Source organism: Anomaloglossus baeobatrachus, chromosome 1, assembly GCF_048569485.1.
Source record: "Anomaloglossus baeobatrachus isolate aAnoBae1 chromosome 1, aAnoBae1.hap1, whole genome shotgun sequence".
NCBI lineage: Eukaryota > Metazoa > Chordata > Amphibia > Anura > Aromobatidae > Anomaloglossus > Anomaloglossus baeobatrachus.
In genome coordinates, this window is record NC_134353.1 from 740,723,709 (window position 1) to 740,867,887 (window position 144,179).

The window sequence follows — 144,179 nt, forward strand, 5'->3', positions numbered from 1 at the left end:
GAGACGGTGCCGTATTAGCTGTATATCAGTGCCAATACATCAATGTATATAAGACAATGAACACACAGACGTGCTCTCTCTTTCAGCCAGCGTCATCAACTGACTCGTGTATTCTATTGTTCAAGCATTAAACACATCACTTCAGCCTGAAAGATATTTACAAAAACTTCTCCATTTGCTCACACATACTGATAAAGAATAATTAGGGGGGAGTGCGTATGGGCAGCATTGGGAGAATGCATGAGATCATACATCATCCCAAATAGTACACTTTGAAGACGGTAAGCGACAATGAGATTCTGTAGAAATGATACATGGGAGTATGGGATCACCCGCCTCATCCTACAAATACTACATTCCTTCTTCTGTGAATTTTACTGATAAGGCTCCAATTAACTTAATGAATATCTCCTTTGTTCATTTATACTTTGGCTAACTTTTTTTCAATATACAGCTTAGAATTATACTATGGGTCCATGCGATGGCTACATAGACAGATAATTATGCATCTACATCTACATTTTGATTATTTATATACACAGATATTCTTATTACGTTTGAACAAACAAGCTATAGCTCAGGCAACCTCCACACCTCTACGTAGTTAACTTTTACACCAGCATCCCATTTTTCAAGTCCCTCAGTGCCAGAGCTACTGCAGCATGCAGCACTGTGCGCAAAAAACAGATGCTTCCTTAGGATGCTGATTGGGCAGCTGCTCAGAACGGGTGAGAGCAGAGCCCAATGTAGTCACAACATGCTGGTGGTCAATTATAAGGACAAGAGGGATGTCTTTTTTTTACCCCTTTACATGGTAATGGCAGCACCCCCGCTGCTGTACAAGGTTCCTCACAGGTCCACAAACCAGAATGTGTCATCGAATACAATAAGAACATGAGGGGAGGTGATCTATTTCTGACCAAGTCCTCCAGTGCAATTTGTAAAACAAGAGTGTGGTACTCCATGGACTACTAAAACGCATGAAGAGTTGGTGGGGTATCTTGCCAGGAGATGCAGCTTTGGTATAAAAATGTGTGCAACCAAATACTCAATGTGCACACATTGCCTAATCCAGCATTCAATTCAATTACTTCACCTGAGGTAAAGTCACTGAGTTCACCTCAGGTCACAGCTGGGGTACCATGGGAACCTCAGCTGTTACTCATGTGAACTCAGTGACATCACTGCTCACAGCTGCAGCTCCGCCAGTGTGTCTCTTAGGCTAGGGACCCACTTTGCGTTTTTACCTTCGTTTTGAGAAGCACCTTTTTCATGCCAAATGGCCTGCATTTTGCGTTTCCATGATATTCAATGGATAAATCTGATTTCCAGACCCCACTTTGCGTTTTAAAACGCTGCGTTTAATTTGCATATTTTGTGGCAAAAACCATGCGTTCAAAGAAGCACCTTGTCAGTTGTTTTTGCCATTTTGGGTGCGTTTTGCTAACATTGGAGTCAATGAGAAATGGCAAAAAACAAGATTCCTACAAATTCCTGCGTTTTACCTGCTTTTTCTGTGCAGAAAACATGCGTTTTGGACTACCAAAACGCATGCTTTTTGCACATTAATTTAATGATTTCATATGTCCCTTTTCACACACACATAATCCGACAATTAAATTAAAGAAAATTTATAATTTATTGCTATTTTGCTAATAAATACTATATTACTGCTATAATTTCATTATATATTTCTAATTTCTTTATAATTTCTGTAATTATGTATTTAGTCCTTTTTTTTTCTCTTTTTTCATTATTTTTGACTGTTTAAACTTTATTTAGCAGTGTCAAGATTTACAAAACGCATCTTGCAAAAAGCAGGTGGAAACACATGTAAAAAGCGCTGAAAACGCATCAAAAACGTGGCAAATACGCATGCGTTTTTAGCGCTAAAATTCTGGAAAAGGCAACTTTGGTCAAATCAATTAAGTCCAAAACGTGCGTTTAGAACTGCAGGTAGGTGAACACAAAGTGGGTCCCTAGCCTTAAGCCTCAGTGAGTGGTCATGTTTTCTAATGTGATTTCGCACTGCGACTTCAGATGTAACAGAGCCAGGATCGTTGTGGGACCTGAAGTGAATTACGTCGGACCTATAGGGGTGTTTTTTTCGGGGTTAATAAATTGGAGAAAGTGAGTATTTTCTTTGTTGTTTTTTTTTTTTTTAAATAAAGTATTATAGACCTCTAATCATTACTAACCTCTGGCTTGATGACAGCTGTCATTGTTTGACAATTCACAACTAACATTAACCCCATATATTACCCCAACTGCCACCGCACAAGGGCAATAGGGATAAGCCGGGTAAAGTGCCAGAATTGTCACATTTGCGGATATGTCAATTCCGGGGCGTTTGCAGGCTGTTATTTTTAGGCTGGGGAGGCCAATAACCATGGGCCTCCCCAGCCTGAGAATACCAGCCCCATGCTTTATCTTGGCTGGGTATCAAAATTTCAATAAGTTTAATAAAGCTGCATGGGAGCCCTTGTATTTTGATACACATCCAAGATAACGCGCACAACCCTGGGCTGCAGCTTTTAGCGGTCTGCTTTTTCTGTGCTGGGTATCAATTATATGGGGGAACTCTGTCATTTTTTTCAACTATTTTATTTTTCCACTCCACAACCAATCACAGATGCTGGCAGTATGACTGTAACCAATCACAGACGCTGTCACACAGGGAACATACATGAGGGTTAATGAGCGGACTTGAAAGTAGTGTGACAGGCGTGCAGGAGACTCGGTAAGTATAATTCTGCTCTAATCTGTATTTTGCTTCCTTTTAACTTTTTTTTTTAATCCAAGTGGCCGAACCCGAGCAGTAACACAGACTTAACTTAGAAGTCCATGTTCGGACAATAGGTGTCCGGTACGAAGCTCAAGCTTTACAATTCGGGTTCTCCCATTACTAATGACAATAATTTTGCATTGCACACAACTCACATATGCCAATCTGATGCACTTTACACAAGTTATGTATGCCAACCTTATGTGTTATGGTCAGGAGACCGCTGACATTCCTGTAAATATCCCATTCAAGGGAAAACACCATCCCTTATCCAGAGATAGTGGAAACCCAAGAACTAAGATCCACTACCCCAAAAGTCCAAGAGAAAAAACCTGGAAAACCAGAAAAAGTCCAAGAGAAAAAAACCTGGAAAACCAGAAAAAAAAGAGCAGAAGAGTGGTTGGTAACTAACATGTGGCAAACCCCTGACTATTTAAACACAACTAAAAATAGCAGTGGAGCGTACCTACTCTACCTAGACGTCTCGTCACCGCCTAAGAAACTAGCTAGCCTCAAAGATGAATAAAGGAATCCTAATTTGCCGCAGAGCAGCCCCAAAGGGATAGTTAAAACTCCCAACATATATTGACGATGATATAAGGAGTAAACAATACACAGTTGGTTAGGAATAGACTTGAGCAAAGAGAGGCCCTGCTAAGTAAGACACCAAAGGATAGGATAGATAACTGGGTGCACCCAGCAAAACCCTAATTTATGCCAACTCCTGATGATCAAAATTCCCTTAGGACCACATGATCCTCTACTCACTTCATCAGGGACTCTTAGGGGTACTTTGCACACTACGACATCTCAAGCCGATGGTAGCGATGACGAGCGCGATAGTCCCCGTCCCCGTCGCAGCTGCGATATCTTGTGATATCTGCCGTAGCGAAAATTATCGCTACGGCAGCTTCACATGCACTTACCTGCCCTGCGACGTTGCTCTGGCCAGTGAACCACCTCCTTCCTAAGGGAGCGGGTCGTGCGGCATCACAGCGACGTCACACGGCAGGCGGCCAATAGAAGCAGGGGGGCGGAGATGAGCGGGACGTAAACATTCCGCCCACCTCCTTCCTTCCTCATTGCAGCCGGGACGAAGGTAAGGCGATGTTCCTCGCTCCTGCGGCTTCACACACCTGCGATGTCGTAGTATGCAAAGTACCCCTTAGCAGATTTTTTAGACAACCTTTCTTGAATGCTAAGTAGCAAGTGCCATAGGCAAAAAAATATTCAGTGTACAACAGGACTAATAGTGAGCAGTCCATTGATGTGGTCTAATAAATTGTATACCAAGTACAACAAAAGTAAATATGCAAAAATGATGGAGAAAGGTCTTCATTAGCTTCTCAGCAATGTCCCTTTGTTAAAGTTAATCAATGGGAACACAATGGAGCACAAAACACAAATATGACCAAAAAATGCAGGACCATGTTCAGACAGATAGAAAAACTCCACTATGCGTTTTTTCACAGTGAATGAACAGTCTTCATAGCATTTCAAAACTAAATTGAAACAGAATCAAATTAAACATTGCACATAAGAGAAAAATGCATTAAAAACTGTGCAGTCACAGGCTACAAAACAAAATACTTATCCAAGACTCCAACGTTGTAAAGTTCTGTGAAACGCCTGGGGATTCAAGGTGCTCACCTTGTCTAGATACAGTGCCTTACAAAAGTATTCAGCTCTCTTGAATTTTTCAACCTTTTCTCACATTTCAGGCTTTAAACAAAGATAAAAATTGTAATGTTATGGTGGAGAATCAACAAGTGGGACACAATTGTGAAGATGAACGAAATTTATTGCTTATTTTAAACTTTTTTAAAAAATAAATAACTGAAAAGTAGGGCGTGCAATATTATTCCCCCTTTACTCTCAGTGCAGCAAAATCACTCCAGAAGTTCATTAAGGATCTCGGAATGATCCAATGTTGCCCTAAATGACTGATGATGATAAATATAAGCCACCTGTGTGTAATCAAGTCTCCGTATAAATGCACCTGCTCTGTGATAGCCTCAGTGTTCTGTTTAAAGCGCAGATAGCATCATGAGGACCAAGGAACACAACAGGCAGGTCTGTGATACTGTTGTGGAGAAGTTTAAAACCGGATTTAGTTACAAACAGATTTTCAAAACTTTAAACATCCCAAGGAGCACTGTGCCAGCAATCATATTGAAATGGAAGGAGTACCATACCACTGCAAATCTACCAAGACCCGACCGTCCATACAAACATTCATCTCAAACAAGAAGACGACTGATCAGAGATGCAGCCAAGAGGCCCATGATCACTCTGGATGAACTGCAGAGATCTACAGCTGAGGTGGGAGAGTCTGTCCATAGGACAACAATCAATTGTACACTGCACAAATATGGCATTTATGGAAGAGTGGCAATGAGAAAGCCATTTCTCAAAGATATCCATAAAAAGTGTCGTCTCAAGTTTGCCACAAGCCACCTGGGAGACACACCACACATGTGGAAGAAGATGCTCTGGTTAGATGAAAATTCAGATCAAAATCAAACTATTTAGGCACAATGCCAAACGATATGTTTGGCGTAAAAGCAATACAGCTCATCTCCCTGAACACACCATCCCCACTGTCAAACATGGTGGTGGCAGCATCATGGTTTGGGCCTGCTTTTCTTCAGCAAGGACAGGGAAGATGGTTAAAATTGATGGGAAGATGGATGGAGCCAAATACAGGACCATTCTTGAAGGAAACCTGATGGAGTCTGCAAAAGACCTGAGACTGGGATGGAGATGTCTTCCAACAAGACAATGATCCCAAACATAAAGCAAAATCTACCATGGAATGGTTCACAAATAAACATGTCCAGGTGTTAGAATGGCCAAGTCAAAGTCCAGATCTGAATTAAATCGAGAATCTGTGGAAAGAGCTGAAAACTGCTGATCACAAATGCTCTCCCATCCAACCTCACTCAGCTCAAGCTATTTGCAAAGGAAGAATGGGCAAGAATTTCAGTCTCTCTATGTGCAAAACTGATAGAGACATACCCCAAGCGACTTGCAGCTGTAATCACAGCAAAAAGTGGCGCTACAAAGTATTAACTTAAAGGGGCCAAATAATATTGCACGCCCCACTTTGCAGTTTAAAAAAGTTTTAAAAATTTAAAATAAGCAATAAATTTTGTTCAACTTCACAATTGTGTCCCACTTGTTGTTGATTCTTCACCATAACATTAAAACTTTTATCTTTATGTTTGAAAACTGAAATGTGGGAAAAGGTTGAAAAATTAAAGGGAGACGAATACTTTCGCAAGACACTGTAAATTCCTTGAAGGGTCTAGTTTCCAAAATGGGGTCCCTTGTGGGGAGTTTCTATTGTTTAGGAACATCAGGGGCTCTCCAGACACGACATGGCGTCCGCTAACAATTCCAGACAATTTTGCATTCCAAAAGTCAAATGGTGCTCTTTCCCTTCCCTGCTATTATTATTTATTATTGCATCCAAACTATAATTTTCCATCACATATGAGGTATAAGCATACTGTTGCATCTGTAAAAATAAAAACATTTAGGGCTAATATAATATTGTTATGGAAAAATTAGATTTTTTTATTTTCATGGCTCAATGTTGTAAAATTCTGTGAAGCACCTGGGGGTTCAAGGTGCCCACCCCACATCTAGCTAAATTCTGTAAAATATCTAGGTTCCAATAGGGTCACTTAAGAGTATTTCCACTGTTTAGGCACATCAGTGGCTCTGCAAACACAAACATGACGTCTGATATCGATTACAGCCAGTCTTGCATTCCAAAAATCAAATGGTGCTCCTTCCCTTCCAAGTCTTGTCATGCATGCGCTCAAACAGTAGCTTTCCACCACATATGGGATATCAACATACTCAGGACATATTGTATAGTGCATTTTCTACTGTTACCCTTGTGAAAATGTAAAATTTGGTACTAAAAACATTTTTGTGGGAAAAAGTCAAATGTAAAATGTTTCCTTCCACAGTGCACTAGCTCCTCTGAAGCATCTGAAGGGTTAATTAACTTAATGAGTGGGGTTTTGAGCAGTTTTAGGGGTGCAGTTTTTAGAATGGTGTCACTTTTGTGAATTTTCTGTCACATAGGCCTCACAAGGTCACTTCAAATGTGATGTGGTCCCTAAAAAAAAATGGTTTTGTAAATTTTGCTGGAAAAATGAGAAATTGCTGATAAACTTTGAACCCTTCTAACTTCCTAACAAAAAAAGATGTAAAGTAGACATGTGGTAAATTTTCTTTAATAACTATTTGTGACAGATAACTCTGATTTCTGGGCATAAAAATGCAAAGTTTATTGCTCAATTTTCTCAAAATTTACAATATTTTCACAAATAAATAATAAAAAAATATTCCTAAATTTACCACTAACATGAAGTACAATAGGTCAGAAGAAAATCTCACTATCACTGGAATACATTGAAGCTTTCCAGGGTTATTACCTCAAAAAATTACATTGGTCAGAATTAAAAAAAAAAAATGGACTTGTCAGGAAGGTGAAAATAGGGGGTTGTAGGGGTTAAAACAGTCATACTGCACAAAATAGTTAATAAATTGATACTTACTATAGATCAACTTTAATCAGCATCAATTTTGAAACTGTTTATTTTGTTAGGATGCTAGAAGGGATAAAGGGAACCTGTCAAATCAAATATGCACCCAGAATCCCTCCCTAACTGTCCCTGCATCTGGTGGGATAGATAAAAGGGATCTTTAGAAAAAGTATTTCTAAAGATCTTATATCGTATGCTAATGAGCGAGGGGATTAATCCCCTGTGTATTAGTTCCCCTAGCTAGTTGGCTCCATTAGCATGTTAGTACGCCCCAGTGGGTGTGCTAACATGCTAATCAATGCGCAGCGTCAGAGGACATCTCACTCACCTCTGCGCTGCGATCGCCGCCCAATGCTGGGATTTCGGCTCAGTGCGTAGGACCCTGGAGTTTCGGTCATGCACACTATGAAGCCAGGTGTATGCGTCACGGCTTCAAACTCATGTAGTCAGCATAACCGGACGTCCAGTATCATGCGCAATGAGCCGAAGTCTAGGAGTCAGACGCGATGGCAGCGGAAAGGTGAGATCATCCTCTTACGCTGTACATTTATTAGCATGTTAGTTAACCCACAGGGGCATAGTAACATGCTAATGGAGCCGACTAGCCAGGGGAACTAACATCCAGGGCACTAGTCCCCTCGCTCATTGGCATATAATAAAAGATCTGTAGAAATACTTTTTCTAAAGATCTCTTTATCTATGCTAGTGTATACAGGGACGGTTAGGCAGGGATTAGCAATATGATCCCAGAAAATCAATTTGAAGAAAGATTTCAAAAGTCATTGGGCACAGTCTACAAAAATATACCTTGCGTTGCTCTTATAGAAACCAATTATAAGATAATAACCCGTTGGTATTACACACCCCATAAATTGCATTTAATTAACCCAGATACCGCAAACAAATGCTGGAGAAACTGTGGAAATTCAGGCAACATAACTCACATATTTTGGTCGTGTCCAAAAATTAAGAAATTCTGGAGAGACATTCAATCACTTATGAGGTCCATTACACAGCTAGATGTATCTCTAACTCCAGAATTAGTTCTTCTTCTCTTAAACATTGAAGCGATACCTAAACATTTTAGGCCCATAGTAATACATATTCTACTAGTGTCCACTAATCTCATTGCATCCAAATGGAAAAGTGAGAAAGCTCCTAATATTCAAGAAGCTAAGGAGAAACTAACTCTACATAAAACTTTAGAGTACTACTATGCCATAAAAAATAATACTCAAACAAAATACCTTACCAAATGGGACCTATGGCCAGAGCCCAATTACCGACAGACTATATAGCCCAACTGACGTTAAGAAAACACTAACTATATTCGAGAAATACAAGCTCACTAATAATTACAGTCTTGAAGCTCTAGTCTTTGATACCTCCCTGATCTAAAACTCACTAGAATTATACGTTTCTGATCTCTCAAATTTGCTGGACTGTCTACGGAATCCATGTCAGGAAGTTGTTAATTTTATTTGTTGTTTAGTTATGTTTTGCAAAAAGTTAATTCATAAGCAATTGATTTGACCAACAAAATATACTGCTTGATGTATCAACACTAACAAACTGGAGGGTCAAAATATGTGCATTTTCTTAACCTTGTTATTACTATCTATATGTCCTTAAATTTTCTAACGCATGATTTCAAGATTTGTTAACTACAAAACCTAATAAAAATCATTTGAATAGCAATATGCACCCAGAACTGCTCGTGGTTCTGGGTCAATGTTTGACCTGACAGGTTCCCTTTAAACATCTATCAGTAGTTTTTCAGGTTTTTTTTTTTTTCAATGCAATTTAAAATAAATGTGTTCTTTAGGAAATAGTCCACCTTAGGAGTTAAAATGGTAACAGTAGAAAGTGGACTCTATAATTTGTTGTGCAACTTCTCCAGAATATGCTCATAACACAGGGCTCAGAGTGAAGGAGCACTTTTCCATGGCAACTTCTGAATTGAAGACACAATAGTGCTGTCCATTTTCTCCTGTTGTCCTTATGAAAATTAGGAGCTTTGCCAATGCGACATGGCATCCAGAAACTATTAGAGCAATCTGCACTTCCAAATTGCTCTCCTCCCCTGCTGAGTTTTGCAGAGTGCCTATACAATAGTTTCTGATCACATTGCATTGGCATACTCAGGAAAAAAAACAGACATATACTTCCATATGGGGTGAGAAATTAGACTCTACAAGACTCAATAGGGAAGAAGCACCATTGTTAGAGTTCAGATTTTGCTGGAATCATTTGCAATTGCCATGTCACATAAGCAGAGTCTGGCTGAATAAGAGGAGCTCTACCTCTCACAGCCTTCTAAATGTAGAATGCAACATTTTAGAGATTTAAACAATTAAGGATATTGCTGTTAGTTGAGCAGAGCTTCTGTTGTGATCATGCTGGGCACAAGCGCTCATGCCCACACAATCACGTGGAGACACCGATGCAACCACTGCAGAAACTACTTGGAAAATAAGATGTACAGGTACCCCTAATATCAGGAAAGGGTTTATGTACATCTAACTCAATGATTGACCACTGGCATCATGGAGTTGAGTTTTCAGCTTCTTGTTATGCCATAGGTGGAAAAAAAACAGGGAGCATAAAAGGTTGAACAATGTTAAATTATGGACTACAAACCTTGTCCCTTCCTGGCGGCAGCGAGATGTCTGATCCCAAGGTACTGGAAACAGACACGTGTTCCATCTCGGGAAGATTTGTTGCAGGAGGTAAATACATTATTTAGAATGGAAGAATTGGTAGGACAAATAACTGACACCTCAACCAAGGTACTGGGTCTTTGGACTCCATGGGTCCTTTTTAGAGACTCTTCAGATTTGGATAATTGGTTGCTAGGTGTGGTTTGAGCAGAGTTTGTACTGGCTTATGGGAAATGGGAGGGTGGTGGCTAGATGGATCGGGTCGTGCGTTCTCCTAAGTTTTCGTTGTGTTTTTACCTTCCCTCTCTTTCTTTCTATACTTTCCCAAGCTTTCTTGAATTCTCCTCTCATGTCTCAACCATCCCCTTACTGTTCTCCCCCCTCGACTTCTTGCATTTTCAAGACTTGTTTCTTTAGTTCTTGACTCAGATTTATCATTGATGCAGAGTCATGTAAGAAAGTTATGTAATTCATAATATTGTGATGTATTATGCTCTAAATTTCGTTTTGAGAGCGTATCTTGTTTTGAATTTTGTATGTAAAGCGAAATGTCAATCATATATTAATAAACTTCAATTTGAACTAAATTATGGACTACAAAAAGGCACAGCACACCTTTAGTATTAAATATGCATGTGCATAAATATGCCGTGGTCAATATACAAACATATATACTTACAGTATTAGCCTCGATTCATCAGTTGCAGTTTAAGTCACTTCTTATTATTGTCAAGGTGCTCAAAGATGTTTATTGTGCCAAATTAATCAAAATGACACAAATAGTTCATGAATTTGGCACATAGTAAAGTTAAAAAATATCTCTTCTGTCCGGTCATAACTTTAAAAACGTTTCAGCAAAAAGTCGCATCTTTCTCAAAATAATCAAGGCATTTTTCAAAAAACATTGTATTACAAACTAAGCCTGGTTCCTATCTCTTTCCCATTTTAGTTGAATCAATCTATATGAGGTACACCTTGTAATGGTTGGGTGGCGTTTACACTTTTTGTATAAGAAAATGTTACGAACCTTATGTTTCTTACATGTGTTGTAAAAATGGAAGTCATGTACTCGTTAAACCGCTGTGTGCTAACACACAATGTTAAAGTTAGGGAACATACACTGGAGATCAAAATTAGAGAACAGTGTATGATCACTTGTTTTTCTGAAATAATGTAATCTACATTGATCAACATTTGAAGTTTTTTTACACCATGCCACTAGAACAGTGGTTTACAAAAGATCCAAAGTTTATTAGCATAAAATTTTTTATTTTGCCCAAAATGGGATGATCATAATTCGAGAACAGCAATGACTGTAGCACAGAGAAAGATTATAACTAAATTTTCTGAAGGTAACAACAGTCACCAATCAGTAGGAAGTGTACAGTCCTTTTCTTTGAATGACTTCAGCAAATCTGCAGCCACAGGGCATCACTATCCTTTTTTTTTTTCCTCTCTCCCTCCCTCATTATATGGGGCCGGATTCCAGATCGGATCCGGACTTCTTTGTCAACCCGCCGCGCATCCGCCGGACCCGGATTATTTGCAGTCCGCTCAACTCAACTAGTCTCTCACACTGCTCTGGTGTGAAGTTGGTCCATTCTTGCAGTCTATTCCACAGTTCTTTGACTGTTGTGTGTTTCTTGGGCATAACTTTGTCGCCAAGCATTTTCCAGAGGTTTTCTATTGGGTTTCGATCAGGACTATGGGCTGGCCATTTCATTGTTGCAATGTTCTCTTTTTCAAGGCTTTACCTGATTTACTGTGTAATATGGGGCACGGTCCTGCATGAAAATTGCTGGCTGATTAAGGAACCACGTTGTTCAAGAAGGTTCTGATACACACTTGCATTCACTCTGCTATGTAGCTGTATGAGAGGTCCAACTCCTGCTACAGAAAACATTTCCTAAACCTCTAAACCATGACACTTCCTCCACCACCTTTCACTGACTTCTTAACACACTTTGGTTTCGGTCTTTTCCCAGTTTGTTGACGAACATAATGTTTCCCCTCATTGCATTGACCGAAAAATAAGTAATGGATTTCAAAATGTAATTACAGTCAAAAATTGCTTTGTCTTTATAGGGGTTGCACCTTAAATGTAAATCATCCCTATGTAGCGTATTTGCATAGCATATTTGAGTGCAAAATTTTAAATGATGAAATTCCACATCAAAGTGTATGATGCAAACGTTCTTTCCGTAATAGTAAAAATATGAGCGGAGATTTACTGTATGCATGTATATTTGATAGAAACACATGGTGGAAAGTTACGGAAAACAAAAACTACACCACATGTGAATTCAGCCTCAGTGAAATCCAGCTTGAAGCACACCAACATTATTTTACACATGTATTGCTTATTCTCCATCAATAGTCACTTTTTAATATATTTCTCCAGCTCATTTAAGGGATGATCATCAGTACATATTCTAATGTGTACACAGTAAGTGAATCCCTGACATCCTGTGAAGTATTTACAGTATGACACCTATATAATTGCTCCTGGCAAGACTCAGACTCCTATCTTCCCCTTGTGCATCATCCAATGCATCTAAAGTACAGTTATCAGCATTTCAGAAGTTTTTAAACTTTTGACAAGTTTGTCTAAAGACTCAATTTCTATGTTTTTATTTCCCCACCCACTTTTTGAAGATTGACCACAGGCTTTCAAGAGGATAGAGATGTGGGTGGTTTCCTGGCCATGGACCCAAAGTTTCAATGTTTTGCCTTGTGACATGGTCTCTATCATGCTGCATTGTTCACCACCAAATTGCTTCTGGATCGTTGGGAGAAGTTGCTCTTGCAGGATGTTTAGATACCGTTCTTTATTCATGGCAGTGTTGTTAAGCAAATTTGTGAATGAACCCACTTCATGGATGAAAAGCCCCCACACATGAACAGTCTTGGGATGTTTTACGGTTGGCCTGAGACAGGACTCATTGTAGCGCTCACCTTTTCTTCTCCAAAAGAATCATTCTTCCCAATGTCAGTCTGAAAAGGGCTTCATCAGAAAAAATAACTTTCGTCTAGTCCTCTGCAGTCCTATCCCTATACCTCCTACCTCAGACATTGGGAAAAAGGTTTGTCTGGAAAAGAAAAGTTGAGCGGATTAGAAAGCTATCTCACCAGAGTTCCCTACACACAGGAACAGTACACTGTGTGCAGAATTATTAGGCAAATGAGTATTTTGATCACATGATGATTTTTATACATGTCTACTCCAAGCTGTATAGGCTTGAGACCCAAGTACCAATTAAGTAAATCAGGTGATGTGCGTCACTGTAATGAGGAGGGGTGTGGTGTAATGACATCAACACCCTATAGAAGGTGTGCTTAATTATTAGGCAACTTTGTTTCCTTTGGCAAAATGGATCAGAAGAGAGATTTGACGGACTCTGAAAAGTCCAAAATTGTGAGATGTCTTGCAGAGGGATGCAGCAGTCTTGAAATTGCCAAACTTTTGAAGCGTTATCACCGAACAATCAAGCATTTCATGGCAAATAGCCAACAGGGTCGCAAGAACATGTTGGGCAAAATAACTGCCCATGAATTGAGGAAAATCAAGCGTAAAGCTGCCAAGATGCCATTTGCCACCAGTTTGTCTATATTTCAGAGCTGCAACATTACTGGAGTATCAAAAACAACAAGGTGTGCCATACTCAGGGACATGGCCAAGGTAAGGAAGGCTGGAAAACAACCACCTTTGAACAAGAAACATAAGATAAAATGTCAAGACTGGGCCAAGAAATATCTTAAGACTGATTTTTCAAAGGTTTTATGGACTTATGAAATGAGAGTGACTCTTGATGGGCCAGATGGATGGGCCAGAGGCTGGATCAGTAAAGGGCAGAGAGCTCCACTCAGACGCCAGCAAGGTGGAGGTGGGGTACTGGTATGGGCTGGTATCAAAGATGAACTTGTGGGACCGGGTTGAGGATGGAGTGAAGCTCAACTCCCAAACCTACTGCCAGTTTCTGGAAGACTTCTTCAAGCAGTGGTACAGGAAGAAGTCAGTATCATTCAAGAAAACCACGATTTTCAAGCAGGACAATGCTCCATCACATGCATCCAACTACTCCACAGCGTGGCTGTCCAGTAAAGATCTAAAAGATTAAAAAATAATTACATGGCCCCCTTGTTCATCTGATCTGAACCCTATAGAGAACCTGTGGTCACTCATAAAATGTGAGATCTACAGGGAGGGAAAAACAATACACCTCTCGGAACAGTGTCTGGGATGCTGTGGTGGCTGCTGCACGCAATGCTGATCGTAAATAGATCAAGCAACTGACAGAATCTATGGATGGTAGGCTGTTGAGTGTCATCATAAAGAAAGGTGGCTATATTGGTCACTAATTTTTTTGGTGTTTTGTTTTTGCATGACAGAAATGTTTATTTCTAAATTTTGTGCAGTTATATTGGTTTACCTGGTGAAAATAAACAAGTGAGATGGGAATATATTTGGTTTTTATTAAGTTGCCTAATAATTCTGCACAGTAATAGTTACCTGCACAAACAGATATCCTCCTAAAATAGCCAAATCTAAAATAAAAACACTCCAGCTTCCAAAAATATTAAGCTTTGATATTTAGGAGTCTTTTGGATTGATTGAGAACATAGTAGTTGATCAATAATGAAAAAAATCCTCTAAAATACAACTTGCCTAATAATTCTGCACACAGTGTAGGCTCTCTCTAATGTCTCATTCACGCAAGTATTTATTTTTTTAAATCCAATTTGAGTTTTTCAAAAATATCAATACAAGCAAAAAAGAGAATTTCTTCGGCGCTCTATTGGGAGACCCAGACGATTGGGTGTATAGCACTGCCTCCGGAGGCCACACAAAGCAATTACACTAAAAAGTGTAAGGCCCCTCCCCTTCTGGCTATACACCCCCAGTGGGATCACTGGCTCACCAGTTTTCTGCTTTGTGCGAAGGAGGTCAGACATCCACGCATAGCTCCACTGTTTGTAGTCAGCAGTAGCTGCTGGCTCTATCGGATGGAAGAAAAGAGGGCCCATATAGGGCCCCCAGCATGCTCCCTTCTCACCCGTGATGGTGCTTGTAAGGTTGAGGTACCTATTGCTGGTACGGAGGCTGGAGCCCACATGCTGTTTTCCTTCCACATCCCCCTGAGGGGCTCTGTGGAAGTGGGATCCTGCCGGCCCCCAAGCCCTGGGGCCGGGCTCCATCCACAGACCCATAGAACCTGCTGGATTGGGAGCGGGAGTGCCGTTCAGGGACATGGCCCTGCAACTTCAGGTACTCTGTGTCCCCGGCAGGCACGGACACTCTCAGGGCTTGCTGAGCGTTATAGTGCGCCGGGGACAGTGGCGCTGTACGCTGGGGGTTAGGTCACTGCAGCTTTGCTGAGTGACGATTGTGTGTTGGGAACTACTGCGCCGACCGCTCCTGGAGCGGCGGCGCAGCTGCGACTTGTAGTGCGCCGGGGGCTTGGCGCCGACCGCGCTTGTACGGCGGCGGCGTTTTTAACTTTAGCCCCCGGCTTCTGCGGCCTAGCGCCGCTTCGTTCCCGCCCCCACCCTGTCAATCAGGGTAGGGGAGAGACGCTGCTCAATGGCTGCGCCGAGGGCTGGAGCCTTATTTACATGCTCCAGCCCTCTCACTAGGCACAAGGGGAAGCAGACTTCCCGCTCTTCGTCGGTGTACGCCCAGGGCCCGCCCCCCCTCTCCACAAGGACGCCGGCAGCCATTACACATGCGATCTGGCTGGAAGGAGGCAGCAGGCTCTGGGAGACCCAGACTAGAGGGATTTCTGGCGACCACACACCGCTCCTAAGCGGGTGGTAAGCTGCACAGTAGTGCAGGCCCCACTAGTGCCTCAGTGATATATTAGTGTACTTCTTTATTGGTACCATATATATATATATATATATATATATATATATATATATATATTTATATAGTGCACTGTAAGGTCGCTTCTGGCTGGACACTCTGTACTGCTCTGAGGACGCAGCAACATGTCATCCGCAAAACGCAAGGCTGCCAAGGCACGGGCTGTGTACACTGTTTGTACTGCATGTGGGGCTAATCTACCAGCAGGCTCCAATGATTCACATTGTGTGCAATGTTCAGTCCCAGTGGCACTTCGCCAGCCAGAGTCTATTGTGGTGGTAGCCCAGGCAGAGACGCCTGTGAACCCTGCCCCGGTGACGGGGACAGACTTTGCAGTGTTTGCTGATAAAATGTCTGAGGCTATGACAAGGATCCTGGAGACCTTGCAGGCCAGGCCAGTTCCTCAGACTATGGACACTGCTGTGGCTATGCTCACTGGTCCCCCTCAGTTGGAACTAATCCGTACTTCAAGGGGGTCTCAAGCATCACAGGCTGAAGTCTCTGACTCAGATGACAGTCCCAGGCAGCCTAAGCGTGCTCGCTGGGAAAGACCCTCGACGTCATCACACTGCTCAGGGTCTCAGCGAGAAGAGTCTCTCTGTGATGAGACTGAGGACGGTGATCAGGAGTCTAATCCTGAGGCCCCTCTCAATCTGGATGCCCCTGATGGTGACGCCATGGTTAATGACCTTATATCGGCGATTAATAGGCTGTTGGATATTTCTCCCCCAGCCCCTTCTGCAGAGGAGGCAGCTGCACAGCAGGAGAAGTTCCATTTCCTGTATCCCAAGCGTAAATTAAGTGCTTTTTTGGACCACTCTGACTTCAGAGAATCAATCCAAAAGCACGACGCTCATCCAGACAAGCGTTTCTCTAAACGTTCTAAGGATACCCGTTATCCTTTTCCCCCTGAAGTGGCCAAACGCTGGACCCAGTGCCCAAAGGTGGATCCCCCAATTTCCAAGCTGGCGGCTAGATCCATAGTCGCAGTAGAAGATGGCGCTTCACTTAAAGATGCCAATGACAGACAGATGGACCTTTGGTTGAAATCTGTCTATGAAGCTATCGGCGCGTCGTTTGCTCCAGCATTCGCGGCCGTGTGGGCACTACAGGCTATTTCAGCGGGTTTAGCACAGGTGGATGCTATCATGCATCCAGCAGTACCACAGGTGGCGTCCCTAACTTCGCAAATGTCTGCGTTTGCGACCTATGCTATCAATGCTGTCCTAGAGTCTACGAGCCGTACATCTATGGCGGCCGCCAATTCTGTGGTTTTGCGCAGAGCCTTATGGTTAAAGGACTGGAAAGCAGATGCTGGTTCCAAAAAATGCTTAACCAGCTTGCCATTATCTAGAGACAGACTATTTGGTGAGCCATTGGCTGAAATCATAAAACAGTCCAAGGGTAAGGACTCTTCCTTGCCACAGCCCAGAGCAAGTAAACCTCAACAGAAAAAGTGGCAGTCGAGGTTTCGGTCCTTTCGAGGCTCGGGCAAGCCCCAATTCTCCTCGTCCAAAGGGACTCAGAAAGGACAAGGGAGCTCAGATTCCTGGCGGGCTCACTCACGCCCCAGGAAAGCAAATGGAGGAACCGCTTCCAAGGCGGCTACCTCATGACTTTCGGCCTCCTCCCTCCGCATCCTCGGTCGGTGGCAGGCTCTCCCGCTTTTGCGACATTTGGCTGTCACAGGTCAAGGACCGGTGGGTAACAGACATTTTGTCTCGCGGGTACAGAATCGAGTTCAGTTCTCGGCCTCCACTTCGGTTCTTCAGAACCTCCCCACACCCCAACCGAGCAGATGCCCTGCTGCAGGCGGTGGACTCTCTAAGAGCAGAAGGAGTCGTGATCCCTGTCCCCCCTCTGGAACGGGGCCGAGGATTTTACTCCAACCTCTTTGTGGTTCCAAAAAAGGACGGCTCCTTCCGTCCCGTTCTGGACCTAAAACTGCTCAACAAGCATGTGAACGCCAGGCGGTTCCGGATGGAATCCCTCCGCTCAGTCATTGCCTCAATGTCCCAAGGAGATTTCCTAGCGTCAATAGACATCAAAGATGCTTATCTTCACGTGCCGATTGCTACGGAGCACCAACGCTTTCTGCGCTTCGTGATAGGAGACGAACATCTTCAGTTCGTGGCTCTGCCATTTGGTCTGGCGACAGCCCCCCGGGTGTTCACCAAGATCATGGCAGCAGTGGTAGCAGTCTTGCACTCTCACGGACACTCTGTGATCCCTTACTTGGACGATCTATTGGTCAAGGCACCCTCTCAGGAGGCATGCCAACTCAGCCTGAATTTTGCACTGGAGACTCTCCAGGCGTTCGGGTGGATCATCAACTTCCCAAAGTCAAATCTGTCACCGACCCAATCACTAACGTATCTTGGCATGGAGTTTCATACTCTCTCAGCGATAGTGAAGCTTCCGCTGAGCAAGCAGAGGTCACTACAGACGGGGGTGCAGGCTCTCCTTCAGAGTCAGTCGCACTCCTTAAGACGCCTCATGCACTTCCTCGGGAAGATGGTGGCGGCAATGGAGGCGGTTCCGTTTGCGCAGTTTCATCTGCGTCCACTTCAATGGGACATTCTCCGCCAATGGGACGGGAAGTCAAAATCCCTGGACAGGAAAGTCTTCCTTTCCCAGACGGCCAAGGACTCTCTGCAGTGGTGGCTTCTTCCCACCTCATTATCACAGGGAAGATCCTTCCTACCACCGTCCTGGGCGGTGGTCACGACAGACGCGAGTCTGTCAGGGTGGGGAGCAGTGTTTCATCACCACAGGGCTCAGGGTACGTGGACTCAGCAGGAGTCCAGCCTTCAGATCAATGTTCTGGAAATCAGAGCGGTGTTTCTTGCCCTGCTAGCCTTCCAGCAGTGGCTGGAAGGGAAGCAGATCCGAATTCAATCGGACAACTCCACAGCAGTGGCATACATCAATCACCAGGGCGGGACTCGCAGTCGGCAAGCCTTCCAGGAAGTCCGGCGCATTATGATGTGGGTGGAAGCCACGGCCTCCACCATATCCGCAGTTCACATCCCCGGCGTAGAAAACTGGGAAGCAGACTTCCTCAGTCGCCAGGGCATGGACGCAGGGGAATGGTCCCTTCACCCGGACGTGTTTCAGGAAATCTGTCGCCGATGGGGAAGGCCGGACGTCGATCTAATGGCGTCTCGGCACAACAACAAGGTCCCAACCTTCATGGCACGGTCTCGCGATCAAAGAGCTCTAGCAGCAGACGCCCTAGTGCAAGATTGGTCGCAGTTCCGGCTCCCTTATGTGTTTCCACCTCTGGCACTCTTGCCCAGAGTGCTACGCAAGATCAGATCCGACTGCAGCCGCGTCATACTCGTCGCTCCAGACTGGCCGAGGAGGGCGTGGTATCCGGATCTGTGGCATCTCACGGTCGGCCAACCGTGGGCGCTGCCAGACCGACCAGACTTACTGTCCCAAGGGCCGTTTTTCCATCGGAATTCTGCGGCCCTCAACCTGACTGCGTGGCCATTGAGTCCTGGATCCTAGAGTCTTCAGGCTTATCCCAAGGGGTCGTTGCCACCATGAGACAGGCTAGGAAGCCCACGTCTGCTAAGATCTACCACAGAACGTGGAGGATATTCTTATCCTGGTGCTCTGCTCAGGGAGTGTCTCCCTGGCCATTTGCATTACCTATCCTTCTTTCTTTCCTCCAATCTGGGTTAGAAAAAGGTTTGTCGCTCGGCTCCCTTAAAGGGCAAGTCTCGGCGCTATCTGTCTTTTTTCAGAAGCGTCTAGCTCGACTTTCCAAGGTGCGCACGTTCCTGCAGGGGGTTTGTCATATCGTACCCCCGTACAAGCGACCGTTAGATCCATGGGATCTGAACAGGGTACTAGTTGCCCTCCAGAAGCCGCCCTTCGAGCCTCTGAGGGAGGTTTCACTTTCTAGGCTATCACAGAAAGTGGCTTTTCTGGTAGCGATCACATCTCTTCGGAGAGTGTCTGAGCTGGCAGCGCTGTCATCCAAGGCTCCCTTCCTGGTCTTCCACCAGGACAAGGTAGTGCTGCGCTCCATTCAGGAGTTTCTCCCGAAGGTGGTATCCTCTTTTCATCTTAATCAGGATATCTCTTTGCCTTCGTTTTGTCCTCATGCAGTTCATCGGTATGAGAAGGATTTACATTTGTTAGATCTGGTGAGAGCACTCAGAATCTACATTTCCCGCACAGCGCCCCTGCGCCGTTCGGATGCACTCTTTGTCCTTGTCGCTGGTAAGCGCAAGGGGTCGCAGGCTTCTAAGGCCACCCTGGCTCGATGGATGAAAGAACCAATTCTTGAAGCCTACCGTTCTGCGGGGCTTCAGGTTCCGTCAGGGCTAAAGGCCCATTCTACCAGAGCCGTGGGTGCGTCCTGGGCATTGCGACACCAGGCTACGGCTCAACAGGTGTGCCAGGCAGCTACCTGGTCGAGTCTGCACACTTTCACCAAACATTATCAGGTGCATACCTATGCTTCGGCGGACGCCAGCCTAGGTAGAAAAGTCCTGCAGGCGGCAGTTGCCTCCCCGTAGGGGAGGGCTGTCTTGCAGCTCTAACATGAGGTATTTCTTTACCCACCCAGGGACAGCTTTTGGACGTCCCAATCGTCTGGGTCTCCCAATAGAGCGCCGAAGAAGAAGGGAATTTTGTTACTTACCGTAAATTCCTTTTCTTCTAGCTCTTATTGGGAGACCCAGCACCCGCCCTGTTGTCCTTCGGGATTTTTGGTTTGTTTGCGGGTACACATGTTGTTCATGTTGAACGGTTTTCAGTTCTCCGATGTTTCTCGGAGTGAATTTGTTTAAACCAGTTATTGGCTTTCCTCCTTCTTGCTTTTGCACTAAAACTGGTGAGCCAGTGATCCCACTGGGGGTGTATAGCCAGAAGGGGAGGGGCCTTACACTTTTTAGTGTAATTGCTTTGTGTGGCCTCCGGAGGCAGTGCTATACACCCAATCGTCTGGGTCTCCCAATAAGAGCTAGAAGAAAAGGAATTTACGGTAAGTAACAAAATTCCCTTCTTTGTTTACTTACCGTAAATTCTTTTTCTTATAGTTCCGACATGGGAGACCCAAACCATGGGTGTATAGCTTCTGCCTCCGGAGGACACACAAAGAACTACACTCAAACGTGTAGCTCTTCCCTCCCAGCATATACACCCCCTGGTAGCCAGTCCTAGCCAGTTTAGTGCAAAAGCTGAAGGAGGACATCCACCCACAAGTAGAGATAGAGCAAAACCCGGAACAACCGGAACCTCTGTCTACAACAACAGCCGGTGAAAACACGCGGAACAAGAAAACTGCCAACAGGCAACAGGGAGGGTGCTGGGTCTCCCATGTCGGAACTATAAGAAAAAGAATTTACGGTAAGTAAACAAAATTCTCTTTTTCTTTATCGTTCCTTATGGGAGACCCAAACCATGGGACGTCTCAAAGCAGTCCATGGGTGGGAAATAAACAGACACTGAGAAGTAGGCGAAACCTAACTTCACAAATGGGCGACAGCCGTCCGAAGGATGCGTCCGCCCAAGCTCCCATCTGCCGAAGCATGAGCATGCACTTGGTAGTGCTTCGAAAAAAAGTGCAGACTAGACCACGTGGCAGCCTGACAGACCTGCTGAGTCGTAGCCCAAGAGGCACCGACGGCTCTGGTCGAGTGCGCCTTAATCCCCAGCGGGGGAGGCATCTGAGAACATTGGTAGGCCTCGGATATGGCCGACCTATTCAATGAGCTAGGGTCGGTTGAGAAGCCGAGAGACCCCTGCGCTGACGTATGGTCAGCACACAAGAGAGGTGCACCGCCTAAGAAACAGCGGTGCGTGACACATAGATCCGGAGCGTCCGCACCAAATCTAAAGTATGCAACGCTTTCTCAAAGCGATGCACAGGGGCCGAACAAAGGGAAGACAAAGAAATGTCCTGGTTAAGGTGGAAAGGGGACACCACCTTAGGGAGAAGGCCCGGAGTTGGACGGAGAACCACCTTGTCTTGGCGAGAAAAACCAAAAAGGGTGACTCCGAAGAGAGCACAGTCAAATAAAAGACTCTCTTGAGATAAATTATGGCCACCAGAAAGACCACTTTCTGTGAAGGACTAAACAACGAAACCTCCCTAAGAGGCTCAAAGGGGGGTTTCTGTAAGGCCATGAGGACCCGAGTAAGGTCTCAGGGATCCAGAGACCGCCGGTAAGGCGGAATGATGTAAGATGCGCCCTGCATGAAGGAGCGCACCTGGGCCAGTCGGGCGATATACCGCTGGAACAATGCTGACAGAGCCGAGACCTGTCCCTTGAGGGAATGAGGGACAGACCTAGCTACAGGCCGGACTGTAGAAAGGACAGGATGGTCGGCAAGGAAAAAACGGCCAAGGAGCATGGCCGGAAGAACGACACCAGGACAGGAAAATTCTCCAAGTCCTGTGGTAAATCCTGGCCGAGGAAGACTTCCGAGCCTGAGTCACAGTGAAGATGACCTCGGAAGGAATGCCTGAAGCCGTAAGGATTCAGGGCTCAAGAGCCACGCCGTCAATCTGAGAGCCGCAGAATTGTTGTGGAAAACGGACCCTCTGAGAGAACGTCTGGCCGGTCCGGGAGATGCCACAGCACCTCTACGAACAGACGGAGCAGGTCTGGAAACCAAGCTCGTCTGGGCCTGAGGCGATAAGTACGACCCGACGGCCCTCCATTTTGATCTTGCGCAGGACTCTGGGCAAGAGAGCTAGAGGGGGAAACACGTAGGCCAGACGGAACTGGGACCAATCTGGAACCAGCGCGTGCCAAGGCCTGAGGATCGTGGGAGCGAGCCACGTAAACCGGGACCTTGTTGTTGTGCCGGGATGCCATAGATCCACTTCCGGAGTGCCCCGCCTGCTAAATTGACCGGAACACTGCCGGATGCAGGGCTCACCCGCCGCTGCCCACGGTTAGACGGCTGGGATAATCTACCTCCCAGTTTTCTGCGCCTGGGATGTGGACTGCGGATATGGTGGACTCGGAGTCCTCCGTCCACTGAAGGATATGTTGAACTTCCAACATTGTTAGGCGGCTGCGAGTCCAAGGACTACAGCCCTGATTTCTAGCACATTGATCGAAAGGGCTGATTCGGACGGTGTCCAAGTGCCCTATGCTCGGTGGTGGAGAAACTGCTCCCCAGCCGGATAGACTGGCCCGTGGTCAGAATCACCCAGGACGGGGCCAGAAAGGAGCGTCCCTGGTACAGAGAGAGGGGCCGAAGCCACCACTTAAGGAGAGCCCCTGGTCTGTGGCGACAGAGCCACCAGTCTGTGCAAGGAAGAAGTCCCTTGCCCCAACAGCGGAAAATGTCCAGCTGCAGGGGACGCAGATGAAACTGGCAAGGGGAACCGCCTCTATTGACGCCATCATCTGACCCAGCACCTGCATGAGGTGCCTGATGGAATGACGGCGGAGCCTCAGCAGAGAGCGAACCGCCAGATGAAGAGACTGCTGTATGACTAAGGGCAGCTTCACAAGCGCCAGCAGAGTCTCGAATTGCGTACCTAGGTACGCAAGTTCCTGGGTCGGGGTCAGAGTGGACTTGCAAGCGTGGCGAGAGTGAGCGAGACACTCCGCTGACAGTCTGCACTGGATGAAGCCCTGACTAGAAGGGCGTCCAGGAAGGAATCACTACCAACCCCTGGAGGAGCAGCACCGCAATTGGTGAATACACAAAGGGCCGTGGCTAGCCCAAGGGGAGAGCCACGATTGGAAATGTTCCTCTCTGATTACAAAACGTAGCCAACGCTGGTGGGAAACTGCGAATGGCACATGCAGAGAGACATCTCTGATGTCGATGGATGCTAAGAAATCTCCTTGGGTCATTGACTGATCGCAGAGATTTCTGCAAAATTGCCGCACCTGAACATGCTTGTTGAGAAGCTTGAGATCCAGGTCGGAAGCACCGTCCTTTTCGGGGACTAGGAAGAGATTTGAGTAGAAATCTCAGAACCGTTCCCAGTCGGGAACTGGTACAATTACTCCATTGGCCTGCAAGAATGCCACGGCTTGTGAGAAGGCGGCTGCCTTGGAGCAGGGGGGAGTTGTCAGAAAAAATCTGTTTTGTAGCCGTGGGAGAGGGTAACCCACACCCACTGATCGAAGACGTGTTGCAACCACACGTCGCCCAAGAGGGAGAGCCTGCCACCGACCAAGGACGTTACTGGCGTGGCCAGATAAACAAGAGGAGGCTGCCCTGGTGGCAGCAGCTCCTGCCGACTTAGGACACGGCTTCATGCGCCAGTTGGTTTACGGACCTTGGCTGAGATAGTGGACGAGGCCGAGGGCTTAGAGGACGACCAGTTAGAGGAAAGGAACGAAACCTCGACTGGTTCCTGCCCTGGAAGGTTTCCTGGGTTGTGGCATGGAAGTACTCTTCCTGCCAAAAGCTTCCTTAATAATTTCATCCAGTTGTTCACCGAATAGACTGGTCCCAGCAAAAGGAAGTCCAGCAAGGAACCTTTTAAGAAGCATCTGCCTTCCACTCTCGAAGCCACAGGAACCTGCGGATAGCGAGGGAAGTGGCCGAGGCCACCGCAGTGCGGTGACAGTCTCCAGCTATAGGATGAAAAGACTGAAGCCTGGAAGTTAAGGCAACCCATTCGGGCAAAAAGGCCCTGGTGAGGGAATGCATCTCCTCCCAAGAAGCAGAGATGGCATGAGAGCTCGCACTGCTGCAAAGATGGGGAGAACGAGGCCCCTGCCGCCTCATATATAGATTTGGCCAGAAGGACAACCTGGCGGACAGTGGGATCCTCAGAGAGGAGCCGACAACTGTCCGGGCTGAAAATCTAGACCCCGGAGGGTCCACCCTTGGTGAATGAGCCCACTCCTTGACCACCATTGGTGGAAGGGGGAAACAGTCATCAGAACCACGCTCTGGGAAGCGTCTGTCAGGACAAGCTCTGGGCTTGGTCACAGTGACCTGAATGGTGGAGTGGATAAGGAACACACTCCTTGTTCTCTTAACTGATGCTTTTCTGCCAAAGAGGGGTGCTCCCCTGATACAGGCGGAATGAGGTCCAGTATAAATATAATGGACGCAATCAAATCATTAGCATCTGCGTCACTTTCGGACAGATCAATAGGGTACATGGAGAGCGTCCGAGCCCCCAGTAAGTCAGAAGTACGCTTAAGAAAGCGTTTGTCAGGACAGGCCCTGGGTTTAGTCACAGTGGCCTGCTCTCTTAGGTGAGATAAACTGATGTTTTCCTACTCTGACACTGGAGGGTTAAGGTCCAGAACGGAGTTAATGGACGCTATCAAATCGCTAACATCTGCATCACCATCGGTATCAATGGGGTACAGAGACGAAGCGTCTGAGCCCACAGTAAGGGTATCCTCCTCGCCATGTAACTCGGCCCGTGAGGCAGAGCCGTGGGGCGAGGAAGGAGAGAAGTCCCTGCGTCTCCGTTTAGGAGGACGGGGTCTGGGATTAGATGAAACAGACTCTGTGAGCTCTGCAGAGCGAGCTGGAGCATCAGAGGCACCCTGAGAAGGGGGCTGATGCATGCCTAGCAGCGTCCGAGACAACTGTCCAATGGTGCAAAGGACTGGGAAATAGCATTGGAAAAAGATGCTACCCAAGACAGGGGTTCAGCCTGGGGAGACTCCAGGCTGAGGCACCACCACATGAGACCATTACAGTGTGTGGTCTGTGCCGGTTCAGGCAATATGATCTTACATGCAGAGCATGTAGTGTACAGCCTTGGAGCCTTGCTCCTAGTGTGAGCCATGCTGCTGAGGAGGGGGTTCTATAATAAAGAATTAACTCCTTCAGAATGCCCTGAGAGTGCATAAAAGTGCACAACCAAAGGTTGTGACTTATCAGGCCGCTATTATGAGTGCCCTCCGGATTCCAAGCCTGGACCCCCAGCCAGATATTCACTCCCTCTGCACTGCAGAGCAGCCAGCGCCGACCAGTGTACTAAGAACGCTGAGAAAATGGCGCCAGAGTGAGGGGGGGGCGGGGGTTAACCCAGGAGCGGGAATCGGAGGGCTAAGGAGATGTACAGGGGAGGGAATCATCTCCTCAGATAGGAGTGTCCTCCCCTGTGCAGAGCGGCCGGCGGGCGGCGCTGCAGTGTCCCCCTGCATGACTGACATGCGGGGGAACGAAACGAAACTAGGCCGCGGCTGAAGCCGGGGCCTAGAGTTATGCATGCGGCCGACAATCAGGCATCATCGGCGCGGTTCTCAGTAAAAACCGTGGAACCGGCCGGAAACACAGTAAAAAGCAGCATTATCAAAGTAAATCACTGTCCCCCCCAATAAAAGTGCCCCACATTGCAGAAGGACCCTCTGAATAACGTCTCTATACTTAGCTTTGAGACGCAGGGCCCAGTCCTGGTGGGGTGGGGGTTCAGTGCTCCTTCAAGCAGGGTCCTGCACAAGGGCTGCGCATGGAAGCCGGCCTCTTGCAAGGCAGTGAGAACCGTGTTGGCTCTAACTTCAAGCCAGAGCCCCTAAGGGATGGTGAAGGAGCGCGGCATGAAGGGCTCCTGCCCTGAAGTCAACCTTAACAGCACCGCCGCCAGGGGGGTGAGAAGGGACATGCCGGGAGTCCAGTGGACCCGCTTTTCTTCCAAATCTTTAGAAAAAATGAAAAATCAAAAGAGAATGCATGTGTGTGTGTGATCCTCCTGACACACAAAGCAAAAACTGGCTAGGACTGGCTACCAGGGGGTGTATATGCTGGGAGGGAGGAGCTACACGTTTGAGTGTAGTTCTTTGTGTGTCCTCCGGAGGCAGAAGCTATACACCCATGGTTTGGGTCTCCCATAAGGAACGATAAAGAAATTTCACAATCCTGCACCCTTCCCAACCCCCAACACAGCACACCAAAATATGTAAAATACAGAGTGATCTATCACAGTACAATATCAAGAAGGAGATGGCCATTTCACGGACAATAGTTTTTCATCTGTTGATATGTTCTTTAAAACTGGCTAAAAAATCAGTAATTATCATAGAGGAGTCAGCTTATCACATTTATACTTTTGAGTTCAGGAGAACAGGTATTTCTGTCTACTTAAAAGACCCAAAAGATATCTCTGCATCTTCCTGACACGTCAGTATTTCTGCATCAGTGTTTGTATGCCAAACTAAAGAGTGGAACTTGGAAAAACTATAATTGAAAGATTGACGGCTTTTCTGTACTTTGGAGACACTCTTGGTTTTGGCAGACAAATACTGATGAAATACTGATGTGTGAATGAGGCCTAATGCTCTTCCCTGGGATGCAACATTTTTGGATGTAGTGTGTAAAAAAACAAGTCGCCCTCCCTCATCCTGAAATGCTCTGTATATGGCTGGCCGTATGTGGGTGGAGACCCAAACTGCCCAATCATTGACTTTCCATAATACTTGTTACTCACATCTAGCTCGTCCAAGCGTCTGACCAGCTTGAATCAATAACAAGTATTCAAGCATTTTAGTGCTCATCCATCACTATTAATAACTCAGGAACGCTTCAATGGATCCCAGTGATTCAGAGATAGCTTTTTCATGACATATTGGACTTCATTTTAGTGGTAAATTTAGGTTAGATATTTTGGAGTTCATTTATGAAAATATTGGAAATTTGGAAAAAATGTTGAAAATTTCACAATTTTCAAACTTTAGATTTTTATGACCTTAAAATAATAATAATAATAATAATAATAATCTTTATTTCTATAGCGCCAACATATTCCGTAGCGCTTTACAATTCAGGAGGATCATATACAAACAAGTAACAGTTATAGAAATACAATATTTAGAGGGGAAAAAAAAAATACAACCCTGCTCGTGAGAGCTTACAATCTACAATGAGATGGGGGGAGAGGCAAGGTTCAAGTGCTTATTTACAATGACAATCCAACCATCTCACGGAAATGGGGCTGGATAATGGTTTCCTGGACCAGTGGGCCCGAGCCTTGAGATGCCTTTGGGTGCCATGGAGTTTGATGTGGAGCTATGTTGTGAGAGGTTGTAGAGGGACTATGTGAATCGAATCTGATTAGGGAGTGTGATAGGCCGCCCTAAAAAGATGCGTCTTTAGGGTGCGTCTGAAGCTGAGTAAGTTGTGATTTGTCCTAACTTCTTGGGGTAGAGCGTTCCAGAGGGTTGGTGCAGCTCGGAAGAAGTCTTGGATCCGGGAGTGGGAGGTTCGAATTAGTGTGGATGTTAGTCGAAAGTCGCTTGCAGAGCGTAGAGAACGGGTGGACTGATAGACAGAGAGGAGGGTGGAGATGTAGGGGGGTGCTGCACTGTGGAGAGCTTTGTGGGTGAGAACAAGCAGTTTGAATTGGATCCTATGATATATGGGCAGCCAGTGCAATGACTGGCACAGAGCAGAGGCATCCGAGTAGCGGTTAGCCAGATAGGTGACCCGGGCTGCTGCATTAAGGATTGACTGTAGAGGAGAGAGTCTAGTTAGGGGGAGACCAATTAATAGAGAGTTACAGTAGTCCAAGCGAGAGTGGATCAGGGCCACGGTGAGGGTTTTTGTCGTTTCCATTGTGAGAAAGGGGCGGATTCTAGAGATGTTCTTGAGGTGCAAGCGGCAGGTGCGGGCAAGAGATTGTATGTGGGAGGTGAAGGAAAGATCAGTGTCAAGTATAACCCCCAGGCAGCGGGCTTGCGGCCTAGGACTTATCGTTGTGCCACACACAGAGAGGGAGATGTCAGGTTGAGGAAAGTTGGAAGATGGAGGGAAAAGAAGAAGTTCAGTTTTGGAAAGGTTAAGTTTCAGATAGAGAGCAGACATGACATTGCAAACTGCAGTCAGGCAGTCACTGGTGTTCTGTAGTACAGCGGGGGTGAGCTCAGGGGAGGAGGTGTATAGCTGTGTGTCATCAGCATAAAGATGGTACTGAAAGCCAAATCTGCTGATGGTCTGACCAATTGGGGCAGTGTAGAGGGAGAAAAGAAGAGGGCCAAGGACTGAGCCTTGAGGGACCCCAACAGTGAGAGGAAGAGGAGAAGATGTGGAGCCAGCAAATGATACACTGAATGAGCGGCCAGAAAGATAGGAAGAGAACCAGGAAAGAACAGTGTCCTTTAGGCCGATAGAGTGGAGCATAGAGAGAAGGAGATGGTGGTCAACAGTGTCAAAGGCAGCAGAAAGGTCAAGAAGAATAAGCAGAGAGTGGTCACCGTTACGTTTTGCTGTCAATAGGTCATTGGTCACTTTGACAAGGGCAGTTTCTGTTGAGTGTAAAGGGCGGAAGCCAGACTGTAAAGGATCTAGAAGAGAGTGAGAGGAGAGGTAGCGGGTGAGGCGAGAGTAGACCAGGCGCTCCAAGAGTTTAGAGATGAAGGAGAGATTGGAGACTGGTCTGTAGTTGCTTGTGCAGGACGGATCAAGAGAAGGTTTTTTTAATAATGGAGTAATGATAGAGTGTTTGAGGGAGGAGGGGAAGATACCCGAAGAGAGAGAAACAGTTATTGAAACATCACTTTTTTTTTTTTTTTTTTTTTTTTAGAAAGTTAGAAGGGTTAAAAGTTTAGCAGCAATTTTTCTTTTTTTCCAACAAAATTTATAAAACCATTTTTTTAGGGACCACATCACATATGAAGTGACTGAGGGGCCTAGGTGACAGAAAATACCCAAACGATATACTATTCTAAAAACTGCACCCCTCACACTACTCAAAACTACATTCGAGAAGTTTATTAACTCTTTAGGTGCTTCACAGTAACTAAAGTAATGTGGAAGAAAAAAATAAAAATAACTTTTTCCGACAAAAATGTTAACTTAAAGCACTAAATTTTGCATTTTCACAAGGGAAATAGGAGAAACTGCACCATACAATTTATTGAGCAATTTCTTCTGAGTACACGGATACCATTTGACTTATTGAATGCAAAGTCAGCTGGAATCATTAGTGGACGCCATGTCACGTTTGGAGAGCCCACCTGAGGTGCTTAACCCATTCACCCCCAGGCCATTTTCCAAATTTGTTTTTTCCTTCCCTTCTTCCAAGAGCCATAACATTTTTATTTCTCCATCAATATAGCCATATGAGGGCTTGTTTTTTGCAGGACTAGTTGTACTCTTGAACGACATCACTCATTCTGCCCCATATTGTACTGTAAAAATGGGAATTTTTTTTTTCCAAGAGCAGTAAAATTGCAAATAAAAGCAATTGCATGATTTTTTGCATTTTTTATCTATCATGTTAACTATTTTGAAAAACTGACCGGCATTATGATTCCCTAGGTCAGTACAAATTTGTGGATACCAAATATATATAGTTTTACTTTTATTTAAATGGTGCAAAAAAAAAATCAGAAGATTTTTCGGGATACAGGTCTCAGTGACAGCTTATTTTTTGCGTCTGATCAGGAGAAACGCTGTGCTACTGTAAGTGCCAGCGCTATGCCGGCATTCACAGTAAAGACATTATGGCAGCGACAGGTGTCAAATCTGACCCTACGCTGCCGTGGCAACCCATTGGCGCCCCATGGTGGCGGGGAACAGCGCAATCTAAGGGGTTAACTGGTGTGGGTGGATTGGAGATTCACCCTTGCCTGATAGCTGAACATGTCTGCGAGCCCACATTAAAGGGACAGTCACAGCTAAGGACGTACAGGTATGTCCTTGGTCGTGAAGAGGTTAAACAGTGGACCTCCCCCACAAGTGACACCATTTCGGAAAGTAGACCCCCCTCAAGAAATATATTTAGATGTTTGGTGAGCACCTTGAAACCATAGGTGCTTCACAGAATTTTATAACGTTGAGCTGTGGAAATGAATAACAATATTTTTACCACAAAAATGTTGCTTTAACCCCCAATTTTTCCTTTTACCAAGGGTAACATGAGACAATGGACAGTATAATTTGTTGTGCAATTTCTCCTAAGTTGGCCAATACTTCATGTGTGGTTGAAAACTACTTTTGAGACACAGTGCAAAGCTCAGAAGGTAAGGAGCGCCATATTGGCAAGAAGATTTAGTTGGAATGGTTTGCGGATGCTTTGTTACATTGGTAGAGCCCCTGAGGTGCCAGAGCATCAAAAATCCTTACAAGTGACCCCACTTTACAAACTGCTTCCCTCAATTAATTCATCTAACAGTGCAGTGAGCATATTGACACAAGTGTGTCACAAAGTTTTATGCTGTTGGGCGGTGAAGAAAAAAAAAAAATTACATTTTTACCATTAAAATGTTGTTTTAATTAAAGATCCAATTTTCACAAAGGGAATAGATAAAAAAAAGTGTTGCACAATTTCTCCTGAACATGGCAATACCCCACATGTGACTGTACAGTACTGTTTAGCCAGACCACAAGGTTCGAGATGGAAGGAAGCAATTGATTTTAGAGCACAGCGTTTCCTAGCATAAATGTGGACTCCATTTGCAGAGTCCCTAAGTGCCAGAACAGTAGAAATCCCGTCAAGTGCCCAAATTATGGAGACTACGCCCCTGTGGGAGATCATCTCTCGGTGAGGTGACGAGTTAGTCTCTGGAAAACACCCATGAAATCAAACGAAGTGAATGTTGTAGAATTAAAAATTGCAAATAAGCCCTTGAAATACCCAGTACATTGTAGTACCCATACATTCATACATTGTGCCCAGCTTGTGCTTCTGGAGAATCTTCTAAATGATTGGCATGCACTCACTTGGTAGAGCGAGGTGCTAGTGAATGGGGCAGCTATGACCGGTATCATGTAAATGTATGACCACTGCACACAATTTCATCTCATTTCTTGCAATTTAAAGATTTATTTACATATGGTTCACATCGAGGCATGTGTGGGCGGCATACAACAACAACGTTTCGACCTCTGCCGTCTTGAACATGAGTAACATCTGGATGTTGTGCGTTAAGTGTGGTGCCTATACAAAGAGCCAGTGTGAAAGCTCCAAAATATATGTGGCTGGCGCTCCTGTATTGAGGATCCTGGGGGTGTCCTCAAGGCTAGCACTCCCATGCTGTAGCCCGTGTGCATACGTGTAGCTGGCACTCCTGCAGTCTGATATCTGTCCGGACACATGTGCCTGTATGTGAACCTTTTATAAATAAACAGGAAATGAGATAAGAGTGTGCTTTCGGAGACACACCCCGTAAATTAGCCGGACTCTCCTCACTACTACAACAATGCCAAATATGTGGACATTAACTGTGGTTAACATTGTGGTGCTCCCAAGGGAGGAGGGGCTTTGGGAGCACCGATTTTGCTGGATCCTATTTTGAGGGGTGAACCATTGCCCTTTTCCAGAGCCTTTGTGCTACCAGTAAATACCCTATATTTCCTTAATAGGATGACGGATCTAAGTGAGGACTTGATTTTTTGTGGGTTTAGTTGAATTCTATTTGGTGGCAATTTGGATACAGAACATTTTGGATCATGTGAAAAACCGCAAACTGTGACCTGCATTGCAGCAAATTCAATTCTGCTCACCTTCGTCCAACGCCCCACCTGTCTGGCTCACAGGTGTATATGAAAAAACAAGGAAAGAAAAAGGGGCATATCCATGACTAAAAACCAAACACTTTAATTTAATGATATAAAAATTCATATGACGCAGGCAGAGACTGACGCATTTCGAGCGTATTACATGCTCTTAATCATAGATTATGATTAGTTGTGTGCAATACGCTAAAAAAGCATCAGTTTCTGAATGCCTACGGCATATGAATTTTTATATTATTAAATGAAAGTGTTTGGAATTAGTACTGGATATGCCCCTTCTTATTTATTTGTTTAACATTTTGAATCAGTTCACATTTATCCTGTGCTCTATGCGGAGTACATCAGGCTTCCCATATACAGCTCCAAAATACGCGAATCAGGTGCAACCCCCGACAGGTCCAATTACTATAATAAGGCAGCAGAGTTAGTCCAGACTGTTTGGCCTCTGCTCAGTGGTGTCCGTCTTCTGAAAGGTGCACAAAACTGTTGTTGACCACACTTTTCTGCACACCTAAAAAGACGTATAAAATGATGGACACCACCGGATCAGAGGCCAGACGTAAGTTTAACACTAGAACTACTGGACTCGTGACACCTATATCGAAATACATGGTGCAAAGTAGTCAAAATGACTACCTCAGTAGTTGTAGTGTTAAAGTGACTTCCTCTGCCTCATTACAACAAATTTTCTGTGAGAATTTTGACTGAATCGCATTTTTTTAGAGATATACACGTGTAAGGGTATGTGCGCACGTTGCTTTTTACCTGCTTTTTACCTGCTTTTTTGCTGCTTTTTCTTCTGCGCTGTTTAATGCCAAAATGGATGTGTTCTTCTATTCAAGCAAAGTCTATGGGAAATTGGGTTTCTTGTTCACACTATGTTGTTCAAAATGCTGCCTTTTTGTGGCAGAACTTTGGTCAAAAACTCAGCTTTGCAGTGCAAAACCCAAATGGCAAAAACAATTGACATGTTGCTTCTTTGAAAAGCTGAGTTTTTGACCAAAGTTCTGCCACAAAAAGGCAGCATTTTGAACAACATAGTGTGAACAAGAAACCCAAATTCCCATAGACTTTGCTTGAATAGAAGAACACATCCATTTTGGCATTAAACAGCGCAGAAGAAAAAGCAGCAAAAAAGCAGGTAAAAAGCAGGTAAAAAGCAGGTAAAAAGCAACGTGCGCACATACCCTAAGCGCTTAGCATAGATAGCAGGATAAATATAAACCAAGCCTTACTGCAATCTTTAGGGGGCAGAATAAACAAATCAACAGAAGTTGAAGAATTGGCTTTATTTAATATGCTGTTCACCTTGCAGTTTAAGTGACTAGGAGGCTTTAGTCCTGCGGTCAGTACGATTATAGCAATACCAGATTTAGTTTTTTAGGCTTGGCTACTAGCACACTAAAATTCACATTTTTTTTTTTACAAAATAAATGTTTTTTGCATCACCGTATTTTGAAGGCTGTAATTTTTATTTTTGTGCTGACAGTCATGTGGGGTTTGTATTTTGAGGGATGAGTTGGAGTTTTTATTGGTACCATTTTTGGCCACATAATATTTTTATTGTTTTCTATTCTGCTTTTTGTGTAGCAGAATCAAGAAGAAACGGCAATTTAGAATTTATTTTTTACGATGTTATAAAAGTTGTAAGATATTTTTATTCTGCAGGTCAGTATGATTACAGAGATAGCACACTTGCTTTTTTATGGTTCGCAGCTTTAACATCACGAAAACAATTTTATAGAAAAAAAAAATGTTTGCATTGCTGTATTCTGAGAGCTATAGCTCTTTTATATTTTTGCTGATGGAGCTGTATGGTGGCTCGTGTTTTGTGAGAGATGACATTTTCAATGATAACATTTTTATTTACATGTGCCTTTTATCACGTTTTATTCCACTTTTTGGTCCGATCCACCTCCCATTTAAATCAATAGGACGCAGATGTGTAGTACCCGGCCACTGTCAGAAGACGAGTCATCTCCAGAACTGAGCATTTCCGACTGCCTGCTGCTACCAGCATCGAGAACAGCTGATTGGCAGGGATGCAGTGTGGCGGACATTGATGACATATCCTAGGGATAGGCCATCAACGTAGAAGTAGTGAATAACCTCTTTAAACTAGTGTTACAGATCAGGTTATTCCGGATGTGGAGATACCAAATATGTGGGTTTTTTTGTTTTTACATAAATATACATATTTACTGGTATACATTATTGTTTTCTTTTGTTTCTCATTTTAAAATTTTTTTTACAATTTTTTGTTTACTTTTTTACTTAGTCTCCATATGGGACATTACCTTTTATTGCCCTGATCGCTGATCTAATATATTGCATTGCACCAGCATTGGCATAGATTATATCTGTCAGTGCTGCACTGACACAAGCCTAGGAAATAATGCGCCTGGCATAATACCATACACTTTCTGTTGCTGGGTGACCCGGAGGTCATCATCATGACCTCAGGTCACCATAGCAGCATTTGGGCCCTTACAATTATGTCGCAGGGGCACAGATCGGACGGGAGAGGGGATGCACTCCCTCTCACAGCCCCCTAAATACTGCAATCGAGATCACAGCCAGGGGTGGCACGGGGAATGTCCCTGGCTGTGAGAGCAAGGGCTCAGCTGTCATGTCAGCCGAGCTTTCAGTGGCAATAACACAAGCACAGCTCCTGTGCTCACCCGATCGCCAGGATGTACTTGCACGTCCAAGGCCAGGAAGTCACCGCCAAATAGGACGTAGCGCTACGTCTAAGGTCGTGAAGGGATTAGGACCCTATCTGGACAGCTACACCCTGTGCCCTATTTCTTCTTCCTAATATATAAATATAATTATAGTTTAATCACTGTAACAGTATATGGCTTTTTAGGATTTTATTTTTCATTTAGGTTGTCTAGTCATTTACGGTAAGTTTTCGTAAGCAAAGAAAAAAAATGCAGCACCAAAGAACTGATAGGTACATTTGTTACAAGGACAGTTTCTTGATATTTGTATCAACATTGCTCTTAAAGTAACTTGTCTGTGGACACTGCAACATGAGTATTGTAAGGAAACTTCATATATAGTACAATTTCATACAAATATATAAAATTATAGGTACACTGGTACGGGCAAGCATGTGTGGCTATTATTAGGCCATGTGCACACATTGCATTTTTTTTCTTGCGTTTTGGTTGCGTTTAAAACTGTACCGTGTCATTGACAAAATGCATGCGTTTTGCTTCCCCAACAAAGTCTATGATAAATCAGAAATTCCTTGTGCACATTGCTTTTTTTTCAGCAGCGTTTTGTTTGTCAAATATTTGTCAAAATCATTGCCTAAAAAAAGCAGCATGTCACTTCTTCATTGCGTTTTGTGAACATTTTGCAAACATTGAAATGAATGAGTTGTGTCAAAATGCAACCAAAATGATAGCTGTGCGTTTCCACTGCTTTTTGGTTGCTTTTTTGATGCATTTTTGTCATCAAAAACGCAGGTCATCAACTTTTCTCCATTCTCTCTGTCCGCTTCATACTCACCGATCACTGGCGCGGCTGTAGCGGCGTCTCCTGCTTCTGAAAGTGCCAACCGTTCATTAGACTCATTTCATATTCACTGCTTCCCCCGCTCACCGGCACCTATGATTGGTTGCAGTCAGACATGCACCCCATGCTGAGTGACAGCTGTCTGACTGCAACCAATCACAACCGCTGTGGGCGGCTCTATATTGTACAGTACAATAAATAATTTAAAAAACTGGTGTGCGGTCACCCCCAATTTTGAAACCCCGCAAAAGATAAAGACTCAAAGCTGAGGGCTGGTATTCTCACACTGGGGAGATCCACATTATTGGGAGCCCCCCCCCCAAGCCTAAAAATATTAGCCTGCATCCATTAAATGCGACAGTCCCGGGACTTTACCCGGCTCATCCCGATTGCCCTGGTGTGGTGGCAATCTGTGTAATAAGGAGTTAATGGCAGCCCACAGCAGCCACTAAGTCCTAGGTTAATGATGAGAGGAGTCTATGATACACACACTCATCATTAATCTGTAGGTGAAAATAAATTAATACGAACACCGAAAAATCCTTTATTTGAAATAAGACAAAAAAAGCCATCCTCTTTGACCATTTTATTAACCCCCCCAAACACCCCTCCAGGTCCGCTGTAATCAACACGAGGTCCCACAACGCTTCCAGCACTACTACATCTGACACTCACAGCGAGCACCATAGAACAAAACTGCCCGCTGTGAGCTCCATGCAGCAACTGAAGTGAGTTGCCTTATCAGCAGTGATGTCCCTCTGGTTAGCCGCTGCCACAGCTGGAGTCCTCCACCTGTGACAGCAAATCATCCCAGTGACTGAAGTGAGCCACTCGATAAGCGGTGCTGTCACTCAGGTGTTTTCCGGTCACATCTGGAGTCCTTCACCTGTGACACAAAGACAGAGCTGCGCGGTGAGAAAGAGCTCGGATGAACCTCTGACGTCACAGCTGCGAGCCATGCACTACTGTCTGTGTTGCGGCACTGACATCAAAGGTTCACCCGAGTTTATTCTCATCGTGCGGTTCTGTCTGCTGTCAGCGGCCAGTCATGCTCTACGGTGCTGCTGTGACAGGACAGGGATGTAGCAGAGCTGAATCGCCATGGGACCTCGTGTGGATTACTTCAGAATTGGAGGGGTGTTTGGGGGGTTAATACAGTGTTGAAAGAGGGTGTTTTTTGTATTTTATTCCAAATAAAGGATTTTGGGGGTGTATGTGTTTATTTACTTTCACTTACAGATTAGCGATGGGGGTGGGGTCACAGACGACTTCCATCACTAATCTAGGACTTAGTGGCTGCTGTGGGCTGCCATTAACTCCTTATTACCTCGATTGCCACCGCACCAGGGCAATGGGAAGAGCCAGGTCCAGCTCCAGAATTGGCGCATCTTTTGAATGCACCACTTCTGGGGCGGCTGTGGGCTGCTATTGTTAGGCTGGAAAGAGCCAAATAACGATGGGCCTTCCCACCCTAATAATATTGGCCCCCAGTTGTCTGCTGCACCTTGGCTGGTTTAAGAAAAATGGGGGGGACCCACATCATTTTTTTTGCTTTTTTTTTTTTAAATAAGTCAAATAATTAATTAATAAAAATAAAAAAAAAGCGTGGGCTCCTCTCTATTTTTCATAACAAGCCAAGGTACAGCAGACAGCTAAGGGTTGCAGCCTGCAGCTGTTCCTATGCTGGATATGAAAAATGGGGGGGGGGACCAGACTTTTTTACCCCAAAAAAAAAAACAAAACAAAAAAAAAAAAAAACAGCTGTCCAAGCTACCTATTCCAATATCAAGCTATTCTGTTATTTCTATTATTTCTATTTTTTCTATCTATTCTAGCTATCAATTATCCTATCATATTTTATTTCTCCTTTAAAAAACGCATTGACAAAAAAAACGCATCGAAAACATTTGCGGTTTTTAACGCTTTTTTTGTCAAACGTGTTTACAGCTGTCAAGTCTGCCAGAGGGTCAATTTGTTTTGTCAAATCAAGAATGCAGCGTGCGGACATACCCTTATTGTGCGAGCACTGCACTTTGGATACTACACTGTGCTCCTCAAATTAAAACAATTCAGGGGTGTCACTTGAATCACGATCTAAGGTCAAGTTCCTACTTTCCAAATACCATACTAGCATGTCAATTTATGCTGCTAATGTCAACACATATCACAATTTACAACACAGAGTGAAATGTGCAGAAAATGTGCACCCTTTTTTCTTGCAACAAAATCAGCAGCAGTAATTTTAAGGCAGTTTTTCTTACTTGGAAACACTATATGTGCCTATTCTCATTAGTGCAAAGTCAGCAGATCACACCAATCTCGCTGTGACGGGACAACTGTCTCATGTGTATGGGGATTTCCCCGACTCCACCCAACAGAAAATGTAAGGGGAAAGAAAGATTTTACATGTTCAAGTTCAATGCATCATCCTTCTGTTTTTAGTAGAGATAAGCCTCTACCAGATTGATTTACTGTCTTCCCACTGTTTGCAAAAGAGATATACAATTGGCCAAATTGAGCATGCATGTGTATGGCGGAATTTAGAAGGTATAGCTGTTGACCTTATGAGCATCTAAATGTACACTCACCCATCCATGTGTCATAGTCCCAGTATGGACCGGTTGAGGGTCTCCCAACTCGAATTTGACAGCCTCATATATGCCTCGGACGGGGACATCCAGTTGTGCGAATGCGGCAAGAGGATATTTTCACACATAGTATATTTGTTTGAGTCTAAAAAAATCTGTAGAGCAGTACAATACCCAAGTAGATGAGATTATAACAAACCTCATTTATACAGTGCTGATTATTTCTACTTTTAAATTGTACTGAACACAATTTTTTGAAGCCACAGCATGTGAATACTTTGGGATGATTCAGAGCAGATTTAACCTTTTGGAATAGAAAGGGTGAAATCTGCATCAAAATTCAAAGATTTTGGTGCTGATAAATGACAGAAAACATGTAGCAAACATGCAATGTGAGGCCTTGACCTAAAGCCTCATTATACTTCCAGAACTGAGGGTGCACAACATCAGCCAGCCATTATTTCTACTTAAAAAATAGATATTAAGTTGAAGGGTTATTCCTATCTCAGACATTAAAAGGATTGTCCACTACTCAGATAACCCCTTCTCAAGTACTATGCTTCCGCTTTGTAAAAATAACACCACCTATACCCACCTCTGATGCCATTCCAGCGGTGTAGGCATTGCCTTGCTTGGGGCTCGCGTGACATTCTTATATTATACGATCCCTGGGGCCAATCAGCACTGGCCTCTCCTGATAAATCAGACATCCGGAGAAAGAGCGAAGCCGTGTGTACGGGTGCTGATGTACAAAGGAGGGGAGAGTGACGGCAGCACTGATTAACCACAGTGATCGTGTAACATCACACGAGCCCCGGAGAGTCAATGCCGACACTGCTGGAACGGCACCAGCATCAGGTGCCATCTGTGTGCGGTCCGAGATTTTCTCGTACCTATAGACTTGTAAAGGTAATTTTGACCCGTGACTTGGATTAAAAGCAGATGGTCTGTGAGGTTTTGCGGACCACTCAGTCCAGGGAACAAACACGGACGTGTGAACATCTCCTTAGAATAAAGTGGGTTCATCCTCTATCCATGAAAATCACAGACAGAACACATACATGACTCACAAACGTCTAAATGAGGCTTTATGGCTATCAGTTGGACTAGCATTTATCATCTTGGAAGTGCATAAATGTGCAAGATCGAACAAGAAAAAAAAATGTCTTGAACCTTAAGGGTGCATGGCCACGATGCAGCGTTAGCTGCATCCAAAATGCTGCATTGTACAGTACAAGCACAGTGGATGGGATTTCTTGAAATCCCGTGCACACTATGCTTGTTTTTTCTACAGCAAACACTGACCTGCAGTGCGTCTTTCCAGACTGCAACATGTCAATTGTTTGCTGTGGAATCACATGCGTCCTCCATAGGGAGAACTGAACCCTGATCGTGGGTACAAGCAGTTATGGTCTCCTGTGGAGGAGACTTGCAGACCCAAAAGGTTAGGACTCGCTGCGTCCAGAACGCAGTGAGTCTTGATCGTGGGGCACATACCCTAAAGAGATTGGCCACTACTTTACATTGATGGCCCATCCTTAAGGCCCTGTCACACACAGAGATAAATCTGCGGCAGATCTGTGGTTGCAGTGAACTTGTGGACAATCAGTGCCAGGTTTGTGGCTGTGTACAAATGGAACAATATGTCCATGATTTCTCTGCAACCAAAGATCTGCCAAAGATTTATCTCTGTGTGTAACGGGGCCTTTAGGATAGGTCATCAATGTCTGATCCGCTGAGGTCCAACAACCCGAACCCATGTCGACGAGCTGTTCTGGGTCCTGGCGGTAGAAGGCAGCCAAAACTACCCAGATCTGGGGTTGCCCTGTCCTGACAGTGGCTGCGGTCGAGTACCGCACATCCGCCTGCTATTGATTTGAATGGGAGGCGAATGTGCAGTACCTGGCCGCTATCAGTTGACGGGGCAGCTCTAGAACTGAGCATTTCAGGTCGCTGCCGAAACCAAGAACAGCTGATCAGCAGGGGTGCCGGGTGTCAGACCCCAGCAGATCAGACATTGATAACCTATCCTAAAGATAGCATCAATGTAAAAGTAGTGGACAACCTCTTTAAGCATTTGCACAACTAAAAGATTAAAATCAATAAAAGGTCTGAATATTTTAAAAAATAGACTGATGGACAAACATTTACACAGAATCTAACAAAGTAAAATGAGGCTTGCTTTACTGTGGCGCTTGTAGAACTGCACAGATTTGTTCCAATAATGTAACACTGAAAACAATGAGGATTCCTTTTGTTTTTTTACATTTATATATGTAAATCTCAATACCCTGTTCCTGATTTAACATGAGTGATAATGTGTAAGAAATTCTGTGATTAGCATTGACCTATTTGCTGCTATAGAAGTCAGCAGAGCAGCTGAATGTGATGCATGTGAATGCCCCACCATCCAGGTTACATAAAGAGAAGATTATGCAGTGATTGCTCTTTGCTGACATCCATCTTCTGCTCTCTTTTATTCTCTTCCAGTCACATTAGCTGCTCTGAGCCCATACGTCACAAAATGGCTGTTAATACTGACAAAATCATTCATCCGAGACATAAACCTAGTTCACACTGTATACAAAGCCCCTCCGACATAAAGGGGCAGGCATTTTACTGCAATGTGCAATTTCACAACAATGAATGACATGAGCCCACGAAAAGAAAGATTTACTCATCGTATGTTCAGCGATTCAAGATGAGTTGCGTGCAGCGATTATATCCGACGATCCCGAGAGACGTACAGACGCGGGGTCTCGCAGGGCACAGATGGTGGTCACAAGCGTATTCACAGTCAGATGCAATAAATTTAGGAAAAAACTAAAAATTACAAATATATATATTTAATAACTTTAATAATAAAAAAAAATAAATCTTCAACTATGAAATAATTCGATACCTTCTGGAGCTAAATTATCCTGCAGTCCCTGTTCACAAAACACAATAAAACATTAGTAGTTGGCACATTATATTGTAAATAAATACAAAAATAAAATGTAAATATTTACCAATATTTGATAAACAATTAAACACTTTCTGTTGGTGACCGCACTAAAAACTGAGGACGTCTAAATAATAAATATTTACAGTAAAATAAAACTTTTTCAAGTTTGTTTTTTTTTCACCCTAATCTTTATATAATCTTTGTAGAAAGAAAAAGTTGTGAAAAGTTGGAAAAAAAATATAACAAAAAATAATAAATAAATTCCCTGGTGATGCCCTGAGTGGATGTGTAAGTTTGGGCACAGTCAGGGGGAAGGAGCTGAAGCATTGGCCTTAATGGGGAAAATGTCTGGAGAAAGGAGAAAAAAACCACAAAACAGGCTAAAATCCCGCATGTCTGGGTTGCATTTTGGGCTGGAGCCCCCCAGGGTGAGGGCACTGGGGGGCTGTGCGGGGACACGGTGTCTGGAGGCTTCATTGCATTGTGGGTGTCAGTACAAGTGACGCCATATTTGCCGGTGCCGCCGCTGTAAACAACAAAAAGTGTCTGAGGGAGACAGACAGGAGACGCTTCGCAGGATTTCAGGACATTTTATTTGTTGTGGTGGTGATTGCTCTGCTCTCCGCACTCATGTCTCTGGGAATGTCTTACAAGCCCAACCTGAACGCACAGCTCCTCGGTAACCACGGGGCTCCGGGTAAGTGACCGTGTGCACCGGGCAAGTTAGTCAGGGGCTCGGGCCCGGGCGGCTGAGGAGGAGGGAGGTGGATGGAGATACCTGGGGAGAGCCCCAGCCTGGAGTTGATGTGCTGGCCGGTGGAATAAGGTCACATCCTGTCACTGGTGTGCTTCCTCGCCGGCACGAGGAAAGGCCGGAGAGCGCTCCTGGGGACGGCGGATGGCCGGCCGTGGCCCCGGTGACAGGCGCGGCACACACGGATCAGCAGGAGCCCTTTGATCAAGTCCGTTTCAGCGTCTCCATGATCGGCTCCCCAGGGCTGCTGATTGATCTGAAACAAGCGAGCGCCGCGGAGCCCTCTGCCGGCGGCTCTGGGTACTGCAGCTCGTGTCGGGGAGGGGGCTGCCCTCACACAGCACTGCCGGGGTACTGTCTGTGTGTGGGCGCCTGGGGAGCCTGAGTATTGCCCTCACATTATACGTGGAGTTTACCTCAAAGCCAAGGCATCATGACATCACTGATAACCCCTTAAGAACCTGCCATTACAATTTCATTTTTTTCCCCAAAAACCATAATGTATTATTCCTATCTGTTTTTTTTTTTGTGGTGTGACAAGTTGTTATTTTAAATGACACCACATCCGCTTTACTGTATAACGTACTGAGAAGCAGAAGAAAAAATCCAAGTGGGTGTAAAAAACCAAATCACAATCCCTCCGTCGTATTTTAGATTCTGGTTATACGGCGTTCATTGTGGTGAATGACCTGGCTATGTGATTCAGCAGGACCGTACAATGGCGGCCATACCATATGTGTAACGCCATGTACACACACTGTGTATTTGGTGAGTTTTTACCTCAGTAATTGTAGCCAAAACCAGTAGTGGGACAATCAGAGGGAAAGTATAATAGAAACACGGCACCACGTCTGGATTTATTACCCACTCCTGGTTTTGGATTACAAATACTGAGGTAAAAACCTCACCAAACACTCTGTGTGCACGTGGCCTAAAGAGGCCCCATTTATTGAAGAAAAAGAAGGCCACGTGCACACGTTGCTTATTTGGTGAGTTTTTTTTACCTCAGTATTTGCAGCCAAAACCAGGAGTGGTAATAATACAGAAGTGGTGCCCGTGTTTCTAGTAATCCGGGGCCACACGGGGCACTGCAGATTGGTGGTGGTGGTCCGGGTGCTTAAACCCCCAGCAATTGCTCAATAGACCCCTGAACAGTATGCAGGAGACAGGAGTGCACAAGTCCTGCCTGAAAACTGTCCTTTAGGCTATGTTCACACACTGCGTTTTTTACCTGCGTTTTGGGTCCGTTTTGGGTCCGTTTTTGCTGCAGAAATTTCTTGAGAAATTCTTGTAACCTTTCTGCAGACATTCCCCAGCAAAACCTATGGCAAAAAAAATTAGCTGTGCACACACTGCGTTTTTTTCTTAAGAAAATTCTTTCAGTAGATTTTCTTAAGAAAAAGAATGAGCATGTCACTTCTTTTCTGCAGCTAACTGCGTTTTTTGCCATAGATAATTGGCACAATAACGCAGGGAGCAACCAGCGGTAAAAACGGACCTAAAACGGACCTAAAACGGACCTAAAACGGACCTAAAACGGACCTAAAACGCAGGTGCGTTTTTGGTGCGTTTTTTAACACAGGTGCACTCTTAAGAAATTTCTTAAGAAATTTCTTAAGAAAAATCATTTTTCTAGTGTGAACATAGCCTAAGGCCAGGGCCACACGGGGCACTAGTGCGATCCTCGCATGACACTCAGCTCGTGCTGGCAGCACAGCGGGAGCCGAGTGTCATGCGAGTGTCACTGCGACTGAGGTCCGATCATGCAATCGGACCTCAGCTGGTCCGAGTGGAATGCGATGTTTTATGCCTTATTTTCATGCCGTGTGTTTTGGGCCTTATACTTTTCCTCTGATTGTTCCACTCCTGGTTTTGGCTACAAATTCTGAGATAAAAATCTCACCAAATACTCAATGTGTGCACGCGGTCTTAAGGCCTAAGACACACGGCATGAAAATCAGAGCGAGTGCAATGCGATAAAACATCGCATTCCACTCAGACCAATATTAGTCTATGTGTCAGCACCCATGAGCGATTATATTCTCAGCCCTAATCGGACCGAGAAAACAATCGCAGCATGGTGCGAGTGTAATGCGATCCTTGTTTCTCTCGCACCCATTCAAGTCTATGGGGAGAGAGAAAAATCGCACTGCACTCGCGGTACACCAGTGTACTGCGAGTGCAGAGCGAAAATGACAATAGCCGGCTACGGAGAAGAGAGGGAGATAAATCCCTCCCTCCCCTCCTAAGCGGTGGCTCTCCCCTCCTCAGAGCCGGTCCGCCCCCCGCAGCTGTCGGCCGATTGCATTATTGGACCTCAGTCTCAGTGACACTCGCATGACACTCGGCTCCCGCTGTGCTGCCAGCAAGGGCCGAGTGTCATGCTAGGATCGCAGTAGTCCCCCGTTTGGCCCTGGCCTTAAGGACAGTTTTCAGGCACTCCTGTCTCCTGCATACTGTTTAGGGGTCTATTGAGCAATTGCTGGGGGTGTAAGCACCCGGACCACCACCACCAATCTGCAGGGAATTAAACCACCTTTCAAATAAGAGCAAAAGTTTTGTTACTCTTCCCTTTAATAGCCGCCATGTACAGGCCGTAATACAGACTTTTAGTAACTTTCAGAGAATCAATTACTTTTTGGGGTAAATAATAAATCTAGAAGACCCCAGTTGTATTTTTTTGGGCAATAATAAAAGAAGGAAGGGTCTTGCAGAAACCACTCAGTATACATTTTTGGCCTTGTACACCTCCAAATTGGGGTCTACATTGAACCCCCTGTTTTAACAGGGAGGCAGTTGTATCTCTTTACTGTAACGTACCTCTACCATTATTATATACTACCTTTTGTCATTTTTTGTGTCTTGTGTTGAAAAGCACATAGGTCTAGGCTCTTGAATACAGGTGAAAAAGTTCTACAGACGTGTAATGTGCGCCCAAGCCTTTCCCAGAAGTACACTTTTTGGCATACGTATGGCCATCACACCATTAAAGGCACACACAAGGTTCAGGAGCACCTCTTGATGGGTATGCTGACCCTACAGCTTAAATCTGACCTAAAAAAAAACCCTATCCATGCTCATCAGATTGTTGCATACATGGTCATTGCCACAAAGTTCAGGGATTTTTTTTTTTTTTTAAATTATAATTTTTATTTATTTTCAAAAGCAAACAAATCATTACATAGAACAAATAATATTAATATCAACAAAATTATCAGCAAAATGACAAAAAAAATTGTACATCGCTCCATTTACAATTCAGTACTACAACATCTAATCAATGTTCACAGTATTCACAGTAAGGCTATGTCCGCACGTTGCTTTTTACCTGCTTTTTACCTGCTTTTTTGCTGCTTTTTCAACTGCAGCGTTTAATGGCAAAATGGTTGTGTTCTGCTTTTCAAGCAAAGTCTATGGGAATTTGGGTTTCTTGTCTGCACTATGCAGTTCAAACTGCAGCCTTTTTGAGCAGAACTTTGGTCAAAAACTCAGCTTTGCAGTGCAAAACCCAAATGGCAAAAACAATTGACCTGTCAATTGTTTTTGCCATTTGGGTTTTGCACTGCAAAGCTGAGTTTTTGACCAAAGTTCTGCAACAAAAAGGCTGCAGTTTGAACTGCATAGTGCGGACAAGAAACCCAAATTCCCATAGACTTTGCTTGAAAAGCAGAACACAACCATTTTGCCATTAAACGCTGCAGTTGAAAAAGCAGCAAAAAAGCAGGTAAAAAGCAGGTAAAAAGCAACGTGCGGACATAGCCTCAGACTCAGAATCTTTAATACCTCACGGAAACCCTTATAACTAACTATATGAATGAATTTGCAACCATCCTGTTAAATTCTCCTACTCCCCCTGAAGTTCAGGGATTTTTAATGCATTGTTTTGACCAAAGAAGTAAATTTTTAAGTCCTTTTAGAAACCTCTTACAGCTTCTTCAAGGGGCTATAGTGTATCATTTACGGATTACTGCCCCATACAACACAGCATCTTTTTTTTTTGTTTTTTATTAGAAGCTGTACCTGACATTGCAACTTAGACCCACATTCACGTAAAGGGAACTTGTAATGTTAAAAAAATGCTATTTTCCTGCAGATATGGGGTTAATTTGCAGATGAATAGAGTTCTGATGTTGAGCGGCCGCCATACTAAAAGCTCATCTACCGAGAGGAAATTATCTTTATCCTCTCAGCTGCATCTGACTTTCAGTCATCGAGGCAAGGGCAAAATGGTTTCAATCACCACTCAATGCTTCGTGAGCCGCGGCTGTACCATGCCCCTTGTACTGACTGACAGCCAGTTCTGCATTGCATCAGCCCAAAGCCGGCTGTCAGTCAGTGCCGGGGGCACAGTTATGGCTGCCGCTCACTATGCACGGAGCAGTGACTGAAACCGTGCCATCCTCGCCTCTGACTGAAAGCCCGAGGCCACTGGGAAGATTAAGCATAGGTGGTATAAAGAAAAATACCCTATGAAAAATTAGTGATATATAAAATATAACTTTTAATGTTACAAGCTAAAAAAAACCCATAAATGTCAGATCATATAATTGTGAAAATTAGCCACAGATAGAGGACAAGGTGTGACCGTTGATAAATGGTACACCTATCCCTATATGTCCCTAAATAAATAGCCCTACGTGGCCATGAAGGTTGACCCCTAAATAGATGATAATGGCTACCTCTGCTCCTTGACGGTTGTGCCTAGCTGACTGATATACCTATCTGAAAGAGTCAATAAAGGGGTGAAGCAGAGAATATAACCACAATTGGGACAAATATAGGCAGTATTGCTAGATAGCACACAAACAAGAACTGCAGAAAAGCGTGTGATACCAGGAGTGTGCACTAGGTTTGGCCCATATAAACCTAATCCTTAATTATTTCCATAATAAGACTCGGAGATTATAATCATGGGCAAATGCTATAGATGCACTGCTGTGTTCCCCCCAACTGTCGCCTCAACGCGTCTCCCCTCTGTCATCTGGTTTATCAGGGGGCTTCAGGAATGAATGGCATCCATGATTTATGTCCATAAACAAGGTAATGTGGCCCAATAGTAGGTCTCCCCGCATTTCCCCCATACTGTAATATGGCCCCACTATTCCCCCCACACTGTAATATGACCCTCAGTATTTCCCTCTTATTGTATCATGGCCCACAATATTTCCCCCACACTGTATCATCGCCCCAGTATTTTCCTCACACTGTAATATGACCCCCAATACTTCCACCACACTGTATCATGACTTCCAGTATTCCCCCCCCCCCCACACTGTAATATGACCTTCAGTATTTCCCCCCACACTGTAATATGACCCTCGGCATCCCCCCCCCCCACACTGTAATATGATCCCCAATATTTCCACCACACTGTATCATGACTTCTAGTATTCCCCCCCCCACACTGTAATATGACCCTCAGTATTCCCCCCATACTGTAATATGACCCTCAGTAGTTTCCTCACACTGTAATATGGGCCCCAGTATTCTCCCCACACTGTAATATGACCCTCAGTTGTTCCCTCACTTTGTAATATGGCCCCCAGTATTTTCCCCACAATGTATTATGGCCTCCAGTATTTTCCTTGCATTGTAATGGCCATATTACACTGTGGGGGAAATATTGGGGCCATATTACAGTATAATATGGCCTCCACTATTTCCCTCTGTATCATAGCCCTATGGCCCCCAGTATTCCCCCCACAGTGTAATATGGCCCCAGTATTTCCCCACACTATATCATGGGTTCACTCATCTCTAGTCTTAATGAGCAGATCCAGTTTATCAATGTCTAGTATGCTTATGTAGAACAGATATTTTTTTTTTTTCCTGTTGTGGTTTATATCAATTGTTATGGTTTTTATGTTTTCCAGCAAATGTTAGTGCACATTCTCCTTCCACGAGCATGGGATCCTCTGCACAATACAGACAACTGGTGAATGATTATGGACCTCCATCTCTAGGATATACACAGGTAAATGGAAAATATTGACTATTTGACACAATATATTATTTCTATTTTTCAACTTTTGGCATGGCAGGATTAAAATAAATAAAGAAACCATAAGATCAGACAAAATTAAATGCAGAACATTCCATTGCTTTTTCCCGAATGGCAGCAACTTGGGCATTCTGCAGGTCTCTATAGACATGAGATTGTAATATTGCTAGGAGCTGCCAACCGAAATGTCCTGGCTGTGGTTATGAACGATTGGAAGAGATGGCTAATATGTATGGCCAGATTTAGAGAAAAAAAACCCCACCAGCCTCTGTTTCCATCTGTCATCTAATTTCCCTCCGGGTTGCAACATTGGGACAATTTATGTCCAGGGACTTTTTCATAGAAAAAAGGATTATTTAAAGCAGACAATTCTTTTTAAGCCACATTTTATTTATTTATGTTTTCTGTTATATTATTATTAGACATCAGTTTCCTTTTTGTTTGAACTTGAGATCCTCTTCATTGAATGGACCAATACCTTTGCATGTAGAAGAGCTGTAGTTTGTACATAACAGTGAGAGCCTTCACAATAAGCAATTTTGTACCTAAGTGTTGAGAGTATATCAGGAATGGAAAGTTACATTGTGAAGAGTTTCCCACCTTCCTGACTAATTTTTCAACCGCTCCCCAGTCTTGCCTATTTCCTCCCAAAGGATCTCTATTTCAGGTCATTCAGCAATGTTTCACAATTACTGCCTTCTGAATTATCTAAGCACGAAGGCCATGTTCCCACGGCCAAAAATGCTGTTTTTTCCCTGCTCTGTTACTTTTTACAGGTGTCCACACCAAAATATGCAATAGTAATCTGTTCTGAGTTTTTCTGTGCTTTTTCTTTAATTTGTTTTTCACTTTTTTTATGCGCTTTTAGTGCAGATTTTAAGCAGAATTTTACAATCTTTTTATTGCAGAAGTACTGAAGTTCTGCACTTAGACATGTAATTAAATGCTGGTGCATTTCCCCCCCCCCCAGACTTCAACAGCGTCTTTAAATGCACAGTGGGCATGAGTTTTCATGAAATTCCATCCACTTTTCTTGATTTGTTAAATGCAGTAGATCCATACAAAAAATGGCAGTGGAAAAAAAAACCAGCATTTATGCTATGTGGAAACATGGTTTAAAGGAGACAAGGCTTTATACATGATCACTTGACTTACCTAGCCAAAAATCATAAGGAAATTGTAGGATAAATACTTCCTTGCAACACTGGTCATAGACAAGAGAAAGCTGTTAAGGGTACTTTACACGCTGCGATATCGGTATTGATATCGCTAGCAAGTGTACCCGCCCCCGTCGGTTGTGCGACACGGGCAAATCGCTGCCCATGGCGCACAACTTCGCTTACACCCGTCACACGGACTTACCTTCCCTGTGATGTCGCTCTGGCCGGCGAACCGCCTCTTTTCTAAGGGGGCGGTTTGTGCGGCGTCACACGGCAGCTGTCCAATAGAAGCGGAGGGATGGAGATGAGCGGGCGGAAGATCCCGTCCACCTCCTTCCTTCCTTCTTTTCCGGTAGACGCAGGTAGGAGATGTTCGTCGTTCCTGCGGTGTCACACGTAGCGATGTGTGCTGCCACAGGAACGACGAACAACAATATTATGAAAAGGAGCGACGTGTCAACGAGCAACGATTTTTGATGTTTTTGCGATCGTTGATTGTTGCTCCTAGCTGTCACACGCTGCGATGTCGCTAACGGCGCGCGGATGTGCGTCCCTAACGACGTGACCCCGACAATATATCGTTAGCGATGTCGCAGCGTGTAAAGCACCCTTTAGCAAATATTTAAATGGCTGAAATATATGTCATCCTTATTCCTAAATGGTTGGATTGGCTGAATGTGTATCTGTGCGGATTCAAAAGAACCTGAGCACCGACCTCAGGCCCGGAGGTCTCGGAGAACTCCAAGTTACAATCCAGATCTGGCCACTCGGGTAATAAAAAAAAAAAAAATCAAAGAAAATAGGAATAAAGCAAGCGCTTCTTACTTACCGGTCTCCGCACAACTGTACACTGCTTCCAGGCCCGCTCACTCTACTTCCGGAGCTGCTCATTATCTTCATGCATATGCACTGCTTCTCCTACCCACCGGGAGTCCCCGCGTCTCTGGTTGCAGTGAGACAGCGCCCACACACTGCATGACAGGGTCTGACTGCTTTCAATCACACATGTTGTCTGCGTCTAGATTGGTGTTAAAATAAATAAAATAATTGACGTAGGGTCCCCACATATTATGATACCCAGCTATGATAAAGCATACATCTTCAGGCTGCAGCCCCCAGCTGTGCGCATTATCTTGGTTGTGTATCAAAATAAGAACAGCATGCAGCTTTTTTTTTAAACTTATTTAATTTAATAAATCATTTTAAAAAACGGCGTGCAGGTCCCCCCCAATTTTGGTTCCCAACCATGATAAAGCCGACATCTGGGAGCTGATATTCTCAAGTTGGGGAAGCTCATGGTTATTAGATGCGACAATCCCGGAACTTTACCTGGCTCATTCCGATTGCCCTGGTGCGGTGGCAATCTGGGTAAGGCCGGGGCCACACGGGGTTATGTGCAATCCTCGCATGACACTCGCCTCACGCTGGCAGCACAGCACAGGATGACCTCTTATGACTAAGAGGTTATCCTCGAAACGCGTTAATCTAGACTATCCTAACCTGTTTTTACAAGTGTATCTCTGTATGTTAACCTACTTTTTTATGATGTTGGAATAAAAGATGAGGTTTTTTTTAGATGTGCTGGACCTACTACTTTTTTCTCACGTAAGTTCACCTTCCAGCAGGACAACGACCCTAAACATACTGCCAGAGCTACAATGGATGGTTTAGATCAAAGTATATTCATGTGTGTGAATGGCCCCGTCCAAGTCCAGACCTAACTCCCATTGAGAATCTGTAGCGGGAATTGAAAATTGCTGTTCACAGACTCCTCCATCCAATCTCACTAGCCTGCTTTACACCATACGATCCAGCATACGATATCGTATGCAATCATAACCGCCCCCATCGTATGTACGGCATGTTCAATTTTTTTGAACGTGTCGCACAAACTATTATTTGGCGTCACACATACTTACCCTCCCATACGACCTCGATGTGGGCGGCGAACATCCACTTCCTGGAGTGGGAGAGATGTTCGGCGTCACATCGACGTCACGCGGCAGCCGGCCAATAGAAACGGAGGGGCAGAGATGAGCGGGACGTAAACATCCCGCCCACCTCCTTCCTTCCGCATTGCCGGCGGGAGCCGCGGGACGCAGGTAAGATCTGTTCATCGTTCCTGGGGTGTCACACACTGCAATGTGTGCTACCTTGGGAACATTGAACAACCTCACGTTCAATTTTTAGCAATTGAACGACGTGCATGTGATGAACGTTTTAACGTTCAATCGCACGTAGCTGTCACACGCTACAATATAACTTATGATGCCGGATGTGCATCACTTACGACGTGACCCCGCCGACACATCGTAAGATATATTGTAGCGTGTAAAGCGGGCTTTAGAGATATTTGCAAAGAAGAATGGGCAAAAATGTCAGCCTCTTAATGTGCAAAGCTGGTACAAACATACCCCAAAAGACTTGTAGCAGTAATTGTAGCTAAAAGTTGTCCTACAAAGTATTGACTTGCGGGGGCTGAATACAAATGCACGTCACAATTTTCAGATTTTAATTTTAAAAATATTTGGAAAACCAAGTATCCTTTCCTTTACGCTTCACAAATACTTGCTGCTTTGTGGTTTTGTATCACATAAAATCCCAATAAAATACACTTAACGGTGTTTTCTCACGAACAAAGTTCAATTTAATTAATTGATCTTGGAATAATAATTTTCGCGATTGGATGTGTTTAAAAAAAATAAAAATAAAATGGGTCCTGTGCTGAGTTAAACTGATATGTGTGTCCCTGCTATGTACTGTGTAATGGCTGTGTCTGACCATACAGGGACACGGTCTGATAATAACACATCTCCTGGGCAGGGGAGGAAGTAAAAAAAAAGTATACAGACATTACAGCACAGCATTGTAAATTATTCTTTCTGTGAGGTAAAACTTTTTTTCAATACAGGCAGCGAAATATTTTACCTCACAAAAAGAATCCGGTATGATCCCTTGCAGTGATGTCTGTATAATCTCTTTTGCCTCCTCCCCTACCAAGGAGATGTGGTACGATTTGACCATGTACCTATACGGTCAGACATGGCCATTACACAGTATAAAGCAGGGGCACATTTATAAGAATATCTCTCTACAGGAATATTTTTTTTAAACACCTCCAAATGTGGAAATTATTATTATTCTAGGATGTATTGATTAAAATCAACTTTAAAATGAACTCTATTCTTGGGAAAACTCCTTTAAGTTTGTGGATTTAACTTGAAAAAAATATGGAAAAGTGCACAGGGTATGAATACTTTTTCAAGTGTAGGGGCTACTCAATTAACCCCTTAACGACTGCGGGCCGTAAAATTACGTCCTAAATGACATAATCTTACTGCCCGCGGTCCTCCGGCGGCAGCATGCCGCGATCGGCACACATCTCAGCTGATTTTCACAGCTGAGATGTGTGCCTGCTAGGCACGAGCAGAATCGTTATCTGCTCGTGCCGATTAACCCCTTATATGGCGCTGTCAATACATGACAGCGCCATTATAAGCGCAATCGCGGTAAAGTTTTACTTACCGCCGAAACCGGAAGTCACGTGACGCGATCACGTGACTCCCGATAGTTGTCATGGTAGTACAGGGTCATGTGATGACTCCTGTACTACACATGAATTGGTTTCACTTTCGCTGTGCCCGGGGCACAGCAAAAGAGAAAGACAGCGTATCTGCTGTTTACAGCCTTCCAGCTGTGATCAGCAGATACTGCAGAGCGATCGGAATGCTGATCGCAATAGCCCCCTAGGGGGACTAGTAAAATAAAAAAAAAAAGTAAAAAAATAAGTTTTAAAAAATTGAAAAAAAACAAAAAAACCTAAAAGTTCAAATCACCCCCCATTCGCCCCATTGAAAATTAAAGGGTTAAAAAAATAAAAAATATACACACATTTGGTATCGCCGCGTTCAGAAACGCCCGATCTATCAAAATATAAAATCAATTAATCTGATCAGTAAACGGCGTAGCGGCAAAAAAATTCCAAACGCCAAAACGACGTTTTTTTGTCGCCACAACTTTTGCGCAAAATGCAATAAGAGGCGATCAAAACGTAGCATCTGCGCAAAAATGGTACCGTTAAAAACGTCAGCTCGAGACGCAAAAAATAAGCCGTCATTGAGCCTAAGATCCCGAAAAATGAGAACGCTACGGGTCACGGAATATGGCGTAAAACGTGCGCCACTTTTTTCGGACAAACTTCCGATTTTTTTTAACCCCTTATATAAAAGTAAACCTATACATGTTTGGTGTCTACGAACTCGCACTGACCTGAGGCATCACACCCACACATCAGTTTTACCATATAGTGAACACAGTGAATAAAATATCTCAAAAACCATAGTGCTATCGCACTTTTTTTGCAATTTTTCAGCATTTGGAATTTTTTTGCCATTTTCTAGTACACAATATGGTAAAACTGATGGTTTCATTTAAAAGTACAGCTCGTTCCGCAAAAAATGAGCCCTCACATGACCATATTGACTGAAAAATAAAAAAGTTACGTCTCTCAGAAAAAGAATGGCAAAAAAAAAAAACGGAAAGCGAAAAATCGGCCGGTCGTGAAAGGGTTAACATTTTTAACATATTTATTGTAAAAATATCGAAAGTCACAACATTTTGTGAAACTTCCAGATACAAAAAAAATTGCAACATTTCAAACTGTTTTCTGCTACAGTTTTGGTAGAAACTGTTATGAATCCAGGTTTATTAGTGTCAATACATTGTGGTAGAGGGGGAAAAAAAACAGCAGGCACTATACAATCCGTGGATCCTCTGGTGTCACCCACTTACTGCATCCTATATTAAAAATGAATGAACCAACCTATTGGCAATGTAACCCATTATTTAACATTTCAAAATAACATTCAAACAAACTGTTTCAGTATAACTTTATATTCAATGCAAAACCCTGACTATTTTTTAATTTGCATTGACATCATTCTGAACTTTGCTCATCTTTCATTTCCTATATTATTGCAGGGCACTTCTAGTAATCAGGTACCCCAAAGCAAGTATGCAGAACTCCTCCTCATCATAGAAGAACTAGGTAAAGAAATTAGACCAACCTACGCTGGCAGTAAAAGTGCAATGGAGAGACTAAAACGAGGTAAGAATGTATTTCACTTTATAGTAAAGGTTCAGTTGTTAATTGTCCACTAGTTGTATTAAAGGAGGAAGACATTTAAAGGGAATCTGTCAGCAGGTTTTTACTACCTAATCTAAGGGGTACTTTACATGTTGCGACATCGCTAGCATCGGCTAACGATGTCGAGCGCGATAGCACCTGCCCCCTTCACACATGAGATATGTGGTGATTGCTGCCGAACCGAACATTATCGCTACAGCAGCTTCACATGCACATACCTGGTCGGCGACGTCGCTGTGACTGCTGAACTATCCCTCCTTCAAGGGGGAGTTGCGTTCGGCGTAACAGCGACGTCACCGCGACGTCACTAATTGGCCGTCCAATAGAAGCGGAGGGGCGGAGATGAGCGGGACATAACATCCCGCCCGCCTTCTCCCTTCCGCATTGCCGTCGGGATGCAGGTAAGGAGAGGTTCGTCGTTCCTGCGGGTTTACACACAGCGATGTGTGGAGCTGCAGGAACGACAAACAACACTTTCACATGTAAAGCGCCATGGAATTGATGGCGCTATAATAATTAATAATAATAATATCGTACCTGCGGTCGACCCGACATTATGGAAATAAACGACGCTACACAGATCAACGATTTTCAACGCATTTGCGATCGTTTATCGTCACATCTAGGATTTACACTTTGTGATGTCGCTACCGGCGCCAGATGTGCTTCACTAACGGCGTGACCCCGACGATATTACGGAAGCGATGTCGCAACGTGTAAAGCTCCCACCTGAGAGCAGCATCATGTAGAGCTAGAGCTGATTCCAGCAATGTGTCACTTACTGGGTTGTTTCCTGCAGTTTTTTAATAAAATCACTTTTATCAAGAAGAGATTATCACTAGAGGACTACTGAGCCTGCTTCTAGGTAGTGCAACCACGCCCCCCACCACTGATTGGCAGCTTTCTGCCTATGCACAGTTAACATAGAAAGCTACCAATCAGTAGTGTCATCAGTGTTATACAGATTTTCAACATTCAGAAAACTATCAGATCTGCAGCAGACAACAGTTTTTGATCAAAACTGCAACAAGCAGTCTAGTAAGTGATGCATCACTGAAATTGGGGTCTCTGCCCCTACATTATGCTGCTCTCAGATGAAGCAGCAAAAACTTGGTGTCAGCTTCCCTTTAATCCAATCTTAAGTTCCTTACTAAAATACTTTTCTTAGAGACACAGTTATTTGCAACAGCAAACAAAGGGTGCAAATCTATAAATAATTATCTGCAGTGCACGATCCTCTGACATTGGCCCAACCCTAGTTCAACTCTGCGTTCAGTTGGTGATTTTTTTTTTAATACAAATAATACCCTAAAAACCCACATATTAGGTTACTGTTAACAGAATTTACTAAGGTATTTACAGACATCAGTACTAAGCTTACAAGAGACATAATGACATGCACGGCTTTAACTTTCTACACTTCCATCTCTTGTCTTTACCATCAAAATCTCCTGCAGCATTCCCATTTTCAGATCATCATGATCCCTGTACCCCAAAAAGACATCCAACTAGTATAATTTTTGAGAACATACATTTTCTGCTAAACACACCAGATTGGGCAGGTCTCTAGGTGTCCCTCTTGTGAAGCTGTGTCTATCTTCTCTTCAAATATTTGCCCACATACAGGTCTTGTGTTCTTGGACCATTCTGAGTCTTACATTTACTGTCATAGGAAATCACAGACTTTTTGTTCCACACATAAAAATATTCAGCAAGTCTGTGTACACACAAGTTATATGTATATAGAAATGTGGCACTCCTTGTTCGCTGGTGCTTGGATAGGGTCCCACCCCGATACAAAATATCAAAAAAATCCAGCACTCAAAGCAATGAAATGAAATTGTTTTGAATTTTTATTCATTCGTTTATAGAAAGCAATTTTGTGTAAATATTAGTTGACGTTTCGGTCTTCCGACCTTCATCAGATTACACTACAATAAAGAAATACATAAAGAATTTTTAGATGTACAGAAATATAATGGCATAATACAATCATAGTATCAGAAAAGGTAGAGATTTCACCAAACAATAATACATTGACCATAAGAAATCACATGCCAACAAAATGATGACAAAAAAAGGGAAAATCGAAAAAAATGAAAAATCGAAAAAAATAATCTGTCAATTGAGCCACTTAATTGGCATTGTGTCTGCCAGTTAAGTGGCTCAATTGACAGATCATTTTTTTCGATTTTCCCTTTTTTTGATCTAAGGCTGGATAACTAAATCTTAATTTCATCTGACTTGAGCTCAGAAACATATATGCTTATGAGGCTGTTAAGTTCTGGTCAGTGCTGTGAATGACAAAGGTGTCAAATTGGCTTTAACCTTGACAGCAAAGGGATAATTACTGCCTGCCCTGTAAAAATAAATAAAAAATAAATTAAAAAAAAAATTAAATAAAAACCACTTGTTAAGGCACTACAAGATAAATGTAGTACATTGACAGCCTGCTTCTACCTGAGCAAACGCTATTTATATTTAGTTATGCTGACAATACCAAATGCTAAACATGTTAATTTGAATTTGGAGCTGGTAGACACCCCAGTTTGGCTGCCAAAAATCATTGGATTCATGGTGATTCCTCTGAAGAAATGTATATGATGCATATATCTAGCCCTGCTCTCTGCACGTGTAGCTCAGTGCGCTGGTAACCAAGGTAAATATCGGGTTGGTTACCCGATATTTACCTTAGTTACCAAGCGCAGCATCTTCCACGCGGCGCTGGGGGCTGGTCACTGGTTGCTGGTGAGCTCACCAGCAACTCGTGTAGCCACGCTCCAGCGATCCCTGCCAGGTCAGGTTGCTGGTGGGATCGCTGGAGCGTCGCAGTGTGACATCTCACCAGCAACCTCCTAGCAACTTACCAGCGATCCCTATCGTTGTTGGGATCGCTGGTAAGCTGCTTAGTGTGACTGGACCTTTAGGCAGGGATTAGAAATGTGCACCCAGAACTGCTCGTGGTTTTGGGTGCATATTGCACCTGACAGGTTCACTTTTAAAGGGGTTGTCCAGTTCTCAAACAACCTCTTCTCCATCCCTTTGTTTCCTCCCAACAAAAGAACAGCTATGCTACCCTTTGGTGCCGGCGCCGTTCTGCCTCTTCCAGGGATAGTGTGACATAATGTCGTAATGAAATAACAATTCCTGCCACTAATCAGTGCTGGGTTCTCTCTCCCCTCCTCCAGACAAATCAAGACATCTGGAGGCAGTGAAGTGACAGCTGCTCTTTTACTTCCTCCTAATGTCTTCATTTGTCCAGAGAGGGGAGAGCAAAGCCAGCATTGATCGGCTGCAGGGATCGTCTGACATAATTTCACATGATTCCTGGGAAAGGCAGTGTGGAATGGCAGCAGCACCGGAAGTGAGTAAAGGTGTTATTATTTTGTTGAGGAAAAAACTACTACTCAGACAACCCCCTTAAAAGAAGACTTAAAATGTAAAAATGCATGGAAAACTGTTCTAAAGTGGCATATTTCTACAGAATGCATATATTGTAACAGTATTATAATTTCTCTATACATTGTGTAATAACAATATGCTTTTCTTCTTCTTCAGGAATAATTCATGCAAGGGGTTTAGTACGAGAATGTTTGGCTGAGACAGAGCGAAATGCCAGATCCTAGCCATGGCAAGTGAAAGCTCTTGGAGGCATACAAAGCTAAATCCGGATTTTTTTTCTTTTTTTTTTAATCTTCAGGGCAGTCTTTCTGAATATTTAGCCAGTGGGATTCACTAACTCTTGATATCCCTCTAATGTACTGTAAAGCTGCTAAACACAAGATGCAATTTTTACTATCAAACAGAATTTCCATGTATAGAAAAGTGTTGAAGACTCTGTGATTCTTTTTCTAAGAGTCCAAGGAAATTCATGATTTCTTGCATCATAAGCTACGATATATTTTGTTTATCTTTCTTGTACATTAATATTCAGGTTCTAACAACTTTTATGCATTCTACCATAATATGAGGCTTATTACCTTGTGCTGGTCATAAAAGAACAATGCATGTTTCCTTTGTTGACACTTTTTTTTTGTCTGCAGTACTGATTACCATGTTAGAAAGATTACTCCACACTCAGAACTTATCACCTATCCATAGGATAGGTGATAAATGTTTTAGCACTTAGGGTCCCATTACTGTGACCCCCACTGTTCCCTGATAGGGGTGTCCAGCGACTCCTCTTTGAATGTAGTGGTGGTTACGCATATGCACTACAGCTTAATTCACTCTCTATGGGTCTGACTTAGGGTACCTTCACACTTAGCGATGCAGCAGCGATCCGACCAGCGATCTGACCTGGTCAGGATCGCTGCTGCATCGCTACATGGTCGCTGGTGAGCTGTCAAACAGGCAGATCTCACCAGCGACCAGTGAACAGCCCCCAGCCAGCAGCGACGTGCAAGCGATGCTGCGCTTGCACGGAGCCGCCGTCTGGAAGCTGCGGACACTGGTAACTAAGGTAAACATCGGGTATGGTTACCCGATGTTTACATTAGTTACCAGCGCACACCGCTTAGTGTGTGCAGGGAGCCGCGCACACTGAGCGCTGGCTCCTTGCTCTCCTAGCTGCTGTACACATCGGGTTAATTAACCCAATGTGTAATGCAGCTACATGTGCAGAGAGCCGGAGCCGGCAGCACAGGCAGCGTGAGAGCTGCAGAGGCTGGTAACTAAGGTAAATATCGGGTAACCACCTTGGTTACCCGATGTTTATCTTGGATACAAGCTTACCTCAGCTGTCAGACGCCGGCTCCTGCTCCCTGCTCGCTTCATTTGTCGCTCTCTCGCTGTCACACACAGCGATCTGTGTGTCACAGTGGGAGAGCGCCTTTGAAGAAAACGAACCGGGGCTGTGTGTAACTAGCAGCGATCTCGCAGCAGGGGCCAGATCGCTGCTCATTGTCACACACAGCGAGATCGCTAATGAGGTCACTGCTGCGTCACAAAAAGCGTGACTCAGCAGCGATCTCGGCAGTGAGCTCGCTGTGTGTGAAGCACCCCTTAGAAAGCTGAGAACAGCTGTCCGTTATCTTTGATCATCCCATAAGAAGTGAGTGATGTGGCAACGTGTATCGGGGACTGCAACTGCATTCAAATGGGGGACAAAAAATCCTTACTATCCCAAATGATAACAGCGTATGGACACTTATTACCTATCATTCTCATGTCAGAATGCAGAAGTGCTAATTTGTGATTGTGAGACAACTTCTTAAATACAAAGCAACTTTATTAAGAAGACACAAACTGTTTTGGTTTCAAAATGGTGTGAGAAGTCCTAAAACACAGACAAGTTTCTATAGGTATTTGACTACAAGGCTGGATTCAAGTATCCGTGCATCTATGTCCGGGTACAGACCACAATGTAATGACCTATTGAGTTTCTCTTGACCCAAACTCGAAAGCCAGGAGACCTGTGGCTAGTCCATGCATCTTGGTGCCTACTTAGACGTGAAACAAGTATCTGTGAATCCAGCCATATAGTGTATAGGCACTTTCTGGAATAAGAGGTTAGCACTTCTCAATTCTCTACAGAGCCCAAACACGTAAACAAAGTCTAACAGTGATACATACAGTTGAATGCAATATGTCAAACTTTTTTCAACATCCTGAACAAATTACCTGTTTTCTTTTATTTTTTACTGAAAATAAGATAACAGACTTTGCAGAAAACAATTGTAACACGTGCTAAAAATTTAATGCAACATTATTTATTGTAACAAGGGCAGGAATGCACAGCAAATGATAAGATAATATTCAAAGACACATAACCAGTGGGGGTGCTATAAGGCCTACCAAGGACTATAAGAAAAGTGTAGAAAAAGGGTAGGCAAGGAAGCACTCAATCCACGACAAAATATAATAATAATCATTTTATTAAATGGGCAACCATAAAAACACATAAAATCATTACGACACCATCAAGCTTGAGGGCAAAAAAGACCTTACATAACATGGGCATCAAACACTAATAAAGTGCAATGACAATATAAGTCATAAAATACAGATAATATAGACATATCAAAAGCAACAAGTAAGCTATAGTGAATATTATTCACTATCAGGTGAAATTTTACTGAGAATAGCCTAGATGATATATGAGAGGTAAAATACTAATGTCAAAAATAATCCCAAGCAATTCAATCAGGGTACATATAAGACCAAAGTTCCCAGTGAGAATAGCAGTTTGCAATATCTGCAGCCCTACAACATGGTGTACAAAAAGAGTCAACCACCCAACGCGTGTCGCTACAAGAGCTTCATCAGGGGAGGAGGGGATAAAATTTTACCCTGATTGAATTGCTCGGGATTATTTTTCACCTTAGTATTTTGCCTCTCATATATCATCTAGGCTATTCCCAGGTTAATTTCACCTGATTGTGAATAATATTCCCTGTAGCTTATCTGTTGCTTTTGACATGTCTATATTGTCTGTATTTTATGACTTATATTGTCATTGAACTTTACTAGTGTTTGATGTCCTTGTTTTGTAAGGTATTTTTTGCCCTCAAGCTTGATGGTGTCCTAATGGTTTTATGTGTCTTTATGGTTGCACATTTAATAAAATTATTGTTCTTATATTTTGTCGTGGGTTGAGTGCTTCCTTGCTTACCCCTCTTTCTACAATTTTTCCCATTATCGTTTATTAGCTGAATTTAGTAAAAACAATGAAAATAAAATGTGCCATCCTATCAGCCAATAACTTTTGGCCAAAAATCCTTGACTGTAAACATTTCTTGTAGCCACCTATCAAGCTTTGTATTTTCTAACGTCTAACAGAATGTAAAAATGTTCTAAAACAGCTCAAAATGTTGGAAAACAAAAAAACTATAAATTGCCTCTCTTGGTTTCTGCACAGAACCAGCTCTGACCTTCTGGTGGTCATGTGCCATCACCAGTCTGCGAGCCATTATGTATGTACAGCATGTGACAACTGACATTGAAAGTGATATTGGGATATTGAGACAGGGAGAAATCATTTGGAGCAATGAAATAATTTAATCAGATGCACAATAACGGCCGATCATGCACACATTCCAGCACGTATGTGGGGACACGATTTCTATTAATCAGCTATTACACTTTCTCCTTAGGTCCACCACTGCTCTGGGCTTTGTTAAATAGCTGCTGCAATGACATCACGTCTACAGTGCTCATAACCGCTGCAGCCAATCAATGGGTTCAGTGGCTCTGCCAATGTAGACGGTACAAGCTACTGTGCCCAGTAATTGGCTATGGTGATGAGATCTTTTTACAGTACTGCAATCAATCAATAAAGACCAGAGCTGTGTCAGATAGGCAGCGTTGGACCCAGAGAAGCTCAGTTTATTTTTTTAATTCTGAGAGTCTATGGAGAAATAAAAGTTAAGAGGACAATCTATTTAATAGATCAACAAGTCAATCATGCTAAATTCAGCAAATTAACTGTAATAGTGTTTTTTTACACGAATAGAAAATCAATGGACCAATCAATCTCTACGAGGGTGTCAGATGTTTGTATATTATCGTAGAAGTATTTCCACTTAATACCACCTGAACAATGAGTAAAACATGGTCATCTGTAATGATGAAGCCAGTCTTTCATTCATACTTTCATTCATATTTTAGGCAGCATGAATCACCTGACAGTTTCCTTTAAGAGCAGGTCTGTCACCAGATTTCACAATACAATCAGCATATAAATAGACCTCTAAGGGTATGTGCCCGCGATCAGGACTCGTTGCGTTCACAACGCAGCGAGTCCTGACCTGCGGGACCACAAGTCTCCTCCGCAGGAGACCGCAGCTAACTGTGCCCACGATCACGGTTCAGTGCGCTGCGGTCTCCTGCTTGTGTTCTCCCTACGGAGGATGCATGCGATTCTACAGGAAACAATGGTCATGCTGCGGTCTGGAAAGATGCACCGCAGGTCAGTGTTTGCTGCGGAAAAAACAAGCATAGTGGGCATGAGATTTCTAGAAATCCGGTCCACTATGCTTGTACTGTACAACGCAGCGTTTTGGATGCAGCTGAAGCATGCTGCGTCCAAAACGCTGCAAACACTGATCGTGTGAATGTACCCTTAGACCTGATGAGGATGGTACAGTTAGCTAATAAATTCATTACAGAATTAATCTATGATTTGTAATCAAAGTTCTCCCATGTGAAATTAAAATCATTGTATTTATATAAAATTCTCAGTTTAATAGCAGGATTATACTACTATTTTAACATGAATTTTCAAAGTAAGTACACCAGCCTCATTAGGTATGAGATCTATTTAATAATATATAAAGATCACATTGTAAAATCTGGTGATAGAGCTGCTTTAAAAGCAAGCTATAATCAGAAAATGCTATATTGCTTACAATTGTGCTGTTAGATGTATTTTTTCTTTTTATTTTGGCAATGTTTTTATTTTCTCAAATCACATTCTGTATAAACAAAATGGTAGTTACGCTTTATTCACCTTGGCCCCTGGGGCTTTTTTTTAGACTCGGAGTTCTTGTTCTTTCAGGAATAGTTTACAGCCGTTTCTTTATCATCGCAGGCAGGATTATAATGACAGGTGTTACCTTAATCCTCTGTATATGGTTGATAACACAGGATCCACCAATCAAAATAGGCGATGTCACAACGGACCCCGCCCCTCTCTTCCCAGTCACTTTTATACACGCTCATTAGATGCATCAATACAAATGATAGGGTCAAAGCCTGTTCATTGCAGCTAATGTATGTGTTGTGTCTTTAAAACAACAAAAAGTTAGTCTAAAATAACCCCCCGTCAGTGTGAAAATTGCAAGGTTGCTATTTTTATTTGTAATACAGATTGTGATACGGAAAAGAAAAAAAAGTATCCAAAATATATGTTTGACACAAAGGCTGATTTAACCTAAAGGTCATTTTCTGATGATGGCTTCCCTTTAAACCATTGCAAGATAATTATCAGGATAAATATGTTGCTTTTCATTTGAACACATTGTATTTTTTCCTTCGTCTATAATTAATGGCATTACATACATTTGATTCTATTTTTTTCTTAATAGGTTTCTACCAATGACCTATGCACCTGCATGTAAACGCTTTGCTAACCATTCAACAGGCATGTGTTCCCTAGGCTGCATTCACACATCCGTGTCTGTGATTCATGAGGCGGCTGCAGGTCTCCTGACCCGAATTTAATAGCCTCATATATGCCTATAAGATTGTCAAGTTCAGATCTAGAGACACACGGCCGTTGACTAAATCATGGTTTGTACTTGGACCGTGACGGATATGTGAATTCAGCTTTAACCTGAAAGAGGGCACAGAAACTTGTCTATAGGTAGACTAAAAAAAATCTATCTTATGGTTATTATTGCATATTCACACTAGGCTGTGTCCTTGAAAAGAAAAAAACAATGAGGTCTAACAATTTGCATCTTTGTATGTATTTATTACTTGATGTAATAAAGCTTATTTTCACTAAGGATCTGAATGGTGTACACTTGTTTTACAAGTAATTAACATTAATCTTTCAGGAAACAGCGATCATCAAAAAAATACATGTGCCCAATAAATGAAACTGCTGGAATAAAAAAAAACAAAACACAAAAAAATGTTGTGTTTGCAAACCTCATCTGATACTTTATTTTATGACTTTCTGCATGCCCCATTTACTCTTAGATGCTTATGGGAACAATGGAAAGGAATGTGCATAGGGGACTTATTCACTACAGGTCTTTTGCAGAGGAAAATTGAAAGCATAAAAAACAATTATTTTTATTTATTTTTTTTGTGTGTGTCAAAATACACCAGTAATACATACAATATTTTGCTGCTGCAGAGTGAGCTCTGACACATTGATTGACTTGCTAATAGGTTCCTCTTATTTTGATACACAGCCTAGATTAGCGCATGGCTAGGGGCTGCAGCCTGAAGCCGTGGGCTTTACCTGTGTTGGGTATCATAATATAGGGGGACCATATGCCAAGTGTTTTATTTATTTTTATACCACGATAGATGCACGTAGCGTCTGACTGGAAGCGTCAGCCATGTTGTCACTCAGGGTGGGGGCACATGTGACTGCAACCAATCACAGACGCCGGTGGGCAGGGAAAGCAGTGAGTATTCAATGATCCTAATACATGGCACCGGAAGTGAATAGGCGGCCTGGAAGCCGTTACAGCCACGCTGGAGCCTCCGTAAGTATAGCGCGCTTAGTCCCATCCCCCTATCCCTTCTACCACCATTTTTAATCCCCAGATTCTAGTCCCCATAGACTTATATTGGGACCAGAATCCGGCCCGGAACTGGATTTTAGATACTGGATCACCGGGAACAGCTGATCCCAGTTATCTGGGAGTCCGCTCATTACTAATTGCTATGCATTTAAAACCTGCAGCGACACTTAGGCTATGTGCCCTCGTGTACGCTCTGTACCACAGCTAAAAGGTGCGCTTCAGAGCGCAGCTGAACAGCTGCGTTCTGAAGCGCATGGTGCCTGCAGAGAACGTGCGCTCTGCATGCTGCCTCTCCCTATAGACAGCATGCAAACTGCACGGAAGAAGTGACATGTCACTTCTTAGAACGCACGCATCGGGCAGCAGCCGAAGCGCTGCGCTCTAATACGCCACGTGGGCACGGCTCCTGCACAATCTCCATAGATTGTGCAGGGGACGCAGGACGCATGCAGTTATGCTGCGGTGCAGATCGCAGCGTAACTGCATGTAAACACGCAACGTGGGCACATAGCCTAATGCTGCATATGTTCTTTGCAGTGTGTGAATGAGATGTAATAAAATCTCACCCACAATACTGCTTCTGTAATACCTAGTGGATTTTCTGGATTGTGCGTCCAGAAATAACCCCTCATTGGAACCCTTCGGTGAACTCCTTACATAGCCTATTCAGTGTGGCAAACTGCATGATTCCCTAATTAAGGCTGGTTTCACACTACGTCTTTTTAACATCCGTTGAAAACGTTTTTTTTAGCGGAAGTACGGATCCTGCTTTTACAGCAAATAACGTATGCAAACGCATATGTTATTTTGCAGGATCCTGCACTGGATGTTTAGGGGCGGGCATTGGAGTCATGTGATCGGGAGTGAGGGGAGCTAGACTGGGAGCCGGCTTCTGACAGCTGCAGACGCTGGTAACCAAGGTAAACATCGGCCTTGGATACCCGATATTTATCTTGGTTACGAGTGTCTGCAGCTGCTAGGAGCAGGGCTGCCTGCACGCGTAACCAACGTAAACATCGGTTAACTAAGAGAAGTGGTTACGCGATATTTACCTTGGTTACGAGTGTCCGCAGCTCTCAGGTGGGGGAGAGGGAGGGAGGGAGGAAGGGGGAAAGACAGATAGAGAGAGAGAGGGTGAGGGAGGGAGGAGGAGAGAGAGACAGATCACGCGAGACTGGTTCTGGGCATGCTCAGTACAAAAGCAGGATCCTGTCTATCAGCACGCCAGCGTTCACCTGCGTTCGCGTGCGTTATAGTGCGGATCCGGTGACTTGCAGTATTTTGACGCAGCTCAAAAATGCTACAAGTAGCGTTTTTGAAACATGTTAAAAAACTGCAAGTCACCGGATCCGCACTATAACGCACGCAAACGCAGGTGAACGCAGGTGGACGCGAGTCCATTGCAAATGCATTGAAATGAAAACGCATTTGCACTGGATCCGTACTTCCGCTAAAATAACGTTTTCAACGGATGTTAAAAAGACGTAGTGTGAAACCAGCCTAATCTGATGTAATTTAATTCCAAGACAGTCATCAAAACGTTTTCTGGGGCAAAACTGCAAGAAGTGTCTCAAAAGTTTTGAAATTGTGCAAACATAAAGAATTTTGGCGGCCATCACACTTTTTTTTTTTTTTTTTAAAGTGGGCAAGGCTTAGCCTAGAGGTGTCCTGACCAAATAATTTATGTAAAAAAATAAAAGTGTAATTTACATCAGAAATTACGCTAGTCTCTAACCGGTGTGGTGGTGAACAGCAGATAAAAGATGCACCAAGTTTATCAGTGAATTTGGAGCATTTTACTCCAGTGGACTCTTTATCAAGTCTGTCTTGCAAAATACCAGACTTGACGAATCAGGGCTAAGTGATTTGTCAATTTCTAGTACTTTACATATACAGTTAGGTCCAGAAATATTTGGACAGTGACACAAGTTTTGTTATTTTAGGTGTTTACAAAAACATGTTCAGAAATACAATTATATATATATAATATGGGCTGAAAGTGCACACTCTCAGCTGCAATATGAGAGTTTTCACATCCAAATCGGAGAAAGGGTTTAGGAATCATAGCTCTGTAATGCATAGCCACCTCTTTTTCAAGGGACCAAAAGTAATTGGACAAGGGACTCTAAGGGCTGCAATTAACTCTGAAGGCGTCTCCCTTGTTAACCTGTAATCAATGAAGTAGTTAAAAGGTCTGGGGTTGATTACAGGTGTGTGGTTTTGCATTTGGAAGTTGTTGCTGTGACCAGACAACATGCGGTCTAAGGAACTCTCAATTGAGGTGAAGCAGAACATCCTGAGACTGAAAAAAAAGAAACAATCCATCAGAGAGATAGCAGACATGCTTGGAGTAGCAAAATAAACAGTTGGGTACATTCTGAGAAAAAAGGAATTGACTGGTGAGCTTGGGAACTCAAAAAGGCCTGGGTGTCCACGGATGACAACAGTGGTGGATGATCGCCGCATACTTTCTTTGGTGAAGAATAACCCGTTCACAACATCAACTGAAGTCCAGAACACTCTCACTGAAGTAGGTGTATCTGTCTCTAAGTCAACAGTAAAGAGAAGACTCCATGAAAGTAAATACAAAGGGTTCACATCTAGATGCAAACCATTCATCAATTCCAAAAATAGACAGGCCAGAGTTAAATTTGCTGAAAAACACCTCATGAAGCCAGCTCAGTTCTGGAAAAGTATTCTATGGACAGATGAGACAAAGATCAACCTGTACCAGAATGATGGGAAGAAAAAAGTTTGGAGAAGAAAGGGAACGGCACATGATCCAAGGCACACCACATCCTCTGTAAAACATGGTGGAGGCAACGTGATGGCATGGGCATGCATGGCTTTCAATGGCACTGGGTCACTTGTGTTTATTGATGACATAACAGCAGACAAGAGTAGCCGGATGAATTCTGAAGTGTACCGGGATATACTTTTAGCCCAGATTCAGCCAAATGCCGCAAAGTTGATCGGACGGCGCTTCATAGTACAGATGGACAATGACCCCAAGCATACAGCCAAAGCTACCCAGGAGTTCATGAGTGCAAAAAAGTGGAACATTCTGCAATGGCCAAGTCAATCACCAGATCTTAACCCAATTGAGCATGCATTTCACTTACTCAAATCCAGACTTAAGACGGAAAGACCCACAAACAAGCAAGACCTGAAGGCTGCGGCTGTAAAGGCCTGGCAAAGCATTAAGAAGGAGGAAACCCAGCGTTTGGTGATGTCCATGGGTTCCAGACTTAAGGCAGTGATTGCCTCCAAAGGATTCGCAACAAAATATTGAAAATAAAAATATTTTGTTTGGGTTTGGTTTATTTGTCCAATTACTTTTGACCTCCTTAAATGTGGAGTGTTTGTAAAGAAATGTGTACAATTCCTACAATTTCTATCAGATATTTTTGTTCAAATCTTCAAATTAAACGTTACAATCTGCACTTGAATTCTGTTGTAGAGGTTTCATTTCAAATCCAATGTGGTGGCATGCAGAGCCCAACTCGCGAAAATTGTGTCACTGTAAAAATATTTCTGGACCTAACTGTACATTCCTGTCTTTTTTGTGTGTTGCTAATTATTCTGGCCTAAGCTAGAGTCATGATGTTCGATCTGTGTGCAATCCCACAAAACATGGGATTGCACTCAGGCCAATGTTATTCTATTGGGCCTTGTACATGTCCTATTTTTCTTCCTCGGATAGGGTGTGTCTGAGGATAAAAATTGTATCATTTACTATTTGCATCCATAAATCGGATTACACTCAGCCATGCAAGTCAATGGGTCTGTGAAAAAAATTGTCCCGCACTCGAATGACATCCAAGGGCGGTTGGATTTTCAAGGACTGCTAGAATGGAGAAGATGGATATTTTTTTTCATCTCCACGTGTCAGAAAATCAGATCACACTCTTATTACAGTCCGATTAGTATAATTTGACCGTAGAAGAGAAATTCTGATTGTGTGACCCTAGTCTAAAGGGTGCTTTACACGCTGCGACATCGCTAGCGATGTCGTGCGCGATAGCACCCGCCCCCGTCGTACGTGCGTCATTTGGTGATCGCTGCCGTAGCGAACATTATCGCTACGACAGCGTCACACGTACATACCTTTTCAGCGACGTCGCTGTGATCGCCGAACAATCCCTCCTTCAAGGGGGAAGTTCATTCGGCGTCATAGCGACGTCACTGTGGAGTCACCCGGTGGAGTCATCAAGTGGCCGCCCAACAGCAGAGGAGGGGCGGAGATGAGCGGCCGGAACATGCCGCTCACCTCCTTCCTTCCTCATTGCCGGTGGACGCAGGTAAGGAGATGTTCGTCGTTCCTGCAGTGTTACACACAACGATGTGTAACGGCGCAGGAACGACGAACAACCAGCGGCATGCACCACCAACGATATTATGAAAAGGAGCGACGTGTCAACGATCAAAGATTTTTGATGTTTTTGCGATTGTTGATCGTCGCTCCTTGGTGTCACACGCTGCGATGTCGCTAACGGCGCCGGATGTGCGTCACTAACGACGTGAACCCGACGATATATCGTTAGCGATGTCGCAGCATGTAAAGCACCCTTAAAGGGAACCTGTCAGCAGAAATTTCCCCTAAAACCTAACAGATTCCCCCTCTGCAGCTTCTGGGCTGCATTCTAGAAAGGTCCCTGTTATTATTGTGCCCCCTTTCTGACCAAAAAAAAAGAGTTTATAAAGAGGTACCTTTTTGGCTTCGGATTCTATAAATGTGACACGGGGGCGGGCAGCCTGATGGCTGTTATTCTGCCCCCTGGTCCTGTATGCCGCCCCCATCGCTGATTTCCATACTTTTGGATGCCGCCCACTGCTCCAGCCATCCCCGCGCATGCCCAATGCCAGTCTCACGGGACTGAGCAGTGTGACCGCTGGTGACGTGTGCGCAGACAAGTGATTATGGGCGGGACTGTGACTGTTATCAGCAAGTACCCGCCCATAATCTCGTGAGCGCGCAAACCTCTCCAGCGGTCACACTGTGCTCAGTGTAGATGCTAGACTGTATGGGCTGCTTCCAGGGATGACGTCCCTTTGTCACGTGATAGTATTTTGAACACGCCCCTATCACGTGACAAAGGGACGTCATCCCTGGAAGCAGCCCATACAGTCTAGCATCTACACTGAGCACAGTGTGACCGCTGGAGAGGTTTGCGCGCTCACGAGATTATGGGCGGGTACTTGCTGATAACAGTCACAGTCCCGCCCATAATGACTTGTCTGCGCACACGTCACCAGCGGTCACACTGCTCAGTCCCGTGAGACTGGCACTGGGCATGCGCGGGGATGGCTGGAGCAGTGGGCGGCGTCCAAAAGTATGGAAATCAGCGATGGGGGCGGCATACAGGACCAGGGGGCAGAATAACGGCCATCAGGCTGCCCGCCCCCGTGTCACATTTATAGAATCCGAAGCCAAAAAGGTACCTCTTTATAAAGTGTTTTTTTTGGTCAGAAAGGGGGCACAATAATAACAGGGACCTTTCTAGAATGCAGCCCAGGAGCTGCAGAGGGGGAATCTGTTAGGTTTTAGGGGAAATTTCTGCTGACAGGTTCCCTTTAAGAAGGGACTACATGAGGGGACTCAGGACTATTCTAGAAAAGTAAACGGCATTTATAGAAATCTCATGGCCACATTGCTTTTTTTTTTTCTTATGAAGCGTAAAGTGACGTGGTGTTTTTTTTGTTTTTTTATTTTAAATTTAACGACATTTATTTCAGTAAATGTGCGTTTTATTTTCAGATTTAATGAGGTGAGGTAAAACCACAGATAAAAAAAGAAAAACGTGTTTTTAGTGAATTTCATAGTTTGTTGGTTTTTTTTGTTTTTAAGGTTGAAGGTAGATTTAAGTCCATCGAAGTCAACCCATATCCTAACAAAACCATACCACTAGACTAAAGAGGAAAAGTGCCTCTTTGGTCTAGTGGTATGGTTGTCACTTGGGGTGGGAGAGGTTGTGGTTTGAATTCCGGCCAGAGTTCATGAACTGAGACATCCTGTTGGGCTGCGACCAATGGTTTGTCCCATATCCAAACATGTTGATACAGAGAAAGACAAAAACCCAATGGGGCAGACACTAAGCTCCATATTAGGGGAAACCATTCTTTCCCGACTCCACATACGGCACTCAGACTATTTTTCTGCAATGTAAAGAAGTAAATCCGCATGTATCAGCAAAGGACTAGAAATAATGTTTTATCATAGCTAAATATCAGGGAGTATTAAAACAAAACCAGTTTTATTTAAAACTCTACATATCAAAAAGAGTCAAAAAATGCAGTTGAAAATACACAATAAATATGGCACTCAACACTGCAATGAAAAAAATGCACGTAACCTAAAGTTTAGCTCATTGATGAAGAAATGCTACAGAAAAACTGCTACATCAAACATGCACCAATTACTTATTGTAGGAACCATATAAGTGGTAGGCTAGTGTGCTTACTTTGAAAATCCATGACAGGTAGTAATACATACAGTTTGTATTGTGAAATTTGGCGACATGTCAGGAGGATTGACAGATCCTCATATGTCTGTTAAAAAAATATGTATTGTTTCCCTCAGAAAATATAAATGCTGGAGCAATTTTTTATTGACTTTTATATTGTGCCTTCCTCCATTTATTAGTCAACTTTGGTGTTTAAATTCGCATTTTTAGTCTGGTGTTCAGACTGACACTATGCACAGTAAATTGAAAATGTCAAAAGTGTGTAGGGACAGGCCCCAACCACTAGTAAGTAAATGTGAAAGCCTCATTCAGACAGGTTTCATGTGTTTTAAAGGGAACCTGTCACCAGATTTGGTGACTATAAGCTGCAGCCACCACCAGTGAGCTCTTATTTACAGCATTTCAGAATACTGTATATAAGAGGGCAGGCCACACTGTATAACGTAAAAAACACTTATTATACTCACTTAAGGGGCGGTCCGGTCTGATGGGTGTCTCTGTTCTCTGGTCCGGCGCCTCCTCTCTGCTGCGATCTCTGTTCTCCTTCTACTCAGCCCCCAGTGTTTGATGATGCACCCTATGTAATCCACACAGGCTGACATTGCGGTCCTGCACAGATGCACTTTGATCTGCCCTACTGATTATTGGAGGTCTAGCCACAGATTTTCAATGATGTTGAGATCAGGGGACTGTGATGGCCATTGTAAAACCTTCAGCTTGCTCCTTTTGAGATAGTCTATTGTGGATTTTGATGTGTGTTTAGATTTAGGTTCATTATCCATTTCAGCTTCAGCTTTTTTACAGCAAAATTTCTGAGAGCTGCTCGTAGGATTGCTAAAGAAGCAAATCAGGACCCCCAACTTGACCCTCTGCAGTTGTGGTATGTTTTACTGTTCAGAGAGACTTGCTTTCAATATGACCTTAATGGTAAAGTTATGAGAAGAAAATCTCTCCTGCATCTTAACCAGAAAATTCAGAGTCAGAAGTATGCAAAATAACATCTAAACGAGCCAGATGCATTTTGGAAACAAGTCCTGTGGACTGATGAGGTTAAAATAGAACTCTTTGGCCACAAGACATGTGTGGAGAAAAAATGGCACAGAATTTCAGTAAAAGAATATCTCGCCAACCATTAAGCTTTGGGGAGGATCAATCATGCCTTGGGGTTGTGTTGCAGCCAATGGCACTGGGAATATTTCTCGGATAGAGGGAAGAATGAATGCAATGAAATTTCAATAAATTCTTGATGAAAACATATCATCTGTAAAAAAGCTAACGTTAAAAAAGAGAATTTTGTTTACTTACCGTAAATTCTTTTTCTTATAGTTCCGTATTGGGAGACCCAGACCATGGGTGTTTAGCTTCTGCCTCCGGAGGACACACAAAGTACTACACTTAAAAGTGTAGCTCCTCCCTCTGAGCTTATACACCCCCTGGAGAACCAGATCTAGCCAGTTTAGTGCAAAAGCTGAAGGAGAATAGGCACCCACAAGTAAAACAGAGCAAAAGCTGGAACAACCGGAGACTCTGTCAACGACAACAGCCGGTGAAAAACACGCGGAACAAGAAATTGCCAAAAGGCAACAGGGAGGGTGCTGGGTCTCCCAATACGGAACTATAAGAAAATTTTTTTACGGTAAGTAAACAAAATTCTCTTTTTCTTTATCGTTCCTATGGGACGTCTCAAAGCAGTCCATGGGTGGGAAACAAACAGAAAAACTAAGAAGTAGGCGGAGCCTAACTTCACAAATGGGCGACAGCCGCCTGAAGGATGCGTCTGCCCAAGCTCGCATCTGCCGAAGCATGAGCATGCACTTGGTAGTGCTTCGAGAAGGTATGCAGGCTAGTCCAAGTGGCAGCCTGACAGACTTGTTGAGCTGTAGCCTGGTGCCTGAAAGCCCAAGAGGCACCGACAGCTCTGGTCGAATGTGCCTTGATCCCCTGCGGGGGAGGCACCTGAGTACACTGGTAGGCGTCCGAAATGGTCGACCTAATCCAACGGGCTAAGGTCGGCTTAGAAGCAGAGAGGCCCTTGCGCCGGCCTGTGGTTAGCACAAAAAGAGAAGTGCACCGCCTAAGAGCAGCGGTGCGGGACACATAGATCCGGAGAGCACGCACCAGATCCAGAGTATGCAACGCTTTTTCAAAGCGATGAACAGGAGCCGGACAAAGAAGGGAATTTTGTTTACTTACCGTAAATTCCTTTTCTTCTAGCTCCTATTGGGAGACCCAGACAATTGGGTGTATAGCTTCTGCCTCCGGAGGCCACACAAAGTATTACACTTTAAAAAGTGTAACCCCTCCCCTCTGCCTATACACCCTCCCGTGCATCACGGGCTCCTCAGTTTTGGTGCAAAAGCAGGAAGGAGGAAACTTATAAATTGGTATAAGGTAAATTCAATCCGAAGGACGTTCGGAGAACTGAAAACCATGAACCAAAAGAACAATTCAACATGAACAACATGTGTACACAAAAGAACAACAGCCCGAAGGGAACAGGGGCGGGTGCTGGGTCTCCCAATAGGAGCTAGAAGAAAAGGAATTTACGGTAAGTAAACAAAATTCCCTTCTTTGTCGCTCCATTGGGAGACCCAGACAATTGGGACGTCCAAAAGCAGTCCCTGGGTGAGTAAAAGAATACCTCGATAAAAAGAGCCGAAAAACGACCCCCTCTTACAGGTGGGCAACAGCCGCCTGAAGGACTCGCCTACCTAGACTGGCGTCTGCCGAAGCATAGGTATGCACCTGATAGTGTTTCGTGAAAGTGTGCAGACTAGACCAGGTAGCTGCCTGACACACCTGCTAAGCCGTAGCCCGGTGCCGCAGTGCCCAGGACGCACCCACGGCTCTGGTAGAATGGGCTTTCAACCCTGAAGGAGGTGGAAGCCCAGAAGAACGGTAGGATTCAAGAATCGGTTCCTTGATCCATCGAGCCAAGGTTGACTTGGAAGCCTGCGAACCCTTACGCTGGCCAGCGACAAGGACAAAGAGCGCATCTGAACGGCGCAGGGGCGCCGTGCGAGACACGTAGAGCCGGAGTGCTCTCACTAGATCTAACGAGTGCAAATCCTTTTCACATTGGTGAACTGGATGAGGGCAAAATGAAGGTAAGGAGATATCCTGATTGAGATGAAAAGGGGATACCACCTTAGGGAGAAATTCCGGGACAGGACGCAGAACCACCTTATCCTGGTGAAAAACCAGGAAGGGGGCTTTGCATGACAGCGCTGCCAGCTCCGACACTCTACGGAGTGATGTAACTGCCACTAGAAAAGCCACCTTCTGCGAAAGACGTGATAAAGAGACCTCCCGCAGCGGCTCGAAAGGTGGTTTCTGAAGAGCCGTTAGCACCCTGTTGAGGTCCCAGGGTTCCAGCGGACGCTTGTAAGGTGGGACTATGTGGCAAACTCCCTGCAGGAACGTGCGGACCTGCGGAAGCCTGGCTAGACGCTTTTGAAAAAATACGGAAAGCGCCAATACTTGTCCCTTGAGAGAGCCAAGAGACAAACCCTTGTCCATTCCGGATTGAAGGAATGAAAGAAAAGTGGGTAAGGCAAAGGGCCAGGGAGTAAAACCCTTGTCAGAGCACCAGGATAAGAAGATCCTCCAAGACCTGTGATAGATCTTGGCGGACGTTGGTTTACTGGCCTGTCTCATAGTGGCAATGACATCTTGAGATAACCCTGAGGACGCTAGGAGCCAGGACTCAATGGCCACACAGTCAGGTTGAGGGCCGCAGAATTCAGATGGAAAAACGGCCCTTGAGACAGCAAGTCTGGTCGGTCTGGGAGCGCACACGGTTGACCCACCGTGAGATGCCACAGATCCGGGTACCACGACCGCCTCGGCCAATCTGGAGCGACGAGAATGGCGCGACGACAGTCGGACCTGATTTTGCGCAACACTCTGGGGAGCATCGCCAGAGGAGGAAACAGATAGGGAAGTCGAAACTGCGACCAATCCTGAACTAATGCGTCCGCCGCCAGAGCTCTGTGATCTTGAGACCGGGCCATGAATGCCGGGACTTTGTTGTTGTGCCGCGACGCCATGAGATCGACGTCCGGCGTTCCCCAGCGGCGACAGATCTCTCGAAACACGTCTGGGTGAAGAGACCATTCCCCCGCGTCCATGCCCTGTCGGCTGAGAAAATCTGCTTCCCAGTTTTCTACGCCCGGGATGTGAACTGCGGAGATGGTGGAAGCTGTGGCTTCCACCCACTGCAGAATTCGTCGGACTTCCTGGAAGGCTTGACGACTGCGAGTGCCGCCTTGGTGGTTGATGTACGCGACGGCCGTGGCGTTGTCCGACTGGATTCGGATCTGCCTGCCCTCCAGCCACCGATGAAAGGCCAATAGGGCTAGATACACTGCCCTTATCTCCAGAATATTGATCTGAAGGGATGACTCTATCGGAGTCCAGGTTCCCTGAGCCCTGTGGTGGAGAAAAACCGCCCCCCACCCTGACAGGCTCGCGTCCGTCGTGACCACAGCCCAGGTGGGGGGTAGGAAGGATTTCCCCTGCGACAGAGATTTGGGAAGGAGCCACCACTGGAGTGACGTCTTGGTTGCACGGGAAAGAGAGACGTTCCTGTCGAGTGAGGTCGACCTCCTGTCCCATTGTCGGAGAATGTCCCACTGGAGTGGCCGTAGATGGAATTGTGCGAAGGGCACTGCCTCCATCGCTGCCACCATCTTCCCCAGGAAGTGCATGAGGCGCCTCAAGGGGTGTGACTGACCCCTAAGAAGAGATTGCACCCCTGCCTGCAGAGAAAGCTGTTTGTCCAGCGGTAGCATGACTACCGCTGACTGAGTATGAAACTCCATCCCAAGGTACGTCAGTGATTGGGTCGGTGTCAACTTGGATTTTGGAAAGTTGATGATCCATCCGAACTGCTGGAGAGTCGCCAGAGCGACGGAAAGACTGTTTTGACACGCCAACTGAGAGGGTGCCCTGACCAGAAGATCGTCTAAGTAGGGAATCACCGAGTGTCCCTGAGAGTGTAGGACCGCCACAACAGATGCCATGACCTTGGTGAACACCCGTGGGGCTGTCGCCAGGCCGAAAGGCAATGCCACAAACTGAAGGTGTTCGTCCCTGATGGCGAAGCGCAAAAAGCGTTGATGTTCGGGTGCGATCGGCACATGGAGATAAGCATCCTTGATGTCGATTGATGCTAGGAAGTCTCCTTGTGACATTGAAGCGATGACAGAGCGGAGAGATTCCATCCGAAACCGTCTGGTGCTCACATGTCTGTTGAGTAGTTTGAGGTCCAGAACGGGACGGAACGAGCCGTCCTTCTTTGGCACCACAAACAAGTTGGAGTAAAAGCCGCAACCATGTTCCTGGAGGGGAACAGGGATCACAACTCCTTCTGTTTTCAGAGCGTTCACCGCCTGAAAAAGTGCATCGGCTCGCTCGGGGGGCGGAGATGTTCTGAAGAAACGAGTCGGAGGACGAGAGCTGAACTCTATCCTGTAACCGTGAGACAGAATGTCTCTCACCCATCGGTCTTGAACATGTGGCCACCAGGCGTCGCAAAAGCGGGAGAGCCTGCCACCGACCGAGGATGCGGTTCGGGGATGCCAAGAGTCATGAGGAGGCCGCCTTGGAAGCAGTGCCTCCTGCGACCTTTTGGGGGCGTGACTTAGCCCGCCACGCATCAGAGTTCCTCTGGCCTTTCTCCGGCCTGCTGGACGAAGAGGATTGGGGCTTGGTGGAGGGACGAAAGGACCGAAACCTCGATTGTATCTGTCGTTGCTGAGGTCTCTTTGGTTTGGACTGGGGTAAGGAGGAGTCCTTTCCCTTAGATTCCTTAATAATCTCATCCAATCGTTCGCCAAACAATCGGTCGCCAGGAAACGGCAAACCAGTTAAGAACCTCTTGGAGGCCGAATCTGCCTTCCATTCGCGCAGCCACATGGCCCTGCGGACTGCCACAGAGTTAGCAGATGCCACCGCTGTACGGCTAGCAGAGTCTAAAACTGCGTTCATGGCGTAGGAAGAAAAAACTGACGCCTGGGAAGTCAAAGATGTAACCTGCGGAGCAGAATTACGTGTAACCGCATTAATCTCAGCCAGACAAGCTGAGATAGCTTGTAGTGCCCACACAGCTGCAAAGGCCGGGGCAAAAGACGCGCCCGTGGCTTCATAGATGGATTTCATCAGGAGCTCTATCTGCCTGTCAGTGGCATCCTTTAGCGATGATCCATCTGCAACCGATACCACAGATCTAGCCGCCAATCTAGACACTGGGGGATCCACCTTGGGACATTGAGCCCAACCATTAACAACGTCAGAAGGGAAGGGGTAACGTGTGTCAGTAAGGCGCTTAGTAAAGCGCTTGTCCGGAACCGCTCTGGGCTTCTGGACAGCATCTCTGAAGTTAGAGTGATCGAAAAACGCACTCCGTGTACGTTTAGGGAACCGAAACTGGTGTTTCTCCTGCTGAGAAGTCGACTCCTCTACAGGTGGCGGTGGGGGAGAGATATCTAACACCTGGTTGATGGACGAGATAAGATCATTTACTATGGCGTCCCCTTCAGGTGTATCAAGATTGAGGGCAACATCAGTGTCAGAGCCCTGAGCAGCGACGTCTGCCTCGTCCTCCAGAGAGTCCTCACGCTGGGAACCTGAGCAGCGTGAAGAAGTCGGGGAAGATTCCCAGCGTGCCCACTTAGCCGGTCTGGGACTGTGGTCCGGGCCGGAGTCCTCCACGTGAGACCTAGGGCCCCCCTGGGAACGTGCTGCGGCGCGGGCAGAGAGGGGCCTGGGGGTGAAGATCCAACAGGGCCCGGGGCCTGTGTAGGGACCGGTCTGGACTGCAAAGCTTCAAGCAGCTTGGCAGACCATTTGTCCATAGACTGAGCCATGGATTGTGAGAGTGACTCAGAGAGTTTTTCAGCAAAAACTGCAAACTCTGTCCCTGCCGCCTGGACAGGGGGAGCAAGGGATTCTACCTGAGCCGAGGGGCCCACTAGTGACCGAGGCTCCGGTTGTGGAAGCAAAACAGGGGTTGAGCATTGCTCACAGTGAGGGTAGGTGGAACCCGCAGGTAATTTAGCCGCACAAGAGGTACAGGTCGCAAAATAACCCTGTGTCTTGGCACCCTTGCTCCTTGTGGACGACATGCTGTTGTCTCCCAGGAGAGTGATCACTGAGGGTATATGGGAAGGGTATACAGCCCGACCGAACAGAAATATATAAATATATATAGTATCTATTCCGGCACCCTAAGGGGACCAGCACCGGGTGACCGGTGTGGCTTACCGACCGCTAAAAAGCGGAGTGTGTGTCCTCCAGATTCCCTGCCTTAGGTCTCCCAGCGTTGCAGAGCTCTTTCCAGGAAATCTTCCACAGGCAGAATGCCAAAGAAATGGCTGCCGGAGCTCTCAGGGGAGGAGAGGAGCCGTGGGCGGCGCTAGAAAAGTGCGGGAATCTGGAGTCCCCACAGTGATCAGTGAGGGGGGGAGGAACATACAGGATGCCCTGGCCCTCACAGCCGACGTCAGGTCGGCAGTCCCGCCCTTATCCCTGATAGACAGGCCTGGGGGCGGGAGTTTTGCTAAAAGGCCGCAATTGAAGCCGGGGACTAAATTTAATACCGCGGCCGACAAACAGGCGCGGTCGGCGCGGAAGTCCGCCGGCCGACACAAATAAGCAGCTGCTGCAGCGTCCGGGATGAAGGCGCTCCATGCACATCCCCCATGGGGGTACAGAGTACCTTTAGTGATGCAGGGCCCAGTCCCTGAGGAGAAACAAACTCCTGTCCGACAGATTCCCCCAGGGGCTGCAGAGGGAGCACAGTCCCAGTGACTGGATGACCGCTCAGGATCCCACTTCTCCCAGAGCCGCTAAGGGATGGTGAAGGAGACGGCATGAGGCTCCTGCCTTTGTACCCGCAATGGGTACCTCAACCTTAACAGCACCGCCGACATAGTGGGGTGAGAAGGGAACATGCCGGGGGCCCCGTGTGGGCCCACTTTTCTTCCAACCGATATAACTAAAATGAGAATGCATGAGTGGATGTGTGCCTCCTTCCACACAAAGCATAAAACTGAGGAGCCCGTGATGCACGGGAGGGTGTATAGGCAGAGGGGAGGGGTTACACTTTTTAAAGTGTAATACTTTGTGTGGCCTCCGGAGGCAGAAGCTATACACCCAATTGTCTGGGTCTCCCAATGGAGCGACAAAGAAAGGAAGGTAGGGTAATGTCCTGGTTAAGGTGGAAAGGAGAGACCACCTTAGGAAGAAAGTCCGGAGTCGGACGGAGAACCACCTTGTCTTGATGAAAAACCAAAAAAGGTGACTCCGAAGAGAGCGCAGCCAAATCAGAGACTCTCCTGAGGGAAGTTATGGCCACCAGAAAGGCCATTTTCTGTGAAAGACGAAACAAAGAAACCTCCCTAAGGGGCTCAAAGGGGGGTTTCTGCAAAACCGTGAGAACCAAATTAAGGTCCCAGGGATCTAAGGGCCGCCGGTAAGGCGGAATGATGTGAGATGCGCCCTGCATGAAGGTGCGGACCTGAGCCAGCCGAGCGAGACGCCGCTGGAACAGCACTGACAGAGCTGAGACTTGTCCCTTGAGGGAGTTGAGGGACAGTCCTAGCTGTAGACCGGACTGTAGAAAGGACAGAAGAGTCGGCAAGGAGCATGGACAAGGAGGATGGCCGGAAGAGCGACACCAGGACAGGAAAATATTCCAAGTCCTGTGATAGATCTTGGTGGAGGAAGACTTACGGGCCCGAGTCATAGTGGAGATTACTTCCGGAGGAATACCAGAAGCCGTCAAGATCCAGGACTCAAGAGCCATGCCGTCAATTTGAGAGCCGCAGAATTCAGGTGGAAAAACGGACCTTGCGAGAGAAGGTCTGGACGGTCCGGGAGATGCCAAGGCACCTCTACGGACAGATGGAGCAGGTCTGGGTACCAAGCTCGCCTGGGCCAGTCCGGTGCAATGAGGATGACTCGACGGCCCTCCATTCTGATCTTGCGCAGGACTCTGGGCAAGAGAGCTAGAGGGGGAAACACGTAGGACAGACGAAACTGGGACCAGTCTTGAACCAGAGCGTCCACAGCGAAGGCCTGAGGATCGTGGGAGCGAGCCACGTAAACCGGAACCTTGTTGTTGTGACGGGATGCCATTAGATCCACGTCCGGAGTGCCCCACTTGCGGCAGATTGACTGAAACACTGCCGGGTGGAGGGACCACTCGCCACCGTCCACGGATTGATGCCTGAGATAATCTGCCTCCCAGTTTTCTACGCCTGGGATGTGGACTGCGGATATGGTGGACTTGGAGTCCTCCGCCCATTGAAGAATGCGTTGGACCTCCAACATTGCCAGGCGGCTGCGTGTCCCGCCTTGGTGATTGATGTAGGCAACCGCTGTCGCGTTGTCTGACTGGACTCGAATGTGCCTGCCCGCCAACAGGTGATGAAAGGCTAGGAGAGCTAGAAGCACAGCTCTGGTTTCCAGCACATTGATTGAAAGGTCTGACTCGGACGGAGTCCAAGTGCCCTGTGCTCTGTGGTGGAGATATACCGCTCCCCAGCCGGAAAGGCTGGCATCCGTGGTGAGAATCACCCAGGACGGGGCCAGGAAGGAGCGCCCCTGGGACAGAGAGAGGGGCCGAAGCCACCACTGAAGAGAGCTCCTGGTGTGTGGCGACAGAGCCACCAACCTGTGCAAGGAGGAAGGCCGCTTGTCCCAACAGCGGAGAATGTCCAGCTGCAGGGAACGCAGATGGAACTGGGCAAAGGGAACAGCCTCCATTGACGCCACCATTTGACCCAGCACCTGCATCAGGCACCTGAGGGAATAACGGCGGGGTCTCAGCAGAGAGCGCACCGCCAGTTGGAGGGACTGCTGTTTGACTAATGTCAACTTCACAAGTGCCGGCAAAGTCTCGAACTGCATCCCTAGGTAGACTCTGGGTCGGAGACAGAGTGGATTTGGGAAGATTGACAAGCCACCTGAACTGGGCTAGAGTGGCGAGAGTGAGCGAGACACTCCGCTGACAGTCCACGCTGGATGACGCCTTGACTAGAAGGTCGTCCAGGTAAGGAATCACTGCCACCCCTTGTAGGTGCAGGACCGCAATCACTGCTGCCATGACCTTGGTAAATACCTGAGGAGCTGTGGCCAACCCGAAAGGAAGAGCCACGAATTGGAAGTGATCTTCTCCGATTGCAAAACGTAGCCAACGCTGGTGTGAAACTGCAATTGGCACATGCAGATAGGCATCTCTGATGTCGATGGACGCCAGGAAATCTCCTTGGATCATTGAGGCAATGACTGATCGCAGAGACTCCATGCGAAAATGCCGCACCTGAACATGCTTGTTGAGAAGCTTGAGATCCAGGATGGGCCGGAAGGAACCGTCCTTTTTGGGAGCTAGGAAGAGATTTGAGTAGAAACCTCTGAACCGTTCCCGTGCGGGAACCGGTACAATTACTCCGTTGGCCTGCAAGGATGCCACGGCCTGTGAGAAGGCGGTGGCCTTGGAGCAGGGGGGAGTTGAGAGAAAAATATCTGTTTGGCGGGCTGGAAGAGAATTCTATCCTGTAGCCGTGGGAGATGATAACCCTTACCCACTGATCGGAGACGTGTTGAAACCACGCGTCGCCAAAGTGGGAGAGCCTGCCACCGACTAAGGACGTTGCTGGCGCGGACAGATAGTCACGAGGAGGCTGCCTTAGCGGCAGCACCTCCTGCGGTCTTCTGTGGACGCGCTTTTGGGCGCCAGTTGGATTTCTGGTCCTTGGCTGAGTTAGTGGACGAGGCCGAGGGCTTAGAGGACGACCAGTTGGAGGAACGAAAGGAACGAAACCTCGACTGATTCCTACCCTAGACAGGTTTCCTGGAATTGGTTTGTGGCATGGAAGTACTCTTCCCGCCAGTAGCTTCCTTAATAATTTCATCCAGCTGTTCTCCGAACAGCCGGGACCCAGCAAAAGGGAGCCCCACAAGGTACTTCTTTGAAGAAGAATCTGCCTTCCACTCTCGAAGCCACAAGATCCTGCGGATAACGAGGGAATTAGCCGAAGCCACCGCAGTGCAGTGAGAAGCCTCCAGCATGGCAGACATGGCATAGGATGAAAATGCTGAAGCTTGGGAGGTTAAGGCAACCAATTCGGGCATAGATTCCCTGGCGAGGGAATGCATCTCCTCTAGAGAAGCAGAGATGGCTTTGAGAGCCCACACTGCTGCAAAAGTCGGGGAAAACGAGGCCCCCGCCGCTTCGTATACGGATTTGGCCAGAAGGTCAATCTGGCGGTCAGTGGAATCCTTAAGGGAGGTGCCATCAGCCACCGACACAACGGTCCGGGCTGAGAGCCTAGACACCGGAGGGTCTACCTTTGGGGAATGAGCCCACTCTTTGACCACCTCAGGTGGAAAGGGGAAGCGGTCATCAGAACCACGCTTTGGGAAGCGTTTGTCAGGACAGGCCCTGGGCTTGGTCACAGCGGCCTGAAAACTGGAGTGGTTAAAGAACACACTCTTTGCTCTCTTAGGCGAGGTAAACTGGTGCTTTTCTGCCAGAGAGGGTTGCTCCTCTGATACTGGCGGATTGAGATCCAGTACAGAATTAATGGAGGCAATCAAGTCACTAACATCTGAGTCACTTTCGGACAGATCAATGAGGTACATGGAGGTAGCCTCTGAGCCCCCTGTAAAGGCATCCTCCTCATCCTGCGAGTCAGCTCCTGAATCAGAGCCGCGGGACGAGGAGGGAGAAGGAACCCTGCGTCTCTTCTCAGGAGGACGGGGTCTAGGACCAGATGATGAATCCTCTGTGAGCTCCGGTCCTGAGAGACCCCTAGCAGCAGAGGCACCCTGTGAAGGGGGCTGATGCATGGTCAGCAAAGTCCTGCACAAAAGTCCCATGACTCAGCAAAAGACTGGGAGATAGACCTAGAAAAAGATTCTACCCAAGCCGGGGTTTCAGCCACAGGAGCAGGAGCAGCCTAAGAGACCACTGGGGGTGAGACTCCAGGCTGTGGCACCGCCAAATTAGAGCAGGCATCACAATGTGGACAGGTGCTCGGTTCAGGCAGCAGAAGCTTACATGCAGCATACTGAATAAAGCTTTGGAGCCTTGCTCCTCGTGTGAGACATGCTGCTGGAGTGGGGGCTCTGCAAGAGAATGAACCCCAGAGAGTATATACAGAGAAAAGCAGGAAGGAGGAAACTTATAAATTGGTATAAGGTAAATTCAATCCGAAGGACGTTCGGAGAACTGAAAACCATGAACCAAAAGAACAATTCAACATGAACAACATGTGTACACAAAAGAACAACAGCCCGAAGGGAACAGGGGCGGGTGCTGGGTCTCCCAATAGGAGCTAGAAGAAAAGGAATTTACGGTAAGTAAACAAAATTCCCTTCTTTGTCGCTCCATTGGGAGACCCAGACAATTGGGACGTCCAAAAGCAGTCCCTGGGTGAGTAAAAGAATACCTCGATAAAAAGAGCCGAAAAACGACCCCCTCTTACAGGTGGGCAACAGCCGCCTGAAGGACTCGCCTACCTAGACTGGCGTCTGCCGAAGCATAGGTATGCACCTGATAGTGTTTCGTGAAAGTGTGCAGACTAGACCAGGTAGCTGCCTGACACACCTGCTAAGCCGTAGCCCGGTGCCGCAGTGCCCAGGACGCACCCACGGCTCTGGTAGAATGGGCTTTCAACCCTGAAGGAGGTGGAAGCCCAGAAGAACGGTAGGATTCAAGAATCGGTTCCTTGATCCATCGAGCCAAGGTTGACTTGGAAGCCTGCGAACCCTTACGCTGGCCAGCGACAAGGACAAAGAGCGCATCTGAGTGTCCCTCCCCTGTGCAGAACAGCTGCCGGGATGAGCCGAGCCTGTCCCTCTGCATGAGTGACATGCGAGGGCAGTGAAACTGAAACTAGGCCTCCGGCGAAGCCGGGGCCTAAATTAGAGCGGCGAGGCCGACGCGCAGGCACCATCGGCGCGGTTCTCGTGCGACAGCTAGAGAACCCGCCGGAAATGCCAGTAAACACAGCAAGCACACTCTCCCCAACAAATATTTCAAATCTGTTTTATTGATGAAACTGTTGTCAACATACAAACATATCATTTGTGCAATTACAATACATAAACATCATTTTCTCAATGCCGGGATTCTCCCCAACAAATAAAGCACAGGGACCCCCATAAATAAACGTCTCAGGTACTTAGCTGCCGAGACGCAGGGCCAGGTCCCTGGGGATAAGTGCTGCGGTGCAGCAGGGTCCTGAAGGGCTGCGGATGGAGACCGGCCTCCTGCCAGGCATGGAAACCGTGCTGGCTCCCACTTCAAGCCAGAGCCCAGGAGGGATGGTGAAGGAGCGCGGCATGTAAGGCTCCAGCCTTGGAAATCAACCTTAACAACACCGCCGACACAGTGGGGTGAGAAGGGACATGCCGGGAGTCCAGACGTGGACCCGCTTTTCTTCAAACTCTTTCCAAAAATCAAACAAATCAGATGAGAATGCATGTGCCTGAACACAAAGCGATAAACTGGCTAGATCTAGTTCTCCAGGGGGTGTATAAGCTCAGAGGGAGGAGCTACACTTTTAAGTGTAGTACTTTGTGTGTCCTCTGGAGGCAGAAGCTAAACACCCATGGTCTGGGTCTCCCATAGGAACGATAAAGAAAAGAGGATGGCTTTTACAAATGAATAATTTTCCTAAACATAGGTCAAAATTCATAATAGACTACCACCGTAGCTGAAGGTTTTACAATGACCCTCACAGTCCCCTGATCTGAACATTATTGTCTGTGGCTATACATCAAAAGAGCAGTGCATGCAAGACGGACTCATGGTTTCTAAGGATGAAGGTGCTACATGAGGGGCTGCTAAGTCTTTGGCTTTGTGATTTTTTTTGTTTCTATGGTAAACGTTACATCACATGAAAGTCTTATGTGTCTAATATATGTTTTCAAAATTTTGTGTTTGTTGCTTATGGCAACAGTGTTCTACGCATGCAGGAAAACAAAATGGCGGAGTCTAATGCAATATTCACAGCAACTCAGAGCAGAGGAGTGATAAAAGTCCGCAAAGGATATTCATGACTCCAAAGATATACAGATAGGGAATTTAGATTGTGAGCCCCAATGGGGACAGTATTGCCAATGTATGTAAAGCGCTGTGGAATTAATAGTGCTATATAAATGAATAAAATTATTATTATTATTATTATGGTGATATCTTGCAAGACATTGGGGATCAATGCCCTTCATATTCCACAGTTAAGAACTGGGTTGCCAAATTTAAAATGGACCACTTCAGTACCAATGATGAGGAACGTCCTGATTGACATAGAGTGGTTGTTGTTCTGGAGATCGTTGATGCTGTGCACAACCTCATACTGGAGAATTGACAAATTTCAGTTAAACCAATAGGAGACATCATGGGGATTTCCCTTGAATGTACTTGTGTCATTATCCATGAACATCTGGACATGAGGAAGCTATCTGCAAAGTGGGTCCCCAAATGTTTGACACCAGATCAGAGAAGCATGCGAGTGAAAACTTCCCGGTCCATTTGTCAGTGTTTCCGGACTGATAAGAACTTCCTGGATCGACTGGTCACTATGGATGGGACCTGGATTTTTTTGTATGACCCTGAAAACAAGGAGCACTCAAAAGAGTGGAGGCACAGTGGTTCTCCTCGTCCAAAGACGTTCAGGGTGCAAAAATCAGCCACTAAGGTCATAGCGTCTGTGTTCTGGCATAAGGAGGATGTGCTGTTAGTGGACTACCTTCAAAAGGGTTCCACCATCAATGCAAGGTATTACATTGAACTTTTGAACCAATTGAAGGCAGCTCTCAAGGCCAAAAGGCGCAGCAAGTTGTCCAAAGGAATCTTGTTCCTGCAAGACAATGCCTCTGCTCACACTGCACAAGCGACCACGGCAAAACTGGCAGAGCTGGGCTTTCAGCTGGTTGACCACCCACCTTATTCACCAGATCTAGCTCCCTCCAACTATCATCTGTTTCCAAACCTGAAGAAACACCTCAAGGGTACCAAATTTCATACCATTTCTGATGCCATGGCTGCTATGGACGTCAATCTTGCCATATGAGGGCTTGTTCTTTGCGGGACAAATTGTACTTCTAAATGAAACCATAAGTTTTACCATATGGTGTACTGGAAAACAGCAAAAAAATTCCAAATGCGGAAAAATTGCAAGAAAAGTGTGTGATGGCACAATAGTTTTTGGGATGTTTTATTCACGCTATTCACTATATGGTAAAACTGATGTGTGGGTATGATGCCTGAGGTCAGTGCGAGTTTGTAGACACCAAACATGTATAGGTTAACTTGTATCTAAGGGGTTAAAAAAATTCACAAGTTTGTCCAATAAAAGTGGCGCACGTTTTGCGCCATTTTTCGAAACAGGTAGCGTTCTTATTTTTTGGGATCTATGGCTCAGTGACGGCTTATTTTTTGCGTCTCGAGCTGACGTTTCTAATGGTACCATTTTTACGCAGATGCTACGTTTTGAGCGCCTGTTATTGCATTTTGTGTAAAACTTGCGGCGACCAAAAAACGTAATTTTGGCATTTGGAATTTTTTTTGCCACTACGGCGTTTACCAATCAGATTAATTGATTTTATATTTTGATAGATAGGGCATTTCTGAACGCGGCGATACCAAATGTGTATATTTATTTATTTTTTAACCCTTTAATTTTCAATGGGGGAAAGGGGGGTGATTTGAACTTTTAGGTTCTTTTTGTTTTGTTTTTTTAAACTTTTTTTTTTACTTTTTTTTTTTTATTTTACTAGTCCCCCTAGAGGGCTATAGCGATCAGCAATCCGATCGCTCTTATCTATCTGCTGATCACAGGTATACAGCTGTAAACAGCAGATACAGTCACTTTCTGTTTCCCTCTGCTCCGTGCCGAGGGAAAACGAAAGTGAAACATCATAGCTGCAGGCGTCATCACATGACCCTGTGCTACGATGGCAAACACCGATAGTCACGTGATCACGCACGTGACATCCGGTGGGGGCGGCGGTAAGTAAAAAACATGGCCGTGCGCATATAGATCTTGCTGCCAGAAGCGTTTCCACCCGCGACTAGCAGGCACACATGTCAGCTGTTGAAATCAGCTGATATGTGTGCCGACCACCGCCTGCCCGCGGCAGGGGGCGGGGCTTAACGGGACACGCTCCATGACGGATATATCAGTCAATGGTCGTGAAGGGGTTAAGGCACAACAAAAATCCTTTTTTTTGCTTGGTATTCCAAGTTCTGTAAGCCTATGTAAAAAGTGTGTTGACATCAGTGGAGAGTATGTGGAATAAATGTAAAATTTCATCATCCAATCTAGTTTCTTTCTGGGTAAAGCAAAAGACTTATCAGCAGCCCCTCGTAAACCTTTGCAAAAAAGTTTTGGGGAAAATCTTCTAAATTAAATTGGAAACATAGTATAAAGGCAATGGTATTAACCAGCCAAAATCATACAAACAAATTCATAAACAGAATGCAGAAGTCCTCCTTAGGCTGCTTTCACACATCCGGTTTGTGCTGAGCCGCACAATCCGGCTCAAAAACCTATGCAACGGATGTGGCGAAAAAAACAGATCCGTTGCTTATTCTCTTAACAACAATCCTCCATTCCCGTTTTGCTTCTTTACTTCCTGCAATCAAACATTCTACAGTTTATAGGGATAATGTATCAACTTGGAAGGCAGTCAAGAAAAAAGTTGTTACTTTAGAATTTTAAATCATCTTCCCTTGTGCAATAACCCCAAATTTCCTGGGTGTATGGAGAATAAGCTCTATTCCACCTGGTGTAGGGCAGGTATATCCAATATTTCCCACATTCTCTACCCAACGAAATCCAGATGACTGAAAAACTCAGAATGACTTGAAAAATACCACCTTCACCCTTCTCATTATCTACAGTATGAACATGAACAAGGGTGAAGGTGGTTTCTCCATTATGACCAATTGGCGAGATTTTACTTTAGAATCCAAACAAAATGACTAAGATATCATTCTTCTTTACCCAGTCAACACCCACTCAATATCAATGCTTTACTCCATCAAGTCTAACCTACTGGGAATACATCCTGATGATTTAAATACTGGAAGTTACAAATGAACGACATTGATATACCTTCCAAAAGTAGAATGGGTTGGTCTACTTTTCAAAAAAAACAGTATTAATGAATCATTCTCTATATGTTCATGGGACACCATCCCTATACTGTAAGTCAGCACTAGAGATGACCGGATCTCTGGAAGTTCGGGTTCCCCGGATTCAGCCTGGCTTTTTCTCTCTCTGCTCTGCTGCAGCTTTTAAACAAACCTTCTTAGCATACGAACAGCACCCGAACTTGGACATAAAAAAAAAAAGTTAAAGTCCATGTTGAAGTTTGAGAGCCGGACAGCTGCTGTTTGGTACAAACACTGAACTTTAAAGTTCAGGTTTGCTCATCTCTAGTCAGCACCACAAGATTTTTAAGTGCTGACTGGATATTCTTCACTAGAAATTATATACCGTATGTGAGACACAGCAACAGGAAAAAGGACAAACAGTGGATGAAAAAGTAATGCTAATTACATTATATATGTACAGACCAAAAGTTTGGACACCTCATTCAAAGAGTTTTCTTTATTTTCACGTCTCTGAAAATTGTAGATTCACAATGAAGGCATCAAAATTATGAATGAAAACATGTAGAATGAAATACTTAAAGTGTGAAACAACTGAAAATGTCTTATATTCTAGGTTCTTCAAAGTAGCCACCTTTTGCTTTGATTACTGCTTTGCACACTCTTGGCATTCTCTTGATGAGCTTCAGGAGGTAGTCACCGGAAATGGTCTTCCAACAGTCTTGAAGGAGTTCCCAGAGATGCTTAGCACTTGTTGGCCCTTTTGCCTTCACTCTGTGGTCCAGCTCACCTCAAACCATCTCGATTGGGTTTAGGTCTGGTGACTGTGGAGACCAGGTCATCTGGCGTAGCACCCCATCACTCTCCTTCTTAGTCAAATACCCCTTACACAGCCTGGAGGTGTGTTTGGGGTCATTGTCTTACTGAAAAATAAATGATGGTCCAACTAAACGCAAACCGGATGGAATAGCATGCCGCTGTAAGATGCTGTAGGTAGGCATGCTGGTTCTGTATGCCTACAATTTTGAATAAATCCCCAACAGTGTCACTAGCAAAGCACCGCCACACCATCACACCTCCTCCTCCATGCTTCACGGTGGGAACCAGCCATGTAGAGGCCATCCGTTCACCTTTTCTACAAAGACACGGTGGTTGGATCCAATGATCTCAAATTTGGACTCATCAGACCAAGCACAGATTTCCACTGGTCTAACGTCAATTCCTTGTGTTCTTTAGCCCAAACAAGTCTCTTCTGCTTGTTGCCTGTCTTTAGCAGTAGTTTCCTAGCAGCTATTTTACCATGAAGGCCTGCTGCACAAAGTCTCCTCTTAACAGTTGTTCTAGAGATGAGGTGTGTCCAAACTTTTGGTATGTACTGTATATACAGTGGAACCTTGGATTACGAATATAATTGGTTCCGGGAGTCTGCTCTTAAACCAAGTTACTCTTATATCAAAGCGGATATAGGAAATAATTGAAACGCAGATAATTCGTTCCACAGCCCAAAAACATTTACAGTATTTATACAAACTTATTAAAGTAATACAAAATGAACTGTATTCATAAAATTATTACAGTACACTAATACAAAATACTGTACAGTCCAGTAAAAAGCATAAAACAAATTAAACTGCACATTAGCTTCCAATAGAATTGTTGGTGTGCGGGAGGTACAGTATAAGCAATGTGCTGCACTGGTGGTTAGCCGAAAGAGAGTACAATACTGCATCCACAAATACAAATTGATAGAAATGCTATATAGTATATACTGTACTGTGCAATGGTATACTGTACACAGTATATATGGACAGAAAATTACCTCTAGAGCGGGTCAGAGTGCGGTGAAAGGATGGAACAGGAAGTGTGCACGGTGGGAATTTACTCTTATTGCAAACCTTTGCTCTTAAACCAAGTTACAAATTTTTAAAAGCTTTGCTTGTCTTGCAAAATGCTCTCAAACCAAGTTACTCTTAAACCAAGGTTCCACTGTATATATCTCATGACAGGAAATAGAATACATTGATTTTTTTTTTGTTTCATTAAATATTTAATGAAAACTCCACTCATATCTTAGAAAAACTCTTGCTGGATGCAAAGCTGATGACATGTTGGTCATTAGAATACTTCAGCACTAATGGATATTATTGATGAATCCATACATATTGATTGCTTTTCAAACTCACAGCATATTGATCTGCCATACAGATCTACATTTTAGGTTATGTTCACAATCTGTATGACATATATAAAATGTCTAAACTCCAGTGTATACATTTTCTACAGCTATACACTTTTTTTTTGTAACGAATACTTTTTTTTATTCTTTTCGCAATTAGCTTTTAAATGGTACAGATAAGAAAACATATTAGTTTTAGACATATTGAGAAATATTGCTATACATTTTAAAACATCTCCCACTGAAAATAATGGGAAAAAAACATATATGTCTTACATAAGTTTTTTAACAAAAAAAAGGCAAGGTCAACTATATCTTTTGAACAAAAAAAAATAGGACATTAACCTGACATAACGAAGTCACAAAAACATTTTATTTTCTTTTTGTTATATATTGCTCATTTTAGCCTAAATCTGAACAGTTTTTTGAGCAGGTGTATACATGCAGCAGAATGTACTGTATAAATGTGAACCCATTAGTTTAGCAGCAATAATAATATTCCTTAATTTTTAGACTTCGTTCTCTTCACCAAGAATTATGACCACAAAATCTGAACGAGAACCTTGAGAAAGCTTTCCTTTGTAATATTACGATTGATCCAACAAAAGAGAAGTAACAATCATCTCTAGCGATGGCTATTACTGTACAACACTCTACTCCTTTATTTCTGAGTTCTGCATCTCTTTGAAATTCTTTTTCTTTTCTAAATTGTCTTTGGCTTTTTTTCTTTTCTCTTGTTTTTTCTTTTCTGCTTCTTCTTTTTGCTTGAAGATATTGCTGCTTTCGCCTTTATAGAAAAAGTCTACTTTTTCTTGAAGTATTCTTCGCGCTCTTATTCTATTCACCTCTGTAGACCTTGTTTGGTGGCACTAAGAAAAAAAAACCAGAGAAATCTGTTGAAAGTTTTCTGAGGTGAAGTTCTTTCACACAGAATTGTAGAAAACTTACAAGTAAGGTAGTAGATCCATAATTACAAGGACAAAAGGTATGGAATATATCCGATGTGTGACAGATGCCACTGTTATACCGTATTGTATCTCGACTGAGTAATAAAGTAAGAATGTGTTACATAATGTAACTTTATATAATAAACTGAAAAAAAAAAAAAAAAAGCACATAGATCAAGGTTCAGTAGGTAGATTTTTCTCCCTGTTTCTAATGTGCTTCACCAAGACGTTCAGAAAATAATGGGGTTTATGTATGACCGCTGCTGTGTCAAGTACTACAGTGCTCATCCATAAACCCCATTCTTTACTGAACTTCCTGCAGATGACAATGTTCGGTATCATCACAGCCTAGAGTTCACCAAGCGCTTTCTATGACCTATACCAATTCAAGACCGGGCCATTTTCCTTCTTCTGACCAGACACATTTTCGTATTTCTTTGTACATGCGATTTTAACAGCTCTAAAAAATGTTCTTGATCCCATATTCAAATAATTTTTGCCTTTATTTTCTCACAACACATGGGGTGCAATATCTGTTGTCATATATTTCAGATATCATAGATATCTAGAAAATATGTACCTTTCATGTTTTTTTTTTGTTTTTTTAAATTACAACCATAACTGAGTGCAAAAAAAGATTCTAAATTAAATTGTGATCCCCTTTCCTTAAAAAATATATCCAATATATAAAAATAATTTATATGGGGGTGGGGCTACAAACTGAATTTCAGACTGACAGTGTCACTTTTTTCCCCCTTGCTTTTTTTATTCACTTATTTTACATACTATGAGCCCCCAAAAAGGTCTTAAAAGAGTTTTGGGAAGAGGAAGAGGGCCATTTTAACATATATCCATTTTTTTATTGCTGTTTTTCCAAGTAACTGAGGCTGGCATAGATGTTGCAGGGGAAATTCATCCACCTGCCTGCCTAGCAAAGTTGACTTGGTCTTCTAAGATCCAGCAGCTCCTGCTCACTCCCTTACACCAAGCAATCACATGATCATGGAATATGGAGCAGGCATTGCTGACAGCGCTACTTATACTGTACTAGCTGTAGTACCTGGCGTTGCCCGAGATAGTAACTAAGTGTCTTTCTGTCTCTCTCCCTGTCGGTCTCCCTCTCTGTCTGTGTCAGTCTCTGTTTGTTTGTCTTTGTCTGTCTGTCTCTATCTCCCTCTCTGTCTCCCTGTCTGTGTGTCTGCCTCTCCGTCTGTCTCCCTGTGTGTGTCTGCCTCTCTGTCTCTCTCTGTCTGTGTGTCCATGTCTCTCATTATCTGTCGCTCTCTTTCTCCACCAAATCACATTAACTGACACATAAGCTGTCTTAGGCTGGACTCACACGAGCGCATAGCATCCGATGAGACAGCATCGGATGCGATATGCTAATGACCCCCGCGAGCATGAACAGTGCGACTGTGACCCGATCCTGCAATCAGGTCATAGCTGCGAAGCTGAGGGCGGGCGCTGCTGAGTAGACGGAGGGGTTAAACCCACTATCGCCTCCATTGTCAGCCTGTGTGTATATCGCACTGAACTGGGATAACATCTGAGTGCAGTCCGATGTATCTCTCTCACCCATTCACTTGAATGGGTGCGAGAGATACGGCTCTCGTAGAACATCGCAGCATGCTGCTACTTTTCTCGCATCCAGAATCTGGATGTGAGAAGAGCTGAAAAACTGCTCTCCCTCATTCACTAACATTGGTCAGAGTGCAATGCGAGATTTTCTCGCATTGCACTCGTCCGATTTCAACGCTCGTGTGAGCGTACCCTTATAATAAGAATGTCTTTCGTTGCCTATAGCAACCAATCACAGCTCCTATTAATGACCTGTAGCTCCCAGCTCCATTTACTTTAATATAAGCAGGTTTTTTTGGTGAATAACTAATGTGCAGGGTTAAATTTTCCCCTCAAAACATAGTCTATGACGTTCCCCGAGTCAAATGAAGTGGCTGTGCAAAATGTTGTGATTGTAAATGCGATGGTGTGGATTCTTTTAGTGGACATACACTCAGCTTTATACATTAGATATACAACGGTTTTTCAGCACTGTGAGTATATAAAAGACAATCAGAGATCTTAATAAATCATCTCTGCCTTCTGTCAAGGGAGTAAGGCTGTGTCTGACAGCCAGCTCCCACTTGTTCCTGTAGCTGCATTAACTTGTGCAAGGAGCTTACTATACATTAACGTGTTAGAACATCAGTACAGAGTAAAGTATAGACGGCCTAAATGCTTCAAGTCTACGAGTGATATATATTACATCGAGGAGATGCTACGGTTTCTAAATAAGCAAACCATGATATGAAAAAAAGAAGCAAAAAAATATAACTAAATTATATATATATATAAATATATATATTACACATACGCAGTATATATACACATATATACACATACACACACACACACACACACAGTGCCTTGCGAAAGTATTCGGCCTCCTTGATTTTTTCAACCTTTTCCCACATTTCAGGCTTCAAACATACAGATAAACATTTTTATGTTATGTTGAAGAATCAACAACAAGTGGGACACAATTGTGAAGTTGAACAAATTATTGCTTATTTTAGACTTTATAAAAAAATAAATAACTGAAAAGTGGGGCATGCAATAATATTTGGCCCCTTTAAATTAATACTTTGTAGCGTCACCTTTTGCTGTGAATACAGCTGCAAGTCACTTGGGGTATGTCTCTATCAGTTTTGCACATAGAGAGACTGAAATTATTGCCCATTCTTCCTTTGCAAATAGCTCGAGCCGAGTGAGGTTGGATGGAGTTCAATTTTAACCATCTACCCTGTCCCTGCTGAAGAAAAGCAGGCCCAAACCATGATGCTGCCACCACTATATTTGACAGTGGGGATGATGTGTTCAGGGTGATGAGCTGTGTTGCTTTTACGACACACATATCGTTTGGCATTGTGCCCAAATAGTTCGATTTTGGGTTCATCTGACCAGAGCACCTTCTTCCACATTTTTGGTGTGTCTCCCAGGTGGCTTGTGGCAAACTTTAAACAACACTTTTTATGGATATCTTTGAGAAATGGCTTTCTCCTTGCCACTCTTCCATAATGGCCAGATTTGTGCAGTGTACGACTGATTGTTGTGCTATGGACAGACTCTCCCACCTCAGCTGTAGATCTCTGCAGTTCATTCAGAGTGATCATGGACCTTTTGGCTGCATCTCTGATCAGTCTTCTCCTTGTTTGAGATGAAAGTTTGGATGGACGGCCGAGTCATCATACTCCTTCCATTTCAATATGATCGCTTGCACAGTGCTCCTTGGGATGTTTAAAGTTTTGGAAATCTTTTTGTAACCAAATCCGGCTTTAAACTTCTCCACAACAGTATCACGGACTTGCCTGTTGGGTTCCTTGGTCTTCATGATGCTATCTGTGCTTTAAACAGAACACTGAGACTATCACAGAGCAGGTGCATTTATACGGAGACTTGATTACACAAAGATGGATTATATTTATCATCCTCAGTTATTTAGGACAACATTGGATCATTCAGAAATCCTCAATGAACTTCTTTTTTTTTTTTTAATCCAATCAATTTTTATTGTAGGAAGTTACATTACAAAAAGGAGAAATTCAGGTATCATTGGCAATAATACACAAAGAAAACAACGCTGTAACATGTGGTAGTATCACCTTTGATTATGATTCACATTTCTGTCACACCACCACCAATCATGTCTGATGCAAGTTGCAACTTTTTTTTAGGTTAATCAATACCCAATACGTATCGAGTCAACCTACTCAATGAACTTCTAGAGTGAGTTTTCTGCACTGAAAGTAAAGGGGCCGAATAATATTGCACGCCCCAATTTTCAGTTATTTATTTTTTTAAAAAGTTTAAAATAAGCAATACATCTCGTTCAACTTTACAATCGTGTCCCACTTGTTGATTCTTCACCATAACATTAAAATTTTTATCTTTATGTTTGAAGCCTGAAATGAGGGAAAAGGTTGAAAAATTCAAGGGAGCCGAATACTTTCGCAAGGCACTGTATACACACACACACACACACACACATTTGTAACCTTGCATTTTCACATTTACTGTTGTCATACCTTAACCACAATGCCAGAAGGAATATGCTTTAATACAACACAGTTATTGGTTTTGTTGGTAGCTTGTCCTCCAGGGCCATGTCCTCGGACAAACTGTTCTTCCAAGTCTTTCTCATTGAGTTCTACTAAATCAGAAAATAAATCTTTTGTCAGCACTCTTTGGGTTAATATCCCCACAGTCCATGGTTTTAGGAACTGGAGCTGCTTTGCAGGAATCCATGGTTTCCAAGACAGCAGTTTAGACAAACAATAGATGACGGACGACGACATGGATTGGGAACATCTGTCCAATAAGAGACAAATACTATTAATAATAGATATGTTCTTAGACGCTATACATTGCTCACTGGCCCAATTATAGTATCAGCATGCTTACATTATTAACGCCCTAAGCAGCAGATCACAACATTTTTTTCTTGCTTTCCGATTTATTTATTTTCATGAAGAGGGGGGATTTAGGAGAATTTAAAAAAAAGAAGGATTTTTACCTTTTTTTTAATATTCTCCATGCAATATAACTAAAATGTTGTCTATGTTACACAGGTTGTTACATTTGTGTTGCAGCTTCCTCTTAGGACACCGATGCACCGCACTGATTCATAATCGAGTTCTGTCAGGAACTCTTTCGTTTAGACCAGTGTTTCCCAAAATCCAGTCCTCACGACCCCCAACAGGTCATGTTTTCAGAATTTCCTTAATATAGCACAGGTGATGCCTTGATAATGATTCCATCACCTGTTCAACAGTAAGGAAATCCTGAAAACATGATTTGTTGGGGGCGATGAGGACTGAAGTTTGGGAAACACTGGTTTAGACTAAAGAAATAACATAATACAGATGGGCTGCAGACAGTAGTGCTCACATAACAGGGCAAATTTACATGGGAGAAAGCAAGCATTTCCCTAAACTGTAACACTTATCCTGACAACGGTACTCTGAAACGCCTTGTCGGAATGGAGTGGTGGCTGTGAATTAAAGGGAACCTGTCACCAGTTTTTTGGCCTATAAGCTGCGGCCACTACCACCAGGCTCTTATATACAGCATTCTAGCATGCTGTATATAAGAGCCCAGGCAGGGGGTATAACATAAAAAAACACTTTATAATACTTACCTAACGGTCGCGCTTTGAGCCTAATGGGCGTCTTCGTTGTCCGGTGCCTCCTCTTTTTGCCATCTTCGTCCTCTTTCTGAAGCTGTGGTGCATGACGCGTCTACGTCATACACACTAGCCGGTCCTGCGCAGGCACACTACAATACTGTGATCTGCCCTGCTCAAGGCAGATCAACGTGCACCTGCTCAGGACCTGAATGCCAGTGAGTGTGTATGACATCGAACCCGTCATGCACCACGGCTAGAGAAGAAGGAGAACAAAGATGGCCAAAAGAGGTGGCGCAGGCGCCGGACAACGGAGACGCCCATTAGGCCCACTGCGCGACCGTTAGGTAAGTATTATAAAGTATTTTTTATGTTATACCCCCGGCCTGGGGTCTTATATATAGCATGTTAGAATGCTGTATATAAGAGCCCGGTAGTGGTGGCCGCAGCTTATAGGCCGAAAAAGTGGTGACAAATTCCCTTTAAGTCTGCTCCAAAGTCCACATCAACATTTTTTTTACATTTTTATTGATTTCAATGGGAAAACATGCACATGTTGTGTTTTTTTAGCATGAAAAAAGCAATTCTTGATGTATTTCTGTTCCATATTAAGCTTCGTACTTAAAAAAAAAAAAAAAAATCCCCAGTCGCCAAAACTAATTCAGGATTTTGTGGAAGATTTTTTGCTGCAAAAAAAAAAAAAAATCTCATCAAAAAACTTGTGCCACTAACCTTGAATGGTTTTACACTTTTTTTTGACAGAAGTTGATCCGGCAAAATGTCTAGCACCTTATTCAGACATGGGTTTGTCAAGTATGTGTTTTATCTCCCATTTTCACCGATGGAACACGTTCTCATTATTGCTTATGACGTCGTTCATATGTCCGTGTTTTTTCTGCAGGCCATGTGTTCATGGAGAAATACGGATTTTAGCACAATCATGAGTGAAAAGTAGCAATGTGGACTAAAATTGAGGACAGCACAGGGATGGCATCAGTGTATTAACATGGTATTGAATAAGAGAAGCTTTGTCATTTATTTATTTATTTTTACATCTATGAAAATCAGTCATAGAAAAAAGTTAACCAAACTCTGATGATTCTCAATTCATTTTTTGCCTACATGAACAAATACAGACGTTTGTATGAAGCCTAAAGGTATATATTTTCCATTCCTCTTCATAAACTTCTGCCTTTGGCTGTATCCAGACTTGTAACGTAGTTTTCCCATAAATTTGGTGAGTGAAAGCATCATTAACAGGGAAAAATGGACTGAGAGATTTGGGTCACATTAGCCGTCTTTGGGTACGTCCACTGTTTGCCGCATTTTGGACGCAGCGGGTTTCCCCTGTGTCCATAATGCTGCATTGTACAATAGAAGCGCAGTGGATGGGATTTATAGAAATCTCCTGCCCACTGTGCTTCTGTTAGACGCAGCGTAAACTGACCTGCGGCGTGACTTTCCAAGCCGCATCATGACAATTTATGCTTGGGGAGACGAGTGTTATCAGTTGGAGAACACAGCGAAAACCTGTTCCCCCTAGAATCCTGATCGTGAGCATGGACGCTGCATTCTCCTGCAAAGATCACTCACATCCCCAGAAGAGGAATGACACTATGTCTAGAACGCAGTGTGTCCAGATCGTGTGCACGTACCCTTAAAACAAGGTCACTATGGAGCACAGTCAGGCTGACTTGGCTAGTCTGTAGTATGGATGCACAAATAAACTTGTATTAGGCTATTTTCACACAGGGCATCTTTTCTAACCACAAAGATGCAGCGTTTTTGACCCCAAAAAAATGCACCCGCGGCAAAAAACACATGAAAAAACGCATGCGTTTTTGCCGCATTTTGCCCAACGAGTTTTTCAAGTTAAATCTATTGACTGGAAGGGCTCAAAAACGCATAAAGAATTGACATGCTGCATCTTCAAAAATGCAGCCAAGATGTAGCCAAAAAAAGATGCACACTGTGGACAGCAAAACAGAAATCTCATAGACTTTGCTGGGAGAAGGAAATGCATGGATTTAGGTGCATCTTTATGACCTCAAAAATGCACCAAAAATGCAGTAAAAGATGCAGTGGGCTGATTTACATGACTATATAATTGGCCAGAGGTCTTGGGTTGCCTGTGGCATCTAACAATTCATTAGCATATATAAGTGTTACGGTTCAGGGTTCTCCCGAGCCTCAAACCACTACTGCCCCGGCCTCATCCCCTGCAGTGGTGTCGGCTAACTCTCCTGCGCCACCTGTCCGCTGCTCCAGGCGCTTGGATGCTAGGCATCAGGTGTCCAGGGTCTTTGTTTGTTCTGAGACTAAGGGGTGCTTTGCACGCTGCGACATTGCTAGCGATCTTGTTAGCGACGTGACACGCCAGATTGCAGATAAGATTTGCCGAGATCGCACATAGGTCATTTTTTTGTAGCGCCGGTCACATGTGCGATCTCGGCAAATCGTAAGGTGCGATCTGGCGTGTTACATCGCTAGCGATGTCGCAGCGTGTAAAGCACCCTTAAGACCCTGTTTTGCCCTACCACGCATGTGCAGGTTCCCGCTGCCTCTCCAGGCTCTAAGTGCAGGATTCCCACTACTGAACATGCGTGCGAGGTCACCAGTGACGCGGCGGTTCCTGATTGGCCGCCGCTGACGTCACTGATGACGCGGCGGCTGCTGATTGCCCGTTGATGACGTCAGCAGTGATTGCCATCTAGTGCTTGGCTTGGGGCAGGGCTTAGTCCATAAAAGACCCTGGACGACGACCATGGCTGCGCAAGCGTCATACCAGTAGTACCATTGGCAGCTCAGTGAGGCTACCCGTGTTCTGCAGGACTCTCTGTGCCGTTAACAGGGTAAGTCTGGTACTCGGTGGGTAAGCTGTTAACACCACCGATTGTGTTTTCTATTTTCGTGTTCCTCTGAAATTGTGCTGTCCGGCCACTTGTCTATCAGTGGCTGTGTTGTCTGCCCAGAGGACCTTGGGAGACAGTTGAGCTATTAGTTTTGCTCTAACCGCCCCCCCCGCGTAACAATAAGTTTTGGCTAACAGCCCCCACTTTCACCATGAGAAGGTAATATGACTACCATAGGGTCTTGTGAAATACCCCTTATTCTGTACCACACTATTGGTATGTGTAACATCTAAGATTATTTTCACATGTGCTACTTTAATGTTAAAATTACATGTTTATTCAAGTATTGGTAATTAGACTTTCCTACATTCCCCCACCCCCCAAAAAAAATAAAAATTTAAATGAAACCTCTGCCGTAGACTGCAACAAAAAAGTCAAATGGACTTAGTGGATTTATTTTTCTGATAGTGTCTATCTCTTCAGACAGGCAAAAGAATGTAATATGTCTGAAAAGATAACCTCTGCCAAAAACCAGTATAGAAATGAGACACCCGGATGCACTACAGAAATGCAGTGTGAACAGGGCCACGATCCGCTTCATACATTGCATTTAAAAACGTTCAGACAAAAATCTGCAGCAGCAGCGTATGAGGAAGCACCCTAAGGTGAAAGCCAGGTGATGTCACACAATTCATTACACTTGACCTATTTTGATTCAAGTTTAGCAACTTTTTAGCCCCTTCCTAGTTAATGTTGCATCACATAAGGGTGTGTTCTCAACAGATTTTTCAATGGAAAAAAAGCACAACACAAATTTGCATTCTGACATTGCAGAGAGATTAGTCTTATTAAAAACAAAAATGAAAGAGGTGAAGTCTGGTGAAAACGGGTTACAAGTTTGTAACTGATTAATCGGTGGGGGTCCGACCGCTGAGACCAGCACTAATCAGCAAAGTAGAGCATAATGGAGCGGTAGTGCAGGTGGTAACAGCTGACCCATTCATTTCTTATGGGGCTGCGGAGTGCTGCGCCTGGCTTCTTCCAGAAGCCCCACAGGGAATGAATGGAGCAGTGGTCCGGCATCTGACCCTCCGCTCCACGTTGTACTGAGGATAAAAATTCTATTTTACCAATCAGCGCTGGTCCCAGAAGGAGACACCACTAATCAGCAAGTTATCCCCTAATGCACATAGCTTGTTTCCACCGGAAAACTTCTTTGACCTCACCACGCAGAATCTCCTGCAATAAATGCCTTATTTTCATATTCTCCATTGAAATACGGGGGCTGATATATATCTCTTTATATATATATATATGTATATATAGTGTATGTGTGTATAATATATAATATATATATATATAATGTGTATGTGTGTATAATATATATATATATAAATATATATTATACACACACACACACACACACACACACACACACACACACACACCATAGTGCTGACAGGATGTGAAATTGTGACAGCCAATCAGATCACAGCTTTCATTTTTAATAATAAACCTATGGTTTACTGTTCTGCTCTGTCTCTGTGTGCTGCTGCCTCCTGGCATTGGTTATAGGAAATGCCTTTAAGAAAAGGAAAAAAGTATATATATTCCCCTTGGAAGGTATATATAATTTTTTCCTTTTCTTAAAGGCATTTCATATAACCATTTGCAGGAGGCAGCAGCACACATAGAGACAAAGCAGAACAGTAAACCATAGGTTTATTATTATTATTATTATTATTATTATTATTTTTAAAGAATGAAAGCTGTGATCTGATTGGCTGTCACAGCGTCACATCCTGTCTGCACTATGTTGTATAAATATCCCCTTTCTATAAGCAGCACATAAAGGAGAACTCCCCCGTACAAGAAAACAGCTTGGCTGAGAAGCATATAAAGTGTAGAAAGTATGAGACATTAAGAGGCGCCAAATCACCTTTCAAGTACATACGGTAGTTGTCAAGAAATAGTGCACGTACGTACCAGCTTACGTGACCCTCACTGCGCATGCGCTAAGATCCGACATCCTCTCCGCTCTGTCCACTAAAATAAAAACACCAGAGTGTCTATCAGAGGCGCAACTAGCGGCGGCCATTTTCCCGGAGACCATACTTCATTTACGTCTAAGCAATGTACTTCTTAAAATGGCTCCTGTAGCGGCGACATACGTGAGGTAAAAATTATGTCTCCCAAATACAAAGCATTGAAAATGATTGCCGAAATATAAACAAAATGTATGTTTTCTGTATTATTATATACCCCAAAACTGCTAGCTGGAATTGTGTCCTCTTCTAAATGTACAAAACAGTAGAGGCAAAGTATTTTAGAAACCAGAATAATATGTTATAGGGACAGATTTTCCAATGCTCCAATCTATCCACAGCGATGAAGTGAGAACAAGGCGCCAATTTTAGTTTTTAACACTTCTGTTATAGTCTTTGTAAGCATGCCGAGTACGTATGAGCCTAGGGCATTGAGTGAGTGTGAAAATGCTATGGGAGAGAGGAGCCTATAAAACACTGGTGGGTGTAAAAATGCTATGGGAGAGAGGAGCCTATAGGGAACTAGTGAGTGTAAAAATGCTATGGGAGAGAGGAGCCTATAGGGCACTGGTGAGTGTAAAAATGCTATGGGAGAGAGGAGCCTATAGGGAACTGGTCTGGTGAGTGTAAAAATGCTATGGGAGAGATGAGCCTATAGGGCACTGGTGAGTGTAAAAATGCTATGGGAGAGAGGAGCCTATAGGGAACTGGTCTGGTGAGTGTAAAAATGCTATGGGAGAGATGAGCCTATAGGGAACTAGTGAGTGTAAAAATGCTATGGGAGAGAGGAGCCTATAGGGCACTGGTGAGTGTAAAAATGCTATGGGAGAGAGGAGCCTATAGGGAACTGGTCTGGTGAGTGTAAAAATGCTATGGGAGAGATGAGCTTATAGGGCGCTGAGGAGTGTAAGGCTATGTGTGCACAGTGCGTTTTCCGCTGTGTTTTTGCGTGTTTTTCGGGTGCGTTTTTGGGCTCCAAACTGCATGACTTTGCTTCCCCAGCAAAGTCTGAGTTTTCATTTTTGCTGTCCACACACAGCTTTTTTTTTTAGCTGCGCTTTTGTTTTAGTTGCGTTTTTGAGCTGAAAAGAAAAATGGTCATGTCAATTCTTTTCTGTGTTATCTGTTTACTGCGTTTTCCACCCATGCAATGCATTGGAAAAATGAGACAAAACAGTGATCAAAAACGCAGCAAAATGCAGCCAACAACGCACCACAACATTTTTACCGGTGCGTTTTTGCCGCGAGTGCGTTTTTGTGCATTTTTAGCGGCATAACACGCACAAAAACACAGCATATAAAAAAATCAATGTGCGCATATAGTCTAAGGCTGTGTGCGCACACTGCATCTTTTTTTTTTTTTACCACAAAGATGGAGCATTTTTGGCTCACAAAGATGTGTGTTTTTGGCCCAAAAAACGCATGCGTTTTGCCACTTTTTTTTTACCACATTTTGCTCAAATGCGTTTTTTAAGTAAAGTCTATTGATAAAATGAATAGAATATATACGATAGATAGAAAGAAATAAATAACAGAATAGTTTGATAAATAGAACGATAGCTACCTTGGCCAGCTATTTTTTAAATAATTTTTTGGTAAAAAAAAAAATGACGTGGCGTCCCCCCATTGTTCATATCCAGAACAGGAACAGCAGCAGCTGCAGGCTGCAACACAGCTGTCTGCTGTATCTTGTTATGAAAAATAGAGGGCATCCCACTTTTTTTTTTTTTTTTTTTTTTAAATTGGACCCCCAATTTTTCTAAAATCAGCCAAGGTACAGCAGACCACGGGGGTGCTGATATTATTAGGGTGGGAAGGGCCATGGTTATTTGACCCTTTCCAGATTAACAATAGCAGTTTGCATTCACCCCAGAAGTGGCGCATCCATTAGATGCACCAATTCTGGCGCTGGACCCAGCTCTTCCCGTTGCCCTGGTGCAGTGGCAATCGGGGTAATAAGGAGTTAATAGCAGCCCACAGCAGCCACTAAGGCTATGTCCGCACTTTGCGTTTTTACCTGCATTTCTTGCAGTTTTGAACTGCAGCGTTTTCATGCCAAAATGCATGCGTTTTGATTTTCCAGCAAAGCCTATGGGAAATGGTGATTTCTTGTGCGCACTTTGCAGTTCCAAACGCTGCGTTTAATTTGCATAATTTTGGGCAAAAACTCAGCGTTCAAAGAAGCAGCATGTCAATTGTTTTTGCCATTTGGGCTGCATTTTGCTAACATTGAAGTCAATGAGAAGTTGCAAAAAGCAAGCAACATCAAAATTCCAGCGTTTTACCTGCTTTTTAGCTGCTGGAAACATGCGTTTATGACATCAAAATAATGGAATGATATGTCCCTTTACACACACACATAGTCCGACAATTAAATTAATGAAAATTATTAATTTATTGATATTTTACCCATAAATAATATAAAACCGCTATAATTATATTAAATATAACTATTTTCATTATGATTTAAATAATTATATTTGTTTTCATTTTTTCCCCTTTTTTCATAGTGTTTGTATGTTAAAACTTTATTTAGTAGAGTCTTTGTAATCAAAACGCATCTGAGTTTAAGCAATGGAAAAGCATGTAAAAAGCGATAAAAATGCGGCTAAAAAGCGGTAAATACGCATGCGTATTTATAGCGTTTTGATGGTCAAAAGCAACTTTGGCAAAAGCAATTTCTGCCAGAGGATGCGTTTAGAACTGCAACTACATCGACGCAAAGTGCGGACATAGCCTTAGTCCTGGATTAGTAATGGTAAGCTTCTATGACACACCTCCATCACTAATCTGTAGGTGAAAGTAAATAAACACTGAAAAAATCCTTTATTTGGACAAAAAACACCCTCTTTCACCACTTTATTAACCCCCAAAACACTCCTGCAGGTCCGACGTAATCCACGCAAGGTCCTGATGCTTCTAGCACTGCTACATCTGAATCCCACAGCGAGCGCCATAGAATATGACTGCCCGCTATGAGTGCAGACAGAGACTGAAGTGAGCCACGCAATCAGGGGTCACGTCACTCAGGTGATTTTCGGTCACATGTGGAGGACTCCATTTGTGGCTGCGACTAACTTGAACGATGTCACCACTGATATCAACTCACTGACTGACTGAACCTCATAGACCCGCTCACCAGCGGCTGTGATTGGAAGACTCAGACATGCTGTCACTTAGTGTGGGGGTTTGTCTGACTGCAACCAATCACAGACAGGGGAAGCAGTGAATATATATGTGTCGCACCCCAGGGCTATGGGGTACTCGGTCCCGGGCCTGGTTTCACTGGGAAGTGTCACGGGTGTAATGGAGAGTGCCCGGTTCCGTGACCTTGGGGGGGTGCTTTAAAATGGGGTATTTACAGGGATTATAATAAAGTTTTTGTCGTGACGCCGCTTGCGGGTTGCGGCTATATGGATGGAGCCGCCGCTGCTGTTGCTGATGTTAATGGCAGCCTGGATGTTATGGCCCTCCACAAGTCGGGCTAGGCCCCAGGGGATAAATGATGGTGTTTGATGTTAAGTCCGTTCACAATACCAGGGCACGGAAAGACGGTAGACCACACAAGGGATTGAAGTGTAACTGGTTCTTTACTCACGATGGTGATGCTTGCAACCCGATGGAGGCTGGTCCTTACCACTGGTCCCCGTAATTCTAGTGCCGGTGTGGTGACCTGGTGGCTTACTTCCCCTGCACCTGTCTCTGGTTGGTGGATCCCCGTGGCTTGGAGCGTCTGGGGGTCCCCTCCTGGTTGTCTTTCGGTTTTGGTTCGTATGGCAGGCAGTTTGAACCCTGTCGGGTCGGTCCTCAGTTCCCGGTCCCCTGTTTCTCCCGTCACTGCTGTGCCCCAAATCTACGGTCAGTGAGGTCCTGGATGGTCCCCCCACCATGCAGATTTTATCAGGTCTGCCTGGAGCATTTTCCTGTCCTAGGGCTCTGTACCCCACCGCTGCTATGGTTCTGAGAGTACTCGACCGTACTCCTTCGGCAACCACACGCCTGAGCCTGACAGGTCACTGTTACACTCTACTCGTCAGTACCGTTACGTCCGTCTCCTTTCACTTCCACTTACTGACTGTCTGACCCCTCCTCCCTTGTCTAGTGGACTGAATCGGTTCCACCCCTAGGTGGCCATCCATTGCTGTCCAAGCCTAGCCTGTCACCAGTTCTTGGGGGGTGGGGGGAACAGGGATTATGTGTGTTTTGTTGTTACCGGCACTGGTCTTCTGGGTCCCTGGGGGTAGGCCCTACATCTTTGACAGGACGCAGTTCCTTGTAGCTCCTGATGGCTCAGGGGCGCTACATATGAGTCTAATGAGCGGCCCGGGAGGAAGAATGATAGGCCAAAAGAATTGACATGCTGCATCTTTGTGGTCACCACAAAGATGCAGCTAAAACAAACTGCAGCGTGCGCACAGCAAAAATGAAATCTCATAGACTTTGCTGGGGAAGGAAATGCATGCAGTTTTGAGACCAAAACTGCACCCCAAAACGCTCAAAAACGCGACAAAAAATGCAGCGTGCGCACAAGGCCTTAAAAGTATGCGCATATCCAGCACAGAGACGACAGCAGCTGCGGGCTGCAACCGTCAGCTGTCTGCTGTACTTTGGCTGGTTATGAAAAATATAGAGGGGTTCCCACTTTTTTTTAAATTGTTTGATTTATGTTAAAAAAAATTGTGGGGTCCCCCCATTTTTCTAAAACCAGCCAAGGTACAGCAGACAACTGGGGGCTGATATTATTAGGGTGGGAGGGGCCATGGATATTTGTCCCTTTCCAGCCTAACAATAGGAACCCGCAGCCACCCCAGAAGTGGCGCATCCATAAGATGCGCCAATTATAGTGCTGGACCCCACTTTTCCCGTTGCCCTGGTGTCGTGGAAATCGGGGGTAATAACGCGTTAATGGCAGCCCACAGAAGCCACTAAGTCCTGGATTAGTAATGGCAGATGTCTGAGACACCCCCATCACATCTGTAAGTGAAAGTAAATAAAGACGAACACCCAAAAAATTCTTTTTGAAATAAAATACAAATAACACCCTCTTCCAACACTGTATTAACCCCCAAAACGGCCCTGGAGGTCCGACGTAATCCACACGAGGTCCCACGATGCTTACAGCACTGCTACATCTGAAGCTCACAGAGAGCCCCATAGAACATGACTGACCGCTGTGAGCCGCCCGATCAGCGGTGACGTCACTCAGATTATTTGCGGTTACAGGTGGAGGACTTCAGCTGTGGTCGCAACTAACCTTAGTAACATCACCGCTGATCGCGGTTCAGTCGCTGCCTCAACCTCATATCGGGCAGTCATGTTCTATGGCATCTGTGATTAGAAGCCTCTGACACGCTGTCACTGTGAAGAATGAGAGGCCACGGGACCAGTGTGACAGTTGCCCTGGTGAATCGGTAAGTATGAAGATCTTGCTCCTACCCCTTTGCGCCGGGTCCTGGTCCCCTGGCAAGATACCAGGGATAAATACCCTGACAACCTCAAGTCAGCGGTGGATTGATTTGCCAGTCCTCCGAAATGCAGGTAAAAAAAACCAAAGTAATTGACATGCTGCATCTTTTTGGTCACCACAAAAATAGAGCCAAAAAAACCCTGCAACATGCGCAGAGCAAAAATTAAATCACATAGACTTTGCTGGGGAAGGAAATGCATGCAGTTTTGGTACCGAAACTGCACCTGAAAAACGCAGTTTGGGTGCGGTTTTTGAGGCAACAGAACTGCAGTGTGCGCATATAGTAACATAGTAAATAGTTTCTAAGGCTATGTGCGCACTTACCGGATTTTGCCGCGGATTTTTTGCAGTTTTGCTGCATGTTTCGCTGCAGAAAATGTTCATAACATCTCTGCAGTGAATCACCAGCAAAACCTATGGGAAAAAAAAATCCTGTGCGCACTAGGCGGATTTTGACAGCTGCATGTTTTGCTGCGGGATTCCTGCAGCAAAAACAATTGCATGTCAATTCTTTTCCGCACGTCGCTGCGGGATTTCACTCCATTGACTCCAATGTAATCGTGAAATCCCGCAGGGAATAACGCAGGCAGCAAATTCTGTGCGGTTCACTGCGTTTTCCTGCGTTATTCCCTGCGGTATTTCGCGGTTTACCTCCGGTAATGTACATCGCTTGCTTGCGGTTTTGCAGGGAAGTGATGTCATTGCAGGAAGAGGAAGCAGAGCAGAGAGTAAACACACACACACAGATCACAGACACACAAAGATATCACAGACACAGAACACATAGACACAGACACATAGAACACACATAGAAAGAAAACGGAAATATAGAAAACAAAACACGTGGGCTCCGCTGTATATTTACCGTCCAGCCGAGATAAACACACAGCGGCGGCCTGGTATTCTCAGGCTGGGGAGGGAGAGGGGCAGGGTTAATGTCCCCCGCCTCACTCCCCCTCCGGCAGCCGAGAATATCAGCCGCAGCTGCCCCGGCACTGTCGCATGCATTATGCGGCAGTACCGACGTGTCCCCGGCTCTTCCTGCCGCCGTGTAGCAGTGGCAGTCAGGGTAATACAAGGGGTTAATGGTGGTGGATCACCGCCATTAACTCCAGGCTCGATCATGGCAGCGTCTATGTGACAGCTGACATGATCAACCCATAAGTAAAGTGAATAAAACACACAGAAAAATCCTTTATTTTAAATAAAACACAAACAAGCCTTGTTCACCCTTTTATTAACCACTCCCGAAACAAAGCTCCGGCGTAATCCACAGCTCCAGCATAATCCACAGGTCCGACGTCCTGCGATGCTTACATCCAGCCGCGACTAACACACAGCGCTGAATGAATGCAGCAGACAGCAGAGGTAATTACCGGTCATTTCCCACGGCCGGTAATGTGAACTCACTGCCGACCGTGGGAAATGCAGCGATCTGTCCTCTATCTATCCCTCTATCTATCTATCTGTCTATCTATCCCTCTATCTATTCTTCTGTCTCTTTATCTATCTATCTATCTACTATCTAAGAAGGAAATGATTTTTTTTTTTTTCTCAATGTGCTTTATTGCATTAAATGCAATAAGCACATGTACCAACCCGCACGCGGCCAAACCGCGGCAATACCGCGAACAATACCATGGTAAAACCACGGCAAACCGCATGCGGTTTTCGGGTGCAGTTTGCCGCGGTTTTTTACCGCGGGTGCAGTAATCTTTGAGAGCATGCGGAATTTTCTCAAGAAAATTCCATTTCCCAGTGCGCACATAGCCTAAAGGCTACTTTACACACTGCGATATCGGTCCCGATATCGCTAGTGTGGGTACCCGCCCCCATCTGTTGCGCGACACGGGCATATCGCTGCCCGTGCCGCACAACATCGCCCAGAGCCGTCACACATACTTACCTGTCCGGCGACGTTGCTGTGACCGGCGAACCGCCTCCTTTCTAAAGGGGCGGTCCGTGCGGCGTCACAGCGACGTCACTGAAGCGTCACTGAACCGCCGCCCAATAGCAGCGGAGGGGCGGAGATGAGCGGGACGTAACATCCCGCCCACCTCCTTCCTTCTGCATAGCATCCGGGAGGCAGGTAAGGAGAGCTTCCTCGTTCCTGCGGCGTCACACTCAGCGATGTGTGCTGCCGCAGGAACGAGGAACAACTTCGTTACTGCTGCAGTAACTATTTTTAAGAATGGACCCCCATTTCGCCGATTAGCGATTTTGCACATTTTTGCAACGATGCAAAATCGCTTATCGGTGTCACACGCAACGGCATCGCTAATGCGGCCGGATGTGCGTCACAAATTCCGTGACCCCAACGACTCCGCATTAGCAATGTCGCAGCGTGTAAAGCCCCCTTAAGGCTGAAGGAAGACCTTATGTCCATCTAGTTCAGCCTATTTTTAGTGCAGCTGTTCTGCAGTGTTGAACCTGTGGAAGGCAAAAACCCACAGAGTAGAAGCCAGTTTCCTTCATAGGGAAAAAAATTATTTCCCGACTCCTAAGCTGAGTCAACTATCTACCACATAATATAATGCTATTCATAACCTTCTATACTGTTGCTTTCAAGAAAAGCATCCATTCCTCTCTTAGGCTATGTGCGCAAGTTGCGTAAATACATGCAGTTACGCTGCGCTTTGTAGCGCAGCGTAACTGCATGCGTCCTGCGTCCCCTGCATAATCTATGGAGATTGTGCAGGGGCCGTGCGCACGTGGCGTCTTAGAGCGCAGCGCTTCGGCTGCTGCCCGAAGCGCTGCGTTCTAAGAAGTGACATGTCACTTCTTCCATGCGCTTTGCCGGCAGCTCCTGCTCTGTCTATGGCAGGAGCTGCAGGCAGAGCACATGGAATTGGCTTTTTCTTTTCTCTACGGACATTTTCTGCAGCGATTTGAAGCGCACATGTGCTCTTCGGATCGCTGCAGAAATTTCTGCAGGGCTAGTACGCAACGTGCGCACATAGCCTTAAATTCATTCAGTGAGTTGGCCATCACCACTTCCTCAGGAAGAGAGTTCCAGAGCCTCACTGCTCTTACTGTGAAGAACCCTCTTCTATGCTGGTGCAGAAATTTTCTTTCCTCCAAACGAAGAGAATGCCCCCTTGTTCTTGTCAAAGTCTTTGGTACAAACAGATCATGGGAGAGATCTCTTTATTGCCCTTTGATATACTTGTACAGTAGTACCTCGCATGACGAGTAACCCTCTTAACGAGAATTTCGCTTGACAAGCAAAGCTTTCTGTAAATTTGTAACCCACTTTACGAGAAAGCTTTGCTGTACGAGCGAAATCCTCACCGCACACACTTCCGGTTTCGTACATCCACCACACTCTGACCCGCACTTGCAGTCCACACAAACACACACACATGTATGCATAAACACACACGCACGCACACACATACAGTATTATGCTCACCATACCTTCCGTTCCACCGCCGGTCTCATGGTTCTTGTAGTTCCCGGGTACATCGCAACGTCCTCGCGGCGAACTAAAAGACCCAGGAGGCCTGCGATGGAACGGAAGGTAAGGTGAGCATATAATATAACATAATATGTTTACCTTTCGTTTCATCGCCGGCCTCCTGGGTGCTGTAGTTCGCCGCTCCGCTCCAGTCCACGCTGTGTTTCTGCATCCATAGCGACGAGGGAGGAACTTCCTGTCATCGCTAATGAAAGGCAGAGCACTGGCCAATCAGAGGCAAGCGGCTCTGCCTTTGATGTCAGCGCTCTGGCCGGGAACTTCCTGCCTCGTCGTTATGGTAACGCGTTACACAGCCCGGCCCCGTACCAGAGAACAGCAAGTCCCAGCAAACCGGCGATGGAACGGAAGGTAAGGTGAGCATATAATATGTGTGTTTGTGTGCGTGCATGTGTGTTTGTGTGCGTGCATGTGTGTTTGTGTGTGTTTGTGCATGTGTGGAATGATAGAATAGGGGACAAGGATGGGACATTTTAGAAGTTGTGGAACGGATTGTCAGCATTGCAATGATTTCCTATGGGAAATCTTGCTCTGCTGAACGAGTACCTTGATTAACAAGCACACTCCCAGAACAGATTGTTCTCGTTAAGCAAGGTACCACTGTACATCAGAGGGCAATACAGATATATCTATAGAGTTTGCTGGGGAAGGAAAAGCAGGCAGTTTGGGGTGACTACAAGGTCACCACAAACTGCATCAAAAAGGCTATATGCGCATGCTGCAGTTTTGTTTTCACAAAAACTGCACCTTATCCCAAAGTTCCTGGAAATATAAAAACTAAAAACGCACCTGCGGCAAAAAACGCTTGCGTTTTTACCGCGATTTGGTGCGTTTTTTGCTGCATTTTGCTGCGATTTTGATCTCTGCGTTTTTCCAATGCATTGCATGGGGGGAAACCGCAGAAAAACGCAGGAAGGAATTAACATGTCCATTTTTCTTTTTAAGCTAAAAAACGCAGCTTAAAAAAAAGTTGTGTGCGGACAGCAAAAAGGAAAACTCATAGACTTTGCTGGGGAAGCAAAGTCATGCAGTTTTGAGGCCAAAACGCCCCCGAAAAACGCGCAAAAACGCCGCGAAAAACGCACTGCGTGCACATACCCTGATGATGGTATGTTTTTTTCAGAAGAAGCAAGCCAAAAACACAAGAATAGAACATGCTACAGTTTTTTGGTCAGAAGTTCGTGACAAATAAACTGCAGACAAACAAACTGCAATGTGCGCACAGCAAATCTGACTTCTCAGACTTTGCTGTGAAGACAAAAGTGAGAAATGTCTGACAGCAAAACTGCACCAAACAATGCGGCAAAAACTGCATAGTGCGCATGTAGCCTATGTCTATACAGAGCAACACCAGGTCAGTGATACTAGGTGTGGGAAGGGAAGGCAGAGCAGTTTGTAGGAGGAAATATAGTTAAGGCATGGCAGGAGTAAGGTGTGGCAGGTGTATCATGTAAAGACAGATCTTCAGTACAATAGAGCCATGCCCAAGAGCCAAAAGACCAGGAGCAGTGGAGTAATATTAGCTGATGTCTGCCAGTCAGACAATAAAGGCATACCCCCAGGGGCCTACTTAGAAATCATACACTCCCCTACTCCGGAAAATAAATAAATATTTGTCTGGGTGACATAATAACATGTCTCACAACTTTAGAGCCCCTATAAAGTCATTTTGCTCCTATTGAAGCCCGTAGATTCCACTTTCAGTGCACCCAACAAATATGATGCCAACAAAAGTGCTCCACAAACACTATATGATACCCCCACAGTGAATTCTTCCACAGTATCCTCCAAATGCATGCACGGTATAATAACTCTACTGTATCCACCCTCAACTATCCCAGCAAAGTATGGTAACCCAAATACAGCCCTACATGCAATATGAAGGGCTGCTGCTAAGTCTTTGGCTTTGTGATTATTCTTTTGTTTCTTTGGTAACAAATGTTACATCACATGAAAGCCTTATGTGTCTAAGGCTATGTGCGCATGTTGCGTCCAGTACCTTGCAGAAATGAACGCATCCTCTGGCAGAATTTGTCAGTCAAATTTGGTTTTGACCACATAAACGCAGGAAATACGCATGCGTTTTTATAGCGTTTTGACTGCATTTTACATGCATTTTACATGCATTTTCAGTGCTTAAATTGAGATGTGTTTTCAATACAAATACACAACTAAATAAAGTTTGAACATTCAAACAGTAGGAAAAAAAAATCTTTAAATCATACACTATAATGATAAATTACCGAAAATGATTATTGAGATTTAATAATTATGTTCAAAATAAAGTAAAAGTATTGTTTGACTCATTTTTTAAAGTCGGAATTGATGTGAGGGCAAATGGAAACCTCTTGACCTCACTATAATGCCAAAAACGCATGCTATGATTTTGACAAAAAACCATGCGTTTAGCATCAAAAAAGCATGTAAAACGCTAGAAATTTCTTTTAGGATGCGTTTTGATATTTCTCATTGACATCAATGTTACTAAAACGCTGCCAAAATGGTAAAAACTATTGACATGTTGCTTCTTCAAATGCAGAGATTTTGACAAATTTTTTACACCAAAAACGGAGTTTTTTTAAGCATAGTGCGCACAAGAAAGTCCTATTTCCCATAGACTTTGCTTGGAAATCAAAACACATGCATTTTTGCATTAAAACGCTGCAGTTCAAAACGCTGCGGAAACGCATGAAAAAACGCAATGTGTACACATGGCCTTATATAGGTTTTCAAAATTTTGTGTTTATTGCTTATGACAGCAGTGTTCTACACACGAGGGTAAACAAAATGGCGAAGTCTAATGCGATATTCACAGCAACTGAGAGCAGAGGAGTAATAAAATTCTTGTTTCTGCAAGGAAAGTCCACGAAGGATATTTATTCATGGTGATATGTCGCAGACATTGGGGGATCAATGCCCTTCATATTCCACAGTTAAGAACTGGGTTGCCAAATTTAAAATGGGCCACTTCAGCACCAATGATGAGGAACGTCCTGGACGACCGAGAGTGGTTGTTGTTCCGAAGATCGTCGATGCTGTGCACAATCTCATACTGGAGAATCAACGAATTTCAGCTAAAGCAATAGCAGACATCATGGCGATTTCCCATAAACATGTTTGTGTCATTATCCATGAACATTTGGACACGAGGAAGCTATGTGCAAAGTGGGTCCCCAAATGTTTGACAACAGATCAGAGAAGCATGCGAGTGAAAACTTCCCGGTCTATTTGTCAGAGTTTCCGGACTGATAAGAACTTCCTGGATTGACTGGTCACTCACTATAAAGGAGACCTGGTATTATTTGTATGACCCTGAAAACAAGAAGTCAAACCAGTGGAGGCACAGTAGTTTTCCTCGTCCAAAGAAGTTCAGGGTGCAAACATCAGCCACTAAGGTGATGATGCCTGTGTTCTGGGATAAGGAGGGCGTGCTGCTAGTGGACTACCTTCAAAACGGTTCCACCATCAATGTGAGGTATTACATTGAACTTTTAGACCAATTGAAGGCCGTTCTGAAGGCCAAAAGGCATGGCAAGCTGTCCAAAGGAATCTGCACAAGCACAAGCTTCACGGCACGGCAAAACTTGCAAAACTTGCAGAGCTGGGGTTCTGGCTGGTTGACCACCCACCTTATTCACCAGATGTACAGTGCTGACCAAAAGTATTGGCACCCCTGCAATTCTGTCAGATAATACTCAGTTTTTTCTTGAAAATGATTGCAATCACAAATTCTTTGGTATTATCATCTTCATTTAATCTGTCTTCAATGAAAAAAAAAAAATTGTCAAAGCCAAATTGGATATAATTCCACACCAAACATAAAAAAGGGGGTGGACAAAAATATTGGCACTGTTTGAAAAATCATGTGATGCTTCTCTAATTTGTGTAATTAACAGCACCTGTAACTTACCTGTGGCACCTAATAGGTGTTGGCAATAACTAAATCACACTTGCAGCCAGTTGACATGGATTAAAGTTGACTCAACCTCTGTCCTGTGTCCTTGTGTGTACCACATTGAGCATGAAGAAAAGAAAGAAGACCAAAGAGCTGTCTGAGGACTTGAGAATCCAAATTGTGAGGAAGCATGAGCAATCTCAAGGCTACAAGTCCATCTCCAAAGACCTGAAAGTTCCAGTGTCTACGGTGCGCAGTGTCATCAAGAAGTTTAAAGCCCATGGCACTGTGGCTAACCTCACTAGATGTGGAAGGAAAAGAAAAATTGACGAGAGATTTCAATGCAAGATTGTGCGGATGGTGGATAAAGAACCTCGACTAACATCCAAACAAGTTCAAGCTGCCCTGCAGTCCGAGGGTACAACAGTGTCAACCCGTACTATCCGTCGGCGTTTGAATGAAAAGGGACTGTATGGTAGGATACCCAGGAAGACCCCACTTCTTACCTCGAGACATAAAAAAGCCGGGCTGGAGTCTGCCAAAACTTACCTGAGAAAGCCTAAAACGTTTTGGAAGAATGTTCTCTGGTCAGATGAGACAAAAGTAGAGCTTTTTGGGAAAAGCCATCAACATAGAGTTTACAGAAAAAAAAGAGGCATTCAAAGAAAAGAACACGATCCCTATAGTCAAACATGGCGGAGGTTCCCTGATGTTTTGGGGTTGCTTTGCTGCCTCTGACACTGGACTGCTTGACCGTGTGCATGGCATTATGAAGTCTGAAGACTACCAACAAATTTTGCAGCATAATGTAGGGCCCAGTGTGAGAAAGCTGGGTCTCCCGCAGAGGTCATGGGTCTTCCAGCAGGACAATGACCCAAAACACAATTCAAAAAGCACTAGAAAATTGTTTGAGAGAAAGCACTGGAGACTACTAAAGTGGCCAGCAATGAGTCCAGACCTGAATCCCATAGAACACCTGTGGAGAGATCTCAAAATGGCAGTTTGGAGAAGGCACCCTTCAAATCTCAGGGACCTGGAGCAGTTTCCCAAAGAAGAATGGTCTAAAATTCCAGCAGAGCATTGTAAGAAACTCATTGATGGTTACTGGAAGCGGTTGTTCGCAGTTATTTTGCCTAAAGGCTGTGCAACCAAGCTAAGGGTGCCAATACTTTTGTCTGGCCCATTTTTGGAGTTTTGTGTGAAATGATGGTGTGAATAATTTTTGTTTCATTCTCTTTTGTGTGTTTTCATTGCAAGCAAAATAAATTAAGATAATACCAAAGAATTTGTGATTTGCAATCATTTTCAAGAAGAAACTGAGTATTATCTGACAGAATTGCAGGGGTGCCAATACTTTTGGCCAGCGCTGTAGGTCCCTCCGACTATATCATCTGTTTCCAAACCTGAAGAAACACCTCAAGGCTACCAAGTTTCACACCATTTCTGATGCCATGGCTGCTACAGACGCCTGGTTTGAGGCGCAACTGAAATCCTTCTTTTTGCTAGGATTACAGAACTTGGAATACTGATGTAAGAAGTGTGTTGACATTAATGAAGAGTATGTGGAATAAATGTAAAGTTTCATCATCCTATCTCATTTCTTTCTGGGTAAAGCCAAAGACTTATCAGCAGACCCTTGTATAATGTGCCTATATACAGTATAATGGCCCCAACACCTCTTTATATAGTATAATGGCCCCCATTAGCCCTCTAGACAGTATACCGTATTTTTCGGACCATAAGACGCACTTTTTCCCCCCCAAATGTTGGGGGAAAGTGGGGGGTGCGTCTAATGGTCTGAATGTAGGGCATGGCTGCGGGGAATGAGGGTGCTGCGGTGGAGCGGGTCATTGGGGGCACGAGCAGGCAGCAGCAGCGCCTGCCGTGACCACGTGGGCCCGCTCATTACATATGCACGCCCATCCTCCCACCCATCTCTCAGCCCTGAAGCCGGGGCTGATAGGTGGGCGGGGACGCGCGCATAATTAACAGCCGGCCGTGATCACCCCTGGCAACTACAGCCTGGAGTGATCATGCTCGGCTGTATTCACTGCCCCCCGCGCATCATCATCAGCGCAGGGTGCAGTGAATCAGTGTACTCACCGTTCCCCTGCACAATTGCGATGTCCTCCAGTCTGCCGGCCGCGCTGTGTGGACTGGAGACTAGCGGTGCTTGACGTCATCGCTGTGCGCACGTGTGTCTTCACAGCCGCGCCGGCAGACTGGAGGACAATGCATCGCAGTGCTGCAGGGAACGTGGCTGGCTCAACACAGCGATGCCGGCACAGACAGGAGGAGGAGCGACGCCACGTGGAACTAGGAAAGGTGAGTGTAAACGTTTATTTTTTTGTGTGTGCCGCAGGATGGGGGTATATGAACAGGATGATGGCATATAGCAGTATGATGGGGGTATATGAGCAGGATGATGGGGCCATATACCAGGATGATGGGAGTATATGAACAGGATGATGTCATATAGCAGGATGATGGGGGTATATGAGCAGGATGATGGGGGTATATGGGCAGGATGATGGGGGTATATGGGCAGGATGATGGGGGTATATGAGCAGGATGATGGGGCTATATGGGCAGGATGATGGGGGTGTATGAGCAGGATGATGGGGGTGTATGAGCAGGATGATGGGGGTGTATGAGCAGGATGATGGGGGTATATGAGCAGGATGATGGGGGTATATGAGCAGGATGATGGGGCCATATACCAGGATGATGGGAGTATATGAACAGGATGATGGCATATAGCAGGATGATGATGGCATATAGCAGGATGATGGGGGTATATGAGCAGGATGATGGGGGTATATGAGCAGGATGATGGGGGTATATGAGGAGGATGATGACGTATATAGCAGGATGGGAGCACATACCAGGATGCAGTATATAGCAAGATGGGGCTATACCAGGATGAGGGACATAAGTATATATACAAGGCAGGAGGATCATTACCAGGATAGGGTACCTTAGTAGAGAATTTGGGGATATTACCCCCATAATAGTGTCAGCAGCAGATCCTCGCCCCATAACAGTGTGTCATGACCACATTTTTTGCTTAAAATTTTATTTTCCTATTTTCCTTCTCTAAAACCAGGGTGTGTCTTATGGTCCGGTGCGTCTTATAGTCCGAAAAATATGGTAATGGCCCACACACCGCTTTCTGCGTAGTATCATGGACCCCACACATACCTTCACACTGTACAATTGTTTGCATACAGTGTAATAGCCCTCAAAGTGACCTCCATAAAGTAGAAAGGCTCTTTCATTAGCCCTCCATATATTATAATGGCCCTCATATAACCTTCCAAATACATTATTGGCCTCCACATGTTATAATGGCTCCCAAATAGCAATCCATATAGTAAAATTGGCCCCACATAGTCCTCCATATAATATTATGCACCCCATAGTCCTTCATATGGTATATTGCACCCCATAGGCCTCCATATAGTATAATTCACCCTGTAGTTCTTCATATAGTATAAATCAATCCATAGTTCTCCATATATTATAATGCACACCCCATAGTCCTCCTTCTAGTATAATGCACCCCATACCATAGACCTCCATATATTATAATGCACCCCCCCCCCAGTCCTCCATCTATTATAATGCACTATCCATAGACCTTCATATTTTACAATGCACCCCCCATAGTCTTCCATATATTATAATGCACCATCCATAGCTCTCCTTATATTGTAATGCATCCGCATAGTCCTTAATATAGTAATGGGACCCCCATAGTCCTCCAAATAGTATAATGCACCACCATAGTCTACCTTATATTAGAATGCACCCCTTGTCCTCTATATATTATCACACAGCCTCATGACCAGGTCGCCTTCTCTACAATATTTTATGTGCCAACTGCAGCACTAATTCCAGAGAAGGAAGCTTCCCTGAAGCTCCTCTGCCGGCAATACAAATGTCAGCACAGCTCCAGGTGAGCTGCTGTCACCTTTTCTATGGCAAGCTGGCCACAAGAAGAAGTGAATCCCTGGGGACTGGAGCAGAGTGCCATAGGAATGGCAGCAATGTAAGGGTATGTGCGCACGTTGCTTTTTACCTGCTTTTTACCTGCTTTTTTGCTGCTTTTTCTTCTGCGCTGTTTAATGCCAAAATGGATGTGTTCTTCTATTCAAGCAAAGTCTATGGGAATTTGGGTTTCTTGTTCACACTATGTTGTTCAAAATGCTGCCTTTTTGTGGCAGAACTTTGGTCAAAAACTCAGCTTTTCAAAGAAGCAACATGTCAATTGTTTTTGCCATTTGGGTTTTGCACTGCAAAGCTGAGTTTTTGACCAAAGTTCTGCCACAAAAAGGCAGCATTTTGAACAACATAGTGTGAACAAGAAACCCAAATTCCCATAGACTTTGCTTGAATAGAAGAACACATCCATTTTGGCATTAAACAGCGCAGAAGAAAAAGCAGCAAAAAAGCAGGTAAAAAGCAGGTAAAAAGCAACGTGCGCACATACCCTAAGTATGGTTTGTTTGCTTTTTGGTGTTTTTTATGTATATGTATGGGATGTGTGTGTCATGACGTGACTATCAGGGTTCCACCCAACACCAAGGAACCCCCTTCGAGCACCACCACACACAGGATACACAAGGGACACTTAATGGTGGGCCCTGCTGCTAGGGAGAAGGGACACCTGTTGAATTTATTTGAGCGATATGCTGAGCTTCCTAGGGTCCCTATATGGGTTCTCTCACCCCATTGCCAAGTAAGATACCTAATTTCTTGCTAGCCCTGTACTTACCCTCACTAGTGAGATGGCCAACGAGGGACAATATTCCCATGGCTGCACTAATATGACATAGCGAAAGGAAGACAAAGGGGAACAATAGGATAAACACCGACTTCTCGGCTGCAGCCTACACAACTTCCACCAAAAAGGATACGCCAACACCAGGGCACCAGCAGCAGTAAAACTCAGCGGATACAAGCGCAACCTTCCTCCACAGTAACAAGTGTGGATTCTGTATTACCAGCACCATCTGGAGGTTCATGACACTATTTAAAGACAATGAGTGGGGTCAAGACTGGATGCACTGGAAGAGAGGTAATCACAAACTCCTTGCAAGTAAACGGACATTAACCCCTGGAACACCAAAAGAAAGGAAAACACATTTATTCTCTAGAGTCCCACAAGACTAAGTGAGACTCTGGGCCCAAACTTGTCACAGGTCTCCTACTAACAGAGAACGTCCGTGACAGTGTGTATATATATATATATATATATATATATATATATATATATATATATATATATATATATATATATATATTATATATATATATATATAGGGCTATGTGAGGGCTCATCCTGTATATAGGGAGACTCTGTGGGTTCTCATATGGTATATTGGGGGCTATGTGAGGGCTCATACTGTTTATAGGGGGCTATGTGGGGGCTCATACTATAGATAGGAAAGCTATGTCAGGGCATACTTTATATAGGGGCTTCGTGGGGGCTCATACTGTATATTGGGAGCTATGTGAGGGCTCATACTGTTTATAGGGGGCTATGTGGGGGCTCATACTATATATAGGAAAGCTATGTCAGGGCATACTTTATATAGGGGCTTCGTGGGGGCTCATACTGTATATTGGGAGCTATGTGAGGGCTCACATTGTATTCAGGGGCTATGTGTGGGCTCATACTGTATATATGGGCATATCAGAATACTTAATTCTGCTCAATATTAAGTGATACAATTAATATTAATATAAAATAATTCTAATTAATATATTAATATTGGGCAGAATTAATTTCAGCCTATTGGTTCGGCCTCCATTACAGTCACGATTTCTCATGTGGTCCCTCTGGAAATTTAATTTCCCACCCCTGCTCTATTATGTATAAGCGCTATGTTATGTACATAAGGGGAAAAAAATTGAAACAGTGGATGTACACCATTGCACCTGTATGTTAATCACGTGACCTATCACCTAATCTATCAAGGGAAACGTGACATCAGATGCTGTTGGGGCTCAAGCCTTCTAAACTGCCCAGGTCCCTGGTTACTCTTAATCTGCCTGAGGCTGGCCTGATGAAATTGGTGCTTCATGCTCATCTCTAGTTGGGATCTATGCAGGGCTGCGATGAGGGGTAGGCACTTGCCTACCTGAGGAGGGTGCATTTCTGGGGAAAAAAACCCTGCCTGATATTGCTGAATGCCTGGGGACGCCCGTCACCTTCCGCTGGCTGCAGGTGTTCAGCATAGAGATAGCCGTGGGCACACAGGGGAGCAGTGTAAGGCCCTGTGCGCACTTACCGGATTTTGCCGCGGATTTTCTGCGGATTTGCTGCATGTTTCGCTGCAGAAAATGTTCATAACATCTCTGCAGTGAATCACCAGCAAAACCTATGGGAAAAAAAAATCCTGTGCGCACTAGGCGGATTTTGACAGCTGCATGTTTTTCACTCCATTGACTCCAATGTAATCGTGAAATCCCGCAGGGAATAACGCAGGCAGCAAATTCTGTGCGGTTCACTGCGTTTTCCTGCGTTATTCCCTGCGGTATTTCGCGGTTTACCTCCGGTAATGTACATCGCTTGCTTGCGGTTTTGCAGGGAAGTGATGTCATTACAGGAAGAGGAAGCCGTGCAGAGAGTAAATACACACAGATCACAGACACACATATCAGACACACACAGACATAGAACACAGACACATAGAACACACATAGAAATCAAACGGAAATATAGAAAACAAAGCACGTGGGCTCCGCTGTATATTTACCGTCCAGCCGAGGTAAGCACACAGCGGCGGCCCGGTATTCTCAGGCTGGGGAGGGAGAGGGGCAGGGTTAATGTCCCCAGCCTCACTCCCCCTCCCGCAGCCGAGAATATCAGCCGCAGCTGCCCCGGCACTGTCGCATGCATTATGCGGCACTACCGGAGTGTCCCCGGCTCTTCCTGCAGCCGTGTAGCAGTGGCAGTCAGGGTAATACAAGGAGTTAATGGTGGCGGATCACCGCCATTAACTCCAGGCTTGATCATGGCAGCGTCTATGTGATAGCTGACATGATCAACCCGTAAGAAAAGTGAAAAAACACAAACACCGAAAAATCCTTTATTTTAAGTAAAACAAACGAGCGTCATTTACCCTTTTATTAACCGCTCCCGAAACAAAGCTCCGGCGTAATCCACAGCTCCGACGTCCTGCGAGGCTTGCATCCAGCCGCGACTGACACAGACACTGCTGAATGCAGCCTCGCAGCGAGACAACAGAGAGGTAACTCCAGGGCATTTCCCACGGCCGGTAATGTGAACTCACTGCCGACCGTGAGAAATGCAAAGTGTGCTCACAGGGACTCTATCTATCCCTCTATCTATCTATCTATCCCTCTATCTATCTATCTATCCCTCTATCTATCTATCCCTCTATCTATCTATCTATCTATCCCTCTATCTATCCCTCTATCTATCTATCCCTCTGTCTATCTATCTATTCTTCTATCTATTTTTCTGTCTATTTCTCTATATCAGAATGAAATGACTTTTTTTTTTTTTCAATGTGCTTTATTGCATTGAATGCAATAAAGCACATACCAACCCGCACGCGGCAATACCGCGAACAATACCGCGGCATGCGGTTTTCGGGTGCGGTTTGCCGCGGTTTTTTACCGCGGGTGCGGTAATCTTTGAATATCTGCGGAATTTTCTTGAGAAAATTCCATTTTCCAGTGCGCACAGGGCCTTAGGCAGACAACTCACCCCTGTCTAAGCTCTGCGCCTTTCACTCCTTCTATGCACTCAGCACCGCCCGGGACAGGAGCGGAGGGGCTTTAATCAGCTCTGCCGGGAAATCCGGCGCACACAGGGGACGTCGGACACAGTGCAGTGATGTCATGGTGCCATCCAGCGAACATTACTGCACCAGATGGAAGAGGAGATGGAACTGCGCTAAACAGGTAGCCTAGATTAGGCAAGTATAAACTTATTTTTCTTTTCCATTATTTTACGTTTAATACAATGTAGTCTATTATATCTAGTACCTGTGGGGGGAAAAAAGGGGCTGTCTATGGGGACATAAGAAGCTCTAGCCTACAAATAAACTGCTATTTACAATGTATCTCTATGTACCAGTATAATTTGCCTGTGGGTTCAAAGCCTGCAATGCAGTTTCAAGTATAAAAAAAATCCTCTCCGTGTAGGCTGTTGCTCACAGCTTTAATAGCTACATACGATGATAGAGACTGTGGGTTCAATTCCCAGGGAGACCAGATTGCAAGAAAAGAGAATTATTTCATGTAAGTGTGCACAGATGCCAGCCTTGCCCCCTGAGAAGGAAAAGCTATGGAGCAATGAAGATGCTGAAAGAAGATATCACACATGGAGAGCTGTTAGGACAAAGCTTTTGACCTAGCAGGTGTGACCCCTCAATTCCAGACAGTCCCACTGAATCTGGAACCTATGATAAAAGGTCACTGCTGTAAAACTGATATTGAGTAAAGTGCTACCTTGGACTACACCGGAAATACCCAAGTGGCAAAGTGGTTCTTAAGGTAGCTACAGTTACTACCAAAAACTCAATTTGTGTTGTAAAGAATTTAGTGGGGGTCCCTTACACAGCACCCTTGCCAATCAGCTGACTGGTTTACCAGGCTGTTCTTGTGAATGTGCTGAAATGCCAGGCACAAATTTTAAAGAGACTCTGGGATGACTGTGCATAACAAGTACAGGCGCTTGTGCATCATGGTGATGCTAATCATTTAAATTCAACTTCCCACCTGCTTGTTTTCCCTCAATCTCCACAATCCCCTCTTCTGTGATTGATAGGTCTGGCTTCATAGAGTCAAAGAAGAGAGGAGATACCGTAGATAGAAAACAAGGAGATGGGAAGCTGTATTTAAATGATTAGCCCCGCCATGCTGCATGAGCGCCTGTACTTATTGTGTACAGTCATCCTGCGCTGATAGTCCCTTTAACCAAATCTGCAACTCTGTGCATGTAAAATTATAAAAAGGATATGCCAAAGCCATCTCAGTAATCTGATCAGTGGAGATTCCAAGAATGGGCTTCCAACCAATCTGATATTGATGGCATCTCGAGAATGATTTTCATCTTGGAAAATATATACTGTGGATGTCTGGAAGAATCTTAAAGCTCATCATAGTGGCTGTATCTTAAGCTTTCTTCATATGTCCATATAAAAAATGCAAGTGTTGCACAGTTCGTTTTAGACAGCCGTATGGTCAGCTGTGTGTCTGTGTTTCATCCGTGTGCCGTCCGTGTGACCGGTACTAGAAAAAATGAACGATACTGAAATAAATGTTTATGTGTAAAAGATGTGCAAAGCTAGAAAAATCATAGATAAATTGTAGACAGACAGAGGTCAAACACCTATATAATGTCCTACCCCCTGCTTATTCTAAGCTTGCACCCTTTAGTACTGTTCATTTAGCACTAAAGGGTGATTAGCCTTTTATTTAATAACAAAACAAATAATTAAATGAAAAAATACCTAATTTTCATAGCCAGCTAAGGTGTAAGGTCCGGGGTTTCCATGGAACATATTGTGTTTTCTTGCCCTCGTCCAGTCTGTTGCTTCGTCTTGTCCTTGAATTTCCTGTCTATACTGCTTATAAGTCCTGTTCTGGGATTTATTCCTTGCCTGAGTATTTTGTGCTGCTGGCTACTGAGTCACTTCTGGCTTGTATCTGATGCTGCATGTTATTTCTGTGCTCTGCCTCATTACGGTTCAGCTGCCTGCAGTCAACAGTGCATTCCCTTGATCCGGGCTGTGGTTCCCTGCCTTCAAGACTCCTGGACTCCTGGGAGAAGAGCTAATAATACTGCTGGACTTCCTTGGTCTATAAGAACTAGTCTCCCTGTTAGTGATCAGTGTACTTCATCGAGGACTCTATCTGTACAGGCTGTGTCCTAGACTTGAGCAAGACTTTGTTCAGCTCTAGGAAGTACACTGATAAACTGTTTGCTGTGCACAGTTCCGCATATAACTTCTGGACTCTCATGTATTAGTACTGTGTGTACACCTGCATATAACTTCTGGACATTCACCACTTGTTGGCTGTGCGCACACCTTCATATTATTCTGGGCATTCACCCCTTGTTGCTGTGCAAAATCCTGCATAGTATTCTGGATATTCGCAAATCTGGTTGCTGTGCGCAATACTGCATATTTTGTCTGGAGTTTCACATATTTGTGACGTTTGCGCTTACAATTTGCAGTTGCCTGCTGTTATTCTGTTATTTACACTGTGTTTTTTTTTATTATTTGTTAATACAGAGAGTTTACCCAACCCTTGTCTAAGTTCCGTTATATTCCACACGATCAGATTCCAGAGTATCTACATAAGGTAAAGCAGACAGCTGTAGCTGGCAACTTTACCTTGGCTGATAATCCAAAACAGAGGTCACCCTTTGTTGTTTTTTTTTTTTTTTTTGTTTGTTTTTAAATAATTAAAAAAAACAAAACATTCGATCTCTCCTAAATTGGATCATGAGCCAAGGTGAAGCTCACAGCTAGTGTCGGGCTCACAGTGTCCCGCACACACTAGCCCTAATTCACCAATTTATTATAAAAAAAAAATAGCCTTGAAGTTCTGCTGTAATCCACATGGAGACCCTTAATGATCCACAAAAGCATGAAAGACATAGAAAGAGAGAATTAGTAAAGAAATAAAGACAAGAGACGCCCACACAAATTTATTCCCCATTCAAAACCCAAGCAGGTCTGCTGTACTCCATATTGAGGGTCCCACGACATTCCCCAACTCTGTGTCCCAGCCTATGAAGAATGGGCTGGGACAGCGGCCACTGCGGGCTCTCACTCTGTGCTGTGTGAGCACAGCCGCTGGCTGTGAATGGCGATGACCTCATGATGTCACTGCACATCACAGCAAGTGGGTCATGCAGTAACGTGAGAAGCGCCAGCGGCTGTGACATATACTGTGCACACACCATAACTTTGATGTAAATTTATGGTAGTTAGCTTGCTTTCATAAAACAAAAATGCAATCGCCAATCTACAGGATCCACAAGATCAGTGATAGTCTATTAATCAGTGGTATCTGACTATTGAAAACCACACAGATTGGAAGCATAAGAAACTTTTATCCCTTTCAGGACATTGTTACCCCATTTTAAAATGTAGCTGCAGGTTGGAATGTCTGACCGCAGTTTCATTCATCCTCCTTAGAGCTACCAAAAACAAGCCAAGTAGAGCTCTTTCAGCCACTAAGCGGTTGAGTCAAAAAGGAGCTCCACTCTAAGGGTAGGATTCCACTTGCGAGCGACTTGAGCGTATCTCGCATCGCATCACCCGGGACAGCCTGCCTCTCTCCCGACAGGAGCAGGTCAGCTACATCTATTTCACCTGAGACACTCTCGTTGGGAAAGAGGCAAGCCGTCTTGGGTGATGCGATGTGAGATACACTCAAGTCTCTCGCAAGTGGAATCCTACCCTAATGGGTATAAAGGTTCCCCATGCTTCCGATCAGTTCACGTCCCAGTAGTCAAACCCCCACCGATCAGTAAGCTAGCACTTATCCTTTGGAGAGGGAATTACTGGTTTTCATTGGAGAACCCTTTAACCCCTTAATGACCCATGACATACTGGGTACGTCATGGATCGTGTGCCATTAATCCCCACACCCTGCCGTGGGCAGGCGGCAATCTGCGTACATATCAGCTGTTTTCAACAGCTGACATGTGTGCCTGCTAGCCGCGGGTGGAATCGCTTCCACCCGCGGCCATTAACCCCTTACATTTCGCTGCCAAAATCTGGCAGCGATATGTATATGGGCGCCGCCATGACAGTTACTTACCCCGCCCCCACCGGAAGTCACGTGACATGATCACGTGACTTTCGGTGGTTGCCATCGTAGCACAGGGTCTTGTGATGACGCCTGCAGCTACGAAGTTTCACTTTCGTTTTCACCTGGCTCGGAGCAGTAACTGTATCTGCTGTTTTACAGCTGTATAGCTGTGATCAGCAGATAGATAAGAGCGATCGGATTGCTGATCGCTATAGCCCCCTAGGGGGACTAGTAAAATAAAAAAAAAAAGTAAAAAAAAAAGTTTTAAAAAATAAAAAAAAATAAAAAAACCTAAAAGTTCAAATCACCCCCCTTTCACCCCATTGAAAATTAGAGGGTTAAAAAAATAAAAAATATACACATATTTGGTATCGCCGTGTTCAGAAATGCCTGATCTATCAAAATATAAAATCAATTAATCTGATCAGTAAATAGCGTAGCGGCAAAAAAATTCCAAACGCCAAAATTACGTTTTTTGGTCGCTGCAAATTTTGCGCAAAATGCAATAACAGGCGATCAAAACGTAGCATCTGCGCAAAAATGGTACCGTTAAAACGTCAGGTCGAAATGCAAAAAATAAGCCGTCACTGAGTCTCAGATCCCGAAAAATGAGAACGCTACGGGTTTTGGAATATGGCGCAAAACGTGCGCCATTTTTTTTGGACAAGCTTGTGAATTTTTTTTAACCCCTTAGATACAAGTAAACCTATACATGTTTGGTGTCTACAAACTCGAACCAACCTCAGGCATCGCATAGATACATCAGTTTTACCATATAGTGAACAAACTGAATAAAATATCCCAAAAACTATTGTACGATCACACTTTTTTGCAATTTTTCCGCACTTGGAATTTTTTTGCCGTTTTCCAGTACACTATATGGTAAAACTTATCGTTTCATTTAAAAGTACAACTCGTCCCGCAAAAAAACAAGCCCTTATATGGCAAGATTGATGGAAAAATAAAAAAGTTACGGCTCTCGGAAGAAGGGAAGCAAAAAACAAAAACGCAAAAACGGAAAGTGCCCGAGGGCTGAAGGGGTTAAGTGCAGCTCTGCCACTGTGTAATAGTCACAGGATAGAAATAGGTAAAACTTCCAAGTATGTAATCTCTAATGGAAATAATCTAATTAATATCAGAGAGAACAAATGGCCTCCTTAGACAATACAATTCACTATACCAAGACCAAAAGTACCATATACAAGGGTGAAATTCCGCCACATCATGATCCGATATTACCACCACCACCACATAGTAACAAATAATACCACATACAAATACCACCACACCATGACCAGACCACATATTACCACTATAGATATATAAAACAATACTCATAATGAATAAAAAACACAATACCAATATTAACCTCTTCACGACACATGACGTACTGGATACGTCATGGATCATGTGAGGATAATCCCCGCCGCCTGCAGTGGGCAGTCCGCAGTGATCCGCGCACATATCAGCTGAGTTCAACAGCTGATATGTATGCCTGCCATCCTATTAACCCCTTACATCTCGCTGTCAAAAACTGACAGCGAGATGTATCAGTGCGCCGCCATAAACATAACTTACCCAGCCCCATCGTAAGTCACGTGATATGAACACGTGACTTCCGGTAGTTGTCATGGTAGCACCTGGTCATGTGATGACTCCTGTAGCTATCATGAGTCACTTGATCTTACAATCGGTAGACTGCCATTTGTAAAGGAGAGCGCTTTTTCAACAGATCTCAGCTGTGTAGCTGTGAGCTGGAGAAATGAATAAGCGATCAGACTGCTGATCGTTATAGTCCCCTAAGAGGGCTAGTAAAATAAAAAAAGTGAAAAAAAGTTTTAAAAAATTTAAAAAAAAGAGCCATAGATCCCGAAAAATGAGCGCTTCGGGTTTCGGAATATGGCGCAAAAAGTGTGTTTTTTTTTTTTTTTTTTTAGACAAACTTTTTTAACCCCTTAAATAAAAGTAAACCTATATATGTTTCATGTCTACAAACTCGTACCGACCTGAGACATCACACGGACACATCAGTCTTATGATATAGTGAACATGGTGAATAAAATATCCCAAAAACTATCGTGCGATCACACTTTTTTTTTGCAGTTTTTCCACACTATACGGTAAAACGTATGGTTTTAATTTAAAGGTACAGCTTGTCTCGCAAAAAACAAGCCCTTATATGCCAAGATTGACGGAAAAATAAAAGTTATGGCTCTCGGAAGAAGGAGAGGTTATCACCATTATACATAGGAGCTCTGTATATAGTGTATAGTAAGGGTGAGCAATAAATTTTCCCCAGGACCACATAAGAACGTAACTGGTGTGTAGGCTGGACAAATAGGCTAAAATTAATTTTGCTCAATATTAACCATATTTAATATTAACCTTTTCATGATGGGGCAATTTCCATTTTTGCTTTTTCAATTTGCACTCCCCTTCTTCCCATAGCCATAACTTTATTTTTTCCTACCACCAAAGACATGAGGGCTTCCTTTTTACAGGATGAGATGTACTTTTGAATGACACCATTCATTACCACATGTTGTTCTTGAAAATGTAGTAAAATGAATGGTGTAAAATGAATACAAGATCTCATCCAATGTAAAAAATGGGGAGAAAATAATCAGAAAACCGAAATGGTGACAGAAACCAGAATTTACTATGTTCAACATTCCCTAAAAAACTATTAAAAAAATTAAACTATAAATATTTATAAACTTATAATTCTTTTAAATAAATAAATATAAATAGATCTATATATATAATTGCCTTATTCTGTCTGTCTGTCTGTCTCTGTCTTGCTCCAAAATTGTGTCGTTACAGTGACATTGTGTCCTTACAGTGACAACCGTCGGATTGGCCACTGGGCTCGGCCTGGCCCCGCCCCTCCACACGGATTGGCCGCTCGGCTCGGCCTGGCCCCGCCCCCTGCATGGATAAATGGTTTGGCCAGGCCCGCCCCCCGCACGCGATACCCGCTAGGCCATGCCCCCACACGCGATGCCCGCTATGCCACGCCCCCGCACGCGATGCCCGCTAGGCCACGCCCCCTCACACTATGCCTGCTAGGTCACGCCCCCTCACACTATGCCCGCTCGGCCACGCCCCCTCACACTATGCCCGCTCGGCCACGCCCCCCGCACACGTTGGGCACTTGTACACCTCCCCCCAGGACAACTCCTCCCATTATACTCCTCTTTCCCCAGCACTACTCCTCCCATTATACTCCTCCTATTATAATCCTCCTATTATACTCCTCTCTGAGGGGTTCGCAGCATGGGGGGTGGAGCACGATGGGGAGTGCAGCATGGGGGATGGAGCACGATGGGGGGTGGAGCATGGGGGGTGGACCACGATGGGGGGTGCCCAGAATGGGGGGATGAAACACGATTGGGGGTGCGCAGTATGGGGGATGGAGCATGATGGGGGGTGCAGCATGGGGGATGGAGCACGATGGGGGTGCCCAGAATGGGGGTATGAAACATGATGGGGGGTGCGCAGCATGGGGTATGGAGCACGATGGGGGGTGCAGCATGGGGGATGGAGCACGATGGGGGGTGCCCAGAATGGGGGGATGAAACACGATGGGGGGTGCGCAGCATGGGGGATGGAGCACAATGTGGGGTGCGCAGCATGGGGGATGGAGCACGATGGGGAGTGCAGCATGGGGGATGGAGCACGATGGGGAGTGCAGCATGGGGGATGGAGCACGATGGGTGGTGCAGCATAGGGGGTGGACCACGATGGGGGGTGCCCAGAATGGGGGGATGAAACACGATGGGGGGTGCGCAGCATGGGGGATAGAGTACGATGGGGGGTGCGCAGCATGGGGGATGGAGCACGATGGGGGTGCGCAGAATGGGGGATGGAGCACGATGGGGGATGCGCAGCATGGGGGAAGGAGCACGATGGAGGGTGCAGCATGGGGGGTGGACCACGATGGGGGGTGCACACCTCCCCCAAAACACACACACACCGCCACACGCACCGCACAACACACCACACACACACTGGGAACCACAAACACCGCCCTACACAGACACCCACACACACACAGACAATGCTGCACACACACAACACACAAACACCGCGGGATACACAAATATATGCACATACTGCGCAACACACACATTGCACAAAACGTACCTCCCCCCAAAACACACACGCACCACACACACACACCCAAACAAACCGCGCAACACACACAGCACCACACACACACAACGCTCCACAAACAATGCAACACACAAACAACACCACTCTCACACCCCCCCACACCCAGACAACACCCAGAACATTTACAGCGCCCTACACAAACACTTGCCAATTACATACAACAACATCTATATATATATAACAAAAATCATACATTAACTACACAATACGTAAATTCTAGAATACCCGATGCGTTAGAATCGGGCCACCTTCTAGTATATCTAATATATAAAGCTGAATGTGTGTGTGTCTGTGTGTGTGTGTGTGTATCTGTGTGTGTGTGTATCTGTGTGTGAGTGTGTGTGTGTGTGTGTGTGTGTGTATGTCCAGGATTGGCATCCGCACCGTCGCAGCTACAGCCACAAAATTTTGCACACTCACACGTATGGACCCCGAGAGCGTCATAGGCTATGTTTCGAGGGGAAATTTTAACCCCACACTTTACAGTTATTCGCCACAAACCTGCCTCCATTAAAGCAAATGGAGCTGGGAGCCACAGTGCAGCCAGAACTTCAGAAGAATGCGCAGCCACGCTCTTATATGGAATGTTGGCGTGTCACAATGCAGCCAGGGAAAGAGAGACACAGACAGGGAAAGAGGCAGACACAGACAGAGTAAGAAACAGACATAGACAGGGTAAGAGACAGACACAAAGAGACAGACACAGACAAAGAGACAGACTGACAGGGAAAGAGAGGGAAAGTGACAGATAGGGAAAGTGACAGACAGGGAAAGAGACAGACAGGGAAAGAGATTGAGACAGACGGAGAAAGAGATTGAGAGACGGAGAAAGAGATAGACAGGGAAAGAGACAGACAGACAAAGAGAGAGAGAGACAGCGAGATATATACAGAGGGGGAGACAGACAGAGAATGGGAGAGAAACAGAGAGACAGTTATTATCCCGGGCAGCGCCGGGTGCTATGTTGTGAGGCGAAATTTTAACCCCGCGCGTTCCAATTTACCAATCAATTTTGCCCCTATCTACATAATGGGGAAAAAGTGAAACGAAAAGTGTTGGGGGCAAATTGACAGCTGCCAGATGTGAACAAGGGGGACTTAAAGAATGAGAGCGATGGCGCCAAAGAGTATATACCGTACAGTTGCTAAGGTGGGGCCCCAACATGGGATACTCACCACACTCGGGGATATGAACACACACACACAATGCGCCACACACTACCACGTACTTGAACACATATACCACCCTCAGCACACATTTCACCACACATACACCAACCTTGCCACATAATCGCCCTAAACACACACAAGTTTGGTATTATCCTTCAAAAATAAAAATCTGATTAATAAGTAGCCATACTACAAGAACAACAAATGTACCACATAGGAAATACGGCAGCTGTCAGTCACATGACCTGTCTATATGTGTATGTGTGAGCTAATATATACTGTCAGGGGGGAGGGCTTTCTGTTGCCTGGAGATTTATCAGGCTGCCAATAGCAACCAATCACAGCGTAGCTTCTATTTTGCTACAGTTAATTAATCTGAGCTCTGATTGGTTAATATAGGCAACAAAGGACATTCTCAGTATGTGTGAGGTCATAGGATGTTAAATCTGTGTAGAATATCTGTGGTGTTGAAATATATGTTGTGAAATGCTTCTATTAGCTTAGTTTTTGCCTTTTAATAATTACATTTCAATCTATTTGTTTTGTGGTTTTTGTGTGCAGAATAAATTAATACATTAATACATTCTATTTTGTTAACAGCAGTTATTAACCCGGGCGAAGCCAGGTCCCGGTACACATGTGCAGGAAGCCAGCATACACTGACGCCTCGCCCGCTCGCCCCCGCCACACGTTGGCACACTCGGCCCCGCCCACGGCGGACATAACCTTGCGATGCTAGGATCGTGACGGAGCCGGTGTACACTGGTAATCATGATACACATCGCGTAACTATAGGAACCGCTTCCCTTAGTTACCCGATGTGTATCATGGTTACCAGCGTACACCGGCTCCCGGTACACATGTGCAGGGAGCCGGCATACGCTGACGCCTCGCCCGCTCAGCCCCGCTCCGGCATTTCACAACATATATTTCAACACCACAGATATTCTACACAGATTTAACATCCTATGACCTCACACATACTGAGAATGTCCTTTGTTGCCTATATTAACCAATCAGAGCTCAGATTAATTAACTGTAGCAAAATAGAAGCTACGCTGTGATTGGTTGCTATTGGCAGCCTGATAAATCTCCAGGCAACAGAAAGCCCTCCCCCTGACAGTATATATTAGCTCATACATATATATATATATATATATATATATGTATATGTATATATATATATATATATATATGTATATGTGTATATATATATATATATATATATATATATATATAATAATATAGACAGGTCATGTGACTGACAGCTGCCGTATTTCCTATGTGGTACATTTGTTGTTCTTGTAGTTTGGCTGCTTATTAATCAGATTTTTATTTTTGAAGGATAATACCAGACTTGTGTGTGCTTAGGGCGATTATGTGGCAAGGTTGGTGTATGTGTGGTGAGATGTGTGCTGAGGGTGGTATATGTGTTCAAGTACATGGTAGTGTGTGGCACATTGTGTGTGTGTGTTCAAATCCCCGAGTGTGGTGAGTATCCCATGTCGGGGCCCCACCTTAGCAACTGTACGGTATATACTCTTTGGCGCCATCGCTCTCATTCTTTAAGTCCCCCTTGTTCACATCTGGCAGCTGTCAATTTGCCCCCAACACTTTTCGTTTCACTTTTTCCCCATTATGTAGATAGGGGCAAAATTGATTGGTAAATTGGAACGCGCGGGGTTAAAATTTCGCCTCACAACATAGCACCCGGCGCTGCCCGGGATAGTAACTGTCTCTCTGTTTCTCTCCCATTCTCTGTCTCCCCCTCTGTATATATCTCTCTGTCTCTCTCTCTATCTCTTTGTCTGTCTGTCTCTTTCCCTGTCTGTCTCTTTCCCTCTCTTTCCCTGTCAGTCTGTCTCTTTGTCTGTGTCTGTCTCTTTGTGTCTGTCTCTTACCCTGTCTATGTCTGTTTCTTACTCTGTCTGTGTCTGCCTCTTTCCTTGTCTGTGTCTCTCTTTCCCTGGCTGCATTGTGACACGCCAACATTCCATATAAGGGCGTGGCTGCGCATTCTTCTGAAGTTCTGGCTGCACTGTGGCTCCCAGCTCCATTCGCTTTAATGGAGGCAGGTTTTTTGGCGAATAACTGTAAAGCGTGGGGTTAAAATTTCCCTCGAAACATAGCCTATGACGCTCTCGGGGTCCATACGTATGAGTGTGCAAAATTTTGTGACTGTAGCTGCGACAGTGCGGATGCCAATCCCGGACACACAAACACACACACACACACACATATACACACACACACACACACACACACACACACACACACACACACACACACACATTCAGCTTTATATATTAGATGATATATATACAGTACAGACCAAATGTTTGGACACACCTTCTCATTCAAAGAGTTTTCATTATTTTCAGGACTCTGAAAATTGTAGATTCACATTGAAGGCATCAAAACTATGAATTAAAACATGTGGAATGAAATACTTAAGAGTGTGAAACAACTGAAAATATGTCTTATATTCTAGGTTCTTCAAAGTCGCCACCTTTTGCTTTCATTACTACTTTGCATACTCTTGGCATTCTCTTGATGAGCTTCAAGAGGTAGTCACTGGAAATGGTCTTCCAACAGTCTTGAAGGAGTTCCCAGAGATGCTTGGGTATTTGTTGTCCCTTTTGCCTTCATTCTGCGGTCCAGCTCACCCCAAACCTTCTCGATTGGGTTTAGGTCTGGTGACTGTGGAGGCCAGGTCATCTGGTGTAGCACCCCATCACTCTCCTTCTTAGTCAAATAGCCCTTACACAGCCTGGAGGTGTGTTTGGGGTCATTGTCCTGTTGAAAAATAAATGATGGTCAAACTAAACGCAAACCGGATGGAATAGCATGCCGCTGCAGGATGCTGTGGTAGCCATGCTGATTCTGTATGCCTTCAATTTTGAATAAATCCCCAACAGTGTCACCAGCAAAGCACCCTCACACCATCACACCTTCTCCTCCATGCTTCACGGTGGGAACCAGTCATGTAGAGTTCTTCCGGTCACCTTTTCTACAAAGACACGGTGGTTGGATCCAAATATCTCATATTTGGACTCATCAGACCAAACCACAGATTTCCACTGGTCTAATGTCCACTCATTGTGTTCTTTAGCCCAAACAAGTCTGTTCTGCTTGTTGCCTGTCCTTAGCAGTGGTTTCCCATGAAGGCCTGCTGCACAAAGTCTCCTCTTAACAGTTGTTCTAGAGATGAGAAGGTGTGTCCAAAATTTTGGTCTGTACTGTATATATGATATATATGATATATAGATGACATATATGATATATACACACACATATATATATATCTATATATATAATTGCCTTATTCTGTCTGTCTGTCTGTCTATCTGTCTGTCTATCTGTCTGTCTGTCTGTCTGTCATGCTCCGAAATTGTGTCCTTACGGTGACACAAAGCTGATTGGCCGCTGGGCTCGCCATGGCCCCGCCCCCCCACACGGATTGGCCTCTCGCCCCGGCTCTCTGCAGGCCCCGCCCCCCTCACGCAATCCACGCTCGCTGTGGCCCAACTGACACGGGGCTCCGATTCCCAGGTGAGTACACACACACATCACATCACACTCACTCTCACACTCACTCTCACACACACCTCACACATCACAACATGCTGGGATATCGCTTGCTTCTACACCGGCTCCGTCAGGATCCCGGCAGCGCCAGACATAACCTTGCGATGCTGGGATCTTCACGGAGGCCGTGAAAGCTGGTAACCATTATACACATCGGGTAACTAAGGTCCCTTAGTTACCCGATGTGTATCATAGTTACCAGTGTACACCGGCTCACACTCACTCTCACACACACCTCACACACACATCACATCGCATCCACACATCAAGGTCCTGCAGCTGCGGAACATACATAACATAACAGCACACACACATAACAGCACACACACACACACAAATCAGATCACACTCACTCACACAAATCAGATCACATCGCATCCACATACTCACAACATCCTGGGATATCGCTTGCTTCTCGGCCTCGATACTGTGCTGTTGTGATCTTCCAGGACCTGCCGGAGGATCACATGGCCAGAAGCATGTGATATCCCCGGATGTTGTGAGTATAAGCGCGTATGTGCGATATCGTCAGTGTCTGTGTGTGTGAGTGTATGCGATCGGGTGTGTGTGAGTGTATGCGATCGGGTGTGTGTGAGTGGATGCGATCGGGTGTGTGTGAGTGGATGCGATCGGGTGTGTGTGAGTGGATGCGATCGGGTGTGTGTGAGTGGATGCGATCGGGTGTGTGAGTGTCGGCAGAGGAGCACGGCGTGCTGGAGGAGGCTGGGAGCAGAGAGGCTGATCATGGGGAAGGCTGGGAGGAGAGAGGCTGATGGTGGGGGAGGCTGGGAGGGGGAGGCTGGGACGAGGGAGGCTGATGCTGGTGGAGGCTGATACTTGGGGAGGCTGATGCTGGGGGAGGCTGGAAGGAAAGAGGCTAATGCTGGTGGAGGCTGATGCTTGGGGAGGCTGATGCTGGGGGAGACTGGGAGGGGAAGGCTGATGCTGAGGGAGGCTGGGAGGAAGGAGGCTGGGAGGAGAGAGGCTGATCCTGGGGAAGGCTGGGAACGGGAGGCTGATGCTGAGGGAGGCTGATGCTGAGGGAGGCTGGGAGGGGAAAGCTGATGCTAGGGAAGGCTGGGAGGACGGAGGCTGGGAGGAGAGAGGCTGATCCTGGGGAAGGCTGGGAACGGGAGGCTGATGCTGGGGAAGGCTGATGCTGAGGGAGGCTGGGAGGGGAAAGCTGATGCTGGGGAAGGCTGGGAGGACGGAGGCTGGGAGGAGAGAGGCTGATCCTGGGGAAGGCTGGGAGAGGGAGGCTGATGCTGGAGGAGGCTGGAAGGAGAGAGGCTAATGCTGGTGGAGGCTGATGCTTGGGGAGGCTGATGCTGGGGGAGACTGGGAGGGGAAGGCTGATGCTGAGGGAGGCTGGGAGGAAGGAGGCTGGGAGGAGAGAGGCTGATCCTGGGGAAGGCTGGGAACGGGAGGCTGATGCTGAGGGAGGCTGATGCTGAGGGAGGCTGGGAGGGGAAACCTGATGCTGGGGAAGGCTGGGAGGAAGGAGGCTGGGAGGAGAGAGGCTGATCCTGGGGAAGGCTGGGAACGGGAGGCTGATGCTGGGGAAGGCTGATGCTGAGGGAGGCTGGGAGGGGAAAGCTGATGCTGGGGAAGGCTGGGAGGACGGAGGCTGGGAGGAGAGAGGCTGATCCTGGGGAAGGCTGGGAGAGGGAGGCTGATGCTGGAGGAGGCTGGAAGGAGAGAGGCTGATGCTGGCGGAGGCTGATGCTGGGGAGGCTGGGAGAGGGAGGCTGATGCTGAGGGAGGCTGGGAGGAGGGAGGCTGGGAGAGGTAGGCTGAGAGAAGAGAGGCTGATGCGCACACACACACGCGCGCGCGCGCGCACTGCACAACACACCACACCACACACACACACACTGGGAACCACAAACAACTGCCCTACTCAGACACCCACACACACAGACAACGCTGCACACACACAACACCCAACACACAAACACCGCGGCACACACAAATATACGCACATACCGCACAACACACACATTGCACAAAACATACCTCCCCCCAAAACACACCACACACACACAAACCGCGCAACACACACACAACGCTACAGACACACAGCGCTCCACAAACAACGCAACACACGCAACACACATACAACACCGCTCTCACCCCCCGTCACACCCAGACAACACCCAGAACATGTACAGCCCCTACACAAACACTTGGTAACTACAGACAACAACATCTCTCTCTCTATATATATATATATATATATATATATATAACAAAAATCATACATAAACTACACAATACGTAAATTCTAGAATACCCGATGCGTAGAATCGGGCCACCTTCTAGTATATATATATATATATATATATATATATATATACTAGCTGTACTACCCGGCTTCGCCCGGGTTAATAACTGCTGTTAACAAAATAGAATGTATTCACAAAAATGTATTCTGCACATAAAAACCACAAAACTAATAGATAGAAATGTAATTATTAAAAGGCAAAAACTAAGCTAATAGAAGCATTTCACAACATATATTTCAACACCACAGATATTCCACACAGATTTAACATCCTATGACCTCACACATACTGAGAATGTCCTTTGTTGCCTATATTCACCAATCAGAGCTCAGATTAATTAACTGTAGCAAAATAGAAGCTAAGCTGTGATTGGTTGCTATTGGCAGCCTGATAATTCTGCAGGCAACAGAAAGCCCTCCCCCCTGACAGTATATATTAGCTCACACATACACATATAGACAGGTCATGTGACTGACAGCTGCCGTATTTCCTATGTGGTACATTTGTTGTTCTTGTAGTTTGGCTGCTTATTAATCAGATTTTTATTTTTGAAGGATAATACCAGACTTGTGTGTGTTTAGGGCGATTATGTGGCAAGGTTGGTGTATGTGTGGTGAGATGTGTGCTGAGGGTAGTATATGTGTTCAAGTACGTGGTAGTGTGTGGCGCATTGTGTGTGTGTGTTCATATCCCCGAGTGTGGTGCGTATCCTATGTCGGGGCCCCACCTTAGCAACTGTACGGTATATACTCTTTGGCGCCATCGCTCTCATTCTTTAAGTCCCCCTTGTTTACATCTGGCAGCTGTCAATTTGCCCCCAACACTTTTCGTTTCACTTTTTCCCCATTATGTAGATAGGGGCAAAATTGATTGGTAAATTGGAACGCGCGGGGTTAAAATTTCGCCTCACAATATAGCACCAGGCGCTGCCCGGGATAGTAACTGTCTCTCTGTTTCTCTCCCATTCTCTGTCTGTCTCCCCCTCTGTATATATCTCTCTGTCTCTCTCTCTATCTCTTTGTCTGTCTGTCTCTTTCCCAGTCTGTCTGTCTGTCTCTTTCCCAGTCTGTCTATCTGTCTCTTTCCCAGTCTGTCTATCTATCTCTTTCCCAGTCTGTCTATCTATCTATCTCTGTCACTTTCCTTGTCTGTCACTTTCCCTGTCTGTCACTTTCCCTGTCTGTCACTTTCCCTGTCTGTCACTTTCCCTGTCTGTCACTTTCCCTGTCTTTCCCTGTCAGTCTCTTTCCCTGTCGGTCTGTATCTTTGTCTGTGTCTATCTCTTTGTGTCTATCTCTTACCTTGTCTATGCCTGTTTCTTTCCCTGTCTGTGTCTGTCTCTTTCCCTGGCTGCATTGTGACACGCCAACATTCCATATAAGGGTGTGGCTGCGCATTCTTCTGAAGTTCTGGCTGCACTGTGGCTCCGAGCTCCATTCGCTTTAATGGAGGCAGGTTTTTTGGCGAATAACTGTAAAGAGCGGGGGTTAAAATTTCCCCTCAAAACATAGCCTATGACGCTCTCGGGGTCCAGAAGTGTGAGTGTGCAAAATTTTGTGGCTATAGCTGCGACGGTGCCGATGCCAATCCCGGACATACACACACACACACAAATACACACACACACACACATTCAGCTTTATATATTAGATATATTATATATATATAATATATATATATATATATATATACACATATACACATACACAGTACAGACCAAACGTTTGGACACACTTTCTCATCTCTAGAACAACTATTAAGAGGAGACTTTGTGTAGCAGGCCTTCATGGTAAAATAGCTGCTAGGAAACCACTGCTAAGGACAAACTACAAGCAGAAGAGACTTGTTTGGGCTAAAGAACACAAGGAATGGACATTAGACCAGTGGAAATCTGTGCTTTGGTCTGATGAGTCCAAATTTGAGATCTTTGGATCCAACCACTCTACATGGCTGGTTCCCACCGTGAGGCATGGAGGAGGAGGTGTGATGGTGTGGGGGTGCTTTGCTGGTGACACTGTTGGGAATTCAAAATTTAAGGCATACAGAACCAGCATGCCTACCACAGCATCTTGCAGCGGCATGCTATTCCATCCGGTTTGCGTTTAGTTGGACCATCACTTAATTTTCAACAGGACAATGACCCCAAACACACCTCCAGACTGTGTAAGGGCTATTTTACTAAGAAGGAGAGTGATGGGGTGCTACGTCAGATGACCTGGTCTCCACAGTCACCAGATCTGAACCCAATCGAGATGGTTTGGGGTGAGCTGGACCGCAGAGTGAAGGAAAAAGGGCCAACAAGTGCTAAGCATCTCTGGGAACTCCTTCAAGACTGTTGGAAGACCATTTCCGGTGACTACCTCTTGAAGCTCATCAAGAGAATACCAAGAGTGTGCAAAGTAGTAATGAAAGCAAAAGGTGGCTACTTTGAAGAACCTAGAATATAAGACATATTTTCAGTTGTTTCACACTTTTTTAAGTATTTCATTCCACATGTTTTAATTCATAGTTTTGATGCCTTCAATGTGAATCTACAATTTTCAGTCCTGAAAATAAAGAAAACTCATTGAATGAGAAGGTGTCCAAACTTTTGGTCTGTACTGGATATATCTAATATATAAAACTGAATGTGTGTGTGTGTGTGTGTGTATGTCCGGGATTGGCATCCGCACCGTCGCAGCTACAGCCATAAAATTTTGCACACTCACACGTATGGACCCCGAGAGCGTCATAGGCTATGTTTCGAGGGGAAATTTTAACCCCACGCTTTACAGTTATTCGCCAAAAAACCTACCTCCATTAAAGCGAATGGAGCTGGGAGCCACAGTGCAGCCAGAACTTCAGAAGAATGCGCAGCCACGCCCTTATATGGAATGTTGGCGTGTCACAATGCAGCCAGGGAAAGAGAGACACAGACAGGGAAAGAGGCAGACACAGACAGAATAAGAAACAGACATAGACAGGGTAAGAGACAGACACAAAGAGACAGACACAGACAAAGAGACAGACTGACAGGGAAAGAGACGGAAAGAGACAGACAGGGAAAGTGACAGACAGACAGGGAAAGAGACAGACAGGGAAAGAGATTGAGACAGATGGAGAAAGAGATTGAGACAGACGGAGAAAGAGATAGACAGGGAAAGAGAGAGAGAGACAGAGAGATATATACAGAGGGGGAGACAAACAGAGAATGGGAGAGAAACAGAGAGACAGTTAGTATCCCGGGCAGCGCCGGGTGCTATGTTGTGAGGCGAAATTTTAACCCCGCGCGTTCCAATTTACCAATCAATTTTGCCCCTATCTACATAATGGGGAAAAAGTGAAACGAAAAGTGTTGGGGGCAAATTGACAGCTGCCAGATGTGAACAAGGGGGACTTAAAGAATGAGAGCGATGGCGCAAAAGAGTATATACCGTACAGTTGCTAAGGTGGGGCCCCGACATGGGATACTCACCACACTCGGGGATATGAACACGCACACACAATGCGCCACACACTACCACGTACTTGAACACATATACCACCCTCAGCACACATCTCACCACACATACACCAACCTTGCCACATAATTGCCCTAAACACACACAAGTCTGGTATTATCCTTCAAAAATAAAAATCTGATTAATAAGCAGCCAAACTACAAGAACAACAAATGTACCACATAGGAAATATGGCAGCTGTCAGTCACATGACCTGTCTATATGTGTATGTGTGAGCTAATATATACTGTCAGGGGGGAGGGCTTTCTGTTGCCTGGAGATTTATCAGGCTGCCAATAGCAACCAATCACAGCGTAGCTTCTATTTTGCTACAGTTAATTAATCTGAGCTCTGATTGGTTAATATAGGCAACAAAGGACATTCTCAGTATGTGTGAGGTCATAGGATGTTAAATCTGTGTAGAATATCTGTGGTGTTGAAATATATGTTGTGAAATGCTTCTATTAGCTTAGTTTTTGCCTTTTAATAATTACATTTCTATCTATTTGTTTTGTGGTTTTTGTGTGCAGAATAAATTTTTGTTAATACATTCTATTTTGTTAACAGCAATTATTAACCCGGGCGAAGCCGGGTAGTACAGCTATATATGATATATATATGATATATATGAAATATATGATATATACCGTATATATACAGTGCCTACAAGTAGTCTTCAACCCCCTGCAGATTTAGCAGGTTTGATAAGATGCAAATAAGTTAGAGCCTGCAAACTTCAAACAAGAGCAGGATTTATTAACAGATGCATAAATCTTACAAACCAACAAGTTATGTTGCTCAGTTAAATTTTAATAAATTTTCAACATAAAAGTGTGGGTCAATTATTATTCAACCCCTAGGTTTTTATAATATTTTGTGGAATAACCCTTGTTTGCAATTACAGCTAATAATCGTCTTTTATAAGACCTGATCAGGCCGGCACAGGTCTCTGGAGTTATCTTGGCCCACTCCTCCATGCAGATCTTCTCCAAGTTATCTAGGTTCTTTGGGTGTCTCATGTGGACTTTAATCTTGAGCTCCTTCCACAAGTTTTCAATTGGGTTAAGGTCAGGAGACTGACTAGGCCACTGCAACACCTTGATTTTTTCCCTCTTGAACCAGGCCTTGGTTTTCTTGGCTGTGTGCTTTGGGTTGTTGTCTTGTTGGAAGATGAAATGACGACCCATCTTAAGATCCTTGATGGAGGAGTGCAGGTTCTTGGCCAAAATCTCCAGGTAGGCCGTGCTATCCATCTTCCCATGGATGCGGACCAGATGGCCAGGCCCCTTGGCTGAGAAACAGCCCCACAGCATGATGCTGCCACCACCATGCTTGACTGTAGGGATGGTATTCTTGGGGTCGTATGCAGTGCCATCCAGTCTCCAAACGTCACGTGTGTGGTTGGCACCAAAGATCTCGATCTTGGTCTCATCAGACCAGAGAAACTTGAACCAGTCTGTCTCAGAGTCCTCCAAGTGATCATGAGCAAACTGTAGACGAGCCTTGACATGACGCTTTGACAGTAAAGGTACCTTACGGGCTCGTCTGGAACGGAGACCATTGCGGTGGAGTACGTTACTTATGGTATTGACTGAAACCAATGTCCCCACTGCCATGAGATCTTCCCGGAGCTCCTTCCTTGTTGTCCTTGGGTTAGCCTTGACTCTTCGGACAAGCCTGGCCTCGGCACGGGTGGAAACTTTCAAAGGCTGTCCAGGCCGTGGAAGGCTAACAGTAGTTCCATAAGCCTTCCACTTCCGGATGATGCTCCCAACAGTGGAGACAGGTAGGCCCAACTCCGTTTTGTACCCCTTGCCAGCCTTGTGACCCTCCATGATCTTGTCTCTGATGGCCTTGGAATGCTCCTTTGTCTTTCCCATGTTGACCAAGTATGAGTGCTGTTCACAAGTTTGGGGAGGGACTTAATTAGTCAAAAAAGGCTGGAAAAAGAGATAATTAATCCAAACATGTGAAGCTCATTGTTCTTTGTGCCTGAAATACTTCTTAATACTTTAGGGGAACCTAACAGAATTCTTGTGGTTTGAGGGGTTGAATAATAAATGACCCTCTGAATAAACTTTTCACAATTTAAAAAAAAAAAAAAAAAAAAGGAAATAACATTCTTTTTTGCTGCAGTGCATTTCACACCTCCAGGCTGATCTACAGTCCAAATGTCACAATGCCAAGTTAATTCCGAATGTGTAAACCTGCTAAATCTGCAGGGGGTTGAATACTACTTGTAGGCACTGTGTGTGTGTGTGTGTGTGTGTATATATATATATATATATATATATAATATATATATATATATATATATATATATATATATATATATATATATATATATATTTATCTTTTTATTTACACACTACAGTTCAAAAGTTTGGGGTCACTCAGACAATTTTGCCTTTTTCATGAAAAATCATACTTTTATTTATCAAATGAGTTGCATAATGAATAGAAAATATAGTCCAGACATTGACTAGATTAGAAATGATTTTTACTTGAAATAATAAATTTAGCCTTCAAACTTTGCTTTTCTCAAGGAATGCTCTCTTTGCAGCAATTACAGGTTTGCAGACCTTTGGCATTCTAGCTGTTAATTTGATGAGGTAATCTGTAGATATTTCACCCCATGCTTCCAGAAGCCCCTCCCCCAAGTTGGATTGGCTTGATGGGCACTTTTTGCATACCATACGGTCAAGCTGCTCCCACAACAGCTCAATAGGGTGGAGATCTGGTGACTGGGCTGGCCACTCCATTACAGTTAGAATGCCAGCTGCCTGCTTCTTCCCTAAATAGTTCATGCATAATTTGGAGGTCTGCTTTGGGTCATTGTCCTGTTGTAGGATGAAACTGGCTCCAATCAAGGGTATGGCATGGCGTTGCAAAATGGAATGATAGCCTTCCTTATTCAAAATCTTTTACCTTGTACAAATCTGCCACTTTACCAGCACCAAAGCAACCCCAGACAATCACATTACCTCCACCATGCTTGACAGATGGCGTCAGGCACTCTTCCAGCATGTTTTCAGTAGTTCTACATCTCACAAATGTTCTTCTGTGTGATCCAAACACCTCAAACTTCAATTCGTCTGTACATAACACTTTTTTCCAATCTTCCTCTGTCCAAGGTCTGTGTTCTTTTACCCATATTAATCTTTTCATTTTATTAGCCAGTCTCAGATCTGGCTTTTTCTTTGCCACTCTGCCCTGAAGGCCAGTATCCCGTAGTCGCTCTTCACTGTAGACGTTGACACTGGCGTTTTGCGGGTACTATTTAATGAAGCTTCCAGTTAAGGACCTGTGAGGCGTCAATTTCTCAAACTAGAGACGCTAATGTACTTGTCTTGTTGCTCAGTTGTGCAGCGGAGCCTCCCACTTCTCTTTCTACTCTGCTAAAACCTGTGTGTGCTCTCCTCTGAAGAGAGTAGGAC

The 144,179-nt window shown here is 44.7% G+C and overlaps 2 protein-coding genes across 4 annotated transcripts; one reads left to right on the forward strand and one right to left on the reverse strand.

Annotated features, from left to right (window-relative positions):
* Positions 1–41,827: 41,827 nt before the first annotated feature.
* CDK2AP1 (cyclin dependent kinase 2 associated protein 1) lies at positions 41,828–58,688 on the forward strand. 2 transcript variants are annotated; one of them, XM_075341816.1, is made up of 4 exons: positions 41,828–42,040; positions 47,971–48,071; positions 54,239–54,365; positions 57,963–58,688. In XM_075341816.1, exons 1-4 carry the CDS (start codon positions 41,974–41,976, stop codon positions 58,028–58,030), a joined length of 363 nt encoding a protein of 120 aa, XP_075197931.1. In that variant the 5' UTR covers positions 41,828–41,973; the 3' UTR covers positions 58,031–58,688. The 2 variants fall into 2 exon arrangements, with proteins under 2 accessions (XP_075197931.1, XP_075197932.1); XM_075341817.1 differs by lacking the exon at positions 41,828–42,040 and adding an exon at positions 42,278–42,397.
* Positions 58,689–84,148: 25,460 nt separating this feature from the next.
* MTRFR (mitochondrial translation release factor in rescue) lies at positions 84,149–101,387 on the reverse strand. 2 transcript variants are annotated; one of them, XM_075322845.1, is made up of 3 exons: positions 101,342–101,387; positions 95,407–95,689; positions 84,149–91,246 (listed from the first exon to the last, which is right to left on the reverse strand). In XM_075322845.1, exons 2-3 carry the CDS (start codon positions 95,674–95,676, stop codon positions 91,031–91,033), a joined length of 486 nt encoding a protein of 161 aa, XP_075178960.1. In that variant the 5' UTR covers positions 95,677–95,689; positions 101,342–101,387; the 3' UTR covers positions 84,149–91,030. The 2 variants fall into 2 exon arrangements, with proteins under 2 accessions (XP_075178960.1, XP_075178967.1); XM_075322852.1 differs by lacking the exon at positions 101,342–101,387 and adding an exon at positions 101,295–101,331.
* Between the last annotated feature and the right edge of the window lie 42,792 nt (positions 101,388–144,179).

Bases quoted from the DNA above. Each gene is read 5' to 3' on its own strand.
- CDK2AP1 (XM_075341816.1), top strand. From the start codon at position 41,974: ATGTCTCTGGGAATGTCTTACAAGCCCAACCTGAACGCACAGCTCCTC. The intron at 48,072-54,238 runs GTAAATGGAAAA...ATATTATTGCAG, and splicing joins CATCTCTAGGATATACACAG to GGCACTTCTAGTAATCAGGT. The intron at 54,366-57,962 runs GTAAGAATGTAT...CTTCTTCTTCAG, and splicing joins AATGGAGAGACTAAAACGAG to GAATAATTCATGCAAGGGGT.
- MTRFR (XM_075322845.1), bottom strand. From the start codon at position 95,676: ATGTCGTCGTCCGTCATCTATTGTTTGTCTAAACTGCTGTCTTGGAAA. The intron at 91,247-95,406 runs GTATGACAACAG...TTTTTTTCTTAG, and splicing joins CTTCTGGCATTGTGGTTAAG to TGCCACCAAACAAGGTCTAC.